Source organism: Amblyraja radiata, chromosome 4 (assembly GCF_010909765.2).
Source record: "Amblyraja radiata isolate CabotCenter1 chromosome 4, sAmbRad1.1.pri, whole genome shotgun sequence".
In the NCBI taxonomy this organism is placed as follows: Eukaryota; Metazoa; Chordata; class Chondrichthyes; order Rajiformes; family Rajidae; genus Amblyraja; species Amblyraja radiata.
Genome location: NC_045959.1, coordinates 29,388,539 through 29,513,261, shown reverse-complemented (window position 1 = coordinate 29,513,261; position 124,723 = coordinate 29,388,539). Strand labels below are relative to the sequence as shown.

General features: G+C 42.4%; 2 protein-coding genes across 2 annotated transcripts; one reads left to right on the top strand and one right to left on the bottom strand.

Annotated features, from left to right (window-relative positions):
• Positions 1–57,987: 57,987 nt before the first annotated feature.
• sfrp4 (secreted frizzled related protein 4) lies at positions 57,988–67,856 on the bottom strand. Its single transcript, XM_033020375.1, has 5 exons — positions 67,415–67,856; positions 67,037–67,108; positions 61,693–61,758; positions 60,056–60,254; positions 57,988–58,090 (listed from the first exon to the last, which is right to left on the bottom strand). The coding sequence occupies exons 1-5, from the start codon at positions 67,854–67,856 to the stop codon at positions 57,988–57,990; spliced, it is 882 nt and encodes a 293-aa protein (XP_032876266.1).
• Positions 67,857–87,738: 19,882 nt separating this feature from the next.
• On the top strand, positions 87,739–110,291 carry epdr1 (ependymin related 1). The gene is made up of 3 exons (XM_033019165.1): positions 87,739–88,109; positions 99,235–99,443; positions 109,131–110,291. The coding sequence occupies exons 1-3, from the start codon at positions 87,820–87,822 to the stop codon at positions 109,319–109,321; spliced, it is 690 nt and encodes a 229-aa protein (XP_032875056.1). The 5' UTR covers positions 87,739–87,819; the 3' UTR covers positions 109,322–110,291.
• The last annotated feature ends 14,432 nt before the right edge of the window (positions 110,292–124,723 follow it).

The window sequence follows — 124,723 nt, the reverse complement described above, 5'->3', positions numbered from 1 at the left end:
GGCGCAGATTTCTTGCGGGCGCAAGAGCTCCTAGTGGATGTGAAGGGGCAGCGCCTCGGTCCACGCGAGGTCATTGGAGGCGATTTCCATGCGCCTTACTGTGCCTGCCCCATCGAGCAGCAATCCGGTGGCAACGGTGGACAACGTCTACGACCAGGTTCTGGCCGAGTTTCCGGACATTGTTACACAGGAGTTCGGCATGGCCAGCCCGAAACAAGGGGTCGAGCACCACTATTATTTTCTGCAAGAAACCTGACTGATAAGGCAGATATACTCATGATGTCCTGAAACATGCCAACATAACAGTGATGTCCTGAAAGGGGTGCAAAAAAATATTCACAAGAATAATACTGGGACTGGATGTCATTAGATATAAAGAGAGTTTGGATGGGCTGGTGTTTTTCCCTGAAGTGTATTGATGGGGGGACCACTCACTTTGCGACGGCTCTCCGATGCCCCTGCTCCCCTGCTCGCTCGCCTACATCTCTACTTGTTGTGCTGGCAGCCGGACCTAGTCCTGGTCAGCTCCGCGCATCCAGCCGGGCGGGTCAAGCATTAAAGATGATAAATCATGGAAAAAAAATTGAAAAGTAGAAAAACAATTTCAATAAGGAAATTACCAGGGAGTTTGAGAAGGTGGCATACATTAAGGATTTTGACGAGGAAGCAGGAAGGTTTGTAAATACTGAAAATCTTTGCAAGATAAAATGTATAATACATTTAAAATATGTGGTTAATATTAATATGATGTCTTCCTAATTCTCATGGTAAATTATTATCTTGTGCAGCGTAACTATGAAGAGATTGTGCAAACAATGTCAAGTGGTGTCTGTGATGTACTGTTATTATCTGATGAAATGAAAGATTTTGTATTTGACATGGATGAAGCTGAAATTACCAAAACAAACGATGATGACAGGTATGAGCTGCTTAATTGTTCTGAACAGTGATAACTGAATTAGATTAATTTGTAACATGGATCATTGTGTTCTCCAGTAGATTTTGTAAAGTATATATTTCAGTGTAAATTAAGACAATTTCAAAATAGCATACCAGTTATTATAAAATTAATTAACACCATTCATTTAGTGACATGGATAATATTTCCGGATAACTTGTCATCTCATTCCTGCTGACTCTTGGGTGGCCTAAAGTATAATCCCATCATATTATTCTATTTTATTCTTAAATTCTACCCGTATTGCCTCATTGGCTGATCTCGCCAGGATATCTGTCTAAGTACAGCCATTATGTTCTCCCGAAACAGTAGTGTGATACCTCTTCTTTTGCATACCCCGCTCATGTCTAAAACATCTTAACCAGGTATAAAAGTTAATCTGATTTACCTGTGCTGTTCCTTGCATTTCAGCAAATGCAGTTCACAAGGTCATCAGGTCATAAGGAATAGGAGTAGAATTAGGTCATTCGGCCCATCAAGTCTACTCCGCCATTCAATCATGGCTGATCTACCCCAATCTCCTGCCTTCTCTCCATAACCTCTGACACCTGTACTAATCAAGAATCTATCTCTACCATTAAAATATCCACTGACTTGGCCTCCACAGCTTCTGTGGCAAAGAATGCTGAGTAAAGAAATTTCCCCTCATCTCCTGCCCAAAAAACTGTCCTTTAATTCTGAGGCTATGATCTCTAGACCTAGACTTTCCCACCAGTGGAAAAATCCTCTCCACATCCACTCTATCCAAGCCTTTCACTGCTCTGTCTGATCTGCCCACTGGACTTATTTCATAAACCTTGCGACATTTTCTGTTCCTGATAATTGTTCATCACCTCAACTGTTTGTGTTGGAAATGAACAAACACAGTGTGTGGAAGAGGATCATAGAAACAGCTGTGTTGGGATAGCAAGCAGGCATAGGAAGAGCAAACACCAGATGCCAAAAGGCTTATTCCTGGGGGGTACTGTGCTATGTTCTATGGTCTCATTGACTCAGTGTGAGCAAGTAAATCTGCTTAATGCTCCGAGCTCCGTCAGACCCCAATTCATGTGACTCAGGGATGGTGAAAGGGTGGGGAGTGGGGAGAGAAAACATGAGGAACTACCGTGTTCACACCTGGCATAAGATCCCGCAGAAGATAAAAAATCCATTCCTACCCATCTTGCCAGTCTCCCAAATACTTCTTCGTATGTATGAGGTGCCTTAAGAGAGACATTCATATGTTGGGCCAGGATGAAGGTTATTAACATATAACTGGCATTCTATCACCTGATTGCTGTCTCAATCACTAAAGTGTCAGAGAACAGTTTATCACTCCAGAAAAGAGAGCCTTGGATGTCATATTGAAAATAAGTAGTGTAATTCCCCTTGACCTTTTTCTCATAACACCAGGCTTCAAATCAAATTGCAGTTAGATTCTCCCTGAGATGAATAGCACTTAAAATTCATTTTACTTTGAATAGTAGAGTCCAAATTGTATGCATTTGAATTTGCTTGGCCTGAAAAATGGGATTCAACCTGCCCTGAGCCCATCCCTGGTGTAGCATGTGATGTTGGATATTTTCCTTTTTATGTCTCAATTGCTTCAGAATTGATACCAAATAAATTTACAGTATACAATTATGAAGGAAATAAGCTGTTTTTATTTATTTTCCCTAGTGACGTTAGAGATCTAGCCCACAGGCTATTCAGTTTCTTTTTTCCCATAATTTATGAAAAATACAAAAAGATTGAAAGGACACTAGCAATCATCAGCCCACAACTTCTTGAATCACAAAGAGGTACCATACAGTATAAGGTCCCTAGTATGATTTGTCTTCTTTAATTAAGATTAACTTGTATTTTAAGTTAAGTTGGCTCTTTTTTAGATTAAAAGTATGACGGACTGGTTTCATAGCTCAAAGCCTAACTAGAACCTCTATAATGCATCTGCAAAGGTGAATGCTACATGGTTAACACATTTTTAGAGGTAGTGATCTACAGTTTGACAAGAAAGAAGGGACAAAAAGTGAGAGGAAGACAGTAGCTAATGAGGCTTCAAAGTGTATCACACTTCAGAACAATTCTTCCATCTAAGAATATTCCTGTGGTGAGTACAGCTAAAGTCAGCATTTAAAAGTGAATAAATGAGAGTTCAGGCCAATATGTTCCATGGCGAACGAATCCAATGAAGCCTGCGTATCAAGGGATTTTAAGGGCTGGATAAAGCATAAAAAGGAAACAGAAGAGTCTCTTGCAAAAAAGAAAAAAGGAAGAGGCGGAGACAGTAGGTTGTGGGAGAGCTGGGAAGGGGAGAGGAAGGCGGGAGAAAGCAAGGACTACCTGAAATTGGAGAAGTCAATGTTTATACTGCTGAGATGTAAACTGCCCAAGCAAAATATGAGGCGCTGCTCCTCCAATTTGCAGTGGGACTCACTCTGGCCATGGAGGAGGCCCAGGACAGAAAGGTCGGATTTGGAATGGGAGGGGAACACAACCCCGGCCTGGTCATAGCGGACAGGCCGGGGTTGGGGCCGGTCATTGCGGCCCAACGGCGGGAGTGTGAGGCGTCATGGTCCTCAGAGCTGCTGCGGGCGGGGGGGGGGGGGAAGGCGAAGATTGAACAGATGCTGCTGATCAGTGCAGCATCCCAGGACCCCAGGCCCTCCCAAGATCGTCCGGCTTCCCAGTAGTCAGGTACTAGACTGATTACAGAGCTTCCTGCCCCAGATGGCGTCCGCAAACATGGAGCTCAGAAAACAAATGGAGACAGCTGATCCCAGCAAATTCGATATTGAGAACGTGGAACATTGTCCTGACAAGATTATTGAAATGAACGTGTCTCTGTTTGAAATGGATGGTGAAAGTGGAGCAGAGGATCTAACGTCCGACGATTCACAGTCTGACATAGAGTCCTATGGAGAGGTGACGTCAGAAAACCTCTAACTACCTGCACCCCAGCTGCAGTGGAAAGGCTGGATAGAGGTGGTGTCTGTGGGCAGCAGCAGGTACAGTGACTGAGAGCCTGGGTTACGGACACACATTTGCCACTGTGTGGAAGGGCTGGTAACGTTGTCTGGGGAGTTGCGTCCATGTAGATGGAATTATTCAACCTCTGTTTGAGTTTATTGTCACATATACCGAGGTACAGTGAAAAGCTTTTGTTACATGCTAACCAATTAGCCTAAAGACAATACATGATTACAATTTTTAAAAAGTTAGTGCGAACCGAGCGGAGGTGTTGGGTGAAGTGATCGCCAAGCCGACGCTTGGTCTCACCATTGTAGAGCAGCTGCCTTCTCCCCATATCCCCTGACTCCGCTATCTTCAAGAGCCCTATCAAGCTCTCTCTTGAAAGTATCCAGAGAACCGTTCTCCACCGCCCTCCGAGGCAGAGAATTCCACAGACTCACAACTCTCTGTGTGAAAATGTTGTATGACTCTATCCTACTTATAGTGTGATGAGCAGTACTGTGTTCCTGCTGCAGCCTAAATGACGTCTTACGTGCCTTGACTAATGAAAGCGAGTATTCCCTATGCCTGGATCAGCATACTGGCAGTGGTCTGGATGTTGATTGGAGTGACGGATTGCAGTGCTGAGGACTTGAACTTAGAGGATCTTGGAGGTGCCAGACCAGATGGCCAAGCCACATACTTTGGGGATCATGGAGTCACAAATTAGGGGCTGAAGAAGAGAGCCCCAAATAAAGGCTGAAATAGAGAGCTTATGTGAGGTGAAGCCAAGGACCTTCGATGTCAGATCTTCTCTCATTTTGTTTATGGCTTCTTGTGAGTTCTATTCAGCCTTCTAAACTTGATCAAGATTGAAATATCCTTTCTGGACCAATGGCACAGGATATTGCTGAGGTTCTGATGGATAAGCAATTTCACAGTATACTGGGTTTCATCGAGAGTGGCATTATGGTAATATATAAATTGGAAAAATATTGGAACCCTTCCTGGAGTTCATTCTGTCAAATGAAAAATTATGACAATTGCCAATTGCCAGGGTGGAAGATTGCAATCTTCACGTGGTCCGCCCTGTTTCGACGAATGCAATCAACCCAGCATGCAGAATCAAATAGATCTGTGCATGCCATACGCAAGAAGAAGAAGAACTTGATGTTGGAAAACTGATCAACGATCTTTCCATCTTCCGTGTAAAGATCAAACCACCACGCACGAATGTTAAAATATATGATTGGAAGGAAAACCATTTTAGAGCTTTCATGGTAGATTGATGAGCGGGGAGGTCTTTGATGATGGTGAAAAAACAGCCTATATGATAATTGATTTTAAACATTCACCCAAATCTAGATGAAGTGATTAAAGATATCTTCTAGAAACATAGAAACATAGACATAGAAAATAGGTGCAGGAGGAGGCCATTCGGCCCTTCGAGCCAGCACCGCCATTCATTATGATCATGGCTGATCGTCCCATATCAATAACCCGTGCCTGCCTTCTCCCCATATCCCTTGACTCCACTAGCCCCTAGAGCTCTATCTAACTCTCTCTTAAATCCATCCAGTGATTTGGCCTCCACTGCCCTCTGTGGCAGGGAATTCCATAAATTCACAACTCTCTGGGTGATAAAGTTTTTTCTCACCTCAGTCTTAAATGGCCTCCCCTTTATTCTAAGACAGTGGCCCCTGGTTCTGGACTCGCCCAACATTGGTAACATTTTTCCTGCATATAGCTTGTCCAGTCCTTTTATAATTTTATATGTTTCTATAAGATATCCCCTCATCCTTCTAAACTCCAGTGAATACAAGCCTAGTCTTTTCAATCTTTCCTCATATGACAGTCCCGCCATCCCAGGGATCAATCTCGTGAACCTACGCTGCACTGCCTCAATCACAAGGATGTCCCTCCTCAAATTAGGAGACCAAAACTGTGCACAACACTCCAGTACACTCTAGAAGACAGTATGAGTTGGAAATGGAAGCTACTCTTGGAGATTTTTTTATGAAGACTCAGCAAAGAATAATTCCAAGAATAGTTTAAATAAATACATTGTCATTAGCCAGTACAAGATTTGTTTCTTTGGTGGTAGATTTATGAATCTTGTACAGTTTTGTGGCTAAAGTACCTAATAAGAAGTAAAGATATAAAAGCAAAAGGGATTATCAGGTTTTCCGAGGAGAATTTTGTGATTTAATTTATTTTAAAACAACCAAAATCCTTACCCATTTTGCAGAGAAATCAGATTTTTGAGATAAATTCTGAATATAAAACTTAAAAAAACATCTCTGCACCCTTGGCCTTTGAATGTGTATTTAATGATTTATGCAATCTTTTCTTTAGATGAGATATTGGAGGAGATTGCAAATGCAAGATTTACCATTGGGCGGCAAAAAGAAATTAATCTCATAGAACGGCAGGTGACAGCATTTTACAACTTCAGTGAGAAAAGTGACTTACCTCCAGAATTTATGGAATATATGACAAGGTAATTTCTTGTTACAAAACTCAGGTGGTGAATTTAGATCTGCAAGGGATCTAAAATGTGGCAGGAAATAGATGATATTACATATTGAACAAAGGTATGGAAGAATCCCCCTACATTCACATATACTGCAAGAATTGATCCATTCGTCATGATCTAATATCAATTGGTTCAAAGTCAGGCTCAATTATTCTTCATTTCCCAGAGTCCTCAATTTTCAATCGTTCAAAAATGTATCTCCCTCCATTTTAAACGTGAGACCTTTGATAAAGTCATCGTGGTAGGCTGATCCAGAAGATTAAGCTGCACTGGATCCATGTTGGCTTGGTAATTTGGATTCAGAACTGGCTTAGCCACAAAAAACACAGGTGGAGGTGGAGGTGCAAGAATTTTTATTAAACCTTTATTTAACCAGGAGAAGTCTCATTGAGATTATTAATCTCTTTTACAAGAGAGTCCTGGCCAAGACAGGCAGCAGCACAGTTCCACAGTTACAGACAATAATTTAAAAACAACAGAATTGTGGTTGGAGATCAGTGTCCATTAGTGTTCCACCTTCTGTGTGGGACGTCTGTTGCATTGTGATACTGGTATTTATTAACGACTCACATGGACATAAATGTTTCAGGTAACACCAAAGTTGCAGACAGTAAGGAAGTCTGTCAAAGGATGCAGTGAGATATAGGTTAGTTACAGATATGGATGGAGAAATAGCAGATGGAGTTTCAATCTGGGCAAGTGTGAGGAGCCGCACTTTTGAAGGTCGAATGTACGGGGAAAGCATATAGCTAATGATAAAATGCTCAACAGACATGACGTGCAGTGGGAACTTGGGAATCACTTCCATATCTCCATGAAAGTGACAGCATAAGTAGATAGAGTGGTAAAGAAGGCGTAAATGTCAAAAATTAGAGGATATGGCTTTAATGTCAGAGTGGGGAAAGCTTATAGAAGATGTGTAGGGCAGGTTATTTACAGTGAAAGTTCCTTGAATGTGTTGCGAAGGGTGGTGGTGGTGGAAGCAGATATGTGATAGTGCTGTTTAAGAGACTTTAGATAGGCACATGGATATTCAGGGAATGGAGGAACATGGATCATGTGCAGGCAGAAGAAATTAATTGAACTTGGTATCATGTTTGTGCAGACATTGTGGGCCGAAAGGCATGTTCCTGTGCTGGACTGTTCTATGCTTTATATTCAATCAGTACTTTTCGAGTTTTCTGACAACTGCCCCAATATGTTAATTTAAAAATGTTATACACATCTTCTGCCTCTTCATTCTTTTGCACTTTCTGAATACCTACAACTGCTTTGGCGGTTCTTTGCTTATACTTGCTAATATGTGTCCACATTTTCTCCCTGTTTTCTCGTCCTTCCCTTTTATTTTCCTCTTTCTCTTTTGATATCCTTATCAGCAAATGCATGGCAAAAGATGTTGTTAAATAAAGGCATGTACTTAAATAAAGAATCAATATATGTTACTGATAAGAAAAACAAATAATGCAGCCATGGGTAACATGAGGCTTGAGATATTACACATAAAGCTGTAAATAATCTGGACTGAAAGAGATATAAAGATAAAAAATAGTAGGATAAGAGATACATAAAGTGAATATAGTTTCACTTTTGTTTATTGTCACGTACAGAGGTACAGAAAACATGAGGAATATCAAGGTTAATACTAAAATCTTTTGTGTTAAACTTGATATTTCTCATACGTTTCTTTGTGGAAAAAAAGCAAGATGCTAACCCTATAAAACATTTTCAATGTTTGTCATTCTATAACATTGGGATTGCAAATATAACGAATAATTGCAAGTAATAATCCCAACCCTTCTCCTTGTCAATTAAGTGTCCAGTTAGTGCCCAAAACCCTTTTTAGGGCGGGCACCTATGGATGCCGAACCGGATAGCATCACCCTGCTGCAGCTGAATGTGGAAGGCCTCACCAAGGCCAAGACCACCATCATTGAACATCTGCTACAGACCCACAAAGTCATTGCAATCCTGCTCCAAGAGACTCACAAAAGTGATAGCTCCCATCTGAAGATCCCTGGTTATACCCTGGCCGCTTACACCAAGAGCGACACCCATGGGATTGCCACTTTTGTAAGGATCACAGCAAAATTGAAAGCGATTGCAGCGTCCTCTTCTAACTCCAACGTGGAATGGATGGCAACGCACGTCGAAGGTGTCATGGTCATCAATGTATACAAGCCACCTTCTATCAGGCTCCACAAAGACTCCATTCCCTGCCTTTGGTTCACTCTGCATGTTCCCCAGAGACTTTAACTGCCACAGCACCACCTGGGGCTACCGTTCAACTAACTCAGATGGCGCTGTGCTAGAAGACTGGGCCTCAGCTACTGGCATTCAACTCCTGTATGACCCAAAACAACCAGACAGCTTCCGCTCTGGCAGGTGGAACACCACTACCAACCCTGAATTGGCTTTTGTAACCCACACCGTATCATCCTAGATCATTTCCCGAAATCACAACATTGTCCATCTCTGATTATCCCGGACAACCACATCGAGCCCATCCCAACCAAACCTGCGAAAAGGTGGAACTTCCGCAAGGCCAGGTGGGACCAGTTCCCAAGTCTGGTGGACTTCTGGATTGACAGCCTTCCCACCCCCACCTCCACCAATTTGGATAAAGCCTACTCAGCCTTCTGCAAACTCCTCATCAGGGCAGCGAAGAGTTCCATTCCTCGCGGTTATAATTGCTGATGTATCCCCACATGGGACGAAGAGTATGACGCATGTTACAATGCATTCCTGTATGCTGAACCTGGCGAAGAGGCTGCCTCCAAGGCTACGGAACTGACAAACTGCCTCGACAAGAAGCGCAGAGAGCGGTGGGAAGAGACAGTCCAAGGAATTGACTTCACACACTCCAGTAGGGTGGCTTGGAAGACCTTCAATCGCCTCACCGGTCGAAGTACCTGCCCAAAGCATTGCCCTGTCATGGCCAACACCATCGCCCACCAGCTCCTGGCCAACAGCCACTTCTAGGAGATGCGAACAAGAACCATACTCGTTCTGTCAAACAGGAAACCACTAATCTTTGGAAAGCTCCAGGCGCTGATGGGCTCCTGTCAGCACCCTTTTCCTCTGAAGAACACTCTTCTGTCATCTCGCAATTGAAATGTGGAAACGCCCAGGGTCCTGATAACATCCCCCCAGAATTCCTGAAACACTGTGGTCCTATATGCCAGGTCTGGCTCCGTGAGTTCTACTCCTCTTGCCTCATTGGTCAGTCCATTCCGAAGATCTTGCGGAAAGCCACCGTCATTGCGCTACCAAAACCAAACAAGCCTGCGAATGATCCAAGGAACTATCAGCCCATCTCACTCCTCTGTGTCCCATATAAGCTCCTCGAACGGCTTCTCCTGGCCCGGCTCGATCCAATCATCGACCCCCAACTACCCGCTGAACAAGCCGGATTTCATTGTGGACGCTGCTCCACCCACCAAATAGTCAAGCTGACCAATGATATCGAAGACAGATTTGAAAAGAATCACAAGGCGGGCGTCACACTGGTGGACCTCACAGCTGCCTGTGATACAGTGTGGCACCAGGGCCTGATCTTGAAGCTCCTCCGCACCATTCCTGTCCACCATTTAGTGCGGTTCCTTGCTAACATCCTTGCCAACCGCAGTTTTGTAAACAAAACCAGTGATGGACAATCTAGTCGACACCGACGCCTAAGAAACGGAGCCCCCAAGGCTTGGTACTGGCCCCCATGCTCATCAATCTCTGTATCAGCGATCTGCCACGCATGGCCTCGCACCAGTATGGATACGCAGATGACCTGGCCCTATTGCATTCGGACAGGAGTTGGTCAAACGTGGAGGATGTGGTCTCGGCGGATATGGAACTTGTCGCGGCCGACCTTAAGAACTGGAGACTAAAACTGAGTGTGGCAAAAACCACCACAACGGTCTTTCACCTGAACAACAAGGAAGCTCAACGCCAGCTAACCGTCACCCTCAATGGGTCACCCCTACCCTATAACCCATTTCCTACTTACCTCAGAGTGGAACTAGATCGGCAGCTGACCTACATGCAACACCTTGAAGCTCTCTATGCTAAAGTCTCGGAGCGGAACAACCTCCTGCGTTGCTTGGCTGGATCGTCATGGGGCACCAGGACATCTACTCTCCGAACCAATGCTCTTGCACTCATGTACAGTGCCGCTGAGTACACCGCCCCAGCATGGTGCCACAGTGCTCATACTAGCAAGCTAGACGCCATCCTAATCGACACCATGCAGATCATCACTGGCTGCCCACGCCCTACTCCGACGGATCTTCTACCGTTGCTCGTATGTATCGCACCCGCCAAGCTTCACAGAGAGCACTTCACTCACAGGCTGGTGTGCAAGGCCCCATCGGACGCTAAACATCCTTTGCACCACCTCGCCCAGAACTCCCACCAACTGAGACCTCAACGCCTGTCATCTCGTCACCCCTTCTCCCGTCAAGCAGCGACCCTCTGTGGATCCAGTTTCAACACACCAGGAGCATGGAGAACCAGCTGGGAACAGACTTCACGACCTCCTGAATTCACTGCTGCACCGAACACTACAGCCCCAGCCGGCACGGACCTGCCCCGCAAAGTGTGGGTCGCCCTGAACCGGCTCCGTCCAGGGGTCGACCGGTTCAACGCCAACATACATCGCTGGGGGCTGCCTTCACCAGCAGCACCTCATTTTCGACTGCGCTGTCCTCTGCCCCCCTGGTGGAGGGGTAGATCTCATGGCCCTCGACAACAGCACACTGAACTGGCTGCAGCGCCTGGAGGGCGTTACATAACCTCTGCTGCCTTAAATGCAAGAAGTGCCTGAAAGCAGCTCAAGCAAAGTCAAATTTTTGGACACACATTTTGGGGGAAAAAACTGTGCACTCCTTATCTCAGAAAAATATTAAACAGGGAAATACAATCTAAATTGAACACTGCCTATTATAGGTTGAACATATGAGGTTTGTCTCCTCATTGAGGTGAAATGTGCCTATATTCATGTCATAAGAGCAGAATTAGGCCATTCAGCTCATCGAGTCTGCTCCACCATTTAATCTTGGCTGATCTATCTTTCCCTCTCAACCCTATTTATTCTCTTGCTTTCTCCCCATAATCCTTGACAATGTCATAAAAAAATTGATGACAAAGATCTGTCAATCTCTGCATTAAAAATACCCAATGACTTGGCATCGATAGCCGTCTGTGGTACTTCACATTGATTCCACAATATGCCTATACTAAAAGAGCATCACAACACTACTTTATTTTATTTTTCTCTTTCCTTTGTGTATTATTACATTATTTTGTGTAGAAGAGCTAAGTGCAAATTATCAGTTGCATTCCCATTTTATGCAGTGTTTCTGTATACAATTCTTCCAAAGCACTCAATCTTCTATAATTTTCATCATTTAATATGTCCATTGAAAACAAATTTGTATTCCTGGAAACTCCTTCATGAATATAAAGGTGTAATGGGTATTTTTATTCTGGCTGTTCAAAAAAACATGTTTAATTTATCTTCATTTCAGTGGTCCGATATTGGCATTAGCATTGCTCAGAGATAATGCAATACAGCACTGGCAACATTTACTGGGACCTGATGATATTGAGCTAGCAAAGGAGGAGTACCCATCAAGGTAAAACATTTATTAAATAGTTTCATGTTTTGTTATTGCTAAAGTGATCTATATTTCTTCTACTTCTCTAAATGGCAGACAGAAAGGTTAGAGAAGTAGCTTCTATAATCACATTAAATGTCTGGCCAGTCCATTTTTGATCGTATCCATAACTTACCTCACAGCTATGTTGATAAGGGTAAAGTTGATCCTAGCAATTTTTCCCATTATGCAGTCCTATTGCAAAACAAATCATGATCAATATGTCCAAACATCAAAGTGAGATTTTTGTTATGATCATACATAAACAAAATTTCTAATAGAGACAAAATCCTTTGTGTAATAATCTCAGTCCCCATGCATTGACGAGTATGAAATAAGAGTGAAGTGCTTTGATTCCTATAATTCTGCTTAATGGTATTGTAAATTTTATTAACAAATTACTTCAGACTTAAGGGGCTGACCCACTTGCCGATTTTTTCGGCAACTGCCGGCATCACTGACTGACGTATCAGGTCACCGAAAAAGTTGTGGCGTGATGCGGCGTGATAACATATTGACGCGTGGTCTTTCCCCAAGCGTCGCAACAATTTTTTTGTTGCCGCTGGATTTTGAAATGTTCAAAATCTTTCGGTGACCCTGATAAGACCCTGAAAGACGTACAGGTTTGTAGGTTAATTGCTTATTTAATTGGCTTGATAAAAATGTTAAATTGTCCAAGTTGGCGATATGCAGAGTACTGCCCTGCCGACTACAAAATTCAGAAGGTTCAGAAGGTACTCATAGAAACCTATCTTACAGAAAATATACCAGACATCTCCATCATGATCCTCTTGTGTGTTCAATTCCACAGGTCGGACAGACCTATCAGGGCATATCAATATACCCATAGCCACCACCTTCCATGGGAAAAAGTTGCCACTCAATTTCCTTTAAATCTTTCCCTTCTCACCTTAAATCTATGCCTTCTAGTTTTAGGCTTCTTTACCCTGGGAAAAAGATAGTAACCTTCCACTTTATCTGCACCTGACATAATTTTATAAACTTCTACAAGGTCTCCAAAACTTCTACAATCCTTAGCCTCTTTGACTCCAGGAAAAGAAGTCCCAGCCTATCCATTCTCTCCTTGTATTGCAAGCCTCCATTCCAGGCATCATTCTTGTGAAGACATAGGATACTGCAGATGTTTGAATTTGGAGTAAAAATCAAACTGTTGGTGAAACACAACAGGCCACGCAGCAACTGTGGTGGGAAATGGATAGTCGATATTTTGGATTGAGATCCTTCATCTGGAGTTTCTTGTGAAAGTTTCCTGCACCCTCTCTAGCTTAATCTCATCCTTCCTGTAACCAGAACCGCACACAATACTCCAAATGTGGTTGAACCGATGTTCAGTACAAGCTAACTCTTTTACTCTATGATATCCCAACTCTTGTACTCTATGCCACGGTCAATAATGGCAAGCGTACCATATGCCGTCTTCACCATCCTGTCTACCTAGTGTTATCACTTTAGAAAATTACACATTTGTGCACCTAGGTTTCTCTGCTCAACAAAGGTTACCATGACCCTCCATTGACTGTGTATGTCCTAACCTGATTTAACTTCCCAAAATGTATCACTTCACACTAGTCAGAATTCAATTGCATCTGCCATTCTTCCGCCCACACTCTCAATCTTTTTCACTGTACTTTTGGTGTTATTTGCAAACTTTCTTACCATGCCACGTACATTCTCATCCAAATCTTTAATACCCGTATATGACAGTGTGCCATTGTACCGGAGCAAACATCATCTCTGGAACCAGTTCACCTAGCTCTGTCAGAATGTTTTACATTTAAATGAGATTCTCCCAATACCACTGTCCAGCCATGCCAGGAACCTGTGTCCCCTCCCTCTATGGACTCCAGAGGAAGAGTCTGGCCCCAAAATACAAATATCCTTTATTAAGAATCTATAAATTCCTTCAGTTTTCTCTTTAATTCTTCTTTCACATCTCTGCAGTATGATTGCTTGTCTGATAGAAATATAAAATCTTTATCATATTCTGCTAGTCAGGAAATATCTACAGGATGAAAATTATAGTTAGTGTTTCTGGCTGATGATCTTATTATCAGATTTGGAAAAGGTTGGAGATAAATTCTAAGATGTCAAGACAATAAGGAAGCAATGAAAGAACAATAAGGAAAGTAATTGATTAGCAGTATCACGTAACATAGAAGCAGGACCTTTGGCTCACCGTATCCATGCCAACTACCCCCTCCTATTTATACTGGCTATATCCCCTCTTACTCTCAGTCCTGATGCAGGGTTTCAACCCAAAATATGGACAGTTCTTATGCCCCACAGATGCTGCATTTCCTTCAGCAGATTTATTGTGGCATCAGATTCCAGCACCTGCATTCTCTTGTGTAACATCCTTGTATATCTTCCCTGCACACTCTGCAGTTCCATTACATCCTTCCTATAATTGGTGACCAGAACTGCACACAATATTACAGCTAACCAAAAAGTTTTACCAATGCATCCATACTCTTAGATTCTATAGATTCTTCACCAACTAATCTACCTGTATGCTCCTATTTATGGGATCAGCAGACATGTGCACTAAGGAAACCGTGTACCCCAGTATTTCTAATAAGAAAGATGCACGTCATAATTTGGATGCTAACGGAAAAAGTAACAAAGCAATGATGGATCTAGAGGAAGTGGAAGTGGAAACAGCAGAAGATTGTAATGTATATTGTCAAAAAGGGGATGCTTGCATGAAATTAAATGGAACAACATGGCACACAGATCACAGCAAGTTGAGAGGAGACTTAAAGCAACAAATGACTGGTGGGCTTGGGTGTCGCACTTGGTGACTAAACAAAAACATTCTGAAAAACACATCAATCTGTCCTATTGAGATGCATATCTTGTATCTAGCCTTGCTTGAGCTTAAATTTTTCAAGTGCTGATAGGATTCTCAGGAAATGTTAGGATATCTTTCACTGTTTGATCAAATCCTGGATCAAATCAATTATTAATGCATTCCAAGATAGCGTCCAACGCAGGCAACTATTTGTGTGCTAGCCACAGACACAGATCTACAATCACATATTAAAATCGCTCCACACCTTTAAATCTCTGTCCCAACAACAACATTTCTTACTTTAACTATGATCTTTTTAAACCCCTCTCAAATCTGTCCTTACTGCGACTCCCGGCACCCGAAGACCAACCACATCGCCCAGTTGTTATCAAGCAACTGAATCATCCTATCACAACCAGAGAGCAATGCTGAACTACTATCTACCTCTTTGGTGACCCTCGGTCTATCCTTAATCAGACTTTACTGGCTTTACCTTGCACAAAACGTATTCCATTATCATATATCTATGCACAGTAAATGGCTCGATTATAATCATGTATTGTCTTTCTGCTGACTGGATAGTATGCAACAAAAGCTTTTCAGTGGGCCCGGTACACGTGACAATAAACTAAACTGTAACTGTATTCCTTATTCCGTTCTTAGCCTGCGCGCAAAATTTGCTTTGGAAGATATTCCATTTTCCCAACTACATGGAAGTCAGGACATTGAAATTGCAGCAAAGGAATTACAATTTTTCTTTCCTGTCGAACATACATTGGTCGCAATTAAACCTGATACTGTACGACAACACAAAGGTAGGCTCAAGGTATCATAGAGTAGGAGAGTGAATATGTGTGAGTATGCGCAGTGTACTTTTGTAAAATCAAAAAGACCCACACTAGCAACAGCATGTACTGAAAACCTATGCTTGTTTCTGTCGACATGCTGAAGTCGTAATATCTTACAATATGTGAAGAGGAAAAGATTAATGAAGACAAATGTAAGTCGTTTACAGTCAGAAACAGGCTAATTTATAATGGGAAACAAGGAAATGGCAGATAAGTACTTTGGTTCTGTCTTCACTAGTCTTACACAGAACATAGAAGACACAAACAATCTCCCAGAAATACATGGGGACCGTTCTTGCGTGAGAGACGAACTGAAGGAAATTCACGTTAGTCAGGAAATGGTGTTGGATTAAACTGTTGGGACTGAAGGCAGATAAGTTCCCAGGGCCTGGTGGTCTGCATCCTAGAGAACTCAAGGAGGTGGCCCGAGAAAGCATTGATCCATTGGTGATCATTTTCCAATGTTCTATAGAGTCTGAATCAGTTCCTGTCAACTGGAGGATCGCTAATGTTACCCCACTTTTTTAATAAAGGAAGGAAAAAGAGAAAACAGGGAATTATAGACCAGTTAGCCTGACATCGGTAGTGGGGAAGATGTTTGAGTCGATTATTAAATATGTAAGAGCAACGCATTTGGAAGGCAGTGACTGGATCGATCAAAGTCAGCATGGATTTATGAAGGGGAAATCATGTTTGACTAATCTTCTGGAATTTTTTTAAGAATGTAACAAGTAGGATGGATAAGGAAGAGCCAATGGATGTGGGGTATCTAGACTTTCAAAACGCCTTTGACTGGGTCCCAAACAAGAGATTAGTGTGCAAAATTAGAGCACATGGTATTGGGGGTAGGGTATTGACATGGATAGAGAACTGGTTGGCAGACAGGAAGCAAAGAGTAGGAATTAACGGGTCCTTTTCAGAATGGCTGGCAGTGACTAGTTGGGTGCCGCATGGCTCAGTGCTGGGACCCCAGTTATTTACAATATATATTAACAATTTAGACAAAGGAATTAATTGTAACATCTCCAAGTTTGTGGATGACACAAAGCTGGGTGGCAGTGTGAGCTGTGAGGAGGATGCCATGAGGCTGCAGGGTGATTTAGATAGTTGGGTGAGTGGGCTGATGCATGGCAGATGCAGTATAATGTGGATAAATGTAAGGTTATCCACATTGGTGGCAAGAACAAGAAGGCAGATTATTGTCTGAATGGTGTCAGATTAGGAGAAGGGGAGGTGCAACAAGACAGTGTCCTTGCACATCAGTCACTTAAAGTAAGCATGCAGGTACAGGAGCAGTGAAGAAAGCAAATGGCATGTTGGCCTTCATAGCGAGAGGATTTGAGTTTAGGAGTAAGGAGGTCCTACTGCAGTTGTACAGGGCCCTGGTGAGACCACACCTTGAGTATTGTGTGCAGTTTTGGTCTCCTAATTTGAGGAAGGATATTCTTGCTATTGAGGGAGTGCAACATAGGTTCACCAGGTTAATTCCCAGGATGGCGGGACTGACATTTGATGAAAGAATGGGCTTGTAGTGACTGGAATTTAGAAAGATGAAAGAGGATCTTATAGAAACATATAAAATTCTTAAGGGATTGGACAGACTAGATGCAGAAAAAATGTTCCCCATGGTGGGGGAGTCCAGAACCAGGGGTCACAGTTTAAGAATAAGGGGTAGACCATTTAGGACTGAAATTACATTTTCACCCAGAGAAATAATGAATCTGTGGAATTCTCTGCCACAGAAGGCAGTGGAGGCCAATTCACTTGATGTATTCAAGAGAGAGTAAGATGTAGCTCTTTGGACTAACAGAATCAAGGGATTTGGAGAAAAAGCAGGGAAAGAGTACTGATTCTGGATGATCAGCCATGGTCATGTTGAATGGCAGTGCTGGCTCAAAGGGCTGAATGGCCTACTCAATATGGCCTACTCCTGCATGTTTCTATCCACAGCCCTAAAAATGTAGGAAGAGATCAACAGGCATGTACATAGGGCTGTGAGTTTGTCACATGAGGAGAGATTGAATAAGCTGTGTCTCTGTTCTCAAGAGTTTAGAAGAATAAGCAACGACCTTACTGAAATTAACAAAATTCTCAGAGGAATTGTCAAGGTAGGAAAAGGGGAAATCTTTACATGTTTAAGGAGGTTAAAACTAAGATCACAGCTTCAAAATAAGACAATAACCTCTCGCTCGATGTCAGCAGCCAAAGGAGCTACCTGTAGTTATCGACTTTAGGAAGCATGGTGTACTGAAAATGCCCCAATCTGACATAGCTATAGATATAGATATAGCTCAAATGCATGCATCATCAGTTTCAGAAACAACTTATTTCCCTCTTTTATCAGGCTTTTGGGGGTCCTTCCATAAGCTAGAGTACTATCCTTTCAACCTCTACCCCATTGCAGACATTGGGCTTTGTCTATGGAACTGATGTGCTACAATGCTGAGAACTATATTCTGCATTATGTATCTCCCCCTTTACTTTATCTATTGACACAAAGCTTTTCACTCTTCTTTGGTACACTTGACAACAATAAATCTAAACCTATGAGGTAGACTAATTAGGATTGAAATATCTTCACTAATAGGGTAGTGAATCTTTGGAATTCTCCTAAAATGTTGTGCAGGCTCAACCATTGATTACATTCAAAAACAAAAATAATATATTTCTAGATATGTAAAGAATAAAGGGTGTGGGAATAGGACAATAAAATGGTGTTTAAGTAGAAGATCATCCTTAACCTTATTGACCATGATTGAGCTCAGACAACTGAATGATCTGCTGTGTTCCATTTTTTCATGTTTTCTTATGTATCAAATTCTCATTTTTAACCCGAGATATTATTATAACAAAGATCCAAGAAGGAAGCTTTACTATCTCTGCAATTAAATCAGTTAAGATGTCAAAGGAGATGGCAGCAGAATTCTACAAAGAACACGAAGAAGAGCCATTCTTTAACCAATTGATAGAATCTGTGTCTCAGTAAGTAATTCGCCTGTTGAAATGAGCACCCAGTCTTTGCGGAACTTTAAAAATAGTGAATGTTATTGTCAGGATGCTTATTCACTGAAAGTGTGTCACATGTGGACAGGGTGAAGAAGGCATTTGGCATGCTTCCTTTCATTAGTCAGGACACTGAGTATAGAAGTTGGGATATTATGTTGCAGATGTATAGCTCATTGATGAGGCACACTTGGAATATTGCTCATCCAGCTAGAGGAAAATGCCATTTCAAAAGAAAAAGTGCAGAGAAAATTTATTAATTACAACGAGAGGTTGGGCAGACTCGAACTTTATTACTTGGAGCATGGGAATCAAGGAGTTGATCTTATAGATACATATAAAATCATGAGGGACACAGATAAGATAAATGCATACAATCTTTTTCATAGGGTTGGGGAATCATGAACTACAGGGCATAGATTTAAGGTAAGAGCTTTTATTTAGGCACATAAATGTGGAGAGAATGCCAGGATATGGACCATGTGCAGGCAGAATGGGTTAATTTAAGTTGGTATTATATTGGCACACATCGTGGAATGGCCTGTTCCTGTGCAACCCTGCTCTATGTCCTAGCAGCATATTTTCTTATCCATTGTTTGTTGGAAGTCCACTCTTGTTGTACAAATATTTATTTTCATCGTCCCTGTCTATGTACCTTGTAAATTTGTATACATTTATAATTTTTCCCCTTAGTCTCCTGCTTTTTGAGGAAATCAAACATAGTCCATCCCATATATCCTCATCGTTGAAATCTGCAAACCCAGCCAACATCCTCGTAAATCTTTTTTGCACCCTCTCCAGTTCAATTAGGTCTTTCCTGTAGTGTCCCGACCAGAACTGCATACCGACTGTCGCCTTTCCAAATGTTTGTTTATGAGCTCTCCACGTTCAATAATTCAATGATTTAATGATACTTTGTTGCCACATGCATCTAGGTACAGTGAAATGCTTTTTTGCATACAACCCAGTAAAATCATTCAGCAGACCAGGCCTTGGCAGTACACAAGAGACCACGTTTCTTGTGCCGACAAAGTTTGTACATTTAATGCCCGGCAAATGAAGGCCAGCATACCGGATAACATCTTCACCAATATATCTACCTGTGCTACCACATTAGGGATCTATGAACTTGTCCACCAAGATTTCTCTGTTTCTCAGTACTCCTTCGGGACCTACCATTCATGTTGTATGTCCTACCTTTACCGAACCTATGAAAATGCATCACCTTCTGGGATTAAATCCCATTTTCTATTTCTCTGCTCAACTTAACAGTTGTTACTTCTTAAAAACCTATCAATTTAGTCAGATAGGATCTCCCATCAAAAAAGTAATGCTCATTGTCTCTGATCAGCCCTGCATTTCCTCGCGATTTTAAGATGATTGATTAGGCTTAAATTTACTAGAGTTCAGAAGAATGAGAGAAGATCTTAACAATATTCTGACAGGACTGGACAGACATGATGTTGGTAGGATAATCATGAAGGACAGGCATTGAGGACCGGGAGTTACAGTCTAAAGGGCCTGTCCCACTTGGCCGTCATTTACGTGACAGACTGCTAGTGACTGACGCGCGACGGTCGCGCACATCATTATGAGTCCGCACAGCCGTCTGGAGGACGACGTCATTTAAAGATAGACACAAAATGCAGGAGTAACTCAGCGGGACCAGCAGCACCTCTGGAGAGAAGGAATGGATGATGTTTCGGATCGAGACTCTTCTTTAGTCTGAAGAAGGGTCTCGACCCAAAACATCACCCATTGCATCTCTCCAGAGATGCTGCCGGATCCGCTGAGTTACTCCTGCATTTTGTGTCTATCTCCAATCGTCTTGGCCCCGCTCTGGGAGTAGGAGTGGGGGCAGATCCGGATCCGTAATGGCCGTAAGCCCCAAGCCGAGCTCGGCGATCATCTGCCTGCTTCTGTTGCTGTTGGAGGTGAGACGTTGCACCGCGCCAGGGTCTTGGGCCTGTCCCACTTTGGCCATCAGTTACCCGACAGACTGGTGGCGCACAAAGATTTCGTGCAGGACGAAGTCCACACTCTGACCACACCACTCCACACTCCTCCACACCACTCCATGCACCTGTCCCGTGCTTTCCACGCGCTACCCACACGCAACCCACATGCTAGCAGGTCGCGTAAATGGCGCGCAAATGACGGCCAAGTGGGACAGGCCCTTAAGGATAATCTGTGTACAGCCTAGCTGAGAAGAAATTTCTTCTCTCAATGTGAATTTAGCTTGCAGAATTCACAGAAAGCAGCGGAAGCCATATCTTAAAATATATTCAAGAAGGAGTTAGGTATTGTACTTAGGACAAATGGGATCAAGGGATTTGGAAAGAAGGTAGAAGCAGAGAATGAATTTGGATAATCAGTCATCATATTGGGTGGTGAAGCAGGATTAAAAAGCCAAATGGCCTATTCTTTCTATTTTTCAACTTAATTCTCCATCATATCTATCTATATACTTTTAAAACTGTGTGTGTGTGGGTGTATGTCATTTTGATTTTGCCTTTGATTCCCCCCACTCAGTCATTTTTTCGCCTCCCTCTGGCCACCTTCTCATCGCGTGCCCCACGCGACCATAATGGCTGCTGTCGCCTGGCTCTCCTCCACTTCCCCCTCCCCCCCCCACCCGGCCCGGCTCTGTCATGCTGGACGAAGCCACAGATCGGCTGGTCCCCCGCTGCTTATCGCCGTCCTCGCTGGCGGCCCGCAGGCTCACTCGGGATCACGCCCCCCCGCCCCCTCCCCCCTTCCCCCCCCCCCCCCCCCCCCCTCCACGTACTCGGGGTCTGAAGCACCGAGGATGCGAGGCCATGGAGCTGAGGCTCACTCTGAGGCCGACGGCTGCTGGGTGGACCTAACCCTCTCCTCCCTCCCTTCTTAATATAATATCAATGGGGGTGGATAGTGTGTGTGTGTGAGGGGTGGTTAGTGTGTGTATGTGTGTGTGAGAGGTTGGTTAGTGTGTGTATGACGCCTCAGGCCGCCCTCTCCCCTTGCAACCGCGCATTGCAGGAACAAACCCAACGGGTCTGCACTCGGTCAAGTATACTTTTAAAACTGTGTATGTGTGTGTGCGTGTGCGTGTGCGTGTGTGTGTGTGTGTCATTTTGCCTTTGAAATGTATCTCCTCGAAAACTAGACACCAAAACTGGGAAATTTTTACATATTTCAGCAGAGATTTTCCTTGTGATTTTATAAATCCACTCCTCTGTACATTTGGTACTTTATTTTCCTGACTTTTTAATTAAAATTGATGACCAATCTGACCTTTTTTTTAAATCCGACTGCTGCCCAGCTGCTGACCTTACAATAACAGTGACATTTTTACATCTTCTGGTAGAAATTTTCCTTATGATTTCAAAAATCCACTCCTCTATAAATTTGGTCAATTATTTCCCGAGATATTTACTAAAATCTATCAGCAAAATGACATTTAAAAAATATATAATGGTTGCCCAGCTGCTGACCTCACAATGCCTTTCCTCGTGCCGCCCCCCCGCCCCCCGCTCTGGATTGATGCAGCTGCTGTCAACGTGCATGCGCAGTTTCCCACGAGGTTCGTTTCCCCCCCCCCCCGTTCTTCAAAACGCGCAGAAAGAACAAGCGTTCTGCAGATCCGGAGGTCACAGCCGGTCACCGGAGGCCACTGGCTTGCTTCTGAATCCTCTCTGTCTCTCCCGCCAGATGGTACAACATGGCGGCATAAGCCGTTATCGTCACGCGGGGCATGCGATGAGAAGGTGGCCCTCGCGGCCATTACTCCCTCTGTGAAACCTGCCCCCGGCGCAGTGAGTCACGCCCCTCCCTCCCTCCTGCTGCAAACTGAACGCGCTGCCAGTCACGCCGCTCGCAAGTCCTTTGAAAAAAACCTTGCGAGCGGACAAGCGAGCTTTGAAAAAACCTTGCGACCCCCCTCCCCTCTCTCCCCCCTCTCTCTCCCCTCTCTCTCTCACCTATCTATTCCTCCTCTCTCTCCCCCTCTCACTCCCCCCTCTCTCTCCCGCTCCCTCTTTACACTCTCTCTCCCCTCTCTCTCTCCCGTCTCTCTCTCTCTCTCCCCTCTCTCCCCTTCTCTCTCTCTCCCCTCTCTCTTCATCTCTCTCTCTCTCTCCCCATCTCTCTCTCCCCTCTCTCCCCTTCTCTCTCTCTCCCCTCTCTCTTCATCTCTCTCTCTCTCTCCCCATCTCTCTCACCCCCCCTCTCTCTCTCTCTCTCTTACAATTTGTTTATGGAAGTTAAAAATGCACCTTTTCAAGCAGAAGTAAAAAGAGGTACCATTTTTGGATGTCATTTGTTACATTACTGGAACGTTAACGTTTTCTTTCTGTTGTTTTAGGGGTCCATCAATGATCATAATTCTTACCAAGGAAAATGCTGTTAGGGAATGGATGGAATTGATGGGACCTGTAGAACTTGAGCTGGCAAAGATAACTTTTCCAAATTCCCTTCGGGCACAGCTTGATTCCACTATTTTAAAAAATCAACTTCACAGTTCCTCCAGTGCAAAACATGCTAAGGATCACATTAAGCTATTGTTTGGCGATACCCTCCGAGATACATTTGTTCTAGGTAATTTTATTATGATTTTATTTTCCAAGACAAGAGTTATGTTTGCATATTTCAGTTCATCTTTTAAGCAATGTGGTAACATTTAACAAATACAATACAAAATGTTCTTGTTTCACTCATTTACCAACCTGTACACAATGAAATAGGATCGAGAACAGGCCACCAAGCATGTCCCACCATTCAATCTGATTATGGCTGATCTACACTGGCCTCAACTACACTTCAGTGTCAGTTCCCTATAACCCCAATTTCTCAATCTTTGAAATCTATCTCCACCTTAGATACTTTTAAAGATTCCGACACCAACATCATCTGGAGCAGAGTAATCCATTAATTCGCCACCATCTTTGAAAATAATAGTTTACAAAGCTCAGTTTCAAATGACTGGGTCGTTGTCTTGTAGCTTTTTGCCTTTCAGCATGTTAGATACAAATGGTAAGACTAATTTAATTTTTCAGCAGAACATATTGCCAGCATCCACTTTTCTGCTTTCACTATCTATTCACCGATTCAAACTTTTAATTGCATTTAAATTAAATGCAAGGAGTGCTAGTTCCATGCATGTGAAATCTAAAGAGTTACAAACAATCTTAAGCAAATGGCAAAATAAGAGGTTAAAGTTCCTTGCAGTATTTACAAACGTTCAAAGGCATTTCGACCCATTAGGAGCTTTGTCAAAGTTGAAGTGAGGTGGATTCCAAAATATAATGACAAAAATTGAAGGAAAATTAAATAGGTTGCTTTGGTCACATGTCCATAAATGCCTCCTGCTCTTTACTCCATTTGGTAACTACTGAAGGGGAGATATTGTATTAGGTATCTATAAGAAGTTATCCTTTTTGTCCCACAATTTGAAGGATCGGATTTTCCTGTATGCCTGGAAAAAGATGGACAGAAACTTGAAACAATTAAAATAGCATGACTTATTGGATGACATGGAAACTCTTCAGCAACAAGTTAGGATTCAATGAAGTTAAAGAAACAGTCTTCAATCTATCAGTTCATTTCCAAATGAGTTATTTAGGCAGAGAGATAGGTCCGGGGATGACAGGACTCCTCCTTGTAAAGCTCCTCCTCCTCCTCCTTGCAAAGCTGAATAAGCACATTTAATAAGTGCGCATACACACAAAAGTGTGTAATATGTGTGCATCTAACGTGCTCCTCCAAAAGCAGTCATATTTAAATACTCGCATAAGACTGTGGGCCGTTTCGGTCTTGTGAATTCTATGTTGATAAACTCATATTTTCTCAAGCAATTTATGTACCCAGACGTCCATTGAGCAGGCTTCCATTCAAGCATATATAAAGGCCTTCACCAACATAGAATTCCAAGCTCCCCTGGAGATAAAAGGAAGTGGACTGCAGATATGGATACTGTTAAATCTGTCAAGAATGTAACATACTACCTCAATTCGAATGCTATTGACACTCACCCTTAAGACTAAATTAGTAATTGTTCAAAAAAAGTTTCATAACCTTAGCAAGACAGCCAAGGTTACATACAGGGTTTCACTCACCTCTTTTAATTTTTCAACTTGGACAACAGAACAGTACACCCCCATATTATGGAATAATTGCATTGTTGCTAAATAGTCTGTATCACCATTTTCCATAACATGAACCATAGATAATCAATGATTTTTGCTCACATAAATCATGCAACGCAAACCTATATGTCACATGTCAAAATTTTTGGTAGTGATTTGGAAATTCCATAATGGCAATTTTTCAATACACAAACAGCCGTAATGCAGAGGTACATTATATCATCTTCTAAAAGTGAAATCATTTCAGTGCACTTATATAAGGAAAGGTACTCTATTATAGAAATCCTCTATTATAGCTATACATGCAACCTATCAATCTCATGTGATATATCTAGCTTATTGCACATCACAGTGTGTACAGTTTCTCTTACCCATCTGGGACACATATAATTACCTATCATGCTCTGGACAAGATTTTTGTAGGTAAAACCAATGGGAACAACTAGAATACTTCACCCTAAAGTTAACAACCCTATCAATGTACCCAGTACCATATTCTCTCTGGCTTTTGCTTCACAGCGTTGATCATGATTCCTCTGAATAACACTTGGGAAATTACACGTTGCAGTGAAACATGTTTAGAAAAGTGTCCAGTCCAACTCCCTCATAGACAAGATATGCTAATTAAGTAATTTGGCCAATATCCCACCATGTACAATTTGTCTGTAGTTGATGACTATTCTCTACTTCATCATTTTCCTCACTCTTCCATGCCACATGATACACTCATACTTTCATAGGAAATGCTGACTCCATGGTATCTCACTGGTGACTGCACTAAATTATCACCCTGGGATGCACCACACAGACAAACTTTCACCTGTTTTCACTAACTCCCCAAATCTAGAGGATCTCATTTATTTGCTTCTACTTTGCTTATACAAACTTAAAGCACACGGTATTAGTATACAAACTTAAAGCACACGGTATTGGGGGTTCAGTATTGATGTGGATAGAGAACTGGCTGGCAAACAAGAAGCAAAGAGTAGGAGTAAACAGGTCCTTTTCACAATGGCAGGCAGTGACTAGTGGGGTACCGCAAGGCTCAGTGCTGGGACCCCAGCTATTTACAATTTATATTAATGATCTGGATGAGGGAATTGAAGGCAACATCTCCAAGTTTGCGGATGACACTAAGCTGGGGGGGCAGTGTTAGCTGTGAGGAGGATGCTAGGAGACTGCAAGGTGACTTGGATAGGCTGGGTGAGTGGGCAAATGTTTGGCAGATGCAGTATAATGTGGATAAATGTGAGGTTATCCACTTTGGTGGCAAAAACAGGAAAGCAGACTATTATCTAAATGGTGGCCGATTAGGAAAAGGGGAGATGCAGCGAGACCTGGGTGTCATGGTACACCAGTCATTGAAAGTAGGCATGCAGGTGCAGCAGGCAGTGAAGAAAGCGAATGGTATGTTAGCTTTCATAGCAAAAGGATTTGAGTATAGGAGCAGGGAGGTTCTACTGCAGTTGTACAGGGTCTTGGTGAGACCACACCTGGAGTATTGCGTACAGTTTTGGTCTCCAAATCTGAGGAAGGACATTATAGCCATAGAGGGAGTGCAGAGAAGGTTCACCAGACTGATTCCTGGGATGTCAGGACTTTCATATGAAGAAAGACTGGATAGACTTGGCTTATACTCGCTAGAATTTAGGAGATTGAGAGGGGATCTTATAGAAACGTACAAAATTCTTATGGGGTTGGACAGGCTAGATGCAGGAAGATTGTTCCCGATGTTGGGGAAGTCCAGGACAAGGGGTCACAGCTTAAGGATAAGGGGGAAATCCTTTAGGACCGAGATGAGAATAAACTTTTTCACACAGAGAGTGGTGAATCTCTGGAACTCTCTGACACAGAGGGTAGTTGAGGCCAGTTCATTGGCTATATTTAAGAGGGAGTTAGATGTTGCCCTTGTGGCTAAAGGGATCAGGGGGTATGGAGAGAAGGCAGGTACGGGATACTGAGTTGGATGATCAGCCATGATCATATTGAATGGTCGAATGGCCTACTCCTGCACCTATTTTCTATGTATCTATGTATCTATGTACTCTCTCTGAAGATCTCTGTGGCATCATACGTCATTTGGAAACTGATGATTTGGCATGTTAGAAAACCAGTGGGCCTTGCCTATCAGGGAGTTGAACGGACACTTTTTAACATGCTTAGCTTCAACTTTGGTGTAATTTCCCATCTTCATGTGGATCAAAAAGTCAAAATTGAAATTGAGAATACCAATTTGCCCCATTTATAATGTGACAATAGACAATAGGCGCAGGAGTAGGCCATTCGGCCCTTCGAGCCAGCACAGCCATTCAATGTGATCATGGCTGATCATCCCTAATCAGTACCCCGTTCCTGCCTTCACCCCATATCCCCTGACTCCGCTATTTTTAAGAGCCCTATGTAGCTCTCTCTTGAAAGCATCCAGAGAACCCGCCTCCACTGCCCTCTGAGGCAGAGAATTCCACAGACTCACAACTCTCTGTGAGAAAAAGTGTTTCCTTGTCTCCGTTCTAAATGGCTTACTCCTTATTCTTAAACTGTGGCCCCTGGTTCTGGACTCCCGCAACATCGGGAACATGTTTCCTGCCTCTAGCGTGTCCAAACCCTTAACAATCTTATATGTTTCAATGAGAACCCCTCTCATCTTTCTAAACTCCAGAGTGTACAAGTCCAGCTGCTCCATTCTCTCAGCATATGACAGTTCCGCCATCCCGGGAATTATCCTTGTAAACCTACGCTGCACTCCCTCAATAGCAAGAATGTCCTTCCTCAAATTAGGGGACCAAAACTGCACACAATACTGCAGGTGTGGTCTCACTAGGGCTCTGTACAACTGCAGAAGGACCTCTTTGCTCCTATATTCGATTCCTCGTGTTATAAAGGCCAACATGCCATTCGCTTTCTTCACTGCCTGCTGTACCTGCATGCTTACTTTCATAGACTGATGAACAAGGACCCCCAGATCCCGTTGTACTTCCCCCTTTCACAACTTGACACCATTTAGATAGTAATCTGCCTTCCTGTTTTTGCTACCAAAGTGGATAACCTCACATTTATCCGCAGTTTTAGACTACTTAAACATATACGGTTCATACCTGACTAAAGAGGCAAAAACTTAACTAAGTAACACCTACTCAGAGATGGCTCACAATGCCATGATAAATAAATTAAGATATTATGAAACAAGCTATATAACAAATAAATCAAAATATATCAATTTAATTCCATACATTATTATTGTTATGTTTTTAATTACAGATGAGGAACCAACTATTTCCAGTACAGCTTTGCTTTCAGAACTTCCTTCAGCTGAACCTAGTATCACTGCTATTGAATCTACTGAATTATTGGAGACTGAGGCTCCCACTGATGAGCAAGAAATAATTGATACTGATGGTATGGTAGCACCTGAGACCCAAGCTATATCTATTCCTGGGGAAGTTGCTGATTCTGACACCATAGATGCATCTGCGCCTGTTGAAGAATCAGGTACCAGTGACATTAATGGTCCTGGTGAAGTTTCTGTTATCGATACCAGCGACACACCAGCTCTTGCTGAAATGGCTGATGTTGGCGATATAGGTGTAGTTTCTGCTGAAGTTCCTGATGCTGGTACAGAAGATAAATCTGCTCCTGTTGAAGTCCTCGATACCCAAGACCTAGTGGTTCCTGATAAAATCCCTGATATTAATGTCCAATCTAATGAAGCCCTAGAATCCACTGCTCAAGATGCGCTTGTTCCTAATGAAGTCCCTGATGCCAGTACCCTTGATGTTTCCACTCCGGGTGAAGCTCCTGATTCCACTACCCAAGATGTATCTGTTCCTAGTGAAACCCCTAAAATCACTGTGGGGGATGCATCCCTTCCAGGTGAAGCCCCCGATTCAGCCATTCAAAATGTAGCTATTTCAGATGAAGCTTCTAATGTAGCATCTAGTGAGGACCCTGACTCCAAAATTCAAGATGTTTCTACTCTTGGTGAAGTTCCAGATATTTCTGATCCCACCAATAAATCCAGATCGCAAGACATTTCTGCACATGTTGAAGCTCCTGATGCCAGCACTGAGGATATATCCACTAAAGCTCCTGATGAGAATGCGGAAGATTTATCTGCTCCTGTTGTAGCCACAGATGCTGACAATGGAAATGCTCCTGTCGCTGTGGAAGCTCCTGGTGCTGAAGTTGAAAGTTCATCTGCTCCTATTGAAATCCCTGATGTTGATGTTGAAGCCCCTGCTGCTGATGTTGAAAGTTCATCTGCTCCTATTGAAATCCCTGATACTGATGTTGAACCCCCTGCTGCTGATGTTGAAAGTTCATCTGCTCCTATTGAAATCCCTGTAGCTGATGTTGAAAGTTCATCTGCTCCTATTGAAATCCCTGCTGCTGATGCTGAAAGTTCATCGGCTCCTATTGAAATCCCTGATGCTGATGTGGAAGCTCCTGATGCTGAAGAAGAAAGTTCATCTGCTTCAATTGAAACCCCTGATGCTGATGTTGAAGCCCCTGCCGCTGATGTTGAAAGTTCATCTGCTCCTATTGAAGCCCCTGATGTTGATGTTGATGTTGAAAGTTCATCTGCTCCTAGTGAAATCCCCGATGCTGATGCTGAAGCCCCTTCTGCTGATGTTGAAAGTTCATCTGCTCCTATTGAAGTCCCTGCTGCTGATGTTGAAAGTTCATCTGCTCCTATTGAAGTCCCTGCTGCTGATGTTGAAAGTTCATCTGCTCCTATTGAAGCCCCTGATGCTGATGTTGGAAGTCCATCTGCTCCTATTGAAGTCCCCGATGCTGATGTTGAAAATTCGCCTGCTCCCATTGAAATCCCTGATGCTGCTGGCAATGAAGATATTTCTGCTCCTATTGATACTGCTGATGTCAGCAATGAAGATGTGCCTGCTCCCAGTGAAGTATCTGCTGCTGATAATGGAGGTACATCTGCTCCCATTGAAACCCCTGATGCTGGAACTGAAGATATACCTGAGCCTAGTAAAGATACTAATACTGGCAATGAAGATGCATCTGTTCTCTGAAACGCATGTATGACAGCATCCTGGAAGTACCTTCTTCTGCCAAGGGATCTGATTCTGAAATTGTGATGCCAATATTCCAGGTCCCTTATTACTGATGAATCTAGCACCTAAACGCCAGGTCTCTTATTACTGATGAATCTAGCACCTAAATGTTGGGGAAAAAGGCAGTGCTGGAAACATTCAGCAGGTCAGGTAACATCCAGAAAGAGGTAACATTTCAGGTGCTGGTAAAGTTCTGATGAACTGTTCTGCTTCTGATGAAGAGTCTTTGAACAGAAACATTGTTTCTCTCTCCACAGATGCAGACTGACCTGCCAAATGTTTCCAGCATTTTCTGATTTTCAATTTTCACCTAACCTGTAGCTTTTTAATTAACTGAGGTCATCTAACACCCTAAACCTAGCATATATTTTAAATTTCTGAATACAATTTCTGATACATTTAGCCAAGATCATGGCTCCTAAGCCTACTAGCCTTAATGCAGATTCTTCCTTCTGCATAGTTAGTATTATCCACAATCCTAACATTAATATTTCTTGTGATATCACAACCTGTCTGAAATTTGCTTTTGCATTCTCAACGAGATTCTGGAAAGAATGAAAAAATAAACAATACAATTTTTCCAGCATCTGCAGTTCTTTCTTAAATAATTAAATAAATATGAGATTACATTCGCCACATGACCCTGCAAAGAAACTGGCCAAACAAACAGACAAATATATGTCTCAATAGTTTTGTGGTATCTTTGAAATATTCTAGACCTGATATTGCCATTTGCCATTTGTTCAAGTCACAGTCCTTGATTGTTAAAAGTCAGGTAAAACTTCAATAAATATTGCTTTTGAATTAATTCATGCTGATTTACGTTCTAATTCAAACACACCATTCTGGGCATTGTGATGTCCAATAATGATAACCATATAACCATATAACAATTACAGCACGGAAACAGGCCATCTCGACCCCTCTAGTCCGTGATGACACACTCTTTGGAGAAAGAACATGAGGTTATGACTACATTGCTCTAGTGATTAGTTTTCATTCTCTGTCTGAGTGCCAGGAAGTCATTAAGATCACAAATATTTAGCAAACAAGAAACAGTTGCAGGAACTTAACGGGTCAGGCAAGATCTGTAGAGGCAGAGGGATGATCTTGACTCATCCACCATCCCTCTGCCTCCACAGCTCTACTTGACCCACTGAGTTCTCCAGTAGTTTGCTCTTTTGTTCCATTTACAGCTCCTGCAGTTTCATGAGTCTTCAATTCTTTTGGGGGGGTAAAAAAAAAATCTCATAAGTTGTCACCACTGAAGAAATTGTGCATCTGTCTATATTACTAAAAGTCTGATCTTGACCGGTTTTGGCCCACTGTGCTGCGATTTCCGAGAGAACGCCGCCACCTACGGCCGTCATGTTTGGCCACCTCGCTCAGAGCCCCCCTCCGCTTTCCGGGACTGGAGGATTTTTCCCATCGATGAAAAATCAGAGAGATATTAATGTTTTTTTTTAATTCGCCATTCTCTCTGCTGCCCCCGCTGGCGGCAGGGGGGAGAGACTATAAAACCCGGAAGTGTGGTCCCTCACTCAGTCTCTGCTGGACCCAGGAAGCGAGAGGGTCACGGCACTCTGAGCTGCAAATAACACTGAACGCACGTCTACTCCACGGTGAATCCCCTCGATGCGGCTGTAAAGTGGCTGCTGCCCAATTGTTTGCCTCGCCTTTTAAAAAAGTTGTGTTCACAAAATGAATTTTGGTTGTCAGGTGGCAGCTGCCCAATTGTTTGCCTCGCCTTTTTAAAAAGTTTGAGTTCACAAAATGAATTTTGGTTGTCAGGTGGCTGCTGCTCAATTGTTTGCCTCGCCTTTTAAAAAAGCTTGTGTTCACAAAATGAATTTTGGTTGTCAGGTGGCTGCTGCCCAATTGTTTGCCTCGCCTTTTTTTTAAGTTTGTGTTCACAAAATGAATTTTGGATGTCAGGTGGCTGCAGCCAAATTGTTTGCCTCGCCTTTCAAAGAGTTTGTGTTCACAAAATGATTTTTGGTTGTCAGGTGGCTGCTGCCCAATTGTTTGCCTCGCCTTTTAAAAAAGTTTGTGTTTACAAAATGAATTTTGGTTGTCAGGTGGCTGCTGCCCAATTGTTTGCCTCGCCTTTTAAAAAAGTTTGCTTTCACAAAATGAATTTTGGTTGTCAGGTGGCTGCAGCACAATTGTTTGCCTCGCCTTTTTTAAAAAAGTTTGTGTTCACAAAATGAATTTTGGTTGTCAGGTGGCTGCTGCCCAATTGTTTGTCTCGCCTTTTTTTTAAGTTTGTGTTCACAAAATGAATTTTGGATGTCAGGTGGCTGCAGCCAAATTGTTTGCCTCGCCTTTAAAAGAGTTTGTGTTCACAAAATGATTTTTGGATGTCAGGTGGCTGCTGCCCAATTGTTTGCCTCGCCTTTTAAAAAAGTTTGTGTTTACAAAATGAATTTTGGTTGTCAGGTGGCTGCTGCCCAATTGTTTGCCTCGCCTTTTAAAAAAGTTTGAGTTCACAAAATGAATTTTGGTTGTCAGGTGGCTGCAGCACAATTGTTTGCCTCGCCTTTTTTTTTAAAGTTTGTGTTCACAAAATGAATTTTGGTTGTCAGGTGGCTGCTGCCCAATTGTTTGCCTCACCTTTTTAAAAAGTTTGTATTCACAAAATGAATTTTGGTTGTCAGGTGGCTGCAGCCCAATTGTTTGCCTCGCCTTTTTAAAAAGTTTGTGTCACAAAATGAATTTTGGTTGTCAGGTGGCTGCAGAGGTGGAAGAGTGGGCAGGGAGGGGGAGAGGGTTAGGGGGAGTGGTGGAAGAGGGACAGAGGGGTTGGGGAAGGGGTGGAGGGAGAGAGGGGAATGGGAGGGGAGAGAGAGGGGTGGGGAGAGGAGAGGGGTGGTGGAAGGGGGAGAGAAGTGGAAGAGTGGGGAGGGAGGGGGATAGGGGTAGGGGGAGTGGTGGAAGAGGGACAGAGGGGGTATGTGGAAGGGGGCGGGGGGAGAGAGGGAAGGGGGTGGGGGAGAGAGGGAAGGGGGTGGGGGAGAGAGCGAAGGGGATGGGGAGAGAGGGAAGGGGATGGGGTGGGAGGAGGAGGGGGGGGAGAGGGAGAGGGTGAGGAGAGGGGATAGGAGAGAGGGGTGTGGGAGGGGGAGGAGAGAGGGATGGGGAGGGAGGGATGGGGGAGGGAGGGGAAAGAGGTGGGGGAGGGGTGGGGGAAGTCCATCTATTCCCCATTCCCTATCACCCCCCAATCCTCTTTCTCTATTCCCACACACGTGATCACGCACTTCGACACAGACTGTGGGGGGGGAGGGGTGGGTGAAGGGGGGGAGAAGTGGAAGAGTGGGGAGGGAGGGGGAGAGGGTTAGGGGGAGTGGTGGAAGAGGGACAGAGGGGTAGGGGGAAGGGGGCGGGGGGAGAGAGGGAAGGGGGTGGGGAGAGAGGGAAGGGGATGGGGGTGGGAGGAGAGGGGGAGGAGAGGGGGAGGGGAGGGGTGGGGGAGGAGAGAGGGATGGGGAGGTGGAGAGAGGTGTGGGGGAGGGGAGGGAGGGAGGGGAGGAGGGATATGGGGTAGGGGAGGGAGGGGGAAGAGTGGGGAGGGAGAGTGGGAAGGGGAGGGGTTGGGGCAGTCCATCTATTCCCCATTCCCTATCACCCCCAATCCTCTTTCTCTATTCCCACACACGTGATCACGCACTTCGACACAGGCTGCGGAGGGGGGGGGGGTGCAAAGGCATATGTAAATGAGATCCATTCAGATTGGACATCTGTGAGGGATGGTATTGTGACATCACACAATAGAACGTGCTGCAACATCAGGCGGGGGGGGGGGGGCTGGGGCTGGAGCAAAGGCATATGTAAATGAATCCATTCCGATTGGACATCTGTGAACATTGGGCAATGTGACATCACACGATGGAACGTTCACCAACATTCTATGGGTGAGAGCTGTTTGATTCTTTTAACATTTTGAAATTTTGGGGGGGGAGGGGAAGGATTTTATTAAAATTGTGTACATAAAAACGACGAAATTTAATGAGGAGTGGATTTGCGAATGTAAAAGTGAAAACTCTACCGAAATGGAAAAAATCTCGGAGTTTTTGCATGTGGTTTTGGCGGACCAAAAATCTAATCAGAAAATCTAATCTGAAAATGGAATCTGACATACACCCACAAACACACACACATAGATTTATGGAACACCAATAAATTAGGCTGCGATATTCAATAGGAAAAACTAGTTAAATAATTATTGAATTTTTTTTAATAGAGCTTTATATTTTGCCCTACTTCTCACTGTAGCCAAGAGATCCCTGATCTTTCTTGTGCTCATGTAGTTGGTACAATACATTCAGATAATTTCATTCATATTTATCTGTGATAGGAATCTATTGGTAGGCCAAATGTACCAAAACAATTTGTATTTAATTTCAATTTATGGAATTCTAGAATGATGCAGCACAAGATTCGTGATAGTTTTCCATAGAATAAAATACAGAGGAAAGGGTAAATTTGCTATTAAGATTTATTTTATATTTCTATACAGAGGAATGTTGTTCTATGAGCTTAAGAGATGAAGGAATGCTCCCCTTATTGAAAGCAGAAAGTACTTAATCTTTTAAGAACAAAAAATGCCATCTAATTATGTATGAATATAATTCCGACCCATGCTTCCTTCACTGATCACAAAAAGGGAGCCTTTATCTATCTATCTCTATACTATTAAAAGTCTCATCTTGTTTGTCTGTCTGTCTGTGAGATCAAGGAACTACGCCAAAATGGTACACAGTGACTCGAAAACGTTTGCAGAATCTTATTCAACTTTTTCCCGTGGTCGTTAATATCAAGTTTCTTCACATTTGATATTATATTTCACATTATTGATATTTAAAGTTTTATAAAAGCCCAGTTTGAGAAGAATAACTGACTGTAGTGAGAGGTTTCTAGAAGCTTCCAGGTATGACGTCACACTGGCATCTCGCAGTCCTCCAATCACCATGGCATTCATTTACATACACTGCTGTGAACATTCCGCAAGCCAACAATGAAATCACAATGGGATCTCAGATGCCACTCCCCACAGCCCTCAGCCCACCCCCAATTCCTCACATCCCACTGCCCACATCCTACTCCTCACTACCCACATTGGGGGACGGGGCCCAACGGGTCCCACTAGACCTAGTATCATGTAACTATTAAAAGTTTGATTTTTTTGTGTGTGTGTGTGAGTGTGAGTGTGAGTGTGAGTGTGAGTGTGAGTGTGAGTGTGAGTGTGAGTGTGAGTGTGAGTGTGAGTGTGTGTGTGTGTGTGTGTGTGTGTGTGTGTGTGTGCGAGACACTCTAACCGTAAGACTTTTACATACTCCGGTAGATATTTATCGCGTCGACTCTGAACATGTGTTACCTGGAAAATCCATGCTTAATTTCTAGAGTCATTAATCAAAATGTCCAAGAATCTGAAATGACTTTGAAAATAAAACCGAGCAGCTTTGGCTGATGACGTCACAATGGCTCTGTGTGCTGCCCTCACTCGGATCTACGCAACCCCCCTCCCCTCAAAAACCCTTGCTCTTTCAACAGGCTCGGGACAAATTAAACAGTTCGAACCAGGGAACAACACCCTCCAAAAACGAGAGCAAAAGAGAGCGCCGCCACCGAAAAAGAGGAAAAAAACGATCCTCAGCACCACCGAGCCCTAACTTCCAAAGAACCTGCCCAAACTCCCCCCCTCACCCACCACTTCCCTCCTCTTTTCCCGCCCTCTGTCCCCTCCTGCTCCCCACCCCCTATCTCCCTACTCTCCCTCTCCCCTCCTCTTCTCCCCTTCCCCTCTCTCCCCCTCTCTCTCTCTCTCCCCCTCTCTCTCCCCTCTCTCTCTCTACCCATCTATCTCTGACTCTGCCCCTCTCTCTCTGACTCTGCCCCTCTCTCTCTGTCTCTGCCCCTCTCTCTCTGTCTCTACCCCCTCTCTATCTGCCCTGTCTCTCTCTACCCCCCTCACTCTCCAGACGCGCCTGAGAATTGTGGATGGTTAGTGTGTGTGTGTGTGGGGGGGGGGAGGGGGTGGGGGTGGTTAGTGTGCGTGTGTGTGTGTGGGGGGGTGGTTAGTGTGTGTGTGTGTGGGGGGGGGGGGTGTGTGGTTAGTGTGCGTGTGTGTGTGTGGGGGGGTGGTTAGTGTGTGTGACGCCGCGGCCCCCCCACCTCACTGCAACCGCACGTTGAGGGGACGGGACCCAACGGTCTAGTCCCCCTTGGTCTAGTATACTTATAAAAGTCTCGTCTTGAGACTCTTCCAGAAGCTTCTAGTGATTATGTCACAATGCCACCTCACAGTCCACCAATCACAATGGCATCTCATTTACTATAGGCTGCTGAGTCCAACAATTACATCACAATGGGATCTCATTTACATAAGCTGCCATGAAGATTCTGAAAACGACATCATAATGGGATCTCATGCAGTGAACATTCCACCAACTGAAAAAAAACAAAAATGACATCACAATGTGATCTCTGCTGCCAATACACAAGCTATGAGAGTGTTTTTACATTGTTGTAAGGATAGGGATGTCGTGGGAGAGATTTAAATGTTTTAAAGTGACATTTAAAAGTTGGATTTCTTCAAATCTGCACTGGCAGTTAGGCAGTTATGACATCACAATGCCCTGCCGGCTACAATGTTTCTATCCCAGAACACTGAGTCCTTCACAGCAAATGTCCTTCAGGGAAAGAATCTGCCAGCCTAACCCAGCACAGCAAAGTTTAATGATTAGATTTGGATAACAAAAGATGGCCTTGTCAGTGGCACCTACATCACATTGAATCTCAGTGCAATTGCTTTTTTTAAAGTTTAAAATGACATGCACAGTCAGTGAGTGGTGGAAACGGATTGCGTTCGGGTAACGGATGAGTGGTGGAAATGGGTTGCATTGGGGGAACGGGTTACATTGGGGGAACAGGTAATGGGGGGATTGGCTCCAGAGGGCGTCTGTCTCCTGGGTGACCAGCCCTCCCACATCCCAACCCCCCCCCTCCCCTCCGCGTTGGGGGACGGGGTCCACTTGGTATAGTAATTTCTACATATTTATTCCAGCAATTCCATTGAAATCATCATTGATGCCTGTAAAACCACCACATCCAAAACTACTTTTCTCAAGAGCCACTTCATGTTTCTTTTGTGCTTTAAATTCAAAAACATTTTCATTTTAACTTACATCTAATTACCTTTGTTTCAGTTATCAGTATCATGATTTTATACAATTTCCATGAATCATTGAACGTGTAATTAGTGTTCAATGTCATCTTGCAAAAATAAAAATAATGGTATGAACTTTCCAAAATGTTGTACATTTAATTTTAATTTAAAAAGACAGAAACTACCATACAATCTAACATAATAGTTATGAATAGTCTTCAACCTACTAAGTTTTTCCAGAGATTTTAGTTATTATTTCAGATTTCCAGCATCTGCAGTATTTTCATTTATTGTTATTTTATCAGTTTTTAAAATATTAAACTGACACATTGGAAGAATAATATTTTAAATAAGTAATGCAATATATCTATGTTAGGGAAAATAATAATTCAGAGATAGAGATAAACTTGCAAATGGCACATTGTCAACATGCAGTGCAGCAAGCAACTATGCAGTAGCAAGGTGGATTTCTCAAGAATATAAGATGGACAGAAATTATTCAGACATATTTCCTTGCTTTGAAATATGAGAGTTATCAAAGATGCCCACCACATTGTAGCGCAAACCAATGACTATGGTTGGCAGTGCCTGCATAATGAAATTCAAAACATTCAATGTTGTTGATACTATACAGACATTTGGAAATACAGTTTGCTGCATGCTATTGAAGCCAACGTCTGATATCAAGAATACAAGATAGTTGTAGCTGCATCAACTTTCCAATTTATAGTTTCTTGGCTTCCTTCTTGTTTTTATTGGCTATTTTACCAGGTTTGCCAGGAACATGGTTTCGGTTCTTCGACCTTAGCTTTGGATCACCACCTCGTTCACTGTGTCCAGTATTTTGGTTTCTCTCATGAGTAACACCCAATCGCTGTTGTTGGTTTAATCTTTGTTCCCAATGCTAATGAACACAAAAACAAGACAATGTAACACAAGCTTCAGAGAGACACTAATTATTATGAAATATATAGCAACTGTGATGTGATATAATCACATTGAAAACAACGTTTGGGTATTCTAGCTCTAACATTTGTAGTTAGGTACGCTAAACTCAAGTTTCTTTACACTATTAAAGGAGGTAATTTGGTCCAAAAAGTCCATACTAGCTCACAGAACAATCCCATTAATTCTATTTCCCCCCTTAATTCTTTGTAACCTACACTTCCTTATGCTCTGCAACACCTCCCACCTCTCCCCACCCCTACATTCCCATCCAGATTCTCCTACCACTGACCTACACCAAGGATAATTTACAGTAATCAATTAACTCCAACCAGCACATCTTTGTGATGTGGGAAAAAACTGGACCACTCAGGAAAACACATGTGATTACACAAAGAATGTCCAAACTGCACTGGAGCAGTGAAACAGCAGCACTGTGCCACTATGCCATTCATTTAAATAAGAAGCCTTCTAAACCTCATATTTTCCCTTCCCAAACACCAATATTTTAAAGGCCCTTCTTCAGGTAATATTGATAGCATCTTCCTGGAGCTTGTCCAATTCTGTTTTATTGAGTGATGAACTCTGATATTGGGAAATGGCAGATTACTTGTTGATGGCTGATGATTCTGTGCAGATTGGAAATGGAATTGGTAATTTTGTGGCAAACGTGACTCTACTGAATGAAATAATTTAGTATTTCATTATTTGAAACCCTTAACCTTAAAGGTGAAAATAAATCTAGCAAGGCAAGAATTTTTTTGTTTGGTGGGGGCAGTATTCTGATATTCAGGCCCACCATTTGAAGGTAAGAACTGGGAATCAAGGGACTACGTATATTGGAAAGTTATAGGACTGCAGAGAAGGGAGGTCATGGTCATGGAGATATCTAAAAATAAACATGGAAATCTTTAATGAGGCATTTCTTAATTGGAAGTCAGTAGATCAGCAAGCATACAGCTTCTCGGTGAAGATTACAATCAGAATTAGAGTATGGACAGCAAGAGTTCCAGCTCCAAATGGTTCCAGCTTTATAGAAAATAGAATGAGGATGGCCAGTCAATATAAATATAAATCCAAAGGTAAAAACATAGTTTTTTGATTAGGCTGCAAGATTAAATGTTTCTGGAGTTTTCAAATAGAAGTACTGCATTAATTGTGGTGCAGATGAAGATTGTTGCTAATGTTTATATTTGTAAACCTATTATCTTTCCACATAATAATGGCACATCATAAGAACTTCACACTGGTCTTTCCTGTGTAAGTCATCAAGCTGGAGAAGAAAGGGCACTTCAGCCACAGGGCGAAAAGTAAGGTTAATACTCCCCACCCACCTTCATCTGTAAAGGTAGATATAGCTAATGGAAGATGTTCAAAGAGGTTTACCTATTTCTGCACATATTGAGGCAATTTGTCACGCAATATTCCATATCCAATGACCAAGAACTATCACAGGATACCTCTGCTGGTTGATTAGGCAACTACACTTTAGTTCCCACTCATGTCATTACCAAACAAGTCAAATCTATTCCGTGTCACCCAACTGCACTGTAATTTCCTCAATACCTACAGTCTGAGGGAGAGATTATGACCCCTTAAAGATCAATGTGTGTGTGATAAAGGAGATGGGCAAGATTTTAAGTTAATATTTATCATACTCTGGAGAAGGTCATGGAAGCTTTGAAATTCAGGGAAGAGAGTAATGAAGCCTGTATTGGTATTGATGTATTATTGTTACATGTACGGGGATGCAGTGAAAAGTTTTGACTCGCATACTGTACAGGCAGATCATACCATACATGAGTACAACAGGTTGTACAAAAGAGAAACAGAGTGCAGAATATTGTGTAAAGACACAAAGTGATGGAGTATCTCAGCGGATCAGGCAGCATCTCTGGAGAACATGTAAAGGCAACATCTCTGTCTTCTTCATATTCTGATCTCTGTGTATTCCTGATCAGTCCCAAGCAATGGATCCCCCTCAATCTTTCCCCACCACCACCAACACCTCCCCACCCTTTCAGAAATGTTTTCACCTTTGACCAAGTCATTATTTGTCTTAATATCTCTTTATGTGAGACAGCAGAATAACGTAGAATGATCACTGGAAATATTATGTGTACAGTACCGAAGGTTTTGCTGTTTGGAGTGAAGGTGAACAGAGAATTTCACTTTATAAAATGCTGATATATTTCAGAATGGCCAGTTTCACCAGATGTGGCAGGAAATATAAACAAATTCAAAGTTTCACATTTTGATTTTGAACTGTGATTTCAAAATTCAACAGTGATCTTGACAGTGAGTTTCAAAGTAGTTGTGGAAAGAGATAATGATAGTCAGGAAATTAAGTGTCTGAAATGGGGGAAGACCAATTTCAACATAAACTGGACCTGACAAGCATCGCCACGGTTGCCACTTACAGATAAATCTAAATTCAAATAGTGGAAGGCTTTTAAAAGTAAAAATTTCCAATCTCAAAGAATTTTCTCCAATAGCTTCCCTACCATTGACATAAGGCTCACCGGCCTAAAACAACCTGGATTATTGCTACTTCTCTTCTTAAACAAAGGAACAATATTGGGCACACTCCAAGCTTCCAGAACCTACAACATAGGCTGGTCTCCAATCTTCTGGACCAGTTACCGTATTTCCCGGCAATGAGGACACACCTGCGTCGAAGACGCACCCCCAATTTAAGTTGCTAAATTTTGAGAAAAGGATGGCGGGACAGGATCAAGGGTTTGGTTTAGTCCAGGGGTCGGCAACATCGCCTGCGTGCCCCGGGACTGGCTGCAGTTCCCAGATCCCTCGCGTACCCGGGACTGGCTGCAGTTCCCAGATCCCTCGCGTACCCGGGACTGGCTGCAGTTCCCAGGTCGCCTGCCCCGGGACTGGCTGTAACACCCAGGTCACCCTCTCCCGGGACTAGTAGAGAGAGAGAGAGAGAGAGCCCGGGATGGAGCCGCCCAGTAGCTACCCGCCAACCACCACCTGCGCCGGTTGCGTCTGAGCCGATGGACACTGTGGCTGGTGGGCGGGCCAAAAGAAGGCGCCGAGGTGGAGACCGGTTCCGCTGTCCGGTCCCGGCGGCCGCTCGCAGCCACCCGAGCTACTTTCCTCCCTGGCCACGATGAGGTGGCTCCGCACCCGGAGCGCCACAGCAGCGGTGAGTGAAAGAGTTGCTGGAAGACTCCCTACATTAGGTATGTTGCAAAGCCTACCTGAAGCGTAGCTGAAAATCTGCCGCTGCGGGTGTGCGCGATTTTGGCGCCGTTTAGAGGGGGCGGGTTTAAAACGCGATTTTCTCTAGGCTGTTCAAATCGAAGCTGTTCAGCCTAGTTAATTATTAACGAAAAATCGCTGGAAGACCCCGTCGCAAAAGCTATTATTAGTTTTAAAGGCCACGTATAATAGTTATAGTAGTTTAAAAATCAACCTCTAAACCCGCGAACACCAGCAACCGCAGGGTCTCATAAAGCAAATAGCAGAAGGTAGGCTGTATATTTTTACATTAAAAAGGGCTTCTAAAGATCCCTTTATACAAAGTTTAATATTGCGAGTAGCTCATTTTGGGCCCATTATATCCCGCAGTATTTTTCTTGGCATTTGAGGGTACAAATCTACCGCAATGTGAACGTTCTAAACCAGCGCGTTCACAGGAACCCACTGGAAAGCTGATTTAAATGGACTTTAATTTACAGCAATTGAACACTAAATTCCTTCCATTTGGTCTATAAATTAATGTAAATGAGATTTAAAAACCATGTTTTATTGTGAATTATTTGTGAATATTATTTGGACATTTAGGCTATTTAAAAATGTTAATCATTTATTAAGAAATGGATAGATGTTTAGATCTAGTAATTGAAGTCTGAAATTAGCTACAATTAGGTAACTAACTAATTATATGCTTTAATTTCAGGTCATCCAAGTAAGATAATTTTATATTTGTTTCAGAATGCTTCAATCTATGATAACTGAAAATTTCATTCAGTTCTCTTAATTTTTAAGAAAGTTATGGGCTTTTGACTGTTCACGATCACAGCTTTTTTGTTATGTCCATAGAAAATCAATAGGGAACAAGATGCTCATTTCCCAGTATGAAAATGGCCATAACTTTTTAAATACTTGAGATATGAAAGTGAATTAGGTGTCAAATTAAACTTATTTTTATGCTTTATCTGATGGGATAAATTGCAGACTTGATTTTTAAAATCTCAAAATGTTGTAACATTGCTACCTACATGCTGTGAAAGGAACTCTTCTCCCCCCCCCCCCCCCCCCACACAGCGGCGCTGTCCTTTTACAGCCACTTCCCACTTTACAGCCGCTTCCCAATAGCTGCCAGCAATGAGGGATAGACTTGGCAGTACAGCAACATCGTTCTTGATGTTGCTGTACTGAAGGATAGCCAAGTCTATCTTTTTTGGCTAACAACCTAACCTTAGGCCTCCAAGACGCAGGTAAAATTTTGTGCCTTACTTCTTGGTAAAAAATAGCGTCTTCATTGCCGGTAAATACGGTAATTAATTACGGTAGTTAATTCACATGAGCGTGTGATGTATTTTTGTTTGGGACTTGTCTAAGACGAGTAGGATATGTACCATGAATGGTAGTGCCCTTGGATGCATTGTGGAACAAAGTACCTGGTGCATGAGTTCAAAGATGCCTGCAGATAGCAACACAGGCAGACAGGATGGTGAAGAAGGCACACAGGATGCATGCCAGAAATGGAATGTTTCAGTTACCAGGGAAGGATTAGGTAGGAACTTCATATGTGGTATGGACAAGGTGAGCTGAAGTGCCTGGTTCTGTGACGTATGACTCTATGACTGCAAAGGAAATCTATAGTCTGTACAGTTCATGTGGATGTTAAAAACTGGCATGGATATGTTGGACCAAATGCATTGTTTCTATACTGTAAATACAATAAATAATCAGACAACTGCAAAATGTGTATAAACATTATTCAAAGAACTGCTTAGTAAATTATGTAGATTTAATACTATGCAGTGATATTAAAATTGAGATAATGCTACACAATGTTGTAACTAATATTGGAAGATGTCGAATTTCTAACTGGAACTGTCGCTGTACACATACCTTACCTTCAATCGTTTAACCCATTGATCTTTCCATTTTGCAACCAAACAGCCATTAAAGAGCATCAGTCTATGAAAAATCAGGGGAAAAACACTGATTAGATTGTGTAGAACATTCAGTGGCAAATCTGTGTGAATTGGATCTGATTTTCTTTTATTCGCAGAAGAAATGAATACATCATGTGCAATAATGAATTTAAATGTTACCAAACATTTAGATAGAATTTGCCTTTTTCATAAACTGACCATTTTTCAGTGAATCAGGAGAGGGGACGGAAATTAGGAAATTAACAAGAAAGGAGAAATAAGACATGGAGAGTGTCTCAAACATCTTCATGATAATAATTTCCTTTGTTCTTCAGATTTATTAATTGTATCTGCTGTCTTGGTTTCATTTACAAATCTCAATGCTATTTCATTTGACCTTCAGATGAAGATTATTGATGTTTCAGTAAACATGAAGAACTAAACAACATAACCTTCAGAGATATCATTACCAAGTACCAAGTATCATTACCAAGTTCCAACATTTAGGAGATATTGCTGTCAATTCTCAGTCATTTTATTTCTCCTCTGTTTCTTCTCTTGTATTCAACTTACTGCCCTTCAGTAATTCAATTCCATAATCACAAAGCTTCCCCAATGTGTGAAATCTTTGCAAAAGCATTAGGGGGATATTGGCCAAAAGTGGGCAAAATGGGACAAGCTTAGATGGGGCATCTGAGTAGGCACAGATGAGTTAAGCTGAAGGGCCTATTTTCTTGTGCTGTGACTCTAAAGCTCCATTAATGTCTTTGTCTGCCACATCTGATTCCACATCTTTTTTTTTAAATAATATTTTTTATTAGAAGCATATACATATCATGATCAAAACCAAAACAGACTTTGTTTATCAATTACATGTTGTTAGTATCTGGGGTCCCAGCTATCAAAATAGCTGTGGTCCTCATTTATCAATTACATATTAACACTGCTTCTAATTGTTTATTTTTATTTATAGATAGAAAGAAAGGAAAGAAAAAAAGAATATTTTAAAAAAAGAATAAATTACCAATAATACAGTTTAGGAGATAGATCCGTAGGTTATAAAACATAACTATTCATCCAATCCTGGATTCAAGTTTCAGTCTGGCTTCCGTGCTGGACCAATTTACCCTTTCAAATAATCTATAAATGGAGACCATATTCCAGCAAATAATTCTGGTTTGTCAATTAAGACAAGTCTATTTTTTTCCAAATGTAAGGTCTCCGACATCTCCATAATCCACATTTTAATTGTGGGGGTTGTTGGGTTTTTCCAAAATGTTAATATTCATTTTTTCCCAATTATTATACTATAATCAAGGAAATGTCTTTGGCTTGTAAGTTTTAGGCTTTGTTCTGATATTCCTACTATTATTAGTTTTGGGTCGGGATCCAATTGGATATTAACAACTTCGGAAATAATTTAAAAAATATCCGTCCAGAAATATTTAATTTTTATGAGTTAAATTAGCTGCTGAATATTGACATTTGTCACAGATAGGGGAGATATTTGGAAAAATTCTATTTAATTTTGTTTTAGAATAATGCAGTCTATGTAGTACTTTAAATTGTATTAAAGAGTGTCTGGTATTTAACGAGCATTGATGAATATGTTGTAGACTTTCATCCCAAATATCTTTCGTTATAGGTTGAGCTAATTCATTTTCCCATGCTTTGATTCCACATCTTTCTGCCATATTGCCATCTCTTCAAAGAAAGTCTGTGAAGTTTGAGCTTATTTGTCCGTTCAGAAATACGTCAGATTATGATTATTTTCTCTCCATCTAGTATTTATAAATACATCTGTTAACATTATTATGCTTCTGTGAACATGAACATACTGGTTTACTTTAATGATCGCTGATCTTGACTTGACTTGAGAGAGTAAATGGGGAAAATCAATATCACATTGCCAAGCCATTTTTCTCTCTCGTCAAGCTCAGTTTATTGTCATACAGTATGCACAAATATGGTAAGCCATCAGTAAAATGAAAAACGCATGCAGCAGCATCACAGGCACATAGACTCATTCAAATACACAAAAACAAATTATACATGAAATTAGACAAATTCTGTAAGTAAAAAGGCAGTAGAAAGAAATACTGCAAAAACTAAAGACATTAGTACAAAACACAGCTGGACAATAAAACAAGTCAAATATAGTACAAGAGGTGGTCTGTAGGTTTCCATTATTGTGGTAAAATTAGGGTTCTGCGGGCTGGTTCAAGAACCTGATAGTTGATGGAAGTCGTTCCTGAACCGGCTGGTGTGGGATATCAGACTTCTGTTCCTCCTGCCTGTTGGAAGCAGTCAGAAGAGGGCATGGCTGGATTTAGGGACTCTTGATGATAAATACTGCCTTCGTGAGGCAGTGCTTTCAAAAGTGGGAAGGGCTGTTTCTATGATGGACCAGGCTGTGCCACCACTCTCTGTTATGTTCCCGTGCAATGGAATTTTCATACCATGCCTTGATTCAACCAGTCAAGATACTTTCTACTGTAGATGTGCAGAGGTTTGTCAGTATTTGATGATATGCTGGAACTCTTTCAAGTTCTGAAAGAGCTGTGACACTGATGTACCTTCATGATTACATTTATGTTAGGGCACAGGACTGATCATGTGAGAGATTAACACCTATTATTTTAAATTTTGTAACTCTCTCCACTTCAGGTAAGACTGAAGCGCAGGGAACTTTAACCCCCCTCTCCCTACCATCCTCCTGGCCAATGTACAGTCACTTGAAAATAAAGTGGAGGACTTAAGAGCAAGGCTGCTTTACCAAAGGGAGCTGAGGGAATGCTCTGTGTTCACAGAGACATGGCTCACCCCCAGCTCCCCAAACTCAGCAGTCCAGCCTGAAAGGTTTCTCCATCCATCGCATGGACCTGTACAATGGCATCTGGGAAAGGGAGAGGAGGGGGCGTCTGCCTCATGATCAACTCTGCGTGGTGCTCAGACATGGCAGTCCTATCCAACTCCTGCTCTCCACACCTTGAACATCTGGCTGTGAAGTGCCGTCCCTTCTACCTACCGAGTGAATTCACCTTCATCACCCTGACCGCGGTCTACATCCCTCCCCAGGCAGACGTCCGTCTGGCACTGGGGGAGCTGCACGCCATGGTCAACAAGCACAAGACGATTTACCACCATAGCCGGGGACTTCAACAAAGCCAACCTTAAGAAATTGCTCCCTAACTTCCACCAACATGTCTCCTTCAGCACCAGAGGATCAAACACCCTCGACCACTGCTGTATGACCATCAAGGATGCCTATCGCTTTATCCCTCACCCTTACTTGGGTAAATCCGACCATACTGCTGCTTCCTGCCTGCAGGCAGCAATTGATGAGCGCACCCCCAGAGGTGAGGACTGTACAGAGCTGGGAGGGGGGGGGGGGGGGCAGAGGAACAACTCCAAGACTGTTTGGAGTCTGTAGACTGGGCAATGTTCAGGGACTCGTCAACGGGCCTGAACGAATACGCCACAGTCGCTACAGACTTCGTAAAGAAATGTGTGGAGGACTGCATCCCAACAAAAACCTTCCGAGTGTTTCCTAACCAGAAGCCTTGGATGAACCATGAGTACTGCATTCTTCTGAAGTCCAGATCCCGGGCATTTATGCATGGAGATGCAGAGGTCTACAAGAAATCCAGATATGACCTTGGTAAGGCCATCAAAAAGCCCAAAAGGGACTTCTACTCAAAACTGGAGGATGAGGCGGATGTTCGGCAGCTGTGGCGGGGCCTGAATGCAATCACAAGGCAAAATCAGGAGGAAGCTCAATTGTCAGCGAAGCATCACTCCCTGACGAGCTCAATGCGTTTTACGCACGCTTTGATACGGAGAACACTGATGTGCCTTCCCGAGCCCCTATTCGCCGTGATGGTATTTCGGTCACAGTCACAGAGGCCGATGTCAGAAGATCCTTCAGAGGGATGAACCCTCGAAAAGCGCCTGGGTGTGTTAAAACCTGTGCGGACCAACTGGCTGGAGTTTTAACGGACATTTTCAACCTCTCACTTCTGAAGTCTGAGGCTCCCACCTGCTTTAAAGGGGCATCAATAATACCGGTGCCCAAGAAGAGCAAGGTGACATGCCTCAATCACTATCGACCAGTGGCACTAACGTCTGTGGTGATGAAGTGCTTTGAGAGGCTGATCATGGCGCAAATCAACTCATACCTCGACAAAAACCTGGATCCACTGCAGTTCGCTAACCGCCACAACAGATCAATGGTGGATGCATTCTCACTGGCTCTCCACTCCGCTCTGGACCACTTGGACAACAAAAACTCATATGTCAGGCTGTTATTCATTGATTACAGCTCGGCATTTAACATAATCATCTCCTCCAAGCTGGTTACCAAACTCGCAGAACTGGGTCTCTGTGCATCCCTCTGCAATTGGATCCTCGTTTACAGACCACAGTCTGTTCGTATTGGTGGAAATGTGTCAGCCTCGATAACAATCAGCACGGGAGCACCTCAAGGCTGCGTGCTCAGCCCCCTGCTGTACTCACTCTATACTCATGACTGCATAGCTGGTCATAGTGCAAACTCCATCATCAAGTTCGCTGACGACACCACTGTTGTGGGACGTATCACTGATGGGGATGAATCAGAGTATAGAAGAGAGATCAAGCGACTGTCGATATGGTGCCAGCACAATAACCTGGCCCTCAACACCAGCAAAACTAAGGAACTGATTGTGGACTTTGGAAGGAGTAGGATGGGGACCCACAGTCCCGTTTATATCAACGGGTCGATGGTTGAAAGGGTCAAGAGCTTCAAATTCCTGGGCATGCAATTATTAAGAAAGCACATCAGCGCCTCTACTTCCTGAGAAGATTACGGAGAGTCGGTTTGTCAAGGAAGACTCTCTCTAACTTCTACAGGTGCACAGTAGAGAGCATGCTGGCCGGTTGCATCGTGGCTTGGTTCGGCAACTTGAGCGCCCTGGAGAGGAAAAGACTTCAAAAAGTAGTAAACACTGCCCAGTCCATCATCGGCTCTGACCTCCCTTCCATCGAGGGGATTTATTGCAGTCGCTGCCTCAAAAAGGCTGGCAGCATCATCAAAGACCCACACCATCCTGGCCACACACTCATCTCCCCGCTACCTTCAGGTAGAAGGTACAGGAGCCTGAAGACTGCAACGACCAGGTTCAAGAATAGCTACTTCCCCATATATCTTACAAAGCTTGTAATGTGGGGGGGTGGGGGGCCGTCCCCCACCTCTGAAAACATGGAGGGGACACGTCCCCCCTGGCCCCCCCTGGATTTCCGCCAATGGGGAAAGGGACATCAAATTGTAGTAGAGTATATCTTAAATGGAATAAACTGTCCAGTATAATTAGTTACAGCCTCTAATTTAGAGTACCTAGACAATTCAAAGGTAATCGATGGCAGGAAAATTCAGCTCCATGATATACCCCACTTGTGCTACATGGGAAATCAGGGAAATGCAGATGGAATTCATATTGGAACTTACAGGATATTGTGAGTAATGCAAGCTGATTAACTCAAAGGCAAAGCAAGTGGTTGATGACCACTGGGTGGAGCTACAGCACTGAAGGTAGTTTCCTGTAAACATTCGGAAAGGTTAGGAGAGCTGGTGATGAGATTTAATTGTAAGGGAAGGAGACAGAAGTTTCTGTGACCACAAACAAGATACTCAGATTGTAGGTTGCCAACCTGGTGCAGCTGTGGGCGTTTTTAAAGGAGATGGTAAACTACGGTAATGGTTCACATGGATATAAACAACACAAGCAAAAAGTGATAGGAGTTCATGGAACACTAAATCAGAGAGTTAGGAAGATAGACACAAAATGCTGGAGTAATTCAGGGGACAGGCAGTGTCTCTGGAGAGAATGGATGATGTATCGGGTTAAGACACTTCTTCAGACGCTCTGAAGAAGGGTCTCGACCCGAAATGTCACCCATTCCTTCTCCCCAGAGATGCTACCTGTCCTGCCTAGTTACTCCAGCATTTTCTGTCTATCTTTGGTGTAAATCAGCATCTGTAGTTCCTTCCACATTTAGAGAGTTATGAGATGGATTAATGAGGAGGACCTATAAAGGTATAATTACTTCTGGTTCACATTCTAGTGGGTATAGGAATAGGATAGTTCAAAAGATTGTGTGACTAAGGAAATGGTATAGGAGGGAGAGCTTTAGATATTTGGACCATTGGGACATCTACACGCTGGACAGGGTTACACGTCTTGAAACTGGATTAATCAACACTTCAAAGATAAATAGCATGGTTTTGTTAGGAAATGATCCTGTCTGACCATTTTGATAGCAGTTTTCAACGAGATAGCATAATGTGTTACAAAGAACACAGAACAGTGCAACACAGAAACGATCCACAGTGTTTGTGTCAAATATGATGCCCAGTTAAATTGATCTTATCTGCTTGTACATGATCTATATCCCTCTGTTCCCTGCACTTCCATGTGCCAATCTAAACGCTTCTTAAACGCCACTTTCATATCTGCCCTCACCACCACCTCTGGCAATGTGTTCTACGCCCCCACCACCCTCTGTGTAACTAATTCCCCCCCCCCCCCCCTCCCCTCTCACCTTCTAGCTAAGTCTTCTAGTGTTGGGCATTTCCACACTGGTAAAAAGATTCTGACTGTCTATCCTAATTATTCCTCTCATCATTTTCCATGATGAAGGCAGCACAGTTGATATGATCTAAATGGACCAATTTTTTTTAACATAGTCCCTCATGGGAGACAGATTTAGTGTGCAGAACGGCCCTTGTACCCCACCTTGTCCATGTCGACCTATCTGCCCATTGTCGCTAATCCCATTTGCCCATATTAGGACGTTATCCTTCTATGCTTTGTTGACTTGAGTATCTGTCTAAATATCTCTTAAATAGCCAATGTGCCGTTTCCACCACTGCCACTGGCAGTACATTCCAGTAATCAATCACTCCTTCCTATCATCTTAAACCAATGCACTCTTGCTTTTGATACCCCTACCATGGGGGAAAAAAGATTTAAGGGCCTGTCCCACTTTCCCGAGTTGCTCGCAAATTCTCCCAAGTTTTCCCCCAGCTTCAAAATCGGAGAATGTCCGTAGGAGTCCGTAGCGAGTCCGTAGGAGGCCGATGGCGTCCGTAGATATTTCGTAGCAGCTCGTAATGCCAGCCGTAGCAATCAGGTAAGTCGGGACGTTTTTTTCAGCATGTTGAAAAATGTCCACGAGTTAAAAAAAATAGCCCCGAGTACCTACAGCTGGCTATTACCATAATTCTCCGAGTTTGAATCAAGGGGAAAACTCGGGAGAATTCGTGAGTAACTCGGGAAAGTGGGACGGGGGCTTTACACTCTCTAGCCTATCTATGCCTCTCATAAACTTCTCCGCTTCTATCTGGACATTCTTCACCTTTCTTCTCTCCAGGAGTGTAGAGGGCAGATGGAAATAGGTGAGAGTCAGGAGGAACAAAAGCTAGCAGGAAACAGGTGGAACTAGATGCAGATGATGGGTGGATAGAGCCAAGTGGATTATGGGAAGTGTGGAGCAGAGACGATAACTAATGGATGGACAGATGAAGAAAGAGGGGAAAAAGGAGATGGATAGGCCAGGGGGTCACGGTGGGTAGAGGTAGAGACAGAAGTGGAAGGAAGAGTAGAAAAAAGAGGGTTCAGATGCTGGAATCTGATAAGAAAGGTGAGAAATGGAACCAGATAAAGGAAGGAGGTGGAACAAATTGGGGAGGGAGATACAGTAGGTAAATCAAGAGTTGTAATGGGTGAGTGATAGGAAAATAAAACCAAGTGGGGCAGAGAAATGAAACTGGATGATGGGGGTTGGAGGGGGCATGGGGGGGGGGGGGGCAGAAGGAGAAAGAAGCACAGGGCGTGAGGGTTACTTGAATTCAATTTTCTTACCATTGGCTGTAGACTACCCAGGCAGGACATGAGGTGGTGTCTTTACAGTTTGCATTCAGCCTCACGCTAGCAATGCAGAAGGCCAAGGACTGGCAGGACTATGTGGGATTGGAAAGGGCAATTGAATTAGCATGCAACCAGGAGGTCTGAAAACCTTCGAGCCTGCACCGCCATTCAATATGATCATGGCTGATCATCCAACTCAGTATCCTGTACCTGCCTTCTCTCCATACCCCCTGATCCCTTTAGCCACAAGGGCCACATCTAACTCCCTCTTAAGTATAGCATTGTATTGTATTGTGTTTAGATTGGAGAAGCTGGAGCATTATTTTTTTTGTCAAGAACTAGGGTTAACAGAAATAAGATGATCAGTTAAAGAAGCAAGAGTGACATGAGAAAAAAACATTGTTTCTCAAAGGAGTGATTGTACACATCTGGTTGCCTTGCTATAGAAAATATGTTGCCTTGCTATAGAAAATATATAGAAAATACCCTGGTGCCAGGGTCTGGGATGTGTCTGAACGTGTCCAAGATATCCTGAAATGGGAGGGAGAGGAGCCAGAGGTCGTGGTACATATAGGTACCAATGACATAGGTAGAAAAAGAGAAGAGGTCCTGAAAGGAGAATTTAGGGAGTTAGGAAGAGAGTTAAGGAGAAGGACCGCAAAAGTAACAATCTCAGGAATACTGCCTGTGCCACGCGACAGTGAGAGTAGGAATGGAGCGAGGTGGAGGATAAATGCGTGGCTGAGGGATTGGTGCAGAGGGCAGGGATTCAAGTTTCTGGATCATTGGGACCTCTTTTGGGGAAGGTGTGACCTGTACAAAAAGGACGGGTTGCACTTGAACACGAGGGGAACCAATATCCTGGCGGGGAGATTTGCAAAGGCTACTGGGGAGACTTTAAACTAGAACGGTTGGGGGGAGGGTCTCAAATAGAGAAATCTAGTAGACAGTGTGTGAGGCAGGAGGCAGAGAAGGGAAGCACTCGGACCAAACATGTAGGGGGGAAAGAAGAAAAATATAATAAACAGAGAATAAGAGGTAGTGGGTAAATGTGTATATTTTAATGCTAGGAGCATTGTAAGAAAGGTGGATGAGCTTAGAGCCTGGATTGACACCTGGAAGTATGATGTTGTGGCGATTAGTGAAAGATGGTTGCAGGATGGCTGTGATTGGAAACTAAACATTCCAGGATTTTGGTGCTTCATGTGTGATAGAATTGGAGGGGCAAGAGGTGGAGGTGTTGCATTGCTTGTCAGGGAAGATATTACAGCAGTGCTTTGGCAGGATAGATTAGAGGGCTCGTCTGGGGAGGCTATTTGGGTGGAACTGAGAAATGGGAAAGGTGTAGCAACACTTATAGGGGTGTATTATAGACTGCCTAATGGGGAGCGAGAATTGGAAGAATATTAGTCGTAAGCACAAGGTAGTGATCGTGGGAGATTTCAATTTTCCACACATAGACTGGGAAACATTCTGTAAAAGGGCTGGATGGTTTGGAGTTTGTAAAATGTGTGCAGGATAGTTTTTTGCAGCAATACATAGAGGTACCTACTAGAGAAGGGGCAGTGCTGGACCTCCTGTTAGGAAATGAGACAGGTCAGGTGACAGAGGTAAGTGGTGGGGAGCACTTCGGATCCAGTGATCACAATACCATTAGTTTCAATATATTTATGGAGAAGGCCAGAACTGGACCAAGGGTTGAGATTTTTGATTGGAGAAAGGCTAACTTTGAGGAGATGCGAAAGGATTTAAAAGGAGTGAATTGGGATATTTTGTTTTATAGGAAGAATGTAGAAGAGAAATGGAGGTCATTTAAAGGTGACATTTTAAGAGTACAGAATCTTTATGTCCCTGTTCAGTTGAAAGGAAAGAGTAATAATTGGAAAGAGCCATGGTTTTCAAGGGAAATTGGACACGGTTTGGAAAAAGAGAGAGATCTACAATAATTATAGGCAGCATGGAGTAAATTAGGTGCTTGAGGAGTATAAAGAATGTAAAAAGAATCTTATGAAAGAAATTAGAAAAGCTAAAAGAAGATATGAGGTTGCTTTGGCAAGTAAGGTGAAAGTAAATCCAAAGGTTTTCTACAGCTATATTAATAACAAAAGGATAACAAGGGATAAAATTGGTCCATTAGAGAGTCAGAGTGGACAGCTATCTGCAGAGCCAAAAGAGATGGGGGAGATATTGAACAATTTATTTTCTTCGGTATTCACCAAGGAGAAGGATATTGAATTATGTGAGGTAAGGGAAACAAGTAGGGTAGCTATGTAAACTATGAGGATCAAAGAAGAGGAAGTACTGACACTTTTGAAAAATATAAAAGTAGATAAGTCTCCAGGTCCTGACAAGATATTCCCTAGGACATTGCGAGAAGTTAGTGTAGAAATAGCAGGGGCTATGACAGAAATATTTCAAATATCATTAGAAACGGGAATGGTGCCGGAGGATTGGCGTACTGCGCATGTTGTTCCATTGTTTAAAAAGGGTTCTAAGAGTAAACCTAGCAATTATAGACCTGTTAGTTTGACGTCAGTGGTCGGCAAATTAATGGAAAGGATACTTAGAGATAAAATATATAATCATCTTGATAAACAGGGTCTGATTAAGAACAGTCAACATGGATTTGTGCCTGGAAGGTCATGTTTGACTAATCTTCTTGAATTTTTTGAAGAGGTTATTAATGAAATTGATGAGGGTAAAGCGGTGGATGTTGTCTATATGCACTTCAGTAAGGCCTTTGACAAGGTTCCACATGGAAGGTTGGTTAAGAAGGTTCAATTGTTGAGTATTAATAGTGGGGTAGCAAGATGGATTCAACAGTGACTGAATGGGAGATACCCAAGAGTAATGGTGGATAACTGTTTGTCAGGTTGGAGGCCGGTGACTAGTGGGGTGCCTCAGGGATCTGTGTTGGGTCCACTGTTGTTTGTCATATGCATCAATGATCTGGATGATGGTGTGGTAAATTGGATTAGTAAGTATGCAGATGATACTAAGATTGGTAGTGTTGTGGATAATGAAGTCGATTTTCAAAGTCTACAGAGAGATTTAGGTCATTTGGAAGAGTGGGCTGAAAGAAGGCAGATGGAGTTTAATGCTGATAAGTGTGAGGTGCTACATCTTGGCAGGACAAATCAAAATAGGACGTACATGGTAAATGGTAGCGAATTGAGGAATGCTGTTGAACAGAGGGATCTAGGAATAACTGTGCGTAGTTCCCTGAAGGTGGAATCTCATGTAGATAGGGTGGTAAAGAAAGCTTTTGGTGTGCTGTCCTTTATAAATCATAGAAGTATAGAAGTTGGGATGTAATGTAAAAATTGTACAAGGCATTGGCGAGGCCAATTCTGGAATATGGTGTACAATTTTGGTCGCCAAATTATAGCAAAGATGTCAACAAAATAGAGAGAGTACAGAGGAGATCTACTAGAATGTTGCCTGGGTTTCAGCACCTAAGTTACAGAGAAAGGTTGAACAAGATAGGTCTTTATTCTTTGGAGCACAGAAGGTTAAGGGGGACTTGATAGAGGTCTTTAAAATTATGAGAGGGATAGACAGAGTTGATGTGGATAAGCTTTTTCCATTGAGAGTAGGGAAGATTCAAACAAGAGGACATGATTTGAGCATTAAGGGACAAAGGTTTAGGGGTAACATGAGGGGGGACTTCTTTATTCAGAGAGTGGTAGCTGTGTGGAATGAGCTTCCAGTGGAAGTGGTGGAGGCAGGTTCGATTTTATCATTTAAAAATAAATTGGATAGGTATATGGACGGGAAAGGAATGGTAGGTTATGGTCTGAATGCAGGTAGATGGGACTAGGCGAGAGTTAGTGTTCGGCACGGACTAGAAGGGCCAAGATGGCCTGTTTCCGTGCTGTAATTGTTATATGGTTATATGGTTATGTTAATCTACTGAAAAAGGTGCAAAAAAGATTTATAAAAGGCGTTACCAGGTCTGAATTATAAGGAAACGTTGGATAGGTTGAGAGGTGACTTTACTGAGGTGTATAAAACCATGAGGGTCATAGATAAGGTGAATAGCCTCAGTCTTTCCCTAGAGTCTTAAACCTGAAGGCATGTTCAAAGTAAGAGAGGAAAGATCTAAAAGGGACTTGTGTGGCAATTATTTCACACTGAAGGTGGTGCGTACATGGAATGAGCTTCCAAAAGATGTGCTAGAAATAAGTAAAATTCTGACATTTAAAAGACACTTGACAAGTACATAGATAGACAAGATTTGCAAACAAATGGATTTATCTCAGGAGGCAACTTGGTCAGTTGGGCTGAAGGACCTGTTGCTATCCAGGGACGTGCGGTCAGGGGAGGCAGAGCCTCACCTGTCATACTCCCAATGAAAATAGCTGTTAAGAAAAGTCAAGAAAAATAATAATAAAATTAAATAAATATAAAGATTTTTCCACTGATCTGTGTTATAAATGTAATTTCTATATGAATCTAGTCATTTTTTGTTAGTCAAAATCGCCAAATTTGCGCAGCTCCGCTGCAAATACAGGGAGAGATGAGAGGTGAGGCAGCGACGAGCTGAGCCTCCCATCTGATTGCGCAACCCCTCAGAAACTGCATGGAGCGCGCGTGCAATAAGCGTGTGCTTGTTACTATCTCGATGTATGTCAACAATGTAATGTGTGTAAACCCCTTCATTACATGTCCTTACCTTCCATAGTCCAGGGTAACGTATTTCACATATAAAGATATTAAATTTGTGCTCGCTGGTCTCACATAAAACTGCATTGAAAAAGCTCCAGGGGAGGCAGCGATCACATCTGCCTCACAAGGGGGCGTGTTTTGAGCCCAGTGGAGGGAGAGCGAGCGTCAATTACGTAGGCTCACTCTCCTTCCACGTTAGCTAGCTTCAGCAGCGGTGGCGCAGACCAAAGATCATGGAGCGGAACAAGATACGCCACTTGGGAAGGTAGACTTTGTCGGTACATTAGAAAGTTATTAGATTTAAAAAAAATAGATCTATACTTATCATAATAATAAAGTCATCGATCTTTGTACTTCTGTACATTTTTGTTTAGTTCATGTAAGGCAGGAGCCTCTAAAATATGGCCCGGGGGACACATCAGGCCCACCACCTGATTTTTCAAGCTCAGATTCGAGTCAGGGAACGCGGCAGCCCGGGGTTGCTCTTTCTCCCTCTCTCTCCCTTCTCTCTCTCCCCCGTCTCTCTCCCCCCTTCTCTCTCTCTCTCTTATTTATCTCTCTCTCCCTTCGGTGGCGGTGCGACTCTATGTTGCAGCGGCCCCTACAACCTGTCTGTCTTTTTTTTTTTTTTTTGTCTAGTTAAATGTAGTTGTTTGTGTTTTTTAATAGTGTTTTTAACTGTATATATGTGGGGGGCGGGGGGGGGGGGGGGGGGGGGGAAGGGGGAAACTTAAAAACATCTCTTCCCTGTACGGGAGACCCGACCTTTTTCCTGTCGGGTCTCCGTTGTCGTTGGGGCCTAGCACCGTGGAGCGGCCTCCAGCCAGAACGACCTGGGGGCTCCAGTCACGGAGCCTGCGGAGCTGCGGACTTACCATCGAAGGGCTGGCCGGCATCGGAGCGTGGGGAGCGGTGGTGACTCGCTGCTGCGGCCCGACCTCGGAGCTCGGAGTCTCCAGCTGCAGCCGCAGGTCCGGTGGACTGTGATATCGGGAGCTCGCGGGTCCGGGTGAGAGACCGCTTTCCGGAGCTCCCGCAACGAGACTTCTCCAGCCCGTGTCGCGGGGTTGGAACGACCCGGAGCAGGGCCGTACATCGCCCGGCGCGGCTTAATAGCCGTGGGACATTCGAACGCCTGCCGGGGGCTTCAACTTTGTGACATTTAGACCGGGAGCGGGGCCGTACATCGCCCGGCACGGCCTAAAATGGCCGTGGGACTTAGCATCGCCCGCCTGGGGCTTCGACATCGGGAGAGAAATGGAGAACAGGAGAAAAGACTTTGTGGGTTCACTGTGACGGATGTTTCTGTAAATTGAATTGTGTGTATGTCTGTAGGAAATTGTCTTTGTTTGTATGGCTGTGGAAACGGAGTTTCGTTTGAGCCTCACTGAGGTTCAAATGACATGTAATAAATATTGTATATTGTATTGTTCTCTCTCTCTCTCTCTCTCTCTCTCTCTCTCTCCCTCTCCTTTCTCTCTCTCTCCCTTCTCTCTCTCTCCCTTCTCTGTCTCTCTCCCTTCTCTCTCTCTCTCCCTTCCCTCTCTCTCCCTCCCTTCTCTCTCTCTCTCTCTCCCTTCTCTCTCTCTCCCTCACAGCCATGGCTCCACCCCTCTCTCTCGTCGGGGAGATGCGGTGATCAATACAGGGAGGACCGGGCCACTGATACTGACCAGTGCTTCCCCAGTCATTGACCCCACCGCACGTCACTGTTGCTATCCTGTATGGCTATAATTCTGTGACTCTATGACATTGGTTCATAAGTGAGCATGTTTGCAGAAAGCTGCTCAACATCAGTTCACATGAAACATTATGTGGCCTTTGCAGGAAGAACACAACATATAAACATGGGTGATAAGTGACAAATAATATTTGTGACATATAATGCGAGGGACCTTGGAGCCCATCACCAGCTTTAAAAAAAAACAGTAAGTAACTCATCTTACTCCTCAAACACTTTCTTACAACAATAACGGACAAGTAAGGAGTGTACATCCATTTGTTTGGATGAAAACAGCTCCAATAACACTTAAACTTTTCATGAAGATAGACACAAAAAGCTGTAGTAACTGAGCGGGACAGGCAGCATCTCTGGAGAGAAGGAATGGGTGACGTTTTAGGTCGAGCTGCAACATTACCAATTCCTTCTCTCTGGAGATGCTGCCTGTTACTCCAGCTTTTTGTGTCTATCTTCAGTTTAAACCAGCATCTGCAGTTCCTTCCAACACTTAAACTTATCAATTAGCACCAAGCAGGTCAATGCAAATCACTTGCAATTTATCCATAATCTGAAAATGTATTCCTTCCATCACCAGTGCACAGTGGTTGCAGGATGCACCACTGAAAATGAAATTATATGGCATTACGTCAAACACAGTATAACACCATCTCCGAAGGATGCACTACAATAATTTGTCAAAGCTGCAACAACATTTAAATCCTAATATTCATAAGGATGGCTATAGGAATACCATCATCATCAACTTACTCTCAAAGACAAACACCATACTGATTTGAAAGTATGACCTGCTCTCATCTTTTCCATGTCAAATTCACATATATCACCCAACACAACATACAGGAGGAAGGAAGACCTTCAGCATGTCAATACAACAGTTCATTGCAGTGCATCACCAGTACTTCCTCAAGGTAATTATGGACATTAAATCTCTGGGATGGTCAGTGACATCCATATCCCACGAATAAAAACTAAATTAAAACTAAGCATTGATAAATATAATCTGTTCCAGATCCATCATGGTGCAAAATTTCACTGGTAATTGGGCCCTGTCTAATTTCATCTTTTTTCAACTCCATTACAGTTTTAAAATTGTTTTGAATAGGGTTAAGTGTGGATCTTGTGGGAAGGACACTAAATTGGAGTATGGCAAAGCCGAAGCTCAGGAAGGTATATTGGGAGCAGTTAGGTAAGTCGACATCTGGCATGTGGGAATCATTTAAAGGACAGTTGATAAAGTTCAGAACCATCATGTTCCAGAAAGGAGAGAGATGGCGAGTAAGAGAACATTGGATGACCCAAGGGATTGTAAATTTGGCCAAAAAGAAAAAAGGAAGCACATGCAAGGTTTAAAAAGATGAAATTAGACAGGGCCTTTGGGGAATACAAAGCAAGGAGGAAAGAACTCAAGTGGGCAATGGAACTTAATCGAAGCAAGTGCGAAATGTTGCAATTTGGGAGGTTGAATGTAAGGGTTAAATATACAATGAATCACAAGACCCTTAACAGCATTTCTGTACAGAGTGATCTTGGGATCCAACTCCCTGAAAGTGGCATATGGTATGCTTGCCTTCATTGGACGGGGCATTGAGAATAAGAGTCAGGAAGTCATGATGCAGCTTTATAAGTCTTGGATTCCACCACGTTTGGAGTATTGCATGCAGTTCTGGTCACCCCATTACAAAAAGGATGTGGAGGCTTTTGGAGCGGGTGCAGAGGGTACTAGAATGATGCCTGGATTTGCTACAGGGAAGAGACTTGAATTGTTTTCTCTGACGAGACCTGATAGAAGTATATAAAATTATGAGAGACGTAGTTAGGGTAGATAGTCCCAGAATGGAAATATCAAATACTGGAGGGCATAGCTTTAAGGTGAAAGCGGTAAAGTTGAAAGGAGATGTGCAGGCCATATTTTATTTTACACAGACAATGGTGAGTGCATGGGACATGCTGTGGGGGAGGTGGTGGCATAGGCAGCTACAATAGTAGCATTTAAGAGACTTTAGATAGGCACATGGATTGCGGGGAATGAAATGATATGGATCATGTGCAGGCATATAACAGTTGGTTATGGCATCATGTTCAACACAGACATTGTTGGTTGAAGGGCTTTTTCCTGTGCTATACTGTTATATATTCTATGTTTAATATATCTGGCCCAAATTCTCACTGTTATTGTTCAGTAGCTAATACATTTCAGATTTGTACTTGCACAGTTTTTTGTATATGTGTGTTCCTAATTACTTTTGTTCTGACCCAAACGATGCCAACTCCTTTTCCCTTTCCTGTACCATTTTCAATTAACTTGTTACACAACTTGTTACTATTTACGTTACACATCAAATTTTCTTTTTTTTTCCAAATTTTAAATGAAAAACATCAGAAGAATTTTCAAACATTATCAAACAAAATTATTATATCTTATTTACAAAATCTTATTCTGGCCTAGAGTTGAATCAGAAGTAATTTGTTTCAAAAGAATGTCACAAAGATTCTGTTCAGTTGGCCTGGCTACCAAACCATTTATTTATTTATGTGAAGTTGAATCAAAGAACAATGCCACTTACCGTGAGTGCAACATATAGCACATGATAAGTGAATCTTGGTTGGGTGGTAATTGAGGACATGAGCATGAAGAATTGGTGAGAATGGTTACATAAGGTTGCATAATAGGTGTCAATGATTTGAACGTTTCAATCACCTCCACTACAGTTGTGATTTCATTACATCCACTTCTGCTCACTTCTTTTAATTTGGCCCGAATAACTTAAGTGAAAAAAAAAAAAATTACAAATTACTTCCCAGCAACAAAAAAAACAAAACCATTGATAGGGTCTGTTAGAAAATCATGACTCGATGCTTCTCAATTAATATTTAAGCTGCTGTTACCTCGGGTCAATTTAATTCAACTTCCATTAAAAGTCTTATTCTAAACTGATAAGTTAACATCCTTATGAAATATGCAATATTTTTATATCAGCAATTACTCTGAAAATATTGTGATAATATAGCTACCATAATATATAGCTCAAATACATTGTTTTTGTTTTTATTTTTCACACAAAGGGTGGTGGGTATATGGAACAAGCTGCCAAAGGAGGTAGTTGAGGCAGAGACTATCCCAACATTTAAGAAGCAGTTAGACAGGGACATAGATAAGGCAGGTTTGGAGGATATACACCAAATGCTGGCAGGTGGGACTAGGGTAGCTGGGACATATTGGCCGGTGTGGGCAATTTGGGCCAAAGGGCCTGTTTCCACACTGTATCACTATGACTCTATGACTATACAAGCAATAAATTACTTATAATGATTCTTATTGGCACAATTTTGCATGGGTATATTGGATTAATGGACTATTAAAATAATCCTTTTTGCCTTGGTTTAAAGTCAGGCTAAACAAATGCAACAACAGTCATTCTCCCTCTCCTTTTGCACCTTAGAAGAACTCGCTTCAAAATGAACGTAGCTGTTCAAGCCCTTTAATGGTTAAAGACTTCAGCTCGACCTTTGCATTAAATACTAGTAGAAAATTTCACTATGAAAAAGCATAATGATAAATGTGTGAGAAATCACCCTTCCAATAATGTATAGTTTTTGATGTCAAAACCCAGAAGGTTAAAGATTAGAGAGCAGGATAAATCTTAATAAATTCTTTCTTGGCCAGCATGAATATCATGGATCAAATGGCCTCCTTTCTGTGCATAAATTTATATTACTCTATGATATTTAAACCTTCATTTTGGGCTGGGTTGCAACCAAACGAGTTTGAGAGGCACGTGGTCTACATTCTTAAATGTGCCAGAAAATTAACATATTAGTTTCTAGGGGAGATTTCGCAAGGTAAAGGAAATACCTACTGTTGAAGTTACCAAATCCAAGATGTAGTCAGTTCAAATCTGATGAGTTTATTATATTAATTTCAAATGCAACAAAAGAACAAAAGACATAAAAGCATTTATGAACTCATTGGGATAGGTGCATGACAGTTTCTGAACATGCTGTCAGTTTCCAGTTTCTGAAATTATAAAATAGAATTGTGCACCTCGACAATCAAATAGACTCCAGAGTGTGATTGGCCCCTGAACTCTGTATATTAGTCATAGATTGTTCAAGATATGGACAAAAAAACCATCGGTAGGGATTCTGCTATTATAGATTTCACGACAAAATACTACCTAATAAATAGGCAGTCACCACTTACCATAGTTATAATTCTTGCCCAAGTACGTTTTTAGCGTTGGTTTAATTTTTCTACATTTACACTGATCTGTGGAAAATTAAGAAGCCATTATAAATTTTTTTGAATGAAGGGAGGATTTTAATGAAAAAATGCAGCAAATATTTTATAGGTGTAGTTTAAAGAGGGCAAAGGCAATAAATGTTCCCATTGTATTTTACAGTGTCTTTATGAAATAGAATAATGTATAATAACAAGCTAAACTGACACAGCCCAGACCATCGCACAAACCAACCTCCCTTCTATTGACTCCATTTATACCTCACGCTGCCTCGGCAAGGCCAGACCAGCAGACCACTACAGGGCTGAGGCCAGGCGACAACTCTCAGACACCTCCTCCTACTTGTCCTTGGAAGCCTCGCCTTTGTTCCCCTCTGTCTCTAGATCGGCAGCTGACCTACAAGCAACACCTTGGAGCTCTCCATGCTAAAGTCTCGGCGCGTTGCTTGGCTGGATCGTCATGGGGCTCCAGGACATCTACTCTCCAAACCAGTGCTCTTGCACTCATGTACAGCGCCGCTGAGTACGCCGCCCCAGCATGGTGCCGCAACGCTCATTCTAGCAAGCTAGACGCCATCCTCAACAGCACCATGCGGATCATCACCGGCTGCCCACGCCCAACACCGACAGATCTTCCGCTGGTGCTCGCAGGTATCGCACCTGCCAATCTCCGCGCAGAGTACTTCACCCACAGGCTGGTCTGCAAGGCCCCATCGGACGCCAAAAATCCATTGCACCACCTCGCCCAGGACTCCCAGCAACTGGGACCTCAACGCCTGTCATCTCGTCGCCCCTTCTCCCGTCATGCAACGACCCTCTGTGGCTCCGGTTTCAACACACTAGGAGCATGGAGAACCAGCTGGGAACAGACTTCGCGACCTCCTCAATTCACTGTTGCATCGAACACCACAGCACCACCGGGATCGGACCTGCCCCGCAAAGAATGGGTCGCCCTGAACCGGCTCCGTACAGGGGGCGGTCGGTTCAATGCCAACATGCATCGCTGGGGGTTGCGTTCACCAGCAGCCTGCATGTGTGGAGCAGACCAGCAAACAGCGCAGCACGTCATTGTCGACTGCGCTGTCCTCCGTACCCCTGGTGGAGGGGTAGATCTCACGGCCCTCGACAACAGCACATTGAACTGGCTACAGCGCCTGGAGGGCGTTACATAACCTCTGCTGCCTCAAACGCAAGAAGAAGTTCCCCTCTGCCCCCACCTCAATGAGTCGCCTCCACCTCCGTGCCTTTTTCTATGGGAAGGAGTCCTCACCACCCAGTGATGACCCCTTCTCCCGTCTCCACCGGTCCCCCTCCTCTTGGACTCCCCAGAACGGCCTTCTACTCTCTCTAGACCTCTTTATTTCTAACTGCCAACGTGACATCAACCGTCTCAAGTTTTCCACTCCCCTTACGTACTCTAACCTCAAACCCTCTGAACGTACAGCCCTCTGCTCACTCTGCAGCAACCCCGACATTATAATCAAACCCGCCAACAAGGGAGGTGCCATGGTAGTCTGGCGCGCAGACCTCTAGCGGGCTGAGGCCAGGCGTGAACTCTCAGACACCTCCTCCTCCTTATCCTTGGACCATGATCCCACAGATGAGCATCAGGTCTTAATCTCACACAACATATCTGATTTCATCACTTCTGGCTGTCTGCCTTCCGCAGCCTCCAACCTTATCGTTTCCCAGCCCCCCACAGCCAGGTTTTACCTTCTCTCCAAAATCCATAAACACAAGTGCCCTGGCAGACCCATTGTTTCTGCCTGCTCCTGTCCCACGGAAATGATTTCCACGTACCTCGACTCCATCCTATCCCCACGGTCCAATCTCTCCCACCCTATGTCCAAGATACCTCACTTGCACTTTGTCTCTTGAATGACTTCTGCTTTTCAAGCCCCCACTCCCTCATCTTTACTATGGACGTTCAGTCACTCGACACTTTCATCCCCCACCAGGATGGCCTTAAAGCCCTCCGTTTCTTCCTCGACCGCAGAACCATCCAATTTCCCACTACTAACACTCTATTCCGCATAGTGGAGCTGGTCCTCACCCTTAACAACTTCTCTTTTCACTCCTCACACTTCCTCCGAGTCTAAGGCGTAGCTATGTGCACCCGCATGGGCCCCAGCTATGCCTGCCTCTTTGTAGGGTACATTGAACAATCCCTGTTCCAGGCGTACACTGGCCCTATTCCCAAACTCTATCCCCGAACTCTATCTCCGTTACATTGATGATTGAATTGGTGCTACCTCCTGCACCCATGCAGAACTCGTACCTCCTGCACCCATGCAGAACTCAAGTGGATTTCATCAACTTCACCACCAATTTTCATCCCGCACTCAAATTTACTTGGACCATCTCCGACACCTCCCTCCCCTTTCTTGATCTCACAGTCTCCATCACAGGAAAGAGACTATTGACTGACTATTACAAACCCACTGACTCCCACAACTATCTTGACTACACTTCTTCCCACCCTGCATCCTGCAAAGACTCTATCCCCTACTCCCAATTCCTCTGTCTATGCCGCAGCTGTGCCAAGATGAGGTGTTCCATACTATAACATCTGAGATGAGGCCCTCACTCGTGTCTCCTCAGTACCCCGCAGCTCTCCCCTTGCTCCCTTCTACTAGTCGCAACAGAGACAGTGCCCTTACCTTACACCCCATCAGCCATCGCATACAACACATAATCTTCCATGATTTCTGCCACCTCCAATGGGATCCCACCACTAGCCACATTTTCCCATCTCCACCACTTTCCACCTTCCGCAAAAACTGTTCACTCTGCAACTCCCTGGTTAACTCATCCCTTCCCACCCAAAGCACCCACCCCTCCCCAGGTACCTCCCTCTGCAGCTGCAGAAGTTACAACACCTGTCCATATACCTCCTCCCTCAACTCTGTCCAGGGACCCTGACAGTCCTTTCAGGTTAGGCAGAGGTTCACCTGCACCTCCTCCAACCTCATCTACTGTGTCCATTGTTCAAGATGTGGATTCTTGACCAAAAGTACACTGGGCGATCGTTTCGCTGAACACCTTTACTCAGCCCACCTGAACCTACCTGATCTCCCAGTTGCCAAATGCTTTAATTCTCCTTCCCATTCCTACACATACTTTTCTGTCCTAGGTCTCCTCCACTGTCAGAGTGAGGCTAAAAGCAAATTGGAGGAACAGCATCTCATATTTCGCTTGGGCAGCTTACAGCCCAATGGTATGAATATTGATTTCTCTCATTTCAGGTAGCCTCGGCATTCTCTCTCTCCCTATCCTGCATTTCACCCAACAAACAGCTAACAATGGCCTGTTTCTTTTATCATCATTACTTTTTTGCATATCTTTTATTCATTGTTATTTATCTCTCCACATCATCGTCTACATCTCTCGGGGGGGGGGGGGGGGGGGTGGTGTGGGGGGGTGGCGTGGTGTGGGGGGTGGGGGGGCGGGGTGGTGTGCGAGGTTGGGGTGGTGAGGGGGGATGGGGGGGTGGGGGGAAGAGGGGAGGAACAGGGGAGGGGCAAAAGGGGGGTGTGGGTGTGTGGGCGGAGGGGGTTTGTGTGGGGAGCAGGGGAGGGGGAGAGGGGTTGGGGGTGTGTGGAGGGGGGAGGGGAGGTGTGTGGGGGGGAGGGACTCTACTCAGCAGCCACTGGCCGCGGCACCACACAGCGCCTCCCGGCTCCACTCTGCGGCTTCCCCAACTCCACTCAGCGGCTTCCCCGACTCCACACAGCGGCTTACCCGACTCCACTCTTGCGGGCTCACTCAGCACAGCTTGCTGACTCAATTTTATTCTCCTCGCCCCGGTGATTGACAGCAGGTGCCGGAAGGGGCATTACCTTCATGGTGACTGACAGGCGAGATGACCAATCTGCTGAACTCACGATTTTTTAAACCTTCATAACTTTTGTAATATTCCACCGATCGGAACAAACCTTGGTGCGCTTGGAGCAGAGGAGAACGGTGAGTAAGGTGGCAAAAAATCCTAGCAATATAGGGTACCATTTTTCCATGGCCAGAGTGAGCACCACCAGAAATTAGAGGAGCAGCACCTCATATTCCGCTTCGGCAGTCTGCACCCCAGCGGCTTGAACATTGACTTCTCCAATTTCCGGTAGCCCTTGCTGTCTCCTCCCCTTCCCAGCTCTCCCTCAGCCCTCTGGCTCCTCCTCTGCCTTTATTCTTCCCGCCACCCCCCCCCCCCCCCCGCATCAGTCTGAAGAAGGGTTTTTGCCCAAAACATTGCCTATTTCCTTTGCTCCATAGATGCTGCCGCACCCGCTGAGTTACTCCAGCACTTTTGTCTACTTTCCCTTATCCATAACCAGTCTGAAGAAGGGTCTTGACCCGAAACATCACTCATTCCTTCTCTCCAGAGATGCTGCCTGTCCCACTGAGTTAGTCCAGCTTTTTGTGTATTTCTTCAGCATAATCAAGGACAAATCACATCCTGCCCACTCCCTCTTCTCCCCTCTCCCCTCAGGCAAAGGTATAGAAGTGTGAAAACACACACCTCTATATTCAGGGACAGTTTCTTCCCAGCTGTTATCAGGCAACTGAATCATCCTACCACAACCAGAGAGCAGTGCTGAACTACTCTTTGGTGACCCTCGAACTATCCTTGATCGGGCTATGCTGGCTTTACCTTGAACTAAACGTTATTCCCTTATCGTGTATCTATACTGGCTTGATTGTAATGTATTGTCTTACCGCTGATTGGATAGCATGCAACAAAAGCTTTTCTCTGTACCTCGGTACACGTGATAATAACTAAACTGAACTGAATCCAAATCCGCGAAAAACGACTTTTTTAATTATTACAGCGTGATTGATTTTTGCTGGAATTCATTAAAGAGAAGTGTGTTGCGTTAAATAGCAGGTAGAGACATGTCAACCAGATTGTAATTCACTGGTGCACACAAATAGCTCCACTTGGGATGTGTGCCGGATCAGTACAAGTGGCAAATGACAGTAAGTGCCGTTGAAGTTTGCTCGCGTGTGTTCCATTCATAGTTGGTACTACTCGATTCTGTAATAAATCGTAGTATTTTTCTCTTTTTTGTGATAACAAAAATGGAATATCCCTTATCGAGCAGTAATCCAATTTGCTCTAATTGCCATATAGTTTGCGGGTAATTTCCCCCAGGGGACATAACAGGTGAAATGCCGTCGCTTTAAAATAAACAAAATGTTCTCTATAATAAAGACTACAAGAAGCGGTATCCACAGTCGACAAACCTCCGCTGTTAGTTAATGCCGACGGGCCAGATATATACAGTACTTTAAAAACCGAGCTCCTAGCACTCACTTGATTTCCAAGTCTTACAGTCAGAAGCCTTCGCGACAAGCGCATCTCCGGTGAATTCTATCCACTTTGAATCTGGAAGTTGGAGCAAAAGCATAAGGTTGAGTTTATTCTACACATTGGCTTATGCATAAATAACTGAATACCAAGGTGTGGTAGACTCGTGCAACACCAGTGACATTTTCATCAACGAATTAAGAGATGATCACATCATTTTTCCTGATGGAAATGACAAATGACAACGAAGTGATTTGAAATAAAATCCACACTTTTTAAAAGGGAAGTCATCCACATTTTAATGCGTTTGTTGATGGACTGTTGGTCGTCTCCAAATATTCACAAGGCTCGTCAATAAAAATGAGGAAACATTTTATATCTCACCTTCGGCTAAATCAGTGACAATTGCCTCGGGAGCGATGCAGACTCCTCGGTCGTATTCGGGCAAGTCATTGCAAGCTAGAATCTCGGGCCAGCTGTGATTGTATATTTTCAAAATAGGCTCGCACCCGTTTCTTGCTCTCTGGCAAACTGACTTACATGGTTTAACAGGATCGTGAAGAAATTCAAAGGTGCAGATGGGCGCGTACATTGCACAGAGAAAGAAGCGCAGCAATGGACTGCAACTGGTATCCACTAATTCCACGTACTGCTCTATAGCCAGAATAGCATTTTCTTGTGTGTTGTGATGGAGATGGTTGGGCATTCTCGTGATATTCCAGGGCATCGACTCGCACATCGGGATCTTAATCGGTTCGCAGAGTGCTCCCTGTACGAAGACGCGCGCAACAAGCCAAAAGCACATCGCACAAATCATTGGGAACATCTTGCAAAGCGCGATCAAACTGACGGCTCCGACACAATATATATACAGTTTTATGTTAATTTAAAAAAAAAAATATGTTCAGGTAGGGTGGCGTGGTGCATTTAAGTGGAGCGACCAATTAAGGGCGAGGGTGTAATTTAAAACGAGTGAAAGGAGGTCCTGCCGTCAATTCCCGGCACTCGGGAGCTATCAGATTGATCCAAAAACATGCTCCTGGAAATTATGCCTTTGGATCGGCATTCGAGAGTTGCAGAACAATGTGTTCTCGTTCATGCAGAGGCATCATTACTCACACAATTGACGCTTTTCTGCTTATAGGGAGACATGTTCTACCTGCTGTAAATGTCCTAAAAGCAATGCTGTCGTACATTACAGATGTCAATTTTGCAGTGCGGGACAATTAAATGTAGCGCAACCATGTCTAATGTTGCAGTCCACGTACATTCATAGGCATCTATTATAGTCATTGAGTCATAGAAACATAAAAATAGGCGCAGATGTAGGCCATAACCATTCGTCCCTTCGAGCCAGCAGGGACGAAGGCAGAGTTCAATATGACCATGGCTAATCATCTAAAATCAGTACCCCGTTCCTGATTTCCCCCCATATCCCTTGATCCCTTTAGCCCTAAGAGCTAAATCCAACTCTCGCTTGAATACATCCAGTGAATTACCCCCACTGCCTTCTGTTGCAGAGAATTCCACAGATTGACAACTCACTGGGCCAAGAAGTTTTTCCTCATCTCAGTCCTAAATGGCCATGATCCCTGGTTCTGGATTCACCCAACATCGAGAACATTTTCCCTGCATCTAGCCTGTCCAATCCTTTAAGAATTTTATATGTTTCTTGAAGATACCCTCTCATCCTTCTTCTTCTTCTTCTTCTTATCGAGTCCACACACAAGATTAGAAGTTGTTCAGCCAGAGCTGAACACACTTCTCGGCATCTGCACAATGGTGTCTGTCTTGCGCTTCTTGTGCGTGGTGGTGGAAAGATTGGTTGAAACAGGGCCGCGACGTGAACGCTCTTTCCTTGGCCCCCTCATCCTTCTAAATTCCAGTGATTACAAACCCAGTTGACCCATTCTTTCATCATATGCCAGTCCCCCATCCCTGGTGAACCTACGCTACAGTTCCTCAATAGCAATAATGTCCTTCCTCAAATTAGGAGATTAAAATTGCACACAATACTCCAGGTGCGGTCTCACCAGGGCCCTGTACAACTGTAGTAGTACCTCCTTGCTCCTAAACAAATCCTCTGGCAATGAAGGCCAACATGCCATTAGCTTTCTTCACTGCCTGCTGTACCTGCATGCTGGCTTTCAGTGACTGATGTACAAGCACACCCAGATCTTGTTGCACCTCCTCTTTTCCTAATATGACACCATTCAGATAATCTGCCTTCCTGTTCTTGCCACCAACGTGCATAACCTCACATTTGTCCACATTATACTGCATCTGCCATGCATCTGCCCACTCACCCAACCTATCCAAGTCGCCCTGCAGTCTCATAACATCCTCATCGCAGCTCACACTGCCACCCAGCTTTGTGTCATCCGCAAACTTGGAGATGTCACATATAATTTCCTCATCTAAATCGTTAATATATATTATAATTAACTGGGGTCCCAGCACAGAGCCTTGCGGCACCCCACTAGTCACTGCCTGCCATTCTGAAAAGGACCTGTTAATTTCTACTCTTTGCTTCCTGTCTGTCAACCAGTTCTCTATCCATGTTAATACCCTACCCCAATGTCATGTGCTCTAGTTTTGCACTCTAATCTTTTGTTTGGGAGCCTGTCAAAGGCTTTTTGAAAGTCCAGATACACCACATCCACTGGCTCTCCCTTATTCATTCTACTAGTTACATCCTGGAATCAGGCCCTTCAGCCCAACTTGCCCACGCCAACCAACATGCACCATTTAACTAGTCACATCTGCCTACGTTTGGCACATATCCTTCTAAACCTATCCTGTTCATGTACCTGTCCAAGAGCTTTTTAAACATTGTGATAGTACCTGCCTCAACCACCTCCGCTCGTTCCAATTAACTAATGCCCTTTGAGTAACTAAGTTGCCCCTCGGGTTGCTATTAAATCTTTCCCCCTTCACCTCAAACCTATGTCCTCAGGTTCTTGATTCCCCTACTCTGGGTAAAAGACTGTGCATTTAGCCAATCTCATGATTTTATACACCTCTAAAAGATGACCCCTCATCCTCCTGCACTACAAGTAATAAAGTCCTACCCTGCTCAACCTCGGAATGCATTGCGGCATGGTTTAGGAAGAGCTCATCCAAGTCCACAAGAAATTGCAGAGAATTGTGGATGCAGCCCAGATCATCACAATAAACAACTTCCCTTCCATTGGCTTCATCTACATTTTGCGCTCTCAGCAGGGCCACCAGCATAATCAAGGACGAGACTCACCACACTTCCTCTTCTCTGCTCTCCTATCAGGTATGGGTTACAGAAGTGTGAAAAGGACTATCCCCAGATTCAGGGACAGTTTCTTCCTAGCTGTTATCAGGCAACGGAACCATTAAGGACCTGTCCCACTTAGGCGACTTCTTTTGCGAGTGCAGGCGACTGTCATAGTCTTGTTGAATCGCCAAAAAAAAATGCATCCTACAACTATGTAGAAGACATCCTACGTCTATGTGGGACAAGCTACAACTATCTACGACAATTGGCGACCCAATAGTGGGGACTGAAGATGACCAACTTCGACTTACAGACGACTACACCCACGATCACAGAAAGCAAGCTACGACAAGCTACGACGGGGTACGACTCTATAGTCGTAAGATCACCTAAAAAAATGACATTAGATTTTTCAAACATGTTCTTTTAAATTCAGTGTATTGCTTGTTCGAGACATATAAAAATAAAATCCTTTTAAATGCAGTGCATTTGAAGTGCTTGTGTCTGTTTTCTTCATCAAAATAAATGTGAAAAGTCAAACTTTAAATGCAGTGCATTCCTTCCTTGCGTTTGTGTGTGTTTCAATGATCTAAATATATGAGAAATGAAATATAAGATATAAGTGATGACATAAGGGACTACTATGAAAAAGAATGATATTCATACATCAATTTGAGGCTAAAAAGTCAGGGATTTCCTTTATTGGTAATGAAACATATAAAAGTCTAATAAACAAATAAATGTTGATAACAACATACCATGGTGCATAATAAAATTTTAAGACCAGATAAAATGTTAAATTTTCAATAACAAATCTTTTAAAAATCTAAAACTTTTATATAATCAGATTAAATTGAACTTTAACGACTTCCGGTTGGCGCCACGATGTGAGTGGAATCGCGCCATTACAGCTCCGAAAAAAACTGTATTTAAAACGGGGGTAAAAGGGTCAAACAAACGCACTTACCACAGGAGATCGATTGTGAACGGCTCCGGCAGCGTTTAAAAGGTGCGTGACGTCATCAGGCGCGCGATTTTAAGAAGAAATTATGACCCAGCGCTCCCCCACCCCCACCGCTGGAAAAAAATCTACGAGAAGGGAAACTGGCCTCAGCTCTGGAGCTGCTGCTGCTTCTGCTTCTCAAGAAGATATCTCACAGAGGAAAGCTGAAATGGAGGAACTTAAGACTACCATTCTAGGTGAGATAAAGAAGCAGAGGAAGGAGTATATGGAGGAGATAAAGAAGCAGAGGAAGGAGTATATGGAGGAGATAAAAAGTTTAAAAGCGGATATGCTGGTGTCTCACGAGAAAAATAAAGAAGATAAAGAAGACTTAATAAAACAAGTTATAACGACGGTAAAAAGTATGATGGATGAGTGGAAGGAAAAGGCTAATGCCGAGTTACAAACTCAAATTGAGGATGTAAAGGAAATAGCTGCTGGGATGGAAAGAAAGCTGGATGACAAGATAGATCCTACTATAATTTCGCTAGACCAACAAGGCGAAGCAATTAAAGAGCTAACTAAAATTGCTGAAGTGAATACTAAGGAGACCGAAAAACTCCGTGCCGAGAACAAACGCCTCTTAGAATTATTACATAAAACAAACGAGAAATGTATCGATCTGGAGGGACGCCAACGCCGTAAAAATTTGCGTATAGTTGGTCTGAGCGAAGGTCGTGAGGGGAGTCAAGATCCTCGAAAATTTGTTGCAAAACTTTTAATGGATATTTTGAATTTGGATCATGAACCCCTGTTGAGCCGTGCACATAGGGCTCTAAGACGGGCCCCTGGGATAGGTTCACCGCCCAGACAAATGATTGTAAAAGTGGCCTTTGACCATGTCTTCGAAGAAATGATGAAGATAATAATAAAAAAGAGAAACCTGAAATACGAGGGAGACAACATCAGTATTTTTAGAGACTTTCCTGCAGAAGTGGCCAAGAAAAGAGCTCTATTTAAAGAAACAAAAGGTATTCTGAGGAATGTACAGAATACTAAGAATCTGAGATATGGCTTGATGTACCCAGCAATACTGAGAGTAACTTATGATGACAAGGAATATCGTTTCGTTAAGCATACTGAAGCATTGAAATTCGCCCGAGGCATACAGCAGAAGCCAGAAGATGAAGAGAGAGAAGATGCGGAGGAAGAACCCGAGGGAGAAGGAGAGGACTGAACTTTTATCATCGACCTGTGGTTATGAAATACTCACTTAGAAGGAAGTGGAATAATGGGCATTTAATAGTAGTTCTGTATTAATTATTAGAAAATATTTAATTATTCCATGATAATAGTATTACATATTATAGTATTAAATACAATTGATATTAGTAATTAGCAAATAGTAATATGAATAATAGAAATAATTACTAAGTACTAAGTATATAAAGTTAGTACCCCACCCCAATATATATAGCATTTGAGATAGGAGCTGGTATAATCAACATCTTTTTTTTATTAAAAAAACGGAAGTCTGTAGATTAATGGCCACGTTAGTGTGGCTTTCACCTTCACATACTACACACTATACAAGTGTAGTTTCTTTTTTTTCTGAGCACCCTATTAACACCCTTTACTTTTTTTTTATTATTGATATTTCTTATTGTTTTTGTTTTTTATTGATCTTATATTATATATTATTTGAATGTAGATGTGAAGGATATTGTGTATTTAGTTTAAGAAGACATAGATGTGGATTAAGGTGGAAAGAAATTCTCATTGGATTGATGTCCGGGTGCAACGGGGAGCTGGGTGAGTCAAGAAGGCTACTCCAAAAAAAGCCGCCCTAATAGTAAAATGCATGATATAAAGGTGAAGACTGGGGGTGATGGAGTAACCTTCTGCAGTTGGAATGTAAAAGGCATTAATGAACCAATTAAAAGGGGAAAGGTATTAGCTCAGTTGAACAGATTGAAGACAGATGTCATTTTCCTTCAAGAGACTCATCTTAAAAAAGATGCTCAACATAGATTAACAGCTAAATGGATTTCTAAGGTGTATCATTCTACATTTATTCATAAATCTAGAGGAGTTGCAATAATTATTCGCAAAGGTATACCTTTCATACAAAGTTCTATTATAGAGGATAAAGAAGGCAGATATGTAATAATTACAGGGGAATTATATTCAAAAAAGGTAATTTTAATGAATATATATGCCCCTAATTTTGATAATCCATTATTTTTTAAGAAAATATTTAATAATATTCCTATATCCACTCAACACAATTTAATAATTGGAGGTGATTTAAATTGTACTTTAGATAATTATCTAGATAGATCATCCGCAAAAAGGAAAGCTGCCTCGAAATCAAGTAAATTCATAAATGCTTTTATCAATACATCTAATATTAAAGACATCTGGAGGTTAGATAACCCATCCGGACGAGAATATTCTTTTTTCTCGCCCGTACATGGAACCTATTCGAGGATAGATTATTTTTTAATAGATTCTAAATTACTTCCCTTTACGTATGATGCAAAATATCATAATATTATCATCTCGGATCATGCGCCATTAACATTTAAGATAAAATTAAAAGATATATCTAATAAATCTACTACCTGGAGATTTAACCCTCAGATATTAAAGGACAATGACTGTTGTAAATATGTGATGGATCAGATTAAATTATTTTTTGAAACTAATGATAATCCTGAAACTTCTCCATCACTATTTTGGGACACATTTAAGGCATTCATGCGTGGCGCAATAATATCCGCACAAGCACATCTCAATAAAGAAAATCGAAAAATAGAACAAAATTTAGAAAATGAGATAAAACGTCTAGATAATGAAAATATAAAACAGCCTTCCAAAGAGTTAAGTAATAAAATTGCATCAGTAAAATATAGATTAAATAAAATATATTCTAATCAAGTGATTAAACTTTTTCAACAAACTAAGCAAGTGTATTTTGAATTTGGAGATAAGCCACAAAAATTACTAGCACGACAGCTTAGAAAATTAGAAGATGAGAAGATGATACACGGAATTAGATCTGAGTATGGAAATATATTAATTACTCCAAAAGATATTAATGATAGATTTTTACAATATTATAAAAACCTTTATTCGTCAAAACTAACAGGACAAACAGATAGTATGGAAATATTTTTACAAGAATGTCAAATCAATAGCTTAGATCAGGAAGGTAGAGAATTGTTAAATGCTGAAATAACAGTAAAAGATATTATAGAATCAATTAGTTCGCTTAAGAACGGAAAAGCAGCGGGCCCAGATGGCCTGAGTGCAGAATTTTATAAAAAATTTCAAGATCTGATTTCCCCAAGATTACAAATAATGTATAGATATGCATATGACCAAGGAAAATTACCAGAATCTTTAAATGAATCCACAATTACACTCATCCCTAAAGTAGATAAGGATTTGGAAGATCCTGGATCATATAGAGCGATTGCCCTTTTAAATACAGACCAAAAAATATTAACTAAGGTCTTATCTAGGAGATTAAGCTTAGTGATCTCTAAATTAATACATTATGATCAAACAGGTTTTATCCCAAAACGTTACTCATCCCATAATCTCAGACGTTTGTTTAATATTATATATTCAAAAAGAATACGAGATACGGAACTAGCGGTTATATCACTAGATGCAGAAAAAGCGTTTGATCAGGTGGAATGGATGTATTTATTTAATATAATGGAAAAGTTTCAATTGGGGGATAGATTTTGTAAATGGGTAAGAATTTTATACTCGAATCCTATGGCAAGAATTTTGACTAACCAAATTTTATCAGCCAAATTCAAACTCTCTAGGGGATGCAGACAGGGATGTCCGTTATCACCCTTATTGTTCGCATTGGTGATAGAACCATTGGCGGAAAAAATTAGATCTGAACCTGAAATATATGGCTATAATACTGATACAACAATTAATAAAATTTCTTTATATGCAGATGATGTTTTGATTTATATTACAAAACCGGAAATTAGTATTCCCAACCTGTTAAACATTATAACTAAGTTTGGTGCATTTTCTGGGTATAGGATTAATTGGGATAAAAGCGAGATTATGCCAATAACAGGAATAAATCTTAATACATTACAACAATACCCATTAAAAGTAGTTACAGACAAACTTAAATATTTAGGGATTAACGTAACTAAAACTCATAACGCATTAATAAAATCCAACTATCCTCAACTATTAGATAAACTTAGAAAAAATATTTTATATTGGAAAACACTGCCTATATCCATGATTGGTAGAATAAGTGCCATAAAGATGGTATTTCTACCGCAGTTGTTATATTTGTTTCAGGCTATTCCTTTTTTTCTTCCGAAAACTTTTTTTAAAAAAATTGATAATATTGTCAATAGCTTTATTTGGGATTATAAAAATCACAGAATAAATAAAAAACATCTATGTAAAGCTAAGATAAATGGAGGATTAGCACTTCCAAACTTTTTATATTATTTTTGGGCTGTTCAGATTAAGAATATGAATTTCTGGTGGGTAAATATGGATCATGAACCGACATGGTTAAATATAGAAAAGGAGGACTGTCTACCTTTCAATGTAGGTTCGATAATTTTTGCACCAACGGAAGTACAAAAAAAATATTATAAAGACAACCTAATAATATATAATAATAGACGTATTTGGAAACAAATAGTTAAGACTCTACACTTGGATAATCTCTCATTTAGATTACCAATTATGAATAATCCATCGTTTAAACCTGCTATATTAGATGGGGGGTTTAAACAATGGGATGATTTAGGAATTACAAGGATAGAACATCTGTATAGAAAAGGAAAATTTCTTTTATTCCAGGAGTTACAAGATATTTATGGATTGTCTCCACAACATTTGTTTAGGTATTTACAAATTAGAGATTATATTAAATCCAATACACAAGATTATAAAAATAAAGAAGCAGGATTGTTAGATGATCTGTTTAATTTATATCCAAATACAGAAAAATTAATAGCCTATATATATAACATCATTTTGGATAAGGAGAATCCAATAACGGAAGTATATCGTCAAGCATGGGAAAATGAAATGGGATTGGCTATAACAAAAGAAAACTGGGAAGAAAGTCTACAACGAATACACCGGTGTTCATTAAACGCCAGACATATACTGATACAATTTAAAGTATTATATAGGTTACATTATTCGAAAACTAAATTAAATAGTATTTTTCCGAATCTCTCCGCTATTTGTGATAAGTGCAAGAAAGCAGAGGCAAATTTAATACATAGTTTCGTTACATGTCCTAAATTGAATTATTACTGGACAGAAATCTTTAAAGTTATTTCTGAAGTCATCAAAGTTAAATTGGACCCTAACCCAAAGCTAATAATATTTGGAATTCCGGATTTACATCTATCACTTACAGTAAATCAAAGAAATTTCTTTGATTACTGTTTAATAATTGGGAAAAAAATCATATTGAAATTTTGGAAGGGAACATTATCCCCCACAACCAAAATGTGGGCAACAGAGATGATGGAGACGTTACATCTGGAAAGAATTAGATTTGTCCTATTGGACAAGTATAATTCTTTTGAACAGATATGGTCTCCATATATACAGTATTTAGAGAAGTAGCTGTTCTTGGCAACACAGCTCGACGTGCACCCTGCGGGATTTGGTGAGAATAATTCATTTTTATATTGGAATTACATATATGTCTTTATTGATACTATCACTTGTAGTAGTGTTATTAATAATACATATTGTGGTTACTAAAAATGTTTTTTTTTTTTTTTTTTTTCGTTTCTCTTTTCTTTCCTATATATAATCAAATTATTATTTAATCACTCTCTTAATGATTTATTCTTCCTCTATTCTTTCTCTATCATTATTTCTAAAAAAACAGTAGATAAGTATTACTAGTGTTTTACTTAATGCAAATTGAATTAATTTGATATAAAGTTGTTTGAAGCATTGTAATTGATTACCTTTAATAAAAAAATATATTACAGATAAATTGAACTTTAACATTTCAACTATCATACCACAATGAGGTTCGTAAAACAGACTTCTGAATAAACTTAAATTTCAAAATGGAATGACAGCGCATCGCGTGCTGCTGTTTACATACCTTTTTTTCTCAATGAGCTAATGAAAATGATCGGTCAGCAAAGGTGATTAACTAAGACTACCTACGACCCCACAACGACTAGACCCTACGACTACAAAAGTATCGATTTTCTCCATGGTGACCAATTTTTGGTCGTAGTAAGTTTTTCAACATGTAGAAATTTTTTCAGCGACCATACTGAGGCCATGACTAGTTCCCAGAACGCGGGAACTCTTCCCGACCATGAAGGAGACCACCTGCGACCATGTGGCGATCTTGTGGCAGGCGCAGAGTCTCCTGCACGTGCCAAAGAAGTCGCCTAAGTGGGACAGGCCCTTAATACCAACTGGAGAGCCATCATGAGCTGGCCCCTCGGACTATCTAATTGGCTTTTCTTTTGCACTTGACGTTATTGAACATTGGCTTCTCTAATTTTAGATAGCCTTTGTCTTCTCCCTCCTTCACCTCCCCTTTCCTAGTTCTCCCACGTCCTACTGTCTCGCCTACTTCCTTTCTCCCCCTCCCGCCCCCCCCCCCCCCCGACATCAGTCTGAAGGGTCTCGAAATGTCGCCAATTCCTTCTCCTTATAGATGCTGCATCACTCGTTGAGTTTCTCCAGCATTTTTTGTCTACCTGCGATTTTTCCTGCATCTGCAGTTCTTTCTTAAAAGTTATTCCCTTTATCCTGTATCTGTACACTGTGGACACCTCAATTGTAATCATGTATAGTCTTTTCACTGACTGGATAGTACAGAACAAAAAAAGCTTTTCACTACAGCTCATGTGAACTATTAAAGTAAACTAAACTCTCCCTATAGCTAAGCCTCTAGTGTCCTGGCAACATCCTCGTAAATCTGCTCTGCAACGTTTCCAGAATAACATCGTTCCTAAAACAGGTGACCAAAACTGAACACAATATTCCAAATGTGGCCTCACCAATGTCTTGTATAACTGTAACATAACCTCCTAACTTCTACTCAGTTATCTGACTAATGAAGGTCTATGTGCCAAAACCCTTCTTGACACCCTATCCATCGTGACACTACTTCCAAGGACCAAAGTACATGCACTCGTAGATCCCTCTGCTCTACAACACTCCCCAAAGGTCCGCCATTCACTGTGTAGGTCCTGCCCTGGTTAGTGATCCCAAAATGCCACACCTCACATTTATCTGTGTGCAAACTCCATTAACCATTCCTCAGTCCACCTGTACAATTTTTTACAACAGTCTTCGCTAACTACAATACCACCCAGATTAATGTAATCTGAAAAATTACTAATCATGCCTTGTACATTCTCATCCAAATCATTTATATAGATGACAAACAGCAATCTGTCTAGCACTGAATCCTGAGGCACACCTCTTGTCACATGCCTTCAGTCCAAAAAACAACCTTCTACCATCACCCTTTGCTTCCTTCCATGAAGCCAATTTTCTATCAAGTCGTCAAGCTCTCCTTGGATCCCATATAACTAACCTTCCAGAGCATAGAAACATAGAAAATAGGTGCAGGAGTAGGCCATTCGGCCCTTTGAGCCTGCACCGCCATTCAATATGATCATGGCTGATCATCCAACTCAGTATCCTGTAGGTATGTTGCAAAGCCTACCTGAAGCGTCGTTGAAGATCTGCTGCTGAGGGTGTTCGCGATTTTGGCGCCGTTTAGAGGGGGCGGGTTTAAAACGCGATTTTCTCTAAGCTGTTCCAATCGAAAATGTTCAGCCTAGTTAATTATTAACGAAAAATCGCTGGAAGACCCCGTCGCAAAAGCTATTATTAGGTTTAAAGGCCTTGAATAATAGTTATAGTAGTTTAAAAATCAATCTCTAAACCCGCGACCGCCAGCAACCGCAGGGTCTCATAAAGCAAATAGCAGAAGTTAGGTTGTATATTTTTACATTAAAAAGGGCTTCTAAAGATCCATTTATACTAAGTTTAATATTGCGAGTAGCTCAATTTGGGCCCATTATATCGCGCAGTATTTTTCTCGGCATTTGAGGCACAAATCTACCGCAATGTGAACGTTCTAAACCAGCGCGTTCCACAGGGACCCACTGGAAAGCTGATTTAAATGGGCATTTATTTACAGCAATTAAACACTAAATTCCTTCCATTTGGCCTATAAATTAATGTAAATGAGATTTAAAAATCATGTTTTATTGTGAATTATTTGTGAATATTATTTGGACATTTAGGCTATTTAAAAATGTTAATCATTTATTAAGAAATGGATAGATGTTTAGATCTAGTAATTGAAGTCTGAAATTAGCTACAATTAGATAACTAACTAATTATATGCTTTAATTTCAGGTCATCCAAGTAAGATTATTTTATATTTGTTTCAGAATGCTTCAATCTATGATAACTGAAAATTTCATTCAGTTCTCTTAATTTTTAAGAAAGTTATGGGCTTTTGACTGTTCACGATCACAGCTTTTTTGTTATGTCCATAGAAAATCAATAGGGAACAAGATGCTCATTTCCCAGTATGAAAATGGCCATAACTTTTTAAATACTTGAGATATGAAAGTGAATTAGGTGTCAAATTAAACTTATTTTTATGCTTTATCTGATGGGATAAATTACAGACTTGATTTTTAAAATCTCAAAATTTTGTAACATTGCTATATCCTGTACCTACCTTCTCTCCATACCCCCTGATCCCTTTAGCCACAAGGGCCACATCTAACTCCCTCTTAAATATAGCCAATGAACTGGCCTCAACTACCTTCTGTGGCAGAGAATTCCAGAGATTCACCACTCTCTGTGTGAAAAATGTTTTCCTCATCTCGGTCCTAAAAGATTTCCCCCTTATCCTTAAACTGTGACCCCTTGTTCTGGACTTCCCCAACATCGGGAACAATCTTCCTGCATCTAGCCTGTCCAACCCCTTAAGAATTTTGTAAGTTTCTATAAGATCCCCCCTCAATCTTCTAAATTTTAGCGAGTACAAACCGAGCAGCCTACCATGTGGAGTTATACTGAGATGTTTAGAATTCAGATGTCGAGAATCATAAATTGGGTCCAATCAAGGATAAGTCTTCCAACTAGAAGCCTCAGTGTTGGTCAGATAGACCAAAGCCCAGTATAGTTTTAAACATATCAGTGAAGGACTGAATTTTAGAGGAAATCCAAGGTGAAGGATAATGGAACAAATTGGGCAGAAGGAAAAGAGTGCTGGATTGAATGAGAGTGAAGTTTGGCTAGGACATTATTCTATATCTCCCACCCCTCCCTGCCCACCCCACCAGTCTCATGTGCTATCACAAATCTCATATTTTCAAAAAAATATTTCTTCCATAGCCTCCTTCGCCTGGCATAATTTGTTCTCATCCTTAAATATTTCTTCTTTGATTCCTCCAAATCAAAGGAATGTCATGGACATTTGCATTAGCCATCGCTATGCCTGCTTCTTCACTGGTTTTGTGGAGCAGTCTTTGTTTCAAGCCCAAACTGGCACTATTCCCCAACTGTTACTCTGCTACACCGATGACTACTTTGGTGTTGCCTCTTGCACCCAAGTGGAACTCGTTAATTTCATCAATTTTACCACTAACTTCCACACTTCTATCAAATTAACTTGGATCATTTCCAACACCACTGTCCTCTCTCTTGATCTTTCCATCTCCAACTCCTGAGACAAACTGTCCACTGATATCTACTTCTCAGTGGATATTTTTAAGGCAGAGATAGGTGGATTCTTGATTAGTACAGGTGTCACAGGTTATGGGGAGAAGGCAGGAGAATGGGGTTAGGAGGGAGAGATAGATCAGCCATGATTGAATGGCGTAAACTTGATGGGCTGAATGGCCTAGTTCTACTCCTATCACTTATGACCTTATATCCTTACTACAAACCCACTGACTCCCACAGTTACATAGATTACACAACTTCCTATCATGTCTCTTGAAAATATTCCATCCCTTTCTTTCAATTTGTTTTATCTGCACTGCAACTGTTCTCAAGATGCGACATCTGATATGTCCTCTTTTTTTGGGAATCATGACCTTGTCCTCATTATGGTTTTCCAAGCCCTCGCCCATATCTCCTCTATATCCCATACTTCTACTCCCACCCCAATTCCCTCCAGACAGAGCCGGGCAGTTTCCTTAGTCTTTCACGCCATCTACCATCGCATTCAGGAAATCTTTCTTCAACATTTCCAATTGCTACAATGTATTCCCAACACCAGTCAGCTCTACTTCTTCTACCCTTTTCTGTTTTCTGCAATGACCACTCTCTCCATAATTCCCTGGTTCACTCATCTCTCCCCACCCTTTCATCCCGGTTCCAAGGCACTTTGTCCTGAAACTGGTGGATGTGTAAAATCTGTCCCTATGCCTCCTCCCTCACTTCCATTTAGGGACCTAAATAGCCCTTCCAGGTGAGACAATGAATCATCTGCACCTCCAATCTCATCTATTGTATTCAGTTTCCTCGATCTGGTCTCCTCTACATAAGCACGACCAAAAGCAGACTAGGTGACTGCTTTGTCGAGCACTTGCATGTTGTCTGCTATGGACATCTGAATCTCCCGGTTGCCAATCATTTTAATTATTTTTCACTTCACATCAAACTGTCTGTACTCAGCTTCCACTACTGCCAGTGTGAGGCCAAATACAAACTGGAGGAACAGCTCATATTCCACCTAGGTATTCTAACCCAATAAGGTCCCGCTGTTACTCCAGCATTGTGTCTCTATTGAATTCCACAATTTCCTCTGTCCAATTCTCTCTTCCCATATATCCTGCCCTCCCAAACATACGGTTCTTCCCACAATAACCCTTTACCAAGTTTTTCTTCCCCCTTCCCCCACCTATGCCATTTGCCTATCACCCACACATTCCTTCCACATCCTTTCCTCCTACTTCTCAAACTTCCCTACCTTCCGTTAATCCCACCTGCCACCATCTCTCCGTATTTGGTTCAATTAGTTCAATTTTTCACCTTTCTTAGTTAACAGATACCAGAATCTGCAGTCTTATGTTCTTCACTTATCATCTCCCAGTCTCTGTGCTGGTTCTACACGTCTCTTCCCTCTGCCCCCACCCAACTCTTATCTGCCAATCAACCCATCTTCACCCACAAAGTATTTCTGTTCCTCAAGATTCCCTGGAGCCCACTCATTCAATACATATGTCATCATCTTATTAGTCCACATCTTATTAGAGTCCAGAAATTCACCAGAATGTTGCCTGTAATGGAGGGGTGCATTGTTGTCTCAGAGTTGTTTTCCTCAAGTGGGTGAGTTTAGGTTGGAGAGGTGGGTACAAATGCAACATAAAAGACATTTGGACAGGTTCATATATAAAAGGTTTGGAGGGATATGGGTCTAATGAAAGCAATTGGGCCCAGAAAGGTGCCTTATTCAGCATGGATGTGTTTGGCTGAAGGGCATGTTACCATGTTGTATAAGTTTATGTGCCGCTCCTCATTCTTAATATTAAAAGAATCAATATTTCTCCACATTAAACCATTTACCATGCCTCTGTCCATTCCATTAGTCTGTTTATGTTCTGCTGTAATCTATAATTGTCCTTTTTCCAATTCATATTTATCCCAAGGTTTGCAAATTTGGTTTGCATCTCTACAGCTAGGTCATCAGAAAAAATACAAAGGAACTCACATTGATCCCTGGGGAAAAACACCGACATCCAATCCTAATAATTATTATTTGCCACGTCATTCAGGGAGCTGCTAGATTTTTTTATTTATTTTACTTCTCATGGGAATGTGCCACCGCCTTACCCAAACCATCTCTTCCTTTGGCCTCTCATCGCATTGAAATGAGTTTTCTTGATATTCATTATTATTTTGGATTGCTCCTTCTTCTTTCTACAGCTAACCAAAACATGTAATGCTATGAATACTATCTTATAAATGGTTCACCAGTGAAAATTGGTACATTGGCCTAAGGCAAACCTTCGAACCAAATCTAATAATGCCTCCTTCCTGTTGGACGAGAAACATGCTTCTCCAGAAAATCACCCTTGATAAAATTTAGAAACTCTTCTCTCTCTGCCCTTAAACATTATTACTATATCAATTTACACTGGAACGAATGAAGTCACCCATTAAAATTATAGGAAGCCCCAAGTTACAACACGGTCTAAAAGAGGATCATAGAAATAACTCTGATGGGCAAATTAGTCTGCTCGGTGCTTTCAGCTCTGCTCATTTAGACACAGTCACCAATTGTTGTGGTTTTGGGGGAGGGGAGAAGTACATGGACATGCCCCTTTCCATCCGGCAGAAGATGCCTCCAGTTCCGCAGCAGCCAGCAAATCCATCTCATCCTACCGGTCTTCCAAATACTCGTTCATATGTATGCGGTAAGTTGGCCATTCATAACCCGGGGAGACCCTATATTTTTGTTTTTTTCCAATTGGTGTTCCATTGAATACATCAAGATGTATTGTTCTCTCTACTCTTTCTTAATGTATTTCATTTCCACTCACCCAAATAAAATCCTTAAGCTGATTTGATTTAATGCAGACTTTTTTACTATTCATTTGTTTTGTTTTATTATTGTCACATATACCGAAATACAGTCAAAAAAATGTTTTGCCTGCTTTCCAGTCAAATCATACCATATGCAAGTATGTCAGGTAGTAGAAAAGAGAAAATAAACAGAATGTAGAATATAGTGTTACAGCTACAGAGAAAATGCAAATTAAAAAGTGCAAGAGCTACAACGAGGTACATTGGAAGATTGGGAAATTATTCCCTAGCATTAGGGGTTTGATAAGAGTGGGAAAGAAGCTGTTCTTGATCCTAGTAGTATGTGCTTTCAAGCTTTTGTACCTTCTTCCCAACTGGCGAGGGGAGAAAAGAGAACAGTGGTGTGGTGATGCTTGATTACGTTGGCTGCTTTCCAAAAGCAGATTAAATATAGTCTGAATGAGTTTGGGAACTGTTGAGTCTGAAGAAGGGTTTCGGCCCGAAACGTTGCCTATTTCCTTCGCTCCATAGATGCTGCTGCACCCGCTGAGTTTCTCCAGCATTTTTGTGTACCGCAGATTAAATATAGATGGAATCAATGGGGGAGGCTAGTTTGTGGCGGACTGGGCTGCAATTTCTTTTGGTGGATGATGTTGTCTTTAGTTTGAGCTTATCATTTTTCCTTACTTTATTTGTTGCTGTTCCTGTTAAGTTGCAATGCATTCTGACTTGTAGAGGTCCCATGTCCCTCAGGAATTGTGCCAGTTCCTCAGGAATTGTTTCTTACTTTCAACACCATGTCTTCAGCATTCATTTGCCTTATCTTCCAATGGCACGTAGAGTCCGAAGAAGGGTCTCGACCCAAAACCTCACCCATTTCTTCTATCCAGAGATGCTGCCTGTTACTCCAGCATTTTGTGCCTATCTTCAGTGTAAAGCAGCATCTGCAGTTCCTTCCTACACACTGGTAGTAATCTGGAGATTACTGACCTTGATATCCTGTTTTTTTAAGTTCTTTATTATCTTCCTAAATTCTGTCTGTAGGACCTCACCCTTCTCTGTGATGTCATTTAGGAATATTATGTACTATTTCAATGCCACCTATTTACCATCTTGATATCCTCTGATTCTCTTAGTGCCTCAAAACCTACTGATCTTTGCTTCAAATGTATTCAGTGGTGCAATAACTATAACCTTAAGATAATAAATTGATACGACTTAGAGGAAGGCCTTTTGGCTTACCATGTTTATCCTGGCCATTGGTTATCTATCTATACTTGCCCTGAGCCTTCTAGGCCATAACAGTTCCCATGCTCATCTAGATACTTAAATGTTCCCAAAGCACCAGCCTCCATCACCCCTTCAAGTCAAGTTTATTTGTCACATACACATACGAGATGTGCAGTGAAATGAAAAGTGGCAATGCTCGCGGACTTTGTGCAAAAAGACAAACAAACAAACAACCAAACAAACTATAAACACAATCATAAACACACACATATTCTTTTACATTAAATATTGTGGGCGGAAGGAAAAACGTTCAGTAAAGTTAGTCCCTGGTGAGATAGAAGTTTACAGTCCGAATGGCCTCTGGGAAGAAACTCCTTCTCCATATAACCATATAACAATTACAGCACGGAAACAGGCCATCTCGGCCCTACAAGTCCGTGCCGAACAACTTTTTTCCCTTAGTCCCACCTGCCTGCACTCATACCATAACCCTCCATTCCCTTCTCATCCATATGCCTATCCAATTTATTTTTAAATGATACCAACGAACCTGCCTCCACCACTTCCACTGGAAGCTCATTCCACACCGCTGCCACTCTCTGAGTAAAGAAGTTCCCCCTCATGTTACCCCTAAACTTCTGTCCCTTAATTCTGAAGTCATGTCCTCTTGTTTGAATCTTCCCTTTTCTCAAAAGGAAAAGCTGATCCACATCAACTCTGTCTATCCCTCTCATCATTTTAAAGACCTCTATCATGTCCCCCCTTAACCTTCTGCGCTCCAGAGAATAAAGACCTAACTTATTCAACCTTTCTCTGTAACTTAGTTGTTGAAACCCAGGCAACATTATAGTAAATCTCCTCTGTACTCTCTCTATTTTGTTGACATCCTTCCTATAATTGGGCGACCAAAATTGTACACCATACTCCAGATTTGGTCTCACCAATGCCTTGTACAATTTTAACATTACATCCCAGCTTCTATACTCAATGCTCTGATTTATAAAGGCTAGCATACCTAAAGCTTTCTTTACCACCCTATCTATATGAGATTCCACCTTCAAGGAACTATGCACGGTTATTCCCAGATCCCTCTGTTCAACTGTATTCTTCAATTCCCAACCATTTACCATGTACGTCCTATTTTGATTTGTCCTGCCAAGGTGTAGCACCTCACATTTATCAGCATTAAACTCCATCTGCCATCTTTCAGCCCATTCTTCCAAATGGCCTAAATCACTCTGTAGACTTTGGAAATTCTCTTCATTATCCACAACACCCCCTATCTTGGTATCATCTGCATACTTACTAATCCAATTTACCACACCTTCATCCAGATCATTGATGTACATGACAAACAACAAAGGACCCAACACCGATCCCTGAGGCACCCCACTAGTCACCTGCCTCCAACCCGACAAACAACCATCCACCATTACCCTCTGGCTTCTCCCATTCAGCCACTGTTGAATCCATCTTGCTACTCCTGCATTTATACCCAACAGTTGAACCTTCTTAACCAACCTTCCATGAGGAACCTTGTCAAAGGCCTTACTAAAGTCCATATAGACAACATCCACTGCTTTACCCTCGTCAATTTCCCTAGTAACCTCTTCAAAAAATTCAAGAAGATTAGTCAAACATGACCTCTCAACCTCTCCGTTCTCACAGCATTGGAACGGAGGCGTTTGCCTGACCGTAGCAGCTGGAACAGTCCGTTGCAGGGGTGGAAGGGGTCTCCCATGATTTTATTGGCTCTGGAGTTGCACCTCCTGATGTATAGTTCCTGCAGGGGGGCGAGTGAAGTTCCCATAGTGCGTTCGGCCGAACGCACTACTCTCTGCAGAGCCTTCTTGTCCTGGACAGAGCAATTCCCAAACCAGATGGTGATATTTCCGGACAAGATGCTTTCCACAGCCGCTGAGTAGAAGCACTGGAGGATCCTCGGAGACACTCTGAATTACCGAACCTTCAGTCTGGTTCCAATCACTTGTTTGGGTGAAGAGTTCTTCCTCAAATTTCCAACCCCTTACTCTGAATCTCTGCCTTCTGGCTACAGACAGGTCATCAAAGAGAACATTTCTCATTATCTACTGGAACTCTGTCGATGCACTTCATAATCTTGCATGCCTCAATCTGGTTAACCCAAAGTTTCTACACTTCCAGGACAGCACACAATTTTATCTGGTCCGCCTCACAACTGAGACGCTGTATACCAAGCAACCTGTACTGAATCTCCTCAGGTTCAATCCTGACCTCGAATGTTGTCTATATGAAATTTGCGCGTTGTCCCTGTAGTGTAGCCGCATGGGTTTCTCCAGGGTGCTGCGGTTTCTCATCAGATTCCTAAAACGTGCGAAGGTTATAAGTTAATTGGCTTCTGTAAAGTTTCGATTAAATCAATCAAACTCTCTCCGATGCAATCCTCGCCGACGCACTGCCTGGAAACTAGTGCTGCCGGCTCAGGGGATGCTGAAGCTTCACCTCCCAATGCTAAACTCATGCTCTGCAGAGGTTACCCTTCCCATCTCAGAACCTTATTCTTTTCCTTTTCACCGTTTGAAAGCGGTCTAGTCGTCACCTCCTTTAACCTCAGGCGTTTAAAGGGTATATGTCGTTTCTGATTTCCCTGATAAATCATTATTTACTGAGCTAGCTAGCGGTGAGAATACGAGGATAGTTCATAGACCCGCGGAGGCGGTGGAACTCGAGAGCAAAGCGAACCGCCCGCCCGCGAGCGTCACCGCCCAAAGAGCCCGCTATAAGATCTTTGCGCCCGCCCGCGAGCGTCACGTGCAATCATTTGAAATGGCCATGGGTAACGGCCGGCTGCTGGCGCGCGCAGGCTCGGCATGGCTGCTGGTGCTTCTGTGTTGCTGGTGGGTACCCGGCTCATGCGTTGCCCGACCTGCTCGGGGTTCCGGCTTGGAAGCATCTGTCCAGCCTCAGCCGTGCCAGGCCCCGCAGCAATGGGAAGGCAGGGCTGTCGTGTACGACCACACCACGGGCAAGAACAGCCGGGTCCTCATCTCATACGATGGACAGAACCAGCGTGTGCGAATCCTGGATGAGAAGAAAGGTCACATTCCCTGCAAGAAGTAGGTGCAAACCTGCGCGGCGCGGCCTTGCAGCCGTTCACGGGTCTTTGTTTGTATAGCTGGGCCCCGGGTCACTAAAATTAGGCATATGATCTTTATGCCCCTGTTTATCCTGACGCGGATAGACGCTGGGAGCAATAACATTATTTTCACCCTTGATGAGTGAGAGGACGTTTCTTCGTGCCACTGCGGGCGACTACCAACGAAAGTGCATTGATGGGACTTTTAAAATGATTATCAAACGGGATCTACACCCGATTTTATACGCAAGGGTCCTGAAACTTGATAATGCTGCCGGTTGTTTCCATACATAGAACAGTACTGCACAAGAAAAGACCCTTCGGCTCACAATGTCTGTGCTGAACCTGATACCGAGATCATCTCCAGATAGGACAATGAAATTCTTACTTGCTGCAGCACAACAGAATATGTAAGAATAATACAAAATGGAAGATAAAAGTTCAGTGTGTCCATAGACCATATATACACAATAAATAAACAGATATAGTGCAAATAAACAGATATAGTGCAACACATAATCATATCCTCCATTGCCTGGATATTCATACGGCTGTTGAAGTTTCTTAAACCCACTGTTATATTATATACATCTATCAGGTCTCCTCGCAACCTCCAATGTTCCAAAGAAAACAATCCAAGTCTGACCAACCTCTCCCTGTAGCTAATACCCCCTAATCATAATTTCAGTAAACCACATCTGTACCCTGTCCAAAGCCTCCACATCCTTCCTGTGAATGGGACGACTAGAAGTGCACGCAATACTCAATAGCGAAAGTCCTATAAAGCTGCACTATGATTTCCTGAATCTTGTACTCAGTGCCCTGATCTAAGAAAGCACACATACCATATGTCTTCTTTACCATTCTATCTACATTTTATTTCAAGGAGGTATGGACTTGGACCCAAAGATCCCTCTGTATTCTGCAAAGTATTATGCCACTAATAATAATAATAATAATAATAACTTTATTTATAAAGCACTTTAAACAACTACAGTTGCCACAAAGTGCTGTACATGAGAAATCATGAACAAAAAGCTATTACAAACAATTAAAAACCATTAAAAACCGTAAAACGAAGGACTATAAAAAACACACTAAAAATTAAAAGACATTAAAAGCACTAAAAACAGGAGCAATGCCTCAGCCAGTGTCGAAAGCCAAAGAATAAAAATATGTTTTTAGGGAGGATTTGAAGATGGACAGTGAGGGGGCCTGTCTGATGTGCAACGGCAAGGTGTTCCAGAGTGCCGGAGCAGCAACAGAAAAGGCTCTATCCCCTCTGAGCTTCCGCTTAGACCTTGGTACCTCAAGGAGCAGCTGATCAGCTGACCTGAGGCACCGGGCAGGAGCATATAGGTGGAGCAGCTCAGAGAGGTAAGGCGGGGCGAGCCCATTCAACGATTTAAAAACAAATAAAAGAATTTTGAAATGAACTCGAAAGTGCACTGGGAGCCAGTGTAGGGAGGCCAAAATTGGCGTAATGTGCTCCCTCTTTCGAGTTCCAGTCAAAAGGCGAGCGGCAGCATTTTGAACAAGCTGGAGACGAGCCAATGAAGCTCGTGCGACTCCAGAGTAGAGTGCGTTACAGTAATCCAGCCTAGATGTAATAAAGGCATGGATTACTGTTTCAAAATGCTCCCGCTCGAGAATGGGCTTCACCTTTGCCAGCTTCCTTAGGTGAAAGAAGCTGGACTTAACCACCGCGCCTATTTGTTTGTCTAGTTTAAAATCACCGTCCATCCTAAAACCCAGGTTCAAGACGGTTGGCTTTACAGACAATGCCAGTGGACCCAAGTCAACAAAGGGAGGTTCACGGCAGCCATTGGGGCCAAACAAAATCACCTCTGTCTTCTCTTCATTAAGTCCCAGAAAGTTTAAGGCCATCCAGGACTTAATGTCCTCAAGACAAGACAGAAGTGATTTTAAAGAATAGTCTTCCTCTTTCCTGAGTGGCATATATAACTGGCTATCATCCGCATAAAAGTGAAAGGAGATGCCATGCCTTCTTAAAATTGAGCCCAGAGGAAGTAGGTATAAGGAGAAGAGCAGGGGCCCTAAAATTGAGCCCTGTGGAACCCCATATACCAAGGGAGTGGAGGAGGATTCAAAGCCAGCAAGGCTTACCCGCATGGTTCTGTCTGCCAGATAGGACCTGAACCATCCCAGGGCACTGCCACAAATGCCCACTTGGTGCTGTAGTCTGGAAATTAAAATTCCATGGTCCACTGTATCGAAGGCGGCAGATAGGTCCAGCAAGACAAGAACCACATAATTACCTGAGTCGTTTGCCAGGAGGATGTCGTTGAAGACCCTTAGCAGAGCCGACTCAGTGCTATGCATAGCCTTGAATCCAGACTGGAAAACCTCCCGAATATTGTGCTCATCCAGGAAGAGTTTCAGCTGCGCATAAACTACCTTCTCCATGATCTTGGAGATAAAAGGCAACTTGGAGATCGGCCTAAAATTGGACAGATCAGTTTGATCCAGGCCTGGTTTTTTAAGTAGTGGTTGCACTACAGCATGTTTAAAATTTATGGGGACAACCCCAGAACACAAGCTACTGTTTATAATGGCGAGAACCGACTGCCCTATACTCGGGAAAACCTTTAAAAAGAAGAGGAGGGACAGCATCACAGGGGGAACCCGACGGCTTAATATGCCTAACCACATCCTCTAGACCCGACAATGTCAGAGGCACAAACTTTTCAAATGCCACCAGGCATGGGGCCGGAACAGAGGGGTCAGAGGCAGGAGCTGAGATGAGAGCCCTTATAGAAACGACCTTTTTGATAAAGAAGTGCAGGAAGTCATTGCACAATTCGGACGATGCTTCAAAGCAAACCGGCTGTGGGGCATTTAAAACAGAATCAATAGTTTTGAATAATACGCGTGGGTCGTGACGCTTAGCCACTATTATATTAGACAGGTAATATCTTTTGGCCTCTTTAACAGTATTTTGATAATTTCGCCAGCTGTCCTTTAGGATTTGCGATGAAACCTGCAGCCTGTCCTTCTTCCATTTTCGTTCAGCTCTGCGACAATCCCGTCGAGCTGTACGAGTTGCGTCACTAAACCAGGGCTCGGGTTTAGCTCTGGGCTGCAAAGTTTTTAAAGGAGCCACAGAGTCCAGTATAGTTGTGCAGGAGGAGTGGAACCAAGAACTAATCTCCTCCGCACCAAGGGGAGTGGACGCAGAGGGGGCACAGAGCTGATCGAATGCAGCAGAGAATTGGCCAGCAGCAGAAGGGTTAAAGGACCGACAGCGCCGAGCAGACGATACAGGTCTAACTGCAGCACTGGAAAAACCAACATCAAACAGTACAGGCATGTGATCAGAAAACAAACTATCACAGACCTCCAAGTTTAATACAGGCAAGCCATAGGAGAGAACAAGGTCCAATGTATGTCCATGTTCGTGTGTGGGACCAGACACACACTGCACAAAATTAAAAGAATCAATAAGACTTAAAAAGTCCTTCGCCAACGGCTTATCAGGACAGCACACGTGTATGTTAAAATCCCCAACCATAAGGACACGGTCATAGTTGGGCATAATCCCAGCCAGAAACTCAGAAAAGTCAGACACAAAGTCCTTGTGGTATTTGGGGGGTCGGTAGATGACAGCACAAAGCACCGTGTCGGAGCGACCCACCTCAAATAAAGTTGCCTCAAAGCTGGAGAACGTTGATAATGCAGTGCACTGTTTGCATTTAAAAGTGCTTTTATAAATGACTGCAATTCCACCTCCACGGCCCGACATCCGTGGCGAGTTAAAATAAGAGCAGCCCGCCGGCAAAAGTTCAGTAAAAGCGCTGCACTCACCAGGCCCGATCCAAGTCTCTGTCACACAGAGGAAGTCCAGGGCCCGGGAGCAGAAGAAGTCCCTCAAAATAAAAGTCTTGTTTGCCAGCGATCTGGCGTTCACCAGGCCAACCCGGGAAGGGGATGGACTCTTTAGGTCTGCAGATCGGGGAGCCCTGGGCAGTGTCCGCAGGTTCCGGATATTCACCCCGCGATGGCGGGACCGAGGAGAGCAGGGGGAGCGGAGCCGGTCCCGCTGCAGCCGGTCCCGCTGCAGCCTCCGATCGTAAGCAGGTAGGGGGGGAGGGGGGGAGAAAGGAGCAACCTGAAGCAGCCGGCACACCCGGCGACCGCCCCCGTCCCCTCCGAGGCGGCTTGTCCGGGCCGTAGCAGGCGGGCAGCCCTCTACACCTTCCGGGAGGAGTTGGTCCGGTGGCAGCTGAGAAGCACCAGGCTGGAGACCCCGGAAGAGCGGGCTCACCTTGAGGCTGCCCACCTCCCCTCCGAGGCGGCGTGTCCGGGCAGCTCTCCAGGCCGCAGCAGGCAGGCAGCGCTCTGTACCCTCTGGGAGGAGATGGTCCGGTGGCAGCTGAAAAGCACTGGGCTGGAGACCCCGAAGGCGAGGCCCACGAAGAAGTCGCTGACAAGGGAGCCCGGGCGTACCCAGTCTAAAACTCACCAGTCGACCGCCGCGCTTTCCACGGCAACGGCGACGCTTCCTTCGAGGCAAGGCCCAGTCCAGGTGAGTCGAGGTTCCGGATAAGAACGGTGGCAGGGTATTATATTCAAACGCACCGACATTATGTCGTAGATCTTGGAGAGATTGACGGTCGTACACCAGCAGAGACTTTACTTGTAAAGTGCCAAAAAAACACCAAACACAGACAGAGCGACAGACGAGCAGCCACACACACCGGCGCCATCTTAACAGATCAAATATTTTGCCATTGCATTGAAAGTCCCAAAGTGCAACACCACATTTTATCAAATTAACCTCCATCTGCCATTTCTCCATCCATTTCTGTAGCTGATCTATATCCCACCATATACCTTCAAGTAGCCGAAAAGCCTTTATTTGCACAAATTTGGGCTTGGAACATTCAGAGACACCACGGCTTGTCAGCTTTCCTCAGAGTGTGTGACCTCAGCAATCTTGGTGTCATCTACAAACTTACTAACCAACCTGTCTACGTCTACTGTATATATGTGGTTAACTTGTACAGCTGTATCATGATGACACAACTTTTGTACTCAATACCTTTCTCAATGAAGGCAAACATGACAAATGCCTTAGTCACCATCCTATCCATCTGACCAAACACTTTCAGGGAACCATGCACCATTGATCTCTGTTCCACTGCACTCTCCAGGGTTCAACCATTTACTGTGTGATTCCTGCCCTGATTTGACTTGTCAGAGTTAAATTCTATTCGCCATCCCTTGGCCACACCTTTCCAATGGATCTAGATCTTGTTGTAAACTTACATATACTCCACTATACCACCAGTTTTGGTGTCGTCTGAAGATTTACTACATTGTCATCCAAATTGATAATATAGATAACAAACAACAGGGGACTCAGCGCCAACCCCACTGGCACACCACTGGTCACAGCTTCCAATCACAATAACAACCCTCTACAACTATCCTTTGACTTCTTCCTTCAAGCCAAATTTGAATCAAATTGGTAAACTCACCTTGGATTCCATGTGATTTATTTTACCAGACTATCCTACATGTAGGAATTTTGTCAGATCTTGTTAAAATCCATGTAGATCATATCCATTGCTCAGCCCTCATCAACCCTCTTCAAAAAAACTGCCTGTATTTAGCCTGACCAGTCCTTTAACAATGTTGTACCTCTTAAAATGATCTCTCATTCCTCTAACCTCTGGGACTATAATCCCAATCTGTTTAATACCTGTTCATATGGCAAGCATACTCCAATTATAAGAAATAGCCTAGTGAATCTTTTTTGCACTCCCTTATTAACAAGTGCATCGTTGATGTTTAAGGAGTGACGGTGCTGTCTTGATTAAAGAAAAACCCTATATAATTGAGGTAAAACTTCCTTACACCAGTAATCATATCTTATTGATGTAAAGACTCGCACATGATTTACTTACCCAGTAGCCTGCCGTGGCTGCACATTGGCATTTAATGTCTTGTGTCCAAGCACATGCAAGTCCCTTTGAACTTCAGCACCAACTAATCTTTCCATCATTTAACAAAAACTCTGCTTTTCTGTTATATTCATCATAGATTGGTTGTTATTGGTATGATTGTAGAGATGTATTCAATAATTTTTAATGCTTAATGATTCATATTATCTATTATTGGGTAGAATAGCTGATTTCTATAAAAATGTCCTGTGAAAGGTCCTTTCAATATATTTATTCCAGGAGCCAGTCATACCCCTTAAATTAAAAACTTTGAAATTGACATGCAAACAGGGACTGAAGGATGTAACTTCAGTTGATGCAGGGATCCAAGATATTGTATTACAGGAACCTGGGTCCTGCCCAATAGTTTCGAAGGTTTTGTAGCTCCCATGGATGTTTGAAGGGAGATGAGCTAATTAATTATGGTTTCCTGGTATGGGTGGGTGTTCAAATTGGGGGTGTTAAAATGAATGTATGCGGTTGTAAGGGGGGACAGTATAGCTAGGGAGATAGACACTGTTTTCCTCAAGCCAAGAGGAAGATACCCAAAGGCTCTGTTGCTACGCAGTTCCAAGATGAATGTTTCATCTGTGCTGGTGAGGAGCTCGGAATGTGAGGGAGAGAAATCCAATTACTAATAATAATAATAAATTTATTTTATGGGCGCCTTTCAAGAGTCTCAAGGACACCTTACAAAAATTGAGCATGTAGAGGAAAAACATGTAAGGGGAATGAAATAAATAGTAGAGACATGACTAGTACACAAAGTAAAGATAGAATTCAATACAAAACACAGTATGAGGCAATTAATGCACAGATGAAAAGGGACGGGGACGTGGGGCTAAGGATAGGCAGAGGTGAAGAGATGGGTCTTGAGGCGGGACTGGAAGATGGTGAGGGAAAATTATTGTGGTTTACATAGATGCTAAATCAATGCGTAAGGGGTAAGAAAGAAGTTCTGATGACCGGGTGATGAATGGATAGCTGGAAAAATTGGTATAAGGGAAATTAGTTTAATTTCATGTATCATTGGTGTAAATATGCTCTTCTCAAGCATACCCCCCAGTCTAGTTCAGTCAAAAAAACACTGAGTCATGCACTGGAACAACTAAACTTTATTTTTAGATTGAACAGCAAATTCCCCTATACGATACCTAAACCACCGCAGGTTCGATCCTAGTCTCTGCCTGGCCAAGCCCTTCAGCCTCATGCAAGCAGAAACCCTCCAAAAGGTCACGCAGTCCCAAGCGTTCCTCCAGAAGATCGACCTCGATCTAAGATGGAGCCACCTTTTATAGGTCTGCGAACCTTGAGGGGCCGAACTACATAGGGGTGGTCTCTTTACAGTCCAATCATACATATTAATTACATCAATACATTATTGACAGTTCCCCAAGCCAATAACAGAGTCTCCCTTGCATTGTTTCTAGGAGAAGCTTCTGGAAGGAAGCTAACGTAACTGAATAATGTGACATTTATCCTGGAACTCAAACAAACCTGCCAGGGCTTAACACTTTGGCCAATCAACAAGCAGCAGGGTAACTGTCTTGCAACATTATTTACACTATATACAATTCCTTTACAGCAAACCAATCATATCAATGCATTTAAGTTTATTTACAGAGTTTTAATACATATTATCAATTAAGGGGAAATGAGGAGAACACCTGGATCTCTTATCATCCTGCATATCGATCTGGGCTTAGACTGGCAGGCACCATCCACAGCCTGTAAATTTCCACTGACAGAGGTTAAGCAATTCTGACAAATACAGGGATCCTCCATTTTATGGTATCTTTAATTTGGTCAATATTAACATTGGCGTCAGTATCGGGGAGAGAGAGTTGTTTCATTGGGATGGACTGCACCTGAACCGGGACCCGATTTCTAGTTAATTAAATAACAGAGGAAGTAAATGGGGTTTTAACCCAATGGGTCTTAATGGAGGAATATTTAGAAAGATATATGGAAACAGCCCCTTCGCATATACCATCTAAACAGCCCCATGGATACCTCATCTAAACTAGTCCCATGAGCTGGCGTTTGGCTTATACTCCTCTAAACCTTTCCTATCCATGTACCTATCCATTGTATTTTGAATGCAAATATCATACCTGCCTCCCTCCCCTGGCAGCTCATTCCATACATCTGCTGAGTGAAAAAGTCTTCTCGGGTTCCTATTAAATCTTAACCCTCTCACCTTAAACCTATATCCTCTAGTTTTTGATACCTACTTTAGGTAAAATATTCTGCATTCACCCTATCTATTCCCTTCATGCTTTTATACACCTCTAAGATCACCCATCAGCCTCCGGCAATCCTAGAATAAAATCCTATTCTATAGCTCAGGCCTTTTGCACCCAACCTATAGCTCAGGCCTTTTGCACCCAACCCAGCCACATTTTATTTTCACCTCAACCTTTGTCACTTACTCCACACGTGTCAAAAAACGTCCCTCGTCCAGGCTTTGCCCCGTGCCCACCACTCTTTTCCAGCACCAACTCCCACCCACCCCTCTCACTCCATCGGTCTGAAGAAGTGTCTTGACTCAAAACATCGTCTGTCCATTCCCTCTACAGATGCTGCCCGGCCCACTGTGTTTCCTCAACACATTTTTTTAGCATATATTGGGTACATCTGATAACAACGTGGAAGAAGATATTCTTGAATATGCATGATGGTACTTGCTTTTAATCTTTTGTATCTTCTGCTCGACTTGAGAGGGAAGAAGTGAGAATGGCCAGGGTCTTCAAAGGTAGACACAAAATGCTGGAGTAACTCAGTGGGACAGGCAACATCTCTAGAGAGAAGGAATGGGTGACGTTTTGGGTCGAGACACTTCTTCAGACCAGGGTGGTCCTTGATTATGTTGCCTAGTTTCCCAAGGCAGCATGAAGTGTACATGTAGTCCTTGGGGTGGAAGCTGGTTTGCCATACCGTCAATGCGATTGGGCCAGATCAAATTAATGGTGTTATTTAAACTTGGAGACTTGAAATACTCAACTAGCTCCATTTCAGCATCAATGGACAGTGTACTCTACCTTGAAGCCAATGACCAGCTCCTTCGTTTTGCTCCCATTCATGTGGAGGTTAGCACCATGTTACTAAACTCTCCATCTCATTCCTATACTATCTCTTGTCATTATTCGATATCCAGCCCACTACAGTGGCATAAAATGCAAACTTGTAAATGTAGTTAGAGCAGAATGCGGCTGCACAATCACAAGTGTATAGGGGATATAGTATGGGGCTGAGGCTACAGCTTTGTGGGTACCGCATGTTGGAAATTATTGTGTGGGATGTTTTATCGCCTATCCTTGCTTATTTGGTCAGGAAGTCAAGGATCCAGTTGCAGAGAGGTAGCTTGGAGATGAGGTTGGTAGGGATTATAACGTTAAAGGTGGAGTTATAGTCAATAAATAGGATTCAGACGCAGGTGTCCGTGTTATCCAGATGTTCTAGGGATGTCGTCTGCTGTGTCCTGTTTGTGATGGTAGGCAGTGGATTTAGGTTGTCTGGGAGGCTGGAGTTGATGTGTGACTTGAAACACTTCATGATGGTGGATGTCAGAGCCACTGGACGATTGTCATTAAGGCACCACCTTGTATTTTTCTGGCAACGGGATGATAGTAGTCGTAAAGCAGATTGACATAGGGAGAGAGATTACGATGTCCGCGAATACTTCTCTTAGCTGGTCCATGCAGGTTCTGATGAGATTACATGCTGACATGTAAAGATATCATGGTAGAAAGTAGAAAAAATATTGATTTATTATTCCACGTACTGAGATACAATGCAAATATTTGTTTTGTGTGTTATACACGCAGATTATCTAAAAAAGTTTAAATGGTAAATTTGTCGATCCAGTATCTAAATGCATTAGACATTCATAACAAGGCGCCCAAATTAACAGTGTAATATGGTTGCCAGACGATAAGAGTTTGGAACCAAATATCGAAGGATATGTAGAACAAGTAGCTGGAAAGAAAAAGGTAAAAACAAATGCCTTATTTCAAAATCTGAGAAGAAAACATTTGCTGGAACTACTCAACAGGTTAGGGAGCAAAGAAAATTTTAATGTTTCAGATCAGAAATCCAGTTCTGATGAAGAGTCTTTGATTTGACATATTAAGTCTGGTTCTCTTTCCATTGATGAAGCCTGACTTGTTAAATGTTTATATTATTAAAGGTGCAGAAGGTACCTAATATGGCATTGCTAGAAAGGATGAATTCAATGTATTAATTCTGAAATTAATATGTGAATGAACCTGCATGAAACAAAAGGGGTGGAGTATCAAAACAATTGGAGTAGTCCATAGACCTTCAAATAGGCATGATAATATAGGAGACACAAACAGACAATGAAAGTTGATTGCAGCCTGGGTACTACAGCAATCATTGGTAACTGTAACAAAACTCACTGGACAAACAAAATCAGTGATAATACTCAAAAAATCCTACAGGGTGTGTGGCATAACTTCAGGTTCCAGTATTTTGAGCAGCCATCTGGAGACTAGGTTATTTGAGATCAGACGTTGTTCAATTAAAACGGGTTGGTTAATCTTGTATGACAAGGTCCATAAGAAAATAGTGACCAGAACATTATTCATCAAGATGAAAGGTAGAGTACGTAAATTGAAACTAAGCTTCTAAATCTTAACAAAGGAAATTATGGACCCATGAGAAATAAATTGCCTATGTTGGATTGAGGAGCTACTTGGAAAAAGTACAATGATGGATAGGTTGTGGCTATCTTTTCAGAAACATATGCAGGAACTGCAACAGTTGACAACATTGAAGAGTTGAGGTGCGTCATCAAAATAAAACCAATGGGTATTAAATGGAGTTTTGTAACTGCAATAAAATATAAAATACTAAATATGTTCAGCATGTCAGAAAGCATCTGTGGAAAAAGAAATAGAATGTGCTTTTCAGGTTGACCAAAAGTTAATTGGGTAAAATGTTAACTCTATTTTGCTCATTGTAGATGCTGACTGATCTGCTAAACATCTTCATCATTTTTTGTTTTCATTTCAGCTTTCCAACATTTTCAAATGTTATTTGCTTTTATAAATACAAATTGGCTTACTTGGTTGAGCAGGTTTTTTGATATACTCAAACCTTTTTTTTTCCTTCTAGATTTTATGAATACATATATTTGTATAAAAACCCAGTCCTTTTCAAGATTGAGCAAGTGACAAAGCAATGCTCCAAACTGCCTCTTATTCAGCCATGGGACCCATATGATATTCCTAATAACTCCACCTATGAAGATCATTACAGCATTGGTGGGCCAGGAGACCAGATCGTGGTTCAAGAATGGTCAGATAGAAAACCTGCTCGTAAATGTAAGTAGTATGCTATTTGCTGAGATGCAATAAATGGTGACATCTAAATCTTATTGAGGAACTAAATAAACATTAAAAAATCTTAAGATTGGGATCTTTCAGTGAACCTTCATGCACATTTTTTAATCTTCCCGTAGATACAGGTAATTTGACTGTTATTGCCTGATGCAATCCCTGTGTTATCAGTCTTATAACAATTAAAATATTGTAATAATATCAACACCATGGAAATCCTTATTGAATTAAAGTATCATCCAAGAGTAATCATGTCAAAACAAATTTTATTAAATGCATCATTATATGTAAACAGTTAAAATCTAAAACTTTTTTTCTATGAGGATAGACATTAATCTCTTAATTTGTATAAAAAAGCTAAATGGGCTGTGATGGACGTAATTGTATCTCATTTAGCCTTCCAACTTAATCATTCAAAATAAAATCTTTACATTACATATATTCAAGCCATTACACCATATTGTGCATAGAAGTAATTAAATTTAGATCATTATTTGGTGTGCATTAAACAATAATTAATGAGTTATCTGTGAATTGGATGCTTTGAATAAGGCTTTGATCTGATTCATAGTGTCATACAGCAACCTATTGCAAATGATATAGAAGGATTGACAAGCTAACAATGGTACGTGGGAATATACTCAAAGCATAACACACTCTCCTGAACAAAACAATTACTTATAGTCTATGTAGGTGCAGGTTAGAGTAATGACGGCACATTTGCCAAGTTAGGTTAATTGTTAAATATAAATGCAGATCTTTTAACCCAATCGCTAATCATTTCTGGTCTAAAAACTTGTATAATCTCAAAGGTTAATTATCATTTGTATAACTTGCTAAAACGTCAAATTGTTTCGTAAACTGTATTTACAGATCAAAGTCTAATTGTTGTACGGTGTGCATGTGGATTGAAACATTCAGAATATAAATGGAAAGACTAAATCTCTGTTTTTTCATTTTTCCTGAAAATCATTTTCTATTTAGAATATATTTTCTATCTTTTGGATCCTATGAAATTTCTTGAAATTTAGAATGCTGTGGAAGATAATTTAAATCGGCATGTAAACAAATGGTTTTTTATTTTGCAGTTAACAAGACATTAGATATGTCAAGGTCTGTCTAAAGTAGATTTTGATTTAATGTTTGCACTTAGTTGCAAGAATGTTCTGTTTGGGTTTTTGTAAATATTTAAAATAAATGATCACGTTCGTATTATACATATAATATTTTTGTGTATTCTACTTAAACTGATTTAACTGATTTCATTCGGTCTGTTCCAGTACATGAGTTCAAGCAAACTTTTTGCTTTGAAAACATTGGGATTAGAATTGTGCAGCTGTAGTACCAAAACTCTTACAGGATTTATTGTTGGGAGTTAAAGAACAATTCAAAATTTTAGATTGAAAGTTGAAATTAGAAATGATCTATTTGGAACAATATTTCACCCAGTCATAAAAAGTGCTCACTTAATGCATTTTATGACTGGCCTTGGCACTGTACAACTTAGAAATTGAATAGTTGCCAAAGTAGACTGGATTTGTACTGGCAAGAGGTCTGCTAACAGAGAAACAGTTAAGATGCGTACTTCTAGTCCATTCAGCCATGTTTTCAAACTTTCCCATGGCATAAGTAGGTTAGATTTTTCACAATTGCAGGGAATTTGGTAACAGTTTTGTTTTGGCTAATTATTTAAAAGAGTGCCAGAGACAATGTAGTAAAAGGATATCTCAGTTCGAAATTAGATGTGGGATGGGGATTGGGCAGGAATTTTTAGAAATCTGGTGGAAAAAAAGTGGATGTTTATATCGAGCCTACATTTCTTTGCCTCGTAAATTACAGAGTTAAGAATATTATAACGTTACTATAAATAAACCCAATGTAGAATCCCACCCATAGACTGGCACCAATGTGGCCAAGAAACATAGATATAGAAAATAGGTGCAGGAGTAGGCCATTCGACCCTTCGAGTCAGCACCGCCATTCATTGTGATCATGGCTGATCATCCACAATCAGGAACCCGTGCCCATACCCCTTGATTCCGCTAGCCCCAAGAGCTCTATCTAACAATCTTTTAAATTCATCCAGTGAATTGGCCTCCACTACCTTCTGTGGCAGAGAATTGCACAAATTCACAACTCTGGGTGAAAATGTTTTATCTCATCTCAGTTTTAAATGGCCTCCCCATTATTCTTAGACTGTGGCCCCCTGGTTCGGGACTCCCCCAACAATGGGAACATTTTTCATGCATCTAGCTTGTCCTGTCATTTTATAGTTTTATGCTTCTGTAGGATATCCTCTCATCCTTCTAAATTCCAGTGAATACAAGCCCAGTCTTTCCAATCTTTCCTCATATGACAGTCTCCTTCCTGAAATTAGACCAAAACTGCACACAATATTCCAGATGTGGTCCCACCAGGGCCCTGTACAACTGCAGAAAGATCTATTTACTCCTATACTCAAATCCTCTTGTTACGAAGGCCAACATGCCATTAGCTTTCTTCACTGCCTGCTGTACCTATATGTTTACTTTCAGTGACTGGTGTACAAGGACACCCAGGTCTTGTTGCACTTCCCCTTTTCCAAATCTGACACCATTGAGATAATAACCTGCCTCCTTGTTCTTGCCGCCAAAGTGGATAACCTCACATTTATCTACATGATACTGCATCTGCCATGCATCTGCCCACTCACTCAACCTGTCCAAGTCACCCTGCAACCTCCGAGCATCTTTTTTGCAGTTCACACTGCCACCCAGCTTTGTGTCATCTGCAAATTGCTAGTGTTACTTTTAATTCCATCTAAATCATTAATATATATTGTAAATAGTTGCGTCCCCAGCACCAAGTCTTGCGGCACTCCACTCGCCACTGCCTGCCATTCTGACAGGGACCCGTTTATTCCTACTCTTTGGTTCCTGACTACCAACCAATTCGTTATCCATGTCAGTACCCTACCCCCAATAACATGTACTCTAATTTTGCCCACTAATCACCTGTGTGAGACCTTATCAAAGGCTTTCTGAAAGTCCAGATACACTACATCCACTGGCTCTCCTTCATCCATTTTACTTGTCACATCCTCAAAAAATTCCAGAAAATTTGTCAAGTGGATTTCCACTTCATAAATCCATGCTGACTTAGACCAATCCTTTACTGCTATGCGCAGTTATTACTTCTTTAATAATTGACTCCATCTTCCCCACCACCGATGCCAGACTAACTGATCTATAATTCCCAGTTTTCTCTCTCGTTCCTTTCTTGAAAAGTGGGATTACATTAGCTACCCTCCAAACCACAGGAACTGATTCTGGATCTATAGAACATTGGAAAATGATCACCAATGCGTCCACAATTTCTAGAGCCACCTCCTTGAGTACCCTGGGATGCAGACCATCAGGCCCTGGGGATTTATCAGCCTTCAGTCCCATCAGTCTACCCAATACTATTTCTCGCCTAATGCAAATTTATTTCAATTCCTCAGTCTCCCTAGATCCTCTGTCCTCTAGTATATCTGATAGATTGTTTGTGTCTTCCTTACTGAAGACAGAACCAAAGTACCTGTTCAACTCCTGTCATTTCCTTGTTCCCCATAATAATTTCACCTGTTTCTGCCTTTCTGGGACCCACATTGGTCTTTACTAATCTTTTTCTCATAACATACCTAAAGAAGCTTACTCCCCTTAGAAATTTTCTTCCTCTTTGGAATGAAATGATCCAGCATTTGGATTATGTCCAGAAATTCCTGCCATTGCTGAAATCATCTCCAGGGACAAAATTCCAGATTTATACAGATATCCACAAAAGAACATGCAAAGTAATCTTTCGCATGTTTCGCAAATTCTGCATTCTTCTGATGCATTCAAACAACATTACTGTTTGCTCACCTGTTTTCTATATCTTTTGTACCTAAGTTCGGCAACCACCCTCCCAACATTTGCTGATCCCAGCATTGTGATTATCTAATAGGTGATCACCGAAAATTACCAAATGAGGGGGAGACGGAGGCACAGAGAGGAAGACACGGAGGCACACAGAGAGGGACACGGAGGCACACAGAGAGGGACACGGAGGCACACAGAGAGGGACACGGAGGCACACAGAGAGGGACACGGAGGCACACAGAGAGGGACACGGAGGCACACAGAGAGGGACACGGAGGCACACAGAGAGGGACACGGAGGCACACAGAGATGGACATGGAGGCACACACACAGAGGAACACGGAGGGACACACAGAGAGGGGCACAGAAATGGACACAGAGGCAGGGGAGCTTCCTGCCTTTTGGAGCTGGGGTTTCCGATTTGTGGCGTCTTTTGAGCGGGCGACCCTGCTGTTGCGAGCGGAACGGACGATCAAAAGCAGCAGAGGGCCGGCCGATCGAGAGAGAGAGAGGGGGGGGAAGAGAGAGAAGGGGGGGAGAGGGTGGAGTGGGCGGGCGGGCGTGATCCCGAGTGAGCCTGCGGGCCACCAGCGAGGACGGCGAAAAGCAGCGGGGGGAACCAGCTTCCGCCAGCGTGACAGGGCTTTTTTGAGGATGTAACCAGGATAATGGACAAAAGAGAGCCAGTGGATGTACCTGGACTTTCAGAAAACATTTGATACGGTCCCACATAGGAGATTAGTGGGGGAAATTAGAGCACATGGTTTTGGGGGTAGGGTGCTGACATGGATAGAAAATTGGTTGGCAGACAGGAAACAAAGTGTAGGAATTAACGGGACCCTTTCAGAATGGCATGCAGTGACTAGTGGGGTACCGCAAGGCTCGATGCTGGGACAACAGCTATTTACAATATATATTAATGATTTGGATGAAGGGATTAAAAGTAACATTAGCAAATTTGCAGTTGACACAAAGCTGGGCGGCAGTGTGAACTGTGAGGATTCTATGAGGATGCAGGGTGACTGGGCAGGTGCAGTTTAATGTGGATAAATGTGAGGTTATCCACTTTGGTGGGAAAAACAGGAAGGCAGATTATTATCTAAATGGTGTCAAGTTGGGAAGAGGAGTACAACGGGATCTGGGGGTCCTTGTTCACCAGTCACTGAAAATAAGCATGGAGGTATAGCAGCAGTGACGAAAGCGAATGGCATGTTGGCCTTCATTACAAGAGGAATTGAGTATAGGAGCAAAGAGGTCCTCCTGCTGTTGTACAAGGCCATAGTGAGACCACACCTGGAGTATTGTGTGCAGTTTTGGTCTCCAAATTTGAGGAAGGACATTCTTGCTATTGAGGGAGTGCAGCGTAAGTTCACAAGGTTAATTCCCGAGATGGCGGGACTGTCAAATGCTGAGAGTATACTCTGGAATTTAGAAGGATGAGAGGGTATCTTATTGAAACATATAAAATTATTAAGGGTTTGGACACGCTAGAGGCAGGAAACATGTTCTCAATGTTGGGGGAGTCCAGAACCAGGGGCCATAGTTTAAGAATAAGTGGTAAGCCATTTAGCACGGGATGAAGAAAAACTTTTTCACACGGAGAGTTGTGAGTGTGTGGAATTCTCTGCCTCAGAGGGTGGTGGAGGCTGGTTCTCTGGATGCTTTCAAGAGAGTTAGATAGAGCTCTTAGGGATAGCAGAGTTAAGCGATATGGAGAGAAGGCAGGAATGGGGTACTGGTTGTGGATGATCAGCCATTATCACATTGAATGGTGGTGCTGGCTCAAATGGCCTACTCCTGCACCTATTGTTTATTGTCTTTCACTGCTGAGGCAGAGGTTTCTGATTTCAAGCCTCACTTTAGCATTTGATCTATTTTTTGAAAATGTGTTTCTTTGTTTGTTACAGCCTGAACAAAATATCATCTAATTTGGTATTTTGAATGCAAGTCCATTACTTCTGCCTTTTTTTTTTCTTCTTCCACTCTTTTATCTTCGCTATTGCATAATTTTCCTTATTAGAAATTTGGGTCTTAAGTATTGTACCTTACCCAATATCTTCCCTTGTGCCATCTGAGTGTTCCCATGTTTTGTTCTCCTATTCTCCTGGCACTTCCTTTTAACACTTCATCTTCAATCTATTTCTACCAACTAATCAGGACATCTTTACCTAAATATATGTTAGGAGCATCATTCCCCTATTATAGGAACACTGTTAAATATCATCCAATACATTAATCATATTGTATTTAGTGTTATTGTTTCATGTTTTAATTTTGATATGTAAATAAAGTACATTTACAGTGCCCTCCATAATGTTTGGGACAAAGACCCATCATTTATTTATTTGCCTCTGTACTCCACTTATTATAGAGATAATTCTTCTGTCGTCAGCTATGGAGGTCTTCCTTGGCCTGCCAGTCCCTTTGCAATGATTAAGGTCACTAGTGCTCTCTTTCTTCTTAATGATGTTCCAAACAGTTGATTTGGTAAGCCTAATGTTTGGCTGATGTCTCTAACCGTTTTATTCTTGTTTCTCAGTCTGATAGGCCTTTCTCACGGGGCGACTTGACGCAAGAGGTAACCAGAGTGAAGTGGTTGTGGTCTAGCACGATATCACACGATATAACGGGGGGTAGATAAAGAGTTCCCATGGTACTCGGCATTTCTGTTATTTGTGCGAGTGACTTGTCCGTCTCCCGAGCTTTCCCGTTAAATCTTGAATGAACATTGTGAACTGTGAAGTGTTGTTAAATCATCACGTGGCACAAATAATGTCACTTTTTTTTTCACACACTAAATATCCTCCCTTGGTTGAATTGGCTCATTTGGAGACATGCCTGTACTAATGCCGTGACTTTACTGCAGGAAGATGCCACATTACTTAGACTGTTAGTTGCGCCCAAGTTTAAATTTCCAACGTGTGTTTCAGAGTAAAGAGTCAGCGCAGAATCCTTGATAATCAAAAACTGTCTGAATCAGCAAGTTAGACACAAAAGGCTGGAGTAACTCAGCGGGCCAAGCAGCATCTCTGGAGAAAAGGAATAGATTCCATTTTTGGTCGGGACCCTTCTTCGGGATGATTGTAGGGGGGAACTGGAAGCAAGAAAAGACCGGGACAAATCAGGGCCAACAACAGATGACCTCAGCAGGGTATTTTGAAGAGGGGTCCCGACCCGAAATGTCGCCTAACCCTTTCCTCCAGAGATGCTGCCTGACCCACTGAGTCACTCCAGCACTTTATGTCTATATTTGGTTCCCTCATAGGCCAATTGTTGGCTAGGGATAGTGTGATCCCAAGAGGGAACCATCGTTGCAAACCTTGGACTGGTTAACCGACATTTACTGCATGGGGGAGGGGGGGGGGGCAGGAGGGGGTGGGCGGAGGAGAGAGAGTGAGTGTAAGTTACCTAAAATTAAAGAATTCAATGTTCATAGTGAACACAGACACAAAATGTTGGAGTAACTCAATGGGTCAGGCAACATATCTGGAGAAAATGAACAGGTGGCGTTTGTGTCTATCTTCGGTAAAAACCAGCATCCGCAGTTCCTTCCTGCACAATGGATCTCAGTGTCAGTCTCTGACTCCCGTTGGCAGGCCATTCGGCCCACAGCCCGCCCAGCGATGACTAACCCATGTCACAGGGGGATGGTGTGAAGGCGGAGTTAGACAGAGCTTGATTAATGTTACGGTTGGGGAATGGGCCATTATATGGCCAGGGAAACGCTGTTATTCGTGACGCCCCCTCCGCCCTTTCCCAGCTGTTTTCAATCGCACCCCTGGCCACACAAAAATTTATACTTTAAGAAGGAATACACGGAACATTTAAACTCAGAACGCTTCTAACAGAGTGAGCCATGTGAGCACTTTGATCATTCTCCCTGTATTTGCATTTGACAAAATAGTCGGGGAAAAATGTTTAAAAGTGTTCATACCTTTTGCTATGCCTAATTGGCCCTTACCTCTGCGAAAATAGTCTGATATTCGTAGGTGAAATGTCACCAACAGTAATTGATTCTATTATTAATTGACTAATAATTGACTCTATTAGCGGAAAGATGCAATTCTGATCTAATATTATCAATGCCTCTGTCTTTGGAAGCAACACCAGCAATTTATTAAATCTGACTACATGCGGCACAGTGGTAGAGTTGCTGCCTCACAGCCCCAGAGACCGGGGTTCGATCCTGACCAGGGGTGCAGTCTGTATGGAGTTTGTATGTTCTCCCTGTGACCGCGTGGGTTTTCTCCGAGTGCACCGGTTTCCTCTCACACTCCAGAGATTACAGGTTTGTAAGTTAATCGGCTTCGGTAACATTGTAAAATTGTCCCTGGAGTGTAGAAGAATAGGTGGTCGGCGCGGACTCGGTGGGCCGAAGGGCCTGTTTCCGCGCTATATCTCTAAAATCTGAAGTTAGGTAATGTCTAAAGGAACTGCAGATGCTGGTTAATACGCACAAAAGGACACAAAATGTTGGTGTAACTCAGCAGGTAAATCAGATCTGGGAAGAAAAAGAATAGGTCAGCATCTCTGGAGAAAAAGAATAGGTGGCGATTCGAATCAGAACCCTTCTTCAGACATCCTAATCGGAATTGAGTCTGAAGATGTGTCTCGTCCCGAAACATCACCTATTTTTCTCCAGAGATGCTGCTTGACTCGCTGGGTTACTCCAGCTTTTTGTGTCTGTCTTCGGTTTAAACCAGCATGTGCAGTTCACTCCTTACACGGGTCTCTGGAGAACATTGATTGGTAGCGTTCGGATTGGTAGCAGCCTTGCCTGCTTCGGAAAGGCATCGATCGCTAGTCGGCGAGGACTCCGAGCTGTATCTCTCAAAGAAGTACATGTGAAAATTTTCTCACGGACCATAAAAATGCGGGACCTTTCAGTAAAGTCCCTTTTAAAGATTATAGTTATTTTCTTGAATCTCATTAACATAACTCATGAATAAGTTGATGTCCATATGCGGATGCAAATCTTTATTTTTTAAATTCAATCCCACAGAAGACAATTTTTACTCACTTTCTGTCCCCTCTGTTCAGCTTCCGGGTTCACCGTTCGCAGGAGTTCCCACGGTAAACACAAGAGTTATTACGGATATCGCACTGGCCACTACGTCCATATAATGTTGCAATGTTCAACCACAAGTGTACAAGTCACTCTTAGAGAAATTCAAGCTTGCTTGAATTTTCTCCCGAGTCAACAAGTTACACGATTACCTGCCGTTAACGCAGGTGGTCCACGGTGGTCCACGAATGCCGTACGGTTATCGTACGAGGTTCCCACGATGTTCAACTCTGGTTACCTCTTGCGTCAAGTCGCCCCGTGAGAAAGGCCTATTATAATGGCTTCTTTGACTTTCATTGGCACAACTTTGGTCCTCGTGTTGATAAACAGCAATAAAAGTTTCCAAAGGTGGTGGAAAGACGAGGTGCTGAGAGCTCTCTCTTTTCCCTGCATTAAGGAGGCAATTAAACACACATGAGCAATTACAAACACCCGTGAAGCCATGTGTCCCAAACGTTATGGTGCCCTGAAATGGGTGAGACTATGTATAAACACAGCTGCAATTTCTGCATGGTGCAACCAAAATGTATAAAAATGGCCTTTATTAAAATCTGACAATGTGCACTTTAACCGCATGTGATTTTTTTCTATTATAAATCTCAAATTGTGTTGTGTTGTGGCAAATAACTAAATGATGAGTCTTTTTCCAAAACATTATGGAGGGCACTGTATACTCAAAGTATGTCATACTGCTTTATATTTTTGTGTTTCTGCTTGTTTTTGCAGTTGAAACATGGGTTGGAATTTACACAGTAAAGGATTGCTATCCAGTGCAAGAAACGTACGCGAAGAGCTACAATGTAACAAGTTCCACACGCTTTTTTGATCTCCAGTTAGGGATTAGTGACCCGTCTGTCTTCACCCCACCCAGCACCTGCCAGGCAGCCAGCCCAGAGGAGATGAGCGATGACTGCTGAGTATAGGTATTGGCTTACAAATACAGCCATCATTTATTAACTGTCACTAATGATTTTTTTTTTGAATGATGATGTATAAGGGAACTGTTAGTTCATTTCCCTCACAAATAATCTGCTGATTGGCATATTATTTCCAAGGAAAATTGGGTATTTTTCATCTTTAGCATGTTTGTGTAATCATGCCTTGGATCTGGGCTTGTGTCTGTGTGTACATGCATTGACAAATAATAATTAATTACCTGGAATACATTAACAGAATTGCTTCAGAATTGTACAATTGTTTTATCCTGTTGTAGTTGGTTCTTTACATATGTTTAATAGTGTGTACAATAATATAACCCAAATAAAGCAAAAGACAACAGAGAGAACTGCATTACTTTCAAATGATAAATTAAATCACTGGGATCTATTATAAACCATGTTTTAATGTATGAAAAACCTCTATTTTGAAAGTCGTACTTGTGTTCAAAATAAGTAAATGTGGCACAGCATTCGATCAACAATATCCATGTCTGACTGAGGATCAAAGAGTTAAAGTTTCTTCTGTGGTCTTTTACTGGCTTGCAAAAGAATATGCAACATTTCTTCCAATCTTACATTTGTAATTTGGGTGCTGTTAATGATCATTAATTAGGGAAGAGTTTAAACTTGAGAATTCTGACAGGGAGTTCATTTTTGTATTTCCTGGGGCTATTGTGTTATTCTGTTATCTGCTTTATTTCACAAATACTGTTCAGGCCCCCACCATCTAAAACAGTGATGGATGTATTACTTTAAAGTAGCTGTTGCTTTGAAGCAGAGCTGAAATGAACTTCATAGTGATTCTAACTGTACATTTTAACTGGATACATTTTATTCAGTAATTTCTGAGTTTTATGCATGCACTGAGAATTTCCCCCCATGTTTATTATGAGGTGCTGCAATTCAATGTAATGTAATTACCTTTAAATAAAATCTTCTCTGAACACCATATTGGTTTCTTTCTGTGTATTTATATTTTCTTATATTTAGGATATAGTTAAATACCCATCTATGGGTATAAATAGCCATCTAAGAGTGGTACGTCGGCGCAGCAGTAGAGTTGCTTCCAGAGACCCTGTTTCCTCCCACTTTGCAAAGACGTACAGGTTTGTAGGTTAATTGGCTTGGTATCATTGTAAATTGTCCCTAGTGTGTGTCGGATTGTGTTCGTGTGTGGGGATCGCTGGTTGGTGCAGACTCGGTAGGCCGAAGGGCTTGTTTCCGCGTTGTATCCAAACTAAACTCATTATAATTAAGTAATTTAAATAATAGTATTAAGCATATTTGATCTCAACAGAGAGTTATCATTACCATCTTGGCATGAATAGATAAAGGAGGTTCTCGAAATGTGCACATTTCTTAATCCATTAAATTATTTTTTAATAAAAAAATACTTGTGCCAGTTCCATGGTGTTTACTTGTGAGAAGTAACGTGCTAATATTACATTAAACTCTCCTTGGATTAAGGCTGCTGTGAACAGAAACTATCTTTATTCAACAATGCACATGGTTATATTACATGTGTTTAACAATTGAGTTGAATTGTTGAACTCTATAGGAATATGTGAAATAATAGCACAATGGGAAATACTCAAGGGAACAGACAGCACCTTTATTGTGAGAAAAATGATTAACAGTTCGTTTCGTTGACCTATCATTGGATATGTAGGAAACTGTGTAAATTTAAGAGAACAGAATGGGATATTCAGCTGTGATAAGGTTGAGACCAAGAGAGTGTATAACACATGTGGTGGTGTCAGCAGAGGGAGGTAATCTAGCTGGAGGAGGTGTAAATTGAAAGAGATAAATAACAGCAGAGAGGAAAAAGAAAAGAAATGTAGTGCTAGAAGAAATGGAGATCATTGAAAAAGACGAGTGCCATGTTTATATTGTATTGGAAGAAATAAAACAATATTATCAGACCAAGTATGCACATGCTGATAATGCTTAGGTCGATTTTTATGGGAGAATCATGAACAAAACTAAGAAATAATAAGATTGTCAAAAGAGCACAATAGCCAGAGCTTTATAACATAAACCCAGCTCGTGCTTTATAATTCAGAAAAGGTCCTAAGACGCATCACAAAGCCACAATCAGAGAATAGAAGATAGATGCCCGAACCAAACTTGGAGTATCCAATGGATATATGAGATTGAGATGTTTAGTGTCGAGTAATTTGACAGATCCGAAATGAGTAGGACAGGTAGGACTAGTGGAAGTGAACAAAGATTTGGGTCAGGTAAACTTGACAATGGATGAAGGATGGGAATACAAACAGAAAATGTTGGAAAATCTCAGCAAGTTAAAGGGCTTGTCCCACTACGAGGTAATTCAAGAGTTCTCCCGAGTTTCCCCTGATTCGAACTCTGAGAATTACGGTAATAGCCGTTTGTAGGTACTCGGGGTCTCTCGTGGGCATTTTTCACAGTGCTGAAAAAACTTCACGAGTTACCCCGTTTCCCGAGTACCTGCCGTTAGCATTACGAGACATCCACTAGCTCCGACGTAGCCGCAACGTACATTCTACGTAATTACCACGAGTTCGATTTTTTTAAACTCTGGAGAGCTCTTGAATTACCTCGTACAGTGGGACAGGCCCCTTAGATAGCATCTGTACAAAGTGAAGCAGTTAACATTCCTGGGACCCTTTGGCAGGAATGAGAAGAAACAAATTAGCCAATGTAACCGATAAGAAGTTGGGAGGGGGGCTGGTAATAGGCGGAGCAATGGGAAATTCTCTTCTTAGGCGATATAATCTGGAGTTCACAAACAAACAAAAAGACCACAAGTTATCCGAAGTTGGAGAATTTGATATTAAATTATGTAGCCTGTACAGATTGAACAAGAAGTAGTATTCTTTGACGTTGCACCAGGCCTCATTATAACAGTTCGGGAGGCAACAGACACCAAAGTGGGTGGGTATGAAGTGCGGCAGGCAAGCAGAAGCTCATTGTTGCTCATATGACTGAGCACAAATTCTCTGAAAAATAAATCCCCAATCTGCATTTGCATTTTCCAATATAGACGAGGCCACGTTATGAACACCAAATGCAGGACATTGGACTTGAAGAACTACAAGTGAATTGCAGCTTCTCTTGGATTTCATTTCCTGCAGTCATTTAGCAAACAAATGCATAGTGAAGTAGTAGGTGGGGACAGACTAGAAAGTTGCTCAGGGATACATCCTTTTGAAATGCTGAAAGGGGAGCAGAATATGTGTGATAGAGGATGTAAGGCTCCCTAGAGGTGGATTGGAAAGTTCAATTTGAGGCTTTCAGAGATGGACGAGTGTTTCAACAACACAAGGACTGAAGAAATGCTGAATTGAGCAATGACCCAGAGTCAGAACTAAGTTTTTTTTGTGCTACAAATGTTTTGAAGTTGGCATATCGGCGCAAACTGGGTACTTGTGTTGCGAATAGTCTGCTTTCCTACAATAAGAAAGAGGATGCATAAAATTGTAGCATTTTTGGCAAGGGCAAATAATTATTGACGGGACCCAAAGATGACTTGAAACAGTAATGAACATAAAATATTTACATTAGTCGCAATGCAGAGGAGTCCCGCTAGAACAAATCATCTATATAAACTACACATGTTATCACAATGGAAGGTATTACATTTAGGTGATTGGGGTGCTCGTAAGACGTTTATTAAATGTAAGTGTATCTTCCATTCCTGATTCCAACCATCATCCGGATGAAAAGGTCCTCCCCATATTTCCATATCAGTTACCCAAAGCCTGTGGTCTCTAGATAAAATGCTTGTGCTATGTGGGAACTTTCCTAATATCTACCCCACCCCTCAACAAAGCTTCCCAACTTCAGGAAAAACAAATCCAGTCTAATAGCATAGGACAAGATAAAATAAGAGCAGGAGTAGGTCACTCAGCCCCTCAAACATGACCTGACATTCAAAATGGATGATCTCCCCCTGGACTCAAATTCACATTTATTTTGTACCAGTTACCCATAGCTCTCAATTCCATGGTAGACACAAAATGGATCTCTGGAGAGAAGGATATAGTATAATGTTTCGGGTCGAGACCCTTCTTCAGACTGATGTAAGGGGAGTGGGCGGGACAGAGATAGAATGTAGTCGGAGACAGTAAGACTGGTGGGATAACTGGGAAGGGGATGGAGAAAGAGAGAGAGAGGGAAAGCAAGGGCTATTTGAAGTTGGAGAAGTCAATGTTCATACCGCTGGGGAGTAAGCTCCTCCAATTTACGCTGGGCCTCACTCTGACACTGGAGGAGACCCAGGTCAGAATGGGAGGGGGAGTTAAAGTGCTGAGCAACCAGGAGATCAGGTAAATTAAGGCGGACTGAGCGGAGGTGTTCAGCGAAACGATCGCCGACCCGAAACGTCACCCATTCCTTCGCTCTTGAGATGCTGCCTGCATTTTGTGTCTACCTTCGATTTAAACCAGCATCTGCAATTCTTTCCTACATTCTCTCAATTTCATGATCTTTCAAAATGTATTTAATTCTTTTTTAAATACCTCTTGTGATTTAGCCTTACCCCTCAGGAGTTGAGAATTCAAGAAATTAGTGGAATTCCAGGAATTCTGTGAGTCTATCCAGTCTCATAATTGAAACACTCCATCCCAGGGTAACATCCTGTTCTCTCACCCTCTGCAGTGCAACTGTGCATTTCCTATAAGGCCAAGATATTGAAATCACCTATCTCCCAATCCAAGACCTTAATTTCTGGACCATCCTTATCTCTGTAGATTGATGCTGTTCAGCCACTAACCACATGTTGCTAGCTTCACTAACTCCACCCCATCACCATAGCTATAACAGCACTCTCCTCCTTCTTTAGTCAGCAGATGCTGTACAAGGTCCCAACGGCTGACAGCTTCCAATGCTGTGCTTGTGCAACAATGATTAAAGTTATGTTTGATCTAATGATCTATTGTCATCAGTCTCACACATTTACATGGTGTCAGAAGTGGGATACGAACCCACGCCTCCAGTTGGAGACAGCCTCGCGCCACATCAGCAGCGACAACCGCTCCTCCAACAACCCCCGCCAGCACTGCCCTGGACGTCGCTGGCGGCAAACATCTTCGAGTGGTGCGGCAAACACTATCTCGTTCTCGTCGACTCTTTCTCCAATTGGTTCGAGATCGACCAGCTGCACTTCCTCACGTCCGAGTCTGTCATACGGAAGATGAAACGACACTTCTCTGCCTATGGGAAGCCTGCAAACCGACATCGGTCCCCAGTTCAGCAGCCACACGTTCAAGCTTTTTGCTGATCGATGGAACTTTCAGCACATCACAAGCAGTCCAGAGTATCCACAGAGCAACAGACGCGCTGAACGCGCCGTCAGAAGCGCAAAGCACTTGATGGAGCGTGCACGTATTTCACATTCGGACATTTACCTGGACGTGCTGAATCTTCGGAACATTGCCCGGGATGGTGCCCTGGGCTCACCGGTTCAACGCTTGATGTCTCGCTTGACAAGCTCTCCGATTCCCATTGCACAACAACAGCTGATCCCCCGAGTGCTCAAACCCGCTAACATCCAGAGACGCCTCCAGGAGAAGAAAGACATACAGAAGCGGTCCCATGACCGTTCTAGCAAACCGCTCCAGCCTCTACTGCCTGGGCAGGTCGTCCGCCTTCACACCAAGACTGGTCACTCCCGCTTGGCCACTGTGATAAACTCGGCTGACGAGCCACGTTCGTACATTGTTGATTGTGATGGAACTGTTTACCGCAGGAGCAGACAACATCTTCTTGCTGTGAAAGAGCCGCGACCGTCACCCACTGGTCCATATGCTCCTCTGCTCCAGTTCCAGTCGCCATCTCCTGCGTCCTCCCCTCGCTCCCGCATGCCTCCCACCCCTCCGCGGTTCACATTTACTAACAACAACGGGGCTTCGCCCGTAAACTCTTCTCCTTTTCGGTCTCCACAGACGGGTTCGGTGACGTCCTCGCCTCCTGGTCTTCGTTCTCCTTTTCTCGAGGGGGGGGGGGGTTTGGTTCGCACGCGCTCAGGCCGTGTGTCGACGCCCGGACAGATATGGGGAATATGTTTAACATGTGCATGCCACCCCATTTTGTTTGGTGAGTGTGTTTCATTCTAAAAGGGGAAGGATGTGTAGATTGATGCTGTTCAGCCACTAAGCACACGTTGCTGGCTTCACTAACTCCACCCCATCACCATAGATCATTTACAATCTCTTTCCATAACTACCTCGAAACCTCAAACGTTATGGTAATTTCCTCCAACATTCGCACCTACTGACACTTCAACCACTTGCTATGCTACATTGTCTATGATTAGGTCTAAGATTGTGTATTCTCTAGTTGGACTATCAATGTGGCTTAAGTGCTCTCATAAAAATTTCCCTCCCTTTGTTGCCCACTTTTTATTCATATGTCTTATTCATATGGTCTTGTTTAAAAAACCTTCCACACTATCCTTCCTCATTAGCATTGTACGAGACTCCCTATTCAAAACTGTAATGTCACTTCCTCTTTTGAATCCACACTACCTACATTCCCATCACATCTGTAGATGAGTTGCAGGTTCAATCTTTTCTCAACCATGTCAAGGTTCAAGTTTTCAAGGTCAGTTTATTGTCACATGTAGTAATTAAGGTACAGTGAAATTTGAGTTACCATACTAAGTGAAAAGCAACAAGACACAGCCACATAAAATAAAAGTTAACATAAACATCCACCACAGCGGCTCCCCACATTCCTCACTGTGATGGAAGTAATAAAGTCCAATCTTCTCCCTCTTTATTCTCCCGCGCTCGGGGCTGTCGAACCACCCTCAATCGGGCCCATCAAAGCTCCCGCAGCCGGCGATCCGAAGCTGTCGTGACGGGGTGATTGAAACTCCCTCGTCAGGACAGTTGAAACTCTCAGCGGCTTGGAGCTCCCGAATCGGTCACTAACCAGGGACTGCGGGCTCCACAATGTTAAAGTCCACAGTTAGAGCTCTCCACAGTCGATCCCTGGAAAAGGGATTGCAAGCTCCACGCCGGTTGAAGTGCCGGGTCGGTCTCCAGGAAAGGCTGCACCACTCCACGGTGTTAGACCGCAGTGGGGACAGAGATATGATACGGGAAAAAATTGCATCTTCGTCGAGGTAAGAGATTGAAAAAAGTTTCCCCCAGCTCCCCCCTCCCTCACCCCCCATATAAAACAAACCAAGAAACACTGAAACATACTGTTTAACAAAAACAAGACGGGACAGTTGGTGAGGCAGCCAGTTGCTGGCGCCACCCGGTGATAGCAACAATATCATATTCCCATGTGCTAATCAACGCTCTTAAATTCATATGGCTTACTAATCAGGCTCCTTCCATTAACATAGATGCTATTTAGGGTTTCATTTCCCCCAATTGCCTTATCAATGTCTATGTCAGCTCTTTGTATGGACTTACTTAATTTACTTTCCATATGTGACCACACATACCCCCCCCCCCCTAAACACTCATCTATACATCGGCTAAATCAATTATTTTTCTGATTTCACTGCCAAATTAGTTCAAATCCTTGCCAACAGCATCAGCAACCATCCTGCAAGGATGTTGGAACCATTCTCATTCAGCTGCAACTCCTCAAGTATCTAGCTACCATTTTCCCCAGAAACCACCAATGATTCAGAAATGTAATAATAATAATAATAATAAATTTTATTTAATGGGTGCCTTTCAGACATCTCAAGGACATTTCATAGTAATCGGAATAAAAACATATAATCGGAATATAACAAGTAATAAAGACATCACAGAGACACAAATTAAAAACAGAATTCAATCCAAAAACAGAAAATCAAAAACACAGTGTGAAGAGAGAGCAGCGGCAGCCAAAGCACGCCAGCGTCCACTCTCACTTCACGGCAGCCATCTTGGACACATACCTACAGGACTACAATTAGACAAAAAAATCATCCCCCCACAGTGGATAACACTGTGGGGGAAGGCACAATGTCCAGTCCCCACCCCATGTTCACCCCAAAGTCAGGCCTATTGAGGCCACCGCAATTGCCTCTACGGAGGCCCGATGTCCCTGGCCGTTCTCACCGGGTGGTCTTGCCCCGGCGTCGGGAGAGTCCTTTCGGCGGATGGGCCACCTGGAACGGCCGCTTCCTAGTTGGAGCCCGCGGCTGCCTTCCCTTCTTACACACTCCTTTTAGCTACACATTCTTCTGATTTATACTCATTAGCATGTGGCATGACAGGTACGGCAGATATTATAATCTTAAACATCCTGCCCTTTAATCCGTGACCTAGTTTCCTAAATTTATTTAGAAGGACTTCATCGCCATTTTAAACTATGTTGTACGAAGCATTGTGGACTATAACCTCAGACTATTAATCTTCCCCATGTAGAATGGCTTGAACCCATTTGTAACATTCTTGGCTACAGCACCAGGCAGGCAACACAGCATCCAACTGGGCTCTTCAGAGATGCATTAACTCCCACCATTTTCAACATAGATAGGTGCCAAATAAGCAAGATGCACTTTAAGGTTACTTCCTACCTACCATGCTTATTTCCTCTGTCTGGAAGTCACCTATTCCTTCTCTAAAAATGGGCAATCCATTTAACCTTAAGCCTCGTGGATGCCCTGTGGTGCCTCTCATCAGTGCCCATGTTCCATAACCTGGCACTCAAGCTGGCCAAACTGGAGGCACTTCCTACAGATGTAGTCTCTAAACCGCAAAGAGTATCTCAGAATTCCCACCTGCTGCGAGCTGTACAACATGGCAATACTGAGGAACTGAGCACACCAGCTGCACTGTACACATTCTCTATATGACAATATAAATTGAAATTAGTCACTCACCTACTGTCACACTAATACAATGTATGTGTTGGAAATATGCCACAGACCCTCCTTAACACCCCCCAGTCACCAAAGCCCACATTGTAGGACTGCTGCCCTCTAAGCTAATTTGAGAAGAACATTTAAATAATCTTATACACTTAATTTGATTTAAGATTAAACTACAAAATTAAGCTTCAAAATTAAATAACTTGCAAAGATATAATTTTTCACTATAAATAAAATTTGGTTCTTAAAGTAACCAGAAAGTTATGGTGCTGAATAATTAAACCATAAGAAAACATAATTAAGAATTAATCAAATTGAACATTTTGCTTTTGTGATAAAGCTTTCTGTGTAACTAAACAAAAGAAAATGTACAAATGACTTGAGATCTATGGGTTTTTGTTTGTTATTGGGTTCTTTAAATGTATTATCACAAACCACGTAAAATCATATCCTTTTTTAATGGACGATTACTTTTAATGCTTGCATGCAAATAAATAAGATAAATGCTGAAATAACTAAATATATATTAGTATTCTGGAGTAGTTCCTGAGGATTGGCGGGTAGCAAACGTAACCCCACTTTTTAAGAAGGGAGGGAGAGAGAAAACGAGGAATTACAGACCAGTTAGTCTAACATCGGTAGTGGGGAAACTGCTAGAGTCAGTTATTAAAGATGGGATAGCAGCACATTTGGAAAGTGGTGAAATCATTGGACAAAGTCAGCATGGATTTACAAAAGGTAAATCATGTCTGACGAATCTTATAGAATTCTTCGAGGATGTAACTAGTAGCGTGGATAGGGGAGAACCAGTGGATGTGGTGGTATCTGGACTTCCAGAAGGCTTTCGACAAGGTCCCACATAAGAGATTAGTTTACAAACTTAAAGCACACGGCATTGGGGGTTCAGTATTGATGTGGATAGAGAACTGGCTGGCAAACAGGAAGCAAAGAGTAGGAGTAAACGGGTCCTTTTCACAATGGCAGGCAGTGACTAGTGGGGTACCGCAAGGCTCAGTGCTGGGACCCCAGCTATTTACAATATATATTAATGATCTGGATGAGGGAATTGAAGGCAATATCTCCAAGTTTGCGGATGACACTAAGCTGGGGGGCAGTGTTAGCTGTGAGGAGGATGCTAGGAGACTGCAAGGTGACTTGGATAGGCTGGGTGAGTGGGCAAATGTTTGGCAGATGCAGTATAATGTGGATAAATGTGAGGTTATCCATTTTGGTGGCAAAAACAGGAAAGCAGACTATTATCTAAATGGTGGCCGACTAGGAAAAGGGGAGATGCAGCGAGACCTGGGTGTCATGGTACACCAGTCATTGAAAGTGGGCATGCAGGTGCAGCAGGCAGTGAAGAAAGCGAATGGTATGTTAGCTTTCATAGCAAAAGGATTTGAGTATAGGAGCAGGGAGGTTCCACTGCAGTTGTACAGGGTCTTGGTGAGACCACACCTGGAGTATTGCGTACAGTTTTGGTCTCCAAATCTGAGGAAGGACATTATTGCCATAGAGGGAGTGCAGAGAAGGTTCACCAGACTGATTCCTGGGATGTCAGGACTGTCTTATGAAGAAAGACTGGATAGACCTGGTTTATACTCTCTAGAATTTAGGAGATTGAGAGGGGATCTTATAGAAACTTACAAAATTCTTAAGGGGTTGGACAGGCTAGATGCAGGAAGATTGCTCCCGATGTTGGGGAAGTCCAGGACAAGGGGTCACAGCTTAAGGATAAGGGGGAAATCCTTTAAAACCGAGATGAGAAGAACTTTTTTCACACAGAGAGTGGTGAATCTCTGGAACTCCCTGCCACAGAGGGTAATCGAGGCCAGTTCATTGGCTATATTTAAGAGGGAGTTAGATGTGGCCCTTGTGGCTAAGGGGATCAGAGGGTATGGAGAGAAGGCAGATACGGGATACTGAGTTGGATGATCAGCCATGATCATATTGAATGGCGGTGCAGGCTCGAAGGGCCGAATGGCCTACTCCTGCACCTAATTTCTATGTTTCTATGTATGCGGATTTATCAGATCAGTTTGATGCAGTTTATTATTCAGAATCCAAGTGACGTTCTACATTGGCATAATAAAATGTTCTACTTTGGTTGTTATTTGGGCATTAGCTCCTATGCACTTGTTTCTTCACATCAGCTCATACTCTATATCCTGTGGAAACAAGGCAACACCTCAACATGAAAAAGAATGAGCTCACACCATCTGTAGAGCTTGCTCCAAGGGAATAGGCAGAGTATTTAACCAAGGAGGACTCCTGCTGTGTTTGCAGTAGTTCAAATAAAAAGTCATCTATTACCAAAGTCATTAAACAGGGTGTTTATGGGAATCACACAGTTACACTCTCTGATTTTTAGTGTGGAATTCATTACAAAGATGTACTAAAATAGAAATTAATTTCACCAACAGATGGGAGTGTCATGTGTTCTTTTGCCAATAATTAAACAAATTGTTCAAATCCAGATGTGTCTTAAAGGGGAATACAGTCGTATAGATCCCAAAATAGAAGCAAGAAGCCGGAAAGGATATAGCAAAATCTGGTCTTGTAAAGGGCCTGTCCCACTTAGGCGACTGCCAGGGACTAGTTTTAATGGAATTCACCTACGATATCTGGCAACAACCTACGACAGCGCATAGGTCAACCTACGACAACCCACGACAGCAGAAATTGTTGCCACTGTCGCTGAAAAACTTTCAACATGTTGAAAATTTTGCGGCAGTCGCCTGAAGTCGCCCAAAAATGTGGAGCAGGTCCATTAGACTGTTACTAATTTAAGATATCCCATTTTCTATTTTAAATTTGTTGTTAAACAAGATACACAGAAATTCAAGTGCGTGGTCAACTGCTGAAGGTTTGCTACAACAGGAATTCCAACAGCCCACTCTCACAGTGTCTGGATTCTCTGCCCCAGAGAATTAGGAGGCGAACTCAAGGGAAGCATTTAGAGTGAAGGTAGATACTTTTTTGACAATGGGGAGATTGAATGCTTGGGAGATCTGGCACAGAGAAGGAGTTGAGACCTGGATTAGATCAGACATGATCATATTGAAGGGGCCTTGTCGCCACCTTCTGTATTTTTGGATCATTGGTGCCGAATACCAGGACTGAAGCAATTGGTCAGTTTGGCCAGGAAAGATGTGATAGTGCTGAAGAACCTGCAGAGGAGATTTGCCAGGAGGTTGCCAGGGATGTGTGCTGGCCTTTATAAATCAGAGCATTGAGTATAGAAGTTGGGATGTAATGTTAAAATTGTACAAGGCATTGGTGAGGCCAATTCTGGAGTATGGGGTACAATTTTGGTCGCCTAATTATAGGAAGGATGTCAACAAAATAGAGAGAGTACAGAGGAGATTTACTAGAATGTTGCCTGGGTTTCAGCAACTAAGTTACAGAGAAAGGTTGAACAAGTTAGGGCTTTATTCTTTGGAGCGCAGAAGGTTAAGGGGGGACTTGATAGAGGTTTTTAAAATGATGAGAGGGATAGACAGAGTTGACGTGGAAAAGCTTTTCCCACTGAGAGTAGGGAAGATTCAAACAAGGGGACATGACTTGAGAATTAAGGGACTGAAGTTTAGGGGTAACATGAGGGGGAACTTCTTTACTCAGAGAGTGGTAGCTGTGTGGAATGAGCTTCCAGTGAAGGTGGTGGAGGCAGGTTCGTTTTTATCATTTAAAAATAAATTGGATAGTTATATGGATGGGAAAGGAATGGAGGGTTATGGTCTGAGCGCAGGTATATGGGACTAGGGGAGATTATGTGTTCGGCACGGACTAGAAGGGTCGAGATGGCCTGTTTCCGTGCTGTAATTGTTATGTGGTTATATGGTTATATGGAGAATTTCAGTTATGCAGAGAGACGGGAGAGATTTATTTTCCCTGACAATTAAGAGGGAATACTTAGGAGAGTGGTGAATCTCTGGAATTCTCTGCCACAGAAGGTAGTTGAGGCCAGTTCATTGGCTATATTTAAGAGGGAGTTAGATGTGGCCCTTGTGGCTAAAGGGATCAGGGGGTATGGAGAGAAGGCAGGTACAGGATACTGAGTTGGATGATCAGCCATGATCATAATGAATGGTGGTGCAGACTCGAAGGGCCGAATGGCCTACACCTGCACCTAATTTCTATGTTTCCATGAATATGATTAAGGTGTATAAAATTATGAGGGTATAGATAGGGTTGACTGTAAGAAATCTTTCCCTATTTCAAATATAGCTAAAACTAGAGGACATAGATTTAGGGTTAGGGAGAAGAGATTTAACGATATTGGTATTGGTTTGTTATTATTGTCACGTATGCTGAGATACAATGAAAAACGTTGCTGCTATCTGCAAATCATACCATTCATGTGTACGTACAGCAGTGCGAAGAAGAAAATAAAGAGCATGCAGAATATAGTGTTACAGCTACAGAGAAAATGCAGGTAAAGTAAGTGTAAGGATTGCAACAAGATACATTGAAAGATTGGGAAATTATCCTTAGCATGTGAGTGGTCCATTCAAGGGACTGATAACAACAGAGAAGAAGCTGCTTTTGAATCTGGTGTTCTTAAATCTGTTGTGGGGAACTAAGTGGGACCTTGCACATCCAGACATTGGTGAGTACCTGGTTGGGATTAATACGGATGGCTGCCCATTGATCAGTGTGGACCTGGTGGGGAAAAAAAAGTATTTTGCTGTTGTACGCCTGTATGACATAAAAAGCAGGCTGACAGATTGGTACTCCACACAAAGTGTATTGCCGTTAAATCTCCACACTAAGCTTATAGTAACACTCAAACCCATAGACTCTACCAGCAAGAACAATTACAACAGCTTCATGGGATCCATTTACTAGTTTTCCAGAGAGTCACAACGAACCTCATTTGAAAATATCTCCTTCATAATTGGGTCTAAATCCTGGATTTCACTCCTGAAAGCATGGTTTAGTTTAGGTTAGGTTAGTTTAGTTTATTATTGTCACGGGCACCGAGGTACAATGAAAAGCTTTTGTTTGCATGCTATCCAGTCAAAGAAAAGACTATACATGATTAAAATGAAGCGATCCAGAGTGTACAGATAAAAGACAACGTTTAGTACAAAATAAAGTCCGATGAAGTCCAGGTTAAAAATAGTTCAAAGATCTCCAATAAGGTTGATGGGAGGTCCGGACCACACTCTAGCTGTTGAAAGGATCATTCAGTTGCCTGATAACAGCTGGGAAGAAACTGTTCCTGAATCTGGAGGTATGGTTTTCAAACTTATTTTCCTCTTGCCTGATGGGAGAAGGGAGAAGAGTACGGTAAGAGTTCTGGCTCGAGAAGGACTGCAATGGTTCAAGAAGGTTGCTCATCGCCATCTTCAGAAATGGCATTTGAGAACAGGCAAACAATGATGGACTTGCCAGTGAAGCCTATATCCTGAAAAATGATTAATAATAACATAATTTCTATTACTGATATCTGAACTGCTACAGAAGTTGGATCTTAAAATTTTACATATATGTGTGGTCAGAAATATGACAGGCAGTTTAGTCTCCAATGCTTGAAGCAACGACCTAAGTGTAAATTCAAGTTTTTTGTCATTTATAGGAGTATGTCGGGGTACAGGTACAATGAAAAACCTTGTCATATGGTATTTATAAATTAATTCAAGAATTCCCTTTATTTCTTCAATATCATATTTCTTTTCATTTAATTGGCAAAAATACACTTGTTTCCCCCTTTGTGCTTGTTTTGATTTTCTAGTAGATAATTGTGTCAATTGAAGGGAGAGAACTCTTAATTAGTTCAAAAATACATTGGGTTAATTAGGAAAATGAAGTTAAACCAGGTGGCAATAAAGGGTGAATGTGAATGGAAAGAAGGAAAGAAAAGATGAAGAGAGGGAGAGAAAATTAGCTTAACATGGTAAATAGCTGATCGGTCAGACAAAAAAGGAAAGAGGACAAAGAGACAAGAAATGGAGAGGCTAGTTTGAAATGGTGAGGTGGAGAGGGGTGTTGGGAGAAACAATGAGAATGAGATTTGGGTCAAGGATTGGGAGAAGATAAGGAAAGTAGCCTTTATAACCATTTGTACTTTAAAACACATTTATAAGAAAGAAGTTGTCACATGGAAATCATCACATAAATATCCACAGTAAGCCCCTGCAGACTAACAGGAGAGTATTTAGAAAACTTGAACTATTTTAAGAAATATAAATGATGAGAACTAAAATTAGGATATTTTAGTTACCTGCTAATATGTTAAGTGTGCAATCTACTTTTACTGTGTAACATATGGTCTTGGTTACCACTTCTCAGAAATTGCAAACTTTGACTGGCACTGCAGATGTACTAAGCCTAACTGTTTCATGTTCAAAGCATGGGGTTTTGATATTTTTACTGGAACATATTACCTGACCACTGTCTAATGGGTTGTGATGCCTGGTTAGCGACACACAGTTCCACATTGATAAAGATATTGCAGCCAGTGCCTGGTGCACCTGCACTGCCCGTCACCAGAGGCTTGCATTTGTAAGAATTTTAAAATAACCTTTGCGTTTAGCAATGCACTTTGACAGCTTGTCAACTGAATTTGTAAA

Coding starts and splice junctions, on each gene's coding strand:
- sfrp4 (XM_033020375.1), bottom strand. CDS start 67,856: ATGTTCCCAATGATTTGTGCGATGTGCTTTTGGCTTGTTGCGCGCGTC. Junction 67,109..67,414: donor TGTCACTGATTTAGCCGAAG/GTGAGATATAAA, acceptor TCCAACTTCCAG/ATTCAAAGTGGATAGAATTC. Junction 61,759..67,036: donor CTGTAAGACTTGGAAATCAA/GTGAGTGCTAGG, acceptor AATTTTCCACAG/ATCAGTGTAAATGTAGAAAA.
- epdr1 (XM_033019165.1), top strand. CDS start 87,820: ATGGCCATGGGTAACGGCCGGCTGCTGGCGCGCGCAGGCTCGGCATGG. Junction 88,110..99,234: donor GGTCACATTCCCTGCAAGAA/GTAGGTGCAAAC, acceptor TTTTCCTTCTAG/ATTTTATGAATACATATATT. Junction 99,444..109,130: donor TAGAAAACCTGCTCGTAAAT/GTAAGTAGTATG, acceptor TTGTTTTTGCAG/TTGAAACATGGGTTGGAATT.